The sequence below is a fragment of the Phocoena phocoena genome, chromosome 6 (genome assembly GCF_963924675.1).
Source record: "Phocoena phocoena chromosome 6, mPhoPho1.1, whole genome shotgun sequence".
NCBI lineage: Eukaryota > Metazoa > Chordata > Mammalia > Artiodactyla > Phocoenidae > Phocoena > Phocoena phocoena.
This window is the reverse complement of record NC_089224.1, coordinates 106580353-106695568: the sequence shown is the minus strand read 5'-3', so window position 1 is coordinate 106695568 and position 115216 is coordinate 106580353. Positions and strand designations below refer to the sequence as shown.

The 115216-nt window shown below is 55.7% G+C and overlaps 1 protein-coding gene across 2 annotated transcripts; it reads right to left on the bottom strand.

Moving 5' to 3' along the window:
* Positions 1 to 2187: 2187 nt before the first annotated feature.
* LMX1B (LIM homeobox transcription factor 1 beta) lies at positions 2188 to 82239 on the bottom strand. Of its 2 annotated transcripts, none has more exons than XM_065879264.1 (8): positions 82101 to 82239; positions 81059 to 81245; positions 7767 to 7999; positions 5317 to 5498; positions 5062 to 5139; positions 4853 to 4919; positions 2669 to 2833; positions 2188 to 2345 (listed from the first exon to the last, which is right to left on the bottom strand). In XM_065879264.1, the coding sequence occupies exons 1-8, from the start codon at positions 82237 to 82239 to the stop codon at positions 2188 to 2190; spliced, it is 1209 nt and encodes a 402-aa protein (XP_065735336.1). The 2 variants fall into 2 exon arrangements, with proteins under 2 accessions (XP_065735336.1, XP_065735337.1); XM_065879265.1 differs by having other exon boundaries at positions 2690 to 2833.
* Positions 82240 to 115216: the final 32977 nt, after the last annotated feature.

Here is a 115216-nt window from a genome sequence, read left to right as displayed (position 1 = left end):
ACCGTGTGCAAGTTCTGTGTAGAACAAGAAGAGCCCAGAAGGGCCAGGCTGGCTGCTGGGGCCTGAGGGCTGACTCTGAGCCGCATCTCAGCTCTGCCAGCTCTGCCATGGTGAAGAGTGTGGCAAGACGTGTGTGCAGAAGCCCAGGAGGGGCGGGGAGGTTGGCCTAGGATGCTCTGGAGGGACTGAGGTCTCCCCAGAGGACAGAGAAGCAAAACCACAGAGGATGTTGGTGAACTTTGAGGATCCCAGGAAGGGCCAGACAGAGGGGCCCTTCTCCAGACGGGTGGAGAGACACCCGTCATCCCATCAGCTCAAAGGCTGGACCAGGCAAACTTCTGCAGCCTAGGGCTCAGTGTTAGAATGGAAAGCAGAGCCATGAGCACTGGCTGAGGACACAGTGGCCTCCAGGGGCCAGCAAGGGGTCACTGAGAACAGGGCCCATCAGCCTGGCCTCACTTCCTCTTTTGACAGGGTTAGTAGTTGGGTAGATTGGGGGCAGAGGTTGATACAGTGTATCTGGCTCCTAGCAGGGCGTTTGGCAAAATGGTCCACATGCCTTAGGTGAGACACACAGGGCCGACTCCTTATATCGGCAGATGTGCTGAGGAGGGAGAACAAACCAGTGGTCACAGAGTTGGGGTGCAGAAAAACTCCACAGGCTGGAATTAATCAAATAAGAGGAAAGGTAACAAGAAAAAAGTCAAGGTCCTTCACTGGCTCTCCAGGGACCGATAAGTGCCCCCTCCACACACACAGAGAAGAGAGTTGTGGCTTAGCTGTCACACATGTGTCAGGGTCAGGGGCTCTGGTTACATACAAGAGGGCAGGGTGTGTTTCCAAGGTTATGTGCCCTAAACCATTCACAGGGTCTCAGGCCACATTAACAGAGGCAGAGTGCCTAAAGTGGGGGAGGTGATTGACCTGCTCACTTTGGCTGGCTGATGACAGTGGGGAGACTGGGTTATATCTGTTCCATACCTTTAGAGGGAAAGCTGGAGCCAGGCTAGGCGGTACAGTTTAAAAGGAAGAGCTGGAGAAGCTGGAAAAGCCTGGCTTTGAGAAGCGAGGACTCAGGGCTGAATAGAGCAGAGGTGAAATCAGCAGAAAAGGCAGCTGACTTGGGGCCCGATGAAGTCACTGGAGGTTGCGAGGAGAGGCAGAAGTGGCTTGGGCGGGAACCAAACATCCTATGGAGTGCCAAGTGGGTGACTTTTGAGATGCTTTTCCACCTGGAGGTTCTGCCATTTGGTCTGATTCTATCTGGTTCTGCGGCCTCTGTCTCTGCCCAGGCAGCCCCCGTCTGGACAGAAGCTAAGACACATCTGTGTCCACGTGCCTCAAGCTCACCTTATCCTCCTCACTTCCTCCCTCCCCTCCTATTGCTATCAGAGGGGCTCCCTGCCCGTCTGGCCGCTTCCCGCTTCCTGACAGGGCAGGGCAGGGCTGACCCGCAGAGGCCTGTCTGTCTCTTTCAGCACGTCTGTGTATCTGTGTGCGTTTCCCCATGGGTGTGCCTTTAAGTGTGTGCGTTTGCATGTATGTCTCCATCCCTCTGAGTCAGCCTGGGCTCAACCTACCCGTCCCTGGTCCCGCCAGGATTGCCCCTCAGGGCAGAGCTGTGGTGGGCTTGGCCCACCTGCCAGGCTCTTCCCTACTCCTGCTCCAGGCTCCAGCTGGAAGGGGTGATCCTAGGTTGGCGGGCCTGCCCTCAGAGGTGGGGGAGGTGGGCACAGTGCAGGGCACAGGTACACACGCATCTCACACCCACCATCGTCTGGGGGCATGCACGGGGGCCCTGCCTTGACCTAGGCCCATGCCATGGAAGTGGCCTGGACAGAGAGAGGACATTTAAAAAAATAGAGAGAATTTAAGCTTCCCATAAAAGAGATGGGGAGGGGGAAGGAGGCAATGGAGGCCGAGGTGGGGCTGGGAGATGAGTGGCTGTCCAAGAGCTCTGGGTCCCTGGGGGTGACAGTCTCTGTGGGCAGGACACAGCCCCTGCCCAGGCTGTGCCCGTCTGCCTGTCTGGCTGTGCCCAGTGGGCACTTTAGCCAGGCCCAGTTGGCCAAGGGGAGGGCACCGTATGGCTGTCTGTAGAGTCTGTGCGGGTGGCGGGGCAGCCTCTGCGGCCTGCAGTCCCACCCCAGGGCCCTTGCCCAAGCGTCCGTGCGGCCCGGCTGGCTCTCAGGAGGCGAAGTAGGAACTCTGCATGGAGTAGAGCCTGTCGATGGGGTTCCCCACGCGGGCCTGCAGGGAGCCCACATCCGAGGAGCCGAGGAAGCAGTCGCTGAGGCTGGTTAAGGAGGTATCACTGTCGATGTCGTGGAAGATGGAGTCGTTCCCTGGGGGGCAGAGGCGGTGTCAGCACCGGGGTACAGGCTGGGGCTCCTGGGGGCCCTGTTGGCCCTACAGGCAGTGTGGCTGGAGGTGAGGGACGGACAGGATGACCTGCCGGCGGTGCCCGACCAGAGGGGTTGGGGGTTGTGGGTGAGGTCTCCAGGGCGCCCCTTTCTGGTCAGGAGGAGGCAGGTGGGCTGTGTCGGAAGGGGCTGCCGGTTGGGGGTGGGGGGGCCTGGGGCGGGAGGTGGCTTTTTCGGCCCCAGGCCTGCCAGGTCAGGCAGGGGGCAGGGGCCGTGCTGGGGCAGCAGGGGGCCGGGCAGCTTACCATAGGGGTTCATGTGGTCACCTGGCATTTGGGGCGGCGTGAGGCCCTGCTGGAAGGGGTCGCTGCTGCCGTAGGGGCTCTGCTCCATGGCCACGATCTGCTGCTGCGGCGGGGCCAGCGGCGTGTAGGAGGCCATCATGCCCTCCATGCGACTCGACAGGACCTCTGGGGACAGAGCACGCCCTCACTGACTGGCCCTGCCTGCCCTGTCCTGGAGACCTCACAGATGTACCCCAGGAGTCCCATGACCTCCCTCACGACCCCCGAGTCCAGGCTGCCCACTGCGGTCTCTCTGACCTCCTCCTTCCCAGCCCTGCCCCTGCTGAGGTTGCCTGTGGCCTTCTAGGGTCACTGAGCCTACATATCTGACCCCCCAGCCCACCAACCTTCCCCAGACACACAGTCCAGCGTCTCTTCCAGAAAGAGCCCTCCCTCCCCACCTCCTCCCTTCCTCCTACAGCCCTGCCCTCCAGGAGCTCCCAGCCTGGGGAAGACAGAGGCTTCCAGTGAGCAGCCAGTACTGATTCGACAACATATGGGTGCAGTGAGTGCCCTGCATCTGGGAGCATCAAGGTGGAGCCCGCACCCCGGCCAACAAGGCTCAGGGAAGGAAGGATTCCTGGAGGAAGGGGCCCACCACCTCCATGCGACTTAAACAACCAGCAGAGGTTCAACCAGCCGAGCAGGGGGCAGGCATGCCAGGCTGAAGGGCAGCAAAGGCAGAGAAGAGAGAAACTGCCCTGTGGGAGCAAGGAGCCCAGTCCATGGGGATGGAGCGTGAGGACAAGAGAAGGTTGTGCCTGGGGAGAGAGATGGTTCCTTGGGGACCCGAGCTGAGTGGGGGCTCCCTTGAGGCTGTAGGAAGCCAGTGGAGGGTCTTAGCTGTGGAGCGACTGTGGAGAAAGGCTGGGAGGGTGGAGGCCAGAGGAGGAGACCATTGGGAGGGGTTGGGGTCTGTATTAATGCAGATGTGGGAAAGACTAAGAGGGGCATGAGGGACATGGGACAAGAAACCACTGCCTGATTTGGTGACTGAGCAGATGCAGTACGTGTAGGACAGGACGGGGGAGGTGACTCCTGGGTTCCTGGTGTGGGTACTGGGTGGGTGGTAGTGCCATTTGCTGAGACGGGGTAGGGGAGCTGTAGGGGGTGTTTTGTGCATGTGGCAGCAGGGGCAGTGGTATGAAGTGCAGTATGGGCTGTGATGAGCTCGAGGGGACCGTGGAACTTTTCTGGGGAGGCCGCATCCAGGGGGCAGCTGGGAACACCGGAGAGTGAGACACAGCTTGGGAGCAGGCTGGGAGACCTGAAGCCGTGGCTGCAGCCCCAGAAGGCTGGGCCATCTCGGGAGAGGGGGGGCAGAGAGGGAAGACAGGAAGAGCTGGGCTCTGAGGCCACGGCCTTGAAGCCCAAGGTCCAGCCTGGGACACTGGTCTGGCCCCAGAGTTCTGAGTAGAGGGGCTGCCCATCAATCCCTTGGCATCTGTCTCAGAGACCCCATCTCACCTGGGAGCAGGCAGCTGAGGCCCCTTCCCCAGTTTGGCAGGCTCAGGGAGCTCCCAGTGCCCTCCCTTCAAGACCTAGAAGGCTGCATGTCCCCATGGGGCCGGGGAGGCCAGCCCCAGCCCAAGTTGTGGAAACAGCATCTGGGCAAAGCCCAGTCCACGCTGGACTCCTCAACACCTTCAGACTTTCTCTGGAGACTTCTCTGGAGACTAATGCTGAATTCTACTGTGGGCAGTAGGGTGTATGGTCATGTTAAAAGCACAGGCTCAGAAGCCCTACACTCCGGACTGAAGCCTGGCTGTGCCCCTTACTAGCTGAGTGATCCCAACAAGTCCCTTAGTCTCCCGGAGCCTCAGTCTCCTCATCTGTGAGATGGGATGTAACGATGCCCTTCCTCTCAGGGATCTGTGAGAATTAAGTGAGACGGAGCGTGTGGAACGGTGAGAACAGTGCCTGGCACACCGCGTCGCTGTTTTGAATATGGAAATTATGCCACCCCTCTGGGCCGCCCACCCTGCCATCTCCCCTCCTGTGTCCCACGGCCCCCACTGCCTGTCTCCTTTACTGATCTCAGCAGGTTCCAAGGCAGCAGCTCCCTGAGCTCTGATCACCTTGGCAGGAGGTTTCTTGGGAGCCTAGTTACAGAGACTGAGCCCCACCCCGGGCCGCCCTGCTCACCTTGGCCCAGCCGCTGGGAGTTCTGCTGCTCCTGTTGCTGCTGGTGCCGCCGTGCCAGCTTCTTCATCTGCAGGAGACACAGTGTGTGCCAGTCTCCGCCTCCAGCCCCCCTTCATTCCCACGCCACCCTCATCAGGCCCCTGGTCTTCTGCCTGCACCCCCTCCCCATCCCACCCCTGTCCAGCGGGGTGGCAGGTGCCTGTACTCACCTTTGCTCTTTGGTTCTGAAACCAGACCTGGACCACACGCACACTGAGGCCTGTCTCTGCCGCCAGCGTCTCTCGGACCTGCCCATAGAGAAGGAGACGGGTCAGGCCTGGGGGGGGGGGGGCAGCAGCAGGTTTGGGGGGATGGGCGGGGAGGGGGAGGGACGCCCAGCCCCCAGCAGGAGCAGAAGGGGTGGTGTCTGGAAAGGCAGCGCGTTCGGGGTTGTCAGCCTCCACCCCACCCCAGGCACCCCTCACCTTCCGGCAGGGCTTGGAAGAGACCTCAAAGGAGGCCTTGAAGGCTCTTCGCTGCTGCGTCGTGAGGATGGTCCGGGGTCGTTTGGGCCTCCGCGGGTCCTTCCCGTCGTCCCCACTGCCCTTACTCTGGCTGCCCTGTCCCTTGGCCGGCTTCATGTCCCCATCTTCGTCCTCGCTCTTCACTGTGGGGGACACACCCCAGCCTGTCAGCCTTGTATCCTCAGGCAACTTGCTACCTGATGGGATCCCATCACCTCCTGCTAACACCTGCCACGACTCCCCAGAGCCCTCGGGGTAAAGACCACCCCCTTCCCCTGACCCACAGGCCCTGCGTATCTAGTCTCTCATCTCCCATCCAGGCCCTGTGTATCCCCTTCCTCAGCACACACTCCTCACTTTCTTATCTTGGACCCCCAGGGAGACCTGAACCAAGGCCCCCAGACCTGCTCTGCTGACAACACACAGGCAGACACACACAGGAAGGCACCCTGGTGAGCAGGCAGAGACACACAAGCACGCGTGCACTGCACACTCAGATGCGTACACGTTCAGAGTGGTAGAGATACAGGCCCACGTGGGGACAGGTATGGGCGCTGCAGAAGCACGCAGGTGTACACATGTGGCTGGACACACTGAAGGGAGCACAGGATGCTCACTTGTGGCCGATCTGCTGTCCTCATCAGGCCCATGGCCCACCTGAGGAGAGATGCTGGCATCTGTGTTCATTCTGGCCCTGGGCTTCCCCGACCCATCTTGCCTGGGACCCACCTTGTCCTGCTGGCCTCCGGTGCCCGGGAGACCCCAGCCCAGCATGTCAGCCTTTGGGAAAACCAGTTCCCACGGCACTAGCCCAGCACTAGCTGGGCTTCACGGCCCAGAGAGGAGGCTACCAGGAGCCTGCTTCCTTGGAGCTTCCAGGGACTAAGAATTGATGGGCAAAGACACACACTCCAGACGTTCTCACACAGGAGTACTTGTGACCATGACATGTGCACACGTACACACACACACGTAGAGGTGCATGCTCACAGGCAGGGACATACAGACATGTACACATCGGAACAGACACACACACCTGCATGCAGAAGCGTGTGTATTCACCTGGAGGCACACCCACACCCACTTCCATTCCTGAGTTGTGGGTCTCAGAGATGCCAGCTCCAGACAGATAGCAGAGCATCCTTCCCACCCCCCATGCCTCCTGCTGACCCTGAGTCTGAACTGGTCTCCTTTCTCCTAGACCATCTTCCTCTGAGCATGAGCCCCTGTGGAGGGGACCTCCCTCCGAGAACCCCTCCCTAGGCCTGGTGTGAACGTGCCAATGGCACCTGGCTGGCCTCTGCTCTCCCACAGGAGCCCAGGCAGCCTGGCCGCCGTGGTGCCCTGCCCAGGGATGGACAGAGGTACAGGTGGTGGGAGCTCACACCTCCTCCAAAGGCTCTGGCAGGGACAGCGCTCCTTCGTGTGGACAGGTCCTGTGACCATGGGCTCCCGGTTCCCCACAAGGCCTGGCAGATCAGGGCACCTCCTCCCCACGCCCCCTGCTCCAGTCCATCTTCGCCACCCCCAGGAATGACAAGGTGCCAGCCTGCTCCCTGACTTTTCCCTCCTTAAGACTTGTTCACAGCTGGCCCTGCCCTTCCTGCCAGGAGGGCTCCAAACTGGTAAAGTCTTTTGGGGGCTGGAGCAGGGTAGAGAGGAGGCTTCACCCCGGGAAATGGAGTCTCTCCCTCCACCACCGAGGGCCCCAGTCTCCCCATGCAGCGGGGAAAAAAGGGAATAGCTTGGGGCTGCTGCTCCCCACTGCTGAAGGCTCTGGGGGGTGATGCAGAAAGGCTGCATCAGATCAGACACCTGCAGCCTGCAGGCCCAGTGCTGGGAGAGACCCCTGGGATGCTGTGCTGTCGGGGTGGGGGGGGCCACAGCAAGGATAAGAGCAGGGGGAGGGTGGTGGGCCAGAGAGCAGGGGGTGTGGCAGCATGTGTGTGCAAGCTACAGTACATGTAAGCACGTGGATGAACGTGTGCAGCCACACGCATAGGTGTTGACTGCGTGAGTGTGCTGGGGCGTGCGTGCACATGTTTACATGGGTGTGGGCTTCTGCATGCTTGGGCATGTAAGCACATGTCTACACATGGACATGTGTCTGTGTATTTACACTCCTGGGCATGGGTATCCACACATGCATTTTATATGCTTGTGTGTGTGCATCTGTGATCACATGCACCTACACCTGTGTGATAGTGTCCAGGTATATTCGTGCGCCTGTGAGGCTGTGCACACGTGTCTGTGTGCACCCCACATGTGCACGTGTGTACTGAACCCATCAGTGCGCGTGCGTATCGGATGTGGGTGCAGTGTCTGTGTATAGTGCAGGTTCTGGGGTCACGAGCGGGCTTCTGCAGGGGCGGCTCTCCCCACCGCCTGCCCCAGCTCCAGGCGCAGCTCACCGGAGTCGGACTCGTCGGGGCTCACGGAGCTGAGCAGGTCCTTCTCCTTCTCGTAGTCACCTTTGCACAGTAGCTGGCCCTCCTTGAGCACAAACTCGTCGCCCTTGCGTAGCTGCCGCTCACACACGCAGCAGCAGAAGCAGCCCAGGTGGTACACGCACTCCAGCGCCCGCATCACAAACTCAGTGGGGGCGATCTTCTCCATGCAGCCGCTGCACTTGGCCGCGAAGAGCCTGCAGGTGCAGAGTGGGCGCATTGGCTGGGCTCAGTGGTCCCTCCCAGAGGCACTGCCCACAAAGCACCTCTTCCTCCCGCCAAGCTGACCCTCCAGCCCAAGTGGGAGAGGCCCTCCCTGGCACAGAGCCAGGCAGTGGGAGCCCTACCCCCTTGGCTCACAGGGCCCTGGCGGCCTCACGGTGGGCACTGGGCAACCTGCCCGGAGGTGCCTTCTCCTGGGAGCATCAGCTTAGGGTCATTCCCGCTCAGAGACACAGTGGCCACTAGAGGGCAGAGTGCAGGTTCAGCCTCCACCTTCCCTGGGAGCCAGGGGGGCCCCTGCCCTGAGGGGAAGGCCAGGCAGCCCACAGGTCCCATCTACCCTTACTCTAGCACCGGCTCTCCTCCTCTCTGCCCCTGCCTCTCTCCCCCACATCCAACCAATCCCCAGCCTTGCCCAGCCCATCACCCAGCCTGGGTCCCTCCTCTCCTGCCTGAGGACTGCCCCAGTGCCCTCCCTGGGTTCCTGGCCTCTCCAACCCTTCAACTCACCCTCCAGGATGACAGCCAGAGGGATCTGTCTAAAACACACATCCGATCGTGCTGCTTCCCTGCTCCAGACTCTTCCATGGCTCCCTAGTGCCCTCTGGAGAACCTTCAAGTTCCTGAGTCTGGCACTCAGGCCCTTCACAGTCCTGCCTCTTCTCTGACCCCTCTGCTCCCCGAGGCTTCGGCCCCATGGACCAGCCTGCGGTCTCTGCAGAGCACCACATGGACCAGCCTGCGGTCTCTGCAGAGCACCACCACCTTGGCTCTTCAGCATGTTCTGGGCCTTGCCTCGGCTACCACCTGCTTATCCCTCGTCTTAGCTTAGGAATCTACACCGCGAACAGATATTCACGGAGCACGAGTGGTGTACCAGCCGCTCTTCTAAGCGCTCTGCATGCAGAAATGCGTTTCATCCTTGCAACAACCCTATGAGGCAGGAAATATTAATCCCATTTTAGAGATAAGGAAACTGAGGTGCTGGGAGGCAGAGTCACGTGCTCAGGGTCACGTGGGTAGTAAATGATGGAGCCGGCTCTGTTCCCGGGCCTGATCCAGTCCCTCCGTGACAGGGAGGATCCATCTTCCATCTCCAGAGACAAAGCTGGGGGTGGGGGCAGGGGTCTTCGTGACTCCGGCGAGTGTGCAGAAAGAGTCTGAGCAGCAGGGCCCCGCCTCTGCCTGCACCTACTGACCGCTCCTCCCGGCCCCCGATCCCTGTCACGTGCCCTGCTCTGTGGGAACAACACTTTGATGGAAAAATTTATGAAGAATCAAATTATTGCTGCTGGGAGGGAATTAAAACCATTTTTCATTCCCCACGTCCCCGGGCCACGTCTGCGGGCGCCACCTGGGGAGCACTGTGCACATCCCATCCCTCTTTATGGCCCGCCATCACAGGCACAGATTACAGCTGCAATTCTCTACTAATCGGTTCTGGAACAGAAATGGCCATAAATGCGAGGCTTTCGGCCTGCCTCCCTTCCCGAGGCTGCCATCAGCACCGCCCACGGCGAGCTGGTGGGACGCAGTGGGCAGGGCCATTCCGAGCTCTACCTGCTGCCCTGGCACTGGCCAGGGCACTCAAATTGGGGACACCCCAGCAACCCCTGCCACCCACCTCTAGTCTACCCAGCAGACTCCTACTCATCCTGCAATGCCCAACTCCAATGCCACCTCCTCTGGGAAGCCTTCTTTGATGCCCCCGTCTGGGGGAGGTGGCATCCTCTATGCTTATCTCAGGCCTCAGTTCCCTCTACTATAAAATGGGGATGTCAACAGGACCTCCCTCAAAGGGCTGTTGTCAGGATTCAATGATACTGAGCATTTAATTCAATGAATGAGTACCACATCAGAGTGATGGCACATGGCCCTGTCAGCTCCCAGTTCTACAGAGGTCCATCTGATCCTCAAGGAGGCCTCAGTGTTTGAAAAGACCATGAGTGAAGGCTTGGGGGCGTGCAGAGGCTCAGGCAGACAGGACCCCACTGGCCCACACAGTGCATGCCTTCACAACGGTATATGAGATGGATGCAGCTCCCATTTGGCCCTTTGGCTGGAGACCTTTGTTCAGGGTGCAACCCACTCAACTGTCCATGTACCCTAAGCAGAGGCCCTTAGGAATCTGGCTGGCCCTCCAACTCTGCCAAGGGGTTAGGGAAGGAGCCAGGTTTGCAGAACCTGCTGCTCTGACATGGAGAACACTTCTGCCTTGCCCCTCTCACTGCCTCCTTGTCCCTCTCCCCACACTCTATCTCCTGACCTGGCGGCCCCACTAAGGGCTGCAGCCTGGCCTCTGTGGCCCATGGGTGGACAGGCAATGGCTGCATCTCTGTGTCACCATGTCAGGGCCAGGGCCCCAGGCTGGGTTGGCACACCTTGGGCGGTTCCCAGAGAGGAGGCCCTCTTAGTCAGTGGGAGGGGGCAGCGGGGGGGGGGGGGAGGGGTGTGTGACCCACATTTGCAGGCGCTGCCACCATGCAGGCTTCGTTCAGAACAGCCCCGCTAATGCCTTGGCAGCAGGGGGTCGATTGCTACTTTCTCCAAACTCATCAACACAATCTATTATTAATACTTCTCCAAAGCCTCGGTGCTGCCATTACAGAGGCAGCTCCAGCCACTCGGGGCATCATCTGTTATCTAGATTGCAAAAACTCGGGAAATAAAACAAACTGCACACTTTATAAACAGAATGTGCCATTCGTTTGGTCTCCAAGCATCTCTCCACCCAATAAAACATGGAGGGGGGGATGCATGAAATACTCGCTCCCAATTATGGGGCTGCCTTTGTCTACCGTGCCAGGGTGAGAGCTACCAACTGCATGCGTGGGAGGGGCTGGGGTGCCAGCGGGGTGCCCTCCTCTCTGCGAGCCCCCCACTCCCTCCTTCGATCCCTCCCACCATGAAGGATCGGTGGAACCAGCCATTGAGAAGCAGCCCCAGCTACAGGCGGGTGGCACTGGAATCAGATGAACTCGGGTTCAATGCCTGTCTCCACCACTTGCTCGTTTGTGACTGAGCAAGTAATTTCCTCTCTCTAAGCTCACTTATCTGTATAATGGGCTCAGCAACACTGCCTGCTTCTCAGTGTGAAAATGCAGTGAGTTGTCAGGATAAAGCTGTGAGCACAGCGGGAGTGACTGGGGGCTGGGGCAGGCCTCTCCGTGAATGCTGCCCAGAAGCTGCAAATACTGACCAGAGATGTAGAGTTGCTCAGGCTGAAAAGCTCCGGGCCACCCCGCCTCCCTTCCCCTCCTGCCCCAGAGATGCTCCAGAGCCTGATGTGAAAGGCCCGGAAAGCATCAAGGGCACTGGATTTGGAGCCCTGGTCCTGCTCTCCATCCTGACCGGCTCTGTGACCCTGGGCAAGTGTGAACCTCATTTTCCTCATCTGTAAGATAGGGACAACAGTCCCCACTCCCCAGCTGGCCTGGGGATTCCAGATGGGTGTGTTGCTGCTTCCCACACTTGGGCTGGGAGGCCAGGATGGGGCAGGCCCCGGGGTCAGGGGACGATGGGGTGCTGTGGGGCAGCTCTAAAGCTGGCCGGGGGTGGGGGGAGCTCCCTGTGGCTTTCCCTCTAGCTGCCCTGCCCTCTAGGTGCCAATCCCCCTGCCCTGGCTCCTCCCCCAATCCAGAAGCTCCAAATCTAGACGGCAGCTTCGTGACCACAACACAGACACACAGGCTTGCTGGCAATCCACACAACCCCCTCCCCATTTTTCACGTAAACCGCCGACCCTCTTCTCCTCAGGCTGTGACTACAAGCTAGAATGCCATTCCCCTTCTCCCAGCCTCTGCCTGGCAAATATCTGTTTATGAAGGATTTAGCTTGGGCATCCCTTCCTCCAGGAAGCCCCCTTCTCCTCTCCAGTCTCAGATACTTCTCCTGACAACTGCACTTTACGTATTTCCAGGTGCACCTTCCCCGTGGTCACCTCTGTGTCTTCAGTGCTGAGCCTAAGTCCCTGTACACACTAAGGTGAGCAGTGAATGTTTGCTGAATGAATGCTGAACCGTCCAATATAGCCCTGTTCAGCCCGTGAGGCAGGGCAAGTCAGTCCCCACCCCCAAGCTGGTCTGTGGGAAGCTGGTCTGTGGGAGCCTCACCCACCTGCCCTGGGGAGACAGGACCACCTGGGAGGGGAGCTGTGGTGGGGGGCAGGAGGCTAAAGCAGGCAGCCTGGTGTTCCCTTCTGGCTTCATAACTTTTCCCTGTGTGACTTTGTTCAAGAGAGTGAGCCTCAATTTCTTCATCTGTAAAATGAGAATGATGGTACCTACCTATGGGGTTGTTGGGAGAGCTGAATGCATGTGAAGCCCTTGGCCCTGTGCTGGCATGAAGAAGGCATGCCACAAGAGCTGGCTTCTGCCTTTCTCTTGTTCCACGTGAGTCCAACATGCTTTCATTGATTATCCTCGCTGGGGTCTCCCAGGGGTCCCTGGGAGCAGCCTTCCTGATGCAGGTCCCAACCATTCCCCCTTCTCATGACCACCCTGGGTTCTGGATCCATCCTTCTAGCTTCTGTCTGGCCTGGGCTGGACAGAGCACTCCTGGCTCAATTCTCTGTCTGTCTCATTAATATCATTGAGCTCAGTTAACATCTAACTGCATCACCCCATTAAGTCCTCACAGAACCCTAAAAGGAAGATGTTTCCGTCTCCGTTTCACAGATGAGCACAGGAAGATGCAGAGGGCAGGTTCAAGGTCACATGGCAGCATCACCATATACTCCCTCCCTGCTCTGTGCATCCAAATGTTTCTTTGTTCATCAATTACCCTGGCCCTTTGCTCTGAGTATCATGCCCACGTCTGTCTGCCCTCAAGGCTCTGAACACCCCGAGTTCTTATTACTTGGCATAAGCCCAGCACCCAGTTTCTTAAACCAAACTGAACATCTCCCCCTCCCCCAGGATCATCTGTGATTGCAGCTTAAGAAATTCCCTTTTTCGGGATGTCCTTCCCTTAAAGAGTCCCAGGCTACAACAACATGTCTCCATCTCCTTTGAGTTTTTATTGGCTTATTTATTTAATGCTCAATTTATTAAACTCATAAAGCTAATAAACAAAACTCAGAAAGCCAATTTTTTTGGGAGCATTTGAATGTGGATTACAAAATGATTAATTAATTTCTCTTAAACCATTGACACCTGCAGTGATACATGCAGTACAGCTGATTCTCTTACCTCTGATAAAACTGGTTTCCTAATGTCCTGGGGCCCCTCCAGCCTCTCCTCACGGGTTTTCATCCCCAGATCTTGGAGTCCACACAACACTCATTAGGCTTGGAATCCTGGCTCTGTCACTTCCTTGCACTGGAAGCTTACACAAGTCCCTTCTCCTCTCTGAGCCTCAGTGACCCCATCTGTCCAGTGGGGATGATGGCCTGGGCGCATCCCCCCAGGCTCAACACGTGGTGATCATGATCACTGTCATCATCTCTCCAAGACTGTCCAGCACCAGTTCACTATCCTTGCTGAGTAGAAGCTCCTCGGCCTCCTCCTCCTCACTGTACTGCCATTCCCAGACCCCCATCACTGCACTTTACAGTTTATGTAGCCTCTTGCTGGGTTCTCAGTCCAAGAGCTCCCAACAGTTTTAGGATAAGCCCAAAGATCTAATCATGGCATTCAAAGCCCCACTCTACCCCTGTCACATCTGGCCTCAGATGCTCTGCTACAGCTGCCACGCTTCTCGTTGTTCCCTGAACACAGCAAGTCCCTTCCTGCCTCCTTAGCACCTAAAATTCCAACTGACTCTACGACCTATCTTCTCAACCCCTTCCCTTTACTTCTTGTTGAACTCCTCTTCATCCTTCAAGACCCAATTCAATTGTCACCTCCTCTGTGAAGCCTTCCCTGATACCCACAGATCCAGACACTTGTGTATCTGAAGCCCCCACTGACTTAGAAATAAGGAACTGGGTCTAATTCAATCCCCTACCCTTGGCTCTGGCGTTGAGTTGGTGGTTAGTGACTGTTTGTTGAGTGAATGAATAACCTTGGGAGAAATGAAATGGGCAGCCAGGTAGGACAATAGAATATTGGCTCCTCTGCTTCTGGGGGGGTCTTAGAATACTACCAGCTAACAAGATAAGTGAACTTGCCCTCCCGTGCCCACTCCACAGCTAAACAACCCGGAATCCAGTGTCCCAATTTTTCGTCAACGAAGTTCTATACATCACTCCTGTTGGGCTGGGAGTCCTGCAGTAACACTCCCAACATCTGCACTGCACTGGCATCCATAGCTCACAAGGAAAGCCCTGGGAGTGCCAAGTTGCTATAAAATGACTTCCCTGACCTTTAAGTGATTGGGCCAGGCCTGGACACCTGACTCAAGGTGGGCCAACTAGACCCTCTGTCCTGTGTCTCTTCCTTCTCCTGCTCATTCAAGGGCCCTTTTAACAGCCCCCCACCCCCATCCTCGTCCTCAGAGGTGTGACTTTCCACATCTCCAACACCAGCTATGTGGCCTTGGGTCATTCACATCCCTTCTTTGAGCCTCAGTTTCCTCTTCTGTAAAATGGGGGTGTTAATCCTTCCCTCACCTGGTGATGTGAGAAGGCCTAGTCCAGAGGGCATCTCGGCAGGTGTGTGGTCCCTCTCGCTCCCCAGTCTAAGTGTCACGTGGTGCCCAGTGCAGGCTCTGGAACCTTCTCTTCTGCACCTCCAATTTCAAGTCTGAAGCCCCTATCACATTGTTGGGTCTGAGTTCTCCCTGAGGTATGAGCTTCTGTGAGACCCTCCCCCAGGGCCAGACTGGGGACCAGGGAGATTCTGGACCTGGTTTCCCTTAGGGCCTCTCCAGGCCCAAGTCCCACAGTTCCTGGAAGCACTCCCTCCATAGGGACCACGAGGCTTGGCACCTGGAACTGAAGGCCCTCTGTCCCCACTGTCCACACCTTCACGGATTCACCCAGCAAACACCCAAGGAGTCTGACTCTGTGCCAGGCTCGTGCAAGATGTTTGGGGAACAGTCAGCTCATATCTCGTCCCATGGGAGCTGGCATAACGTGACATGTGCTTTGACGGGGTACACTCAGCAGGCTGCGGTGGGCATAGAAAGGCATGATAGCCAATCTGGAGGAGAGCTGGGAACTTCCTGGGAAAGGTGACATGACACAGAGTTAAAAGAACTTGGTCCTGGAGGCAGAAAGAATGGTCTGAAGAGTCTCAATCCCCGCTCTGCCACTTGCCAGCTGCCTGACCTTGGGGCCAGCCACCTCTACTCTCTGAACCTGTTTTCCAGTCTGAAAACTCAGACCACAATCCCCACCTAACATGTGATCATGGTCCCATGTTTGTCTTCTCTGTGCCACACCTCCACAGGCTGGCGTGGGATCCCAGGATGGAGTGGCCCCAGAGCACTAGGACAGGCCCCCATATAGTAAGTGCCCAGGAGGTGGCTCGTATTAGTATGGCTCCTGGGACTGTGGCATCTATGATGATGCTGGTTGAGAGATGAGCTGGAGTTCACAGGAGCCGAGGGGACAGGACTCCAGACACTCTTGGGGGTCCAGCTGCTGCTGCTGGAGGCTGCCTGTCACTTGCAGGAGCTGATGCGGTGAGAGCAGGCAGAGGGAGCTGCCTGGCCGCCTCCCTCCCCGACTCGTTGACATCTCCCCCACGTGCCTGCCGCGTCCTTATCATTCCGCGCGTAGCTGGTTTTTATTTTGAGACAAAAAGGGGCCTGTTGATGGGGATCCAACTCAAACCAGCTGCAAACATCTGCTTTGATGCGGCGGCGGCGGCGGGCCAGGCGGGCGGCGGCGGGAGCCGCAGGCGGGGGCCCCGGTGCGCGCGCGTCAATCACGCGGCTGGAATGCTTGGCGTGGCCGGTCGCCGGGACCGGCGGCCGCCGGCGCGCGGCCCTCTCCGCAACCTAGCCGCGCCGGGGCCGGGCCTGCCGTGAGGGCTGCCCCGGCGCTTCCTGCGGGCGCACAGACCCAGCTGTGCGGGGCCGCTGGCTCCAAGGCCCTTTGATCCCGGCTCGGGGCGCTGTCGGGGAGCCCGCAGACGGGGCTCGAGGTCACGGGTCAGGGGCAGGGAGGGACAGGCCCAGCTGGGAGCCCGGGGTACCATCCAGGGGCCAGCCTGGCCAGGCAGGCACACATTCGGTGATTCCACACATATTTACTTGGCACCTACTACGTACCAGGCACTGTCTGGAGGCTGAGGATAGAGCAGTGAGTCAAATGGACAGTCTCTCCCAACCCCGCCCCCCCCCCCAGCTTCCAATCTAAAGGGTGAGGGACAGGCAACAGATAGATAGATCTCTAGCAGACAGAGTGTAACAAGTGGTAAAAATGATGAATAATAAAGAGGCAAAGAAGAGCGACAGGGCGGGGCACGGCGGGGGCAGGGTGTGTGTGTGTGTGTGTGTGTGTGTGTGTGTGTGTGTGTGTCTCTCCAGGAGATTTAGAAAGAACAGGCAGAGGCCTTAGTGAGATATCTGGGGAAAAGGGGTTCTCAGCAGAGCGAATAGCAAGTGCAAAGGTCCTGAGGCCTGAGTGTATCTGGGGTGTTGGAGGAAAGACAAGGAGACCCATGTAGCTGGGGCAGGTGAGCAACAGGGGAAGGGGCTAGGAGGTGCAGGTAGAAGGGGGGGGCAGGTCACGTGGGGTTTTGGAGGGAGGGTTTTGAGCAGAGGCGGGGTGTGATCTGATTTGCATTTTAATCAGGTTCCTCAGGCAGCTGTGTGGGGGCCCAGAGATGCTTTGGGAGTTGATCTCAGTAATCCAGGCAAAAGATAATGTCAGCTTAGACCAGGGAAGGTGCTGAGAAGTCACCCTACCTGGGATGCATTCTGAAGGTAGACAGGGACACGAGAGGATGTGAGAGAAAGGATAGAGGCACAGATGAGTCCAAGATTTGGGGGCCTGAACAACTGGAAGGATGGAGTTGCCACTAAATGAAATGGAGACCGAGGTGAGGTGGGGGAAGGGAGAGTCAGGAGTGCAGTTCAGGACATGTTACATCTGAGCTGAATTCTAACAGCCATGTGGATGTGTCCAGAGGGCAGTTGCATGTACGAGTCTGGTGTTCAGAGAGAGGCCCTGGGCTGGAGACACTGTTTGGGAGCTGCCAGGATGGAGACATACATGCTCACACACATACACACTCCTACAGAGTGAGTTATACGTGGCTTGGCACCTGATAACTAGTCTCTCACCTTTGGGGCTCTGACCCCTGGGGGTTTAGGGGCAAGGCCCAGACTCTGCCTCAGGAGCTGCTTTTCCATTTGGGGATATTGGGGCTTCTCCAGGGACCAAACCTCTTTTGGTGATATCAGGGAGAGACAATCAGTGGTGCAGGGCAGGTGGAAGGTGGAGCATCACACCCCTCTGATCATCCCCCACATGCCTCTTCCTGCCCTCCAGCCAGGGCCTACAGCAGCAGAGGTCTGTGTGCTCCAGGCCAGGCCCCAAGCTAAGGGCTTTACCTGTATTATTTCATTAACCCTTGGGTTGATGCTCTTCCCTCTTTTTTCTGCCCTTCCCTGGTGAATTCCATTCATTTGATAATTGATTTATTCACTCATCCATCAACATTCACTGAGCACCTACTATGAGCCAGGCCCTATGCCTTCTCTTCCCACCTGCTCATCAAACCCCTCTGAGCTGATCCTAGGTTCCCTTCCCCCATTCTCACTGAGTCACCAGCTCCAGGTTGCCAAATCCAGCAGCCATTATTATTATTTTTTTAATTTTCTATGTTTGATTTTATTTTATTTATTTATTTATTTTTTTGCGGTACGCGGGCCTCTCACTGTTGTGGCCTCTCCTATTGTGGAGCACAGGCTCCGGACGCGCAGGCTCAGCGGCCATGGCTCACGGGCCCAGCCGCTCCGTGGGGGGTGGGATCTTCCCAGACCGGGGCACGAACCCCTGTCCCCTGCGTCGGCAGGTGGACTCTCAACCACTGCGCCACCAGGGAAGCCCTATTTTATTATTTTTTTGAAACATCAATTTTTATTATTTTTTAACATCTTTATTGGAGTATAATTGCTTTACAATGGTGTGTTAGTTTCCGCTTTATAACAAAGTGAATCAGCTATACATATACATATATCCCCATATCTCCTCCCTCTTGCATCTCCCTACCACCCTCCCTATCCCACCCCTCTAGGTGGTCACAAAGCACGGAGCTGATCTCCCTGTGCTATGGGGCTGCATCCCACTAGCTAGCTATTTTACACTTGTTAGTATTTATAAGTCCATGCCACTCTCTCACTTCATCCCAGCTTACCCTTCCCCCTCCCCGTGTCCTCAAGTCCATTCTCTATGTCTGCGTTTTTATTCCTGTCCCAGCAGCCATTATTATTGTTATTATTACTTACTAAGATTTATTAAGTGTTTCCTACATACCAGGCCCTGTGCCTTATTTGCACACATACTCCTCCCCCATAAGACCCCTTAGAGACGGGCTCTGGCACTCTTTTCATAAGAGAGGAAAGTGGTGCTTGGAGAGGGTAACGCAACCGCTCAGAACTGTGAGAACTGGGATCGAAGCTGGGACGGGCTGCAGAGCACACCCTCCCAGCCTCGCCTCCTGGCTTCCTGGACCTCCCTGTGCTTGAAGCCCTCTCTTGCCTCAACCTCATCCTCCCTGCCCGCCACTTGGAATGACTCTGCACTTGCTCAGTTCATTAGCTTAGCGCTGTGGGCCCATGACCTGGGCTGGGCCTGGGGTGCCGAAGGTACAGATATGAGGGGCTGAAAACACAGGTGCAAGATAAGAAACCCCGCACACCACAGATGTAGCGGCCTTTGGATTTCTCTCCAGGGTCCTGAGTGGCCAGAATAGGCCAGGCCCAAGGCTGTGGCCTAGGAAGGGCTGAGCGATCCAGGACAGGGCCTGAGGAAGTGTAAGGTCAGTGGGGTGGGGGAGAAGGACTGACTTCCTGGAGGAGGGGGCTATAAAGAGTGTAAATAATTGAAAGGGGCAAGTGCTGGCTGCCATGCGAACAGGAGTGTGTCCAGTCCCAGTGTCTGGGCTCTGGGTAGGCAGGGACAGAGGAGCAGAGAGGCCGTTCTGGGAGGGAGGGGTTGGATAAAAGCAAAGCCATGAAGAAAATGGAGGCCATTTTCAGGGTTAGGGAGACAGTGGTTCAGAAAGGTTGGAGCTTAGGTGAGAAAGGAGAAGGGTCAAGCCAGAGGCCTTGAATGTTGGGCTAAAGAAGATAGACAGGTCAGGTTTCTTTTGTTTCCATCTACTCATCCACACACACACCCATGCACCGATGCACGCATGTCTCCATCCACCCACCTGCTGGGCTATCCACCCATCTCCCACCCATCCACCCTTCTCAGCCATCCATCCATCCAACGTATACTTAGGCACTCTCTCTGTGCCAAATCCTGTGCCATGATTCCTCTTAAAAGCAGAAACTGCCTTCTAGGGCTTACTGGAAGGCTTGTTGTAAGCATTCACCTGACACCCACCACGACCAAGTGCTGTGCTAGATGACGAGGAATCAACGGGGAACAAGATACTCCAGGGGCAAGAGGTCTCAGAAGGAGATACCCAGGGCACCACAGAGCCTAACAGCTGACCTCACTGATGTTTTGGCCGCATCATTCTGACCCCAAGGATTCTGGACTCCCTATACACAGACCACAGCATTTTAATTAGGGTTATAACAACACTGATAAACTCCCTTTGAGCAAGTGTTTTCTGGAACAAACTCCATTAAGGCAATTTAAGTTTTTGACCAATTTTCTTTCTAGTGCAGTTAAATAATTTACAAGTTTTTCCCTTTCCATTTTTATTTTACTAAAATTATTTTCATTGAGATGAACTATTTCCCATGAAAAATTTTTGATAAAGATTTGCTTCATTGTCAGGTTTGTGCCTGTATTGTATCTTACTGATTATCGGGATTTGACCCTTCGGTTAATTTGTAGCCAGTGACACATTTTACCATGAGCGGTTTCACTGCTGTCAGTTGCATTTTGTACTGCTTAATTTACCAAGTTAAATTTAGCCCCGGGCTCATGTGGTTTTTAATGTTAGCAACAAAATCACCAAAGTTGATGACCACAAATTTTACCAGGCAGCCAATGAAAATCATGCTCAGGGTCAAAACTACGGGTCAAGACAGCCTTGTGGTATCTTATGTTGGGTGCGAAATGTCCAGCTGAAGCTGGGACCCCATGCTCTTTCTTACTCAGTGATCTCTCCCCTGACACCTCCCTCTCCCACTTATAACCCCCAGGTTCTGGTGGCTGCTTCTCTACACTCTGGTCACGATCCTGAGTTTGTCAAAACAGCCCTTAAAGCTGGCACCCAGCAGCCCACTGCTCAGCACAGACCTCCATGGGCCAGAAGAGCTGTCTGCTCCCTTATTCCCTACCGTATACTCCTCTTAAAGCAGCCAGAGATAACACTGTTAGCCCAGTCACTGAGGGCTTCACTGCCCAGTCTCATGAGATCTGGACCAACGCCCCCCCCCGCCCCGCCTCCCAGATGAACACACACACACACACACACACACACACACACACACACACACCTGTACTCTTGCTGTCCAGTTTCTGAACCGCACACTGGCATACATTCCCACTGTCACACTCACAGGAACCACACCAGCCCTGTGCTCATAGCTTCACAGGCAGGGGCTTCACCAGTGCCTCATGACCCCCCTCGGAGGCAGGAGTCCCTTCCTTACCAAGGTCACTCAGCTGGTTTAGTAGAGGGAGGGCCCCATCCCAGGCCAGCCTGGCTAGTAAAACCGCCTCTCTCCTGCCTTCCTGGAGACTAGGAAGCTGCCTGGGGACTGGGGAGCAAATGTCCCAGACCCGCGCTCGGCCAGTGGCCTGTGTCCGGCTGACACTGCAGGGACACAGCCATAGTGCATGGGCAGAACACGTCCCCCAGCTGAGGGGCCTGAGACACGATAACCCGAGAAGTGGGTGCAGGAGCAGAGTGGACTCCAGGCCCGGGGGAGGCCGGGGGGAATTGCTGGAGGAGGAAGCCCTCAGAGGAGTGGGTGGCATTTATTCCCTCCCCGCGGCCCGGGCCCTTGCCAGGGAGTAAAAAGAGGCTCTGGGAGACCGCCTCCCCGGGGCTCCGCGCCCGGGCGCTGCAGGAGGGTCCGGGCCTGGGCCCCGCCGCGCACCGCGCTCCTGCCCCGCCGCCAGGCCGCCCGTTTAGTGGGTAACTGATCGCCCCGCGCCCCGCCCCAGCAGCCCGCAGCCCGCCCGAGCCGCTTAATCACCGCCCGCCCGGCCGCATTAGCATAGTAATGGCCTTTAAATTGAGCCTCTTTGTTTTTTAATTAAGCTCCCAGCAGGTACAGAGAAGAGCGATTATTGAGGAAGCTGCCAGCGCTAATCGCCCGCAGTCATTTGACAATTAAAAAGCGCCCGGCTTTAACCCTTTCCCTGCGCCCACAGCAGTTCCCTCGGCATTTATCTAGCGCCGACTGTGTGCGCGCCTTCCCCGTGGCCCCGCCCCTAGAACTCGGAGGGACCCCTGCCAAGCCTCGGTTTTGCTAAGGAGCAAACTGAGGCGCAGAGAGGGCGGGTAATTTCGCCAAGACACACAGCTCAGCTTGAGCGTGGAGAGCGGGGCTGGCAGACCGGGTGCGAGAGAGAGAAATCCAGCTGCCTGGGTTTTGCGCCTGGCACTGCCCTCTGCTTGGTGCCCGGGCGCCTTGTGAGTCTGGTGGGCAAAATCCTCCTGCTTTAAGGCCCAGGTGGGCACCTACCAACCTCCATGGCAACAGCCCTCTCCTTGGAATTCTCAGGATATTCTCTCCCGTTGCTAGTTCACCCATTCCCCAAATACCGATGTGGTGTTTACTGTGTGCAAGGTGCAGTGCTGGGCACTGGGGACAGCTGTGGACAAGGCAGAAGTGGGCTCTGCCCACATGGCCCTACAAGCCGAGAAGGGAGACAAGCGAATAGGAAGATATCGCAATGGTTCATTAGCCGGCCCAAGCTGGGGGGCGCATCAGAGAAGGCCACTCTCCTGAAGACAGAGGTTTGAGACAGAGAGGAAGGAGAATCAGCCAGGTAAGGATGGGAAGCGATGGACAGTCCAGGCAGCAGAGGAAACAGTGCGTGCAAAGGCCCAGAGACGGGACGAGCATTAACCAGAAATAAAAGCTGCGGAGATGCGTGTGTGGCAGGGGACAAGAGGCAGAGTAGCAGGAACCAGCTGAAGTGCGCAGGGTCTCGCAGACCATCTACTTTTTAAACTGGGGGTGTTTTTAAAATAATTGGACGTATTTTTGAATAGGCAGTGCACTGCATGGTCTAATATTCAAATGTAAAGAAGGCTGTTCACTGCTCTCTCCTCTACCCCGTCCCTAGTCCCTAGCCATTCAGATCCCCTCCCCAGAGACCAGCCAAGTCTTCCATTCAAGCCACCTTCCTGAGATAGCCCATACACAAGCCCGTGTAGGTCCATTATTCCCCTCCCTCGACTTTTTTTTTTTTTAAATGAGGACTGTTTGGGGGGTTTGTCCGGTTTTTCTTTTTTTTACGCAAACACTACCTTACACACTGTTCTCCTTGTGTCCCGCTCACCCCTCCCCCACCCTCCTGCAAGACTGCTGGAGAGGACTCCACGTCTTGGCCTGGAGCACCTCCTTATACAGCTGCTCGATACTCTATTGTATGAGCAAACCCTAATTTATTTAACCCGTGCCCTGTTGATGGCCTTGCGGGCCATTTAAAGGATTTTTGTCTTAATCTCAAGAGCCATGGGAAGCCACTGAAACGTTTTAAGTGGGGAGTGGCTGGAGCGATTTACATTTTTAGAAGATCATTTTGGCTGCTGGGTAGGGACCCAGGGTAGGGGGGAGTGCAGAGTGGGAGCAGGGAGACCAGCTAAGAGGATCACTGTCGGTGCCCTGCCAGTGAGAGGTGCAGGGAGTTCCACCCAGGGGTGCAGGAGTGCGAGAAGGGATTAGGTTACCGAGAGCGATGTAGGGCGTGAGATGGACTGGGCTCTGGGCTGGGTGGGAGGAGCCCTGGGGTGGCTCCCTCGACCTGACCCTGTCCGATGCCTGGTGAATGGAAGGGCCAAGACCGGGATGGGGACAGGTAGTGGTGGACGGGGACGGCGTGGAGACCCCAGGTCCGAAGTTACCCTGGTCTGACTGCACCGACAGCCAGCGCAGCGTCTGATTCATCACTGGGTCTGGGATCTCCCCACTCCGGATCTGAGCCCGACTCCCCGACAACCAGCCTCAAGCCCCATCTCTGCCTGCTCTCCCTTTAGGGGGCCTGCTGCTGGTGGCCCTGAACCCCTCCTTCATCCACGCCACGCTGAGGCTGTTTCTGGAGACAGGGCAGCCCCGAGAAAGCCTGGCAGCTGGCTTTTTAATAAAAGTAGAGGAGGCTCCTTAGAGCATGGATGTGGGCGTGAGAAGGGCTCTGGATAGATTCTGCCCCTGGTCACCACTGGGGAGGGGCACATCTCTGCCCTTCGCTCCCTGGTGGGAGTGGGGCGTAGACTCTCCACGCCCCGGATCCCCCCTAACCTTTTCCCTGACTCAGAGCAAGAGGTGTCCTCCCAGAGAGGAGCTGTACTAGGGGCAGCCAGGACCACCCTCTGCCCCCTTGAACCCCATGGAAGGAGGCAGGGAGCACTGCAGGCAGCGAGGGGTTAACAGTAGGCCCACCCCCATCTATCAGCCAGCATCTCCCAAACAGACGGACAGACAAGGCAGCTGTCCAAACAGGCCTGTGTACCTGGCCACAGCCACAGAGAGGACAGGGCAGTGGCTGTTTACTCTGCTTCCCTCCCCCATCACAGTCACACACACACACACACACACACACGCACACGCACACGCACCGTGCGCGGCCTTGCAGGGCATTTGCAATCTCCCCCTGGGGATGCGCCCCCCACCCCTGCTCCTCCCACCACCCCGGAGAAGATTCCTAAATGTTCAACTCTGAGAAAAGGATGTCCTTGCTCAGGGCTGGGGTGGGGGCGGGCAGGGGAGCTCCAGGAGTTGGTGACTGAAATGGCTGATTGGCCCAGATGGGCCACAGTCACCCGAGGCCCTGCAGAGCTCACTCCCAGGTGCCCACTCTCCGTCCAGGGGACTCCCGGCAATGCTCCCCGATGCCCACTTTCTGCCAAGAGCAGAAGCTGAGTGTCTCAGAATCTGGAGACCCGGTAAAGCTGGTGTGTCTGGGGAATCACCTTCTCAGACCACCTCCTGGGAATATGTCTGCCCAGGGCTCCCAAGGGGGACTCTCCAGGCTTCCTGGGCCCCATGCCAGGCCTGCCCTCTGCCCTGTCCCTCACAGCTCCCAGGCAGCTCCAGTTCAGCGTCCCAACCATAACGCCTCAGGTGCCTCAAGGGAAGCTGACCTCACTGACTGGTCTCCAGACTGGTGTCTCCATATCCCTGAGGCCACCAACAGTGGCCCTGCACCGCTGCCTGAGCAGCGCCTGGGTCCTCCCTCTCCCTCACCACCTGCACCCACATTTGACTCACCATCAGGCTCCTATTTGGCTCTCCATCTGACCCTCCTGTCTGGTGGTGAGTTGTTTAGGGGAGCTGGGTGTGTTAGGTGCCCACAGTGCCTGGCCACCAGCATGCCGCACCCTCCCTCTTCCTCTGCTGGTGGTCCCACTCACTCTCCCAGGTCCCCTCAAATGCCTTTCAAACCCCTGGGAGGTGCCCCCACAGGGTCAGGCTCTCCCCCTGCCCCAGCACCAAGAGCACTGTGTACTAAGCACCTGCTGCGTGCCTGGCCCTGAGCTGAGCTCATGCGTTCTCTCTCATTTCCTCCCAACCCTGTAAGGCAGGGGAAACGACCACCCATTTCACAGATGAGTAAACTGAGGCTCAGAGAGACAATGTGCCTTGTGCCAAGCCTCGCAGCTACAAAGTGTCAGAGCCCCAAATAAGAGAGAAGGTCGGTGTATGATTTGGCAAAGGACAAAAAGAGCTGCTTGCTTGGTATGTGAGCAGGGTTCCTGGCACTGTGCCTGGCACAGGCTGGCAGTGGGAAGTGCACAACTCTGACCAAGTCCCTGTTGCAAGGCGCCCCATGGGTCTGTGGACCTCATCACATCAGGCCATTGCTGGACTCACAGCTGGCATTGCTGGGGTGGAGGGGTGCGTGATAAAAACAAACGCTCCCGCTTACCCAGCGCTCTCTGTGTCCTGGTTTATGGAGGCCACCGAGGCTTGGAGAGGCAAGCCCTCGTCTGGGCTCATCTTGCCGAACACGGTGCAGCCAGGATTCTGTCTCAGGCTGCGTACACCCCTCCCCACCCCCGGAGGCCAGGCCCTGGATCCCTCCTCGGCACCCCACCCAGTGTGACATCTTTACGGCACATGCTGGGCCTGCGAAGGCCTGGATGGGGTGAGGGGGAGGTAGGACACCTCTCAAGTAACGGATTGTAAATTCCTAGGCCCGGGCTTTCCATCCCTAACAACCTCCTCCTGGGGCTCACAGCGCCTGTCCCTTCGCAGCCAATTTAAATGAGGGGTCCCAGACCCTGGGCGTAAAGCATTCCAGACTCGGGAGAGGGGGCAACTATTGTTTCTCTAAGAAAAAATAAAATAAAATAAAATCAACTGGGTCTCTGCAGCTTCTAATCACTCTCACATGTGCTGCATGGCTCCTGCCGAGGACAGCCCTCTACAGTGTGTCAGTCCCTCAGGGGCACAAATCCTGCTTCTCCCCAGAGCATGTGAGGAAGGCCCCAGATCCCCATTATACAGTGAAAGAAACTGAGGCTGGGGGAGGGAAGAGAGAGCCACCGTGCCCTGATCACCCACTCACAAAGCGGACAAGGGGACGCCTTGCTTGAGGTCACCAGCCAGCACAAAGACGAGCCAGGACCTCCTCAGGCCGACAGGCCCCATGGGATTTGAATCCCCACCCTTCGGACTCCAGAGCTGGAGTCCTTTGCCCTGTTCAGCGTGGTCTCCCCACACGAGGAGCGCCGTTGCCCTCTCGGAAGGGGCCTGGTCCCTACAGCCCTACCCTGGGCAGGTCCCCACACAGCCCTGCAGCTGGGGCCCAAGAGCATCGAGGCTGGTTTTTAATAAGGAAGATGAATTTTCTTGGAAGCCCAGCCTCTGGAGGAGGGGGCAGCAGAGGCTGCGACCGAGGCTCTCTCTGCCCTTCTGGTGGGAGAGCAGCGGCGGCCTGGCTGCTGGGGGCTTGGGCTGTGGGGGACCGCCGCCCCGGGCCTGGAGGGAGCTGGCTCTGCGCGGCCTGAGCTCTCTCCCCGCGTAAGCCCACAGGATATTACACTGCCTTTGTGTGCCGGGTGACCCAGCTGCTGGTTATTGAAAAATTCCACCGCTCGGCACAGGGCAGGCCCGCTGACCCCTCATCCCGGGACTCGCCTATCTTTCAAAAGATACGGGATTAGAGCACCAGACCCGACCTGGAGCAAAGCCCCGTCTGGGGTGTCTGTGTTTTCGTGGCCTCTCGGGATACTGGCTGGAGTGGGCTCTTGGCGCAGGATTTAATTAGTTGGAATCAGCCTGTGATTACTGCGGCGACTATTTACCCAGCCACTCTGCAGTCTGAGCCCCGCTCGGAACAAAGATGGGCCCCTCGGCCCCACTGGCCGGGCCAGGGGCCCCAGCTGAGCCCAGGCCCAGCTGCGGGGAGGGGAGGGCCGTGGGCCTGGCCACCAGGCCTTCCGCTGGCACACCTCATTTAGCTAGTATTTGTGGGTTTTCTCAATGCAAAACATCTAAGCGAAGCTTTTAAAAAATTAAAGCATCTCAAGAAATTTATGGTCGATTTCCGAGCCTGGTCCGCCTACCCCCGCCCCACTCACAGCTCCGCAGCAGTGGTGGAGCAGAGCCAGGTTTACTGGGACGGGATTGAATCCTGCCCACTCGCAGGTGGGCTGGGCCTGGACGTGTGCCCGGGATGTCCAGCTCTGCGAGTGCTGGGGAGGTGCCCTCGCCCTGAGCTTCCGTCGCCCCCAACTCTGCCACCTGGATGCCCCCGGCTGTGTGTCTGTCCTGCAGTCCCCACCAGGCAACCACTGTGCTAGCAGCGAGCTTGGTCGGGGAGAAGAGGTCTACGTGTACACAAGTCTGGTGTGAGCCCGCCTTCCACCATGGAACACAGGACTCCACACGTACACACGCCTCCCTGTACGCACTCGTGCGCGCACGCCTGGGTTGCATGCACCAATAATCTACAGCCCCCCAAATCCACCTACCCAAGCCTGCCAATGCGGATGTGTATGTTGGCACTACATAGGCACACATCCATACACACTCACGTACGGCCACTCACACCCACCTGAACATCTGTATTTGCCCCACCCTGCTGTTCATGCCTGCATAATACACACGAGTGCCTGTGCCACCGTGCACACACGCACTGTCCGCACATATTCACATACACACTCAGACATGCCTCCTTTTATGACTGCACGTGTGCACAACTACGTCTACAGGCTGATCTCTGAGCATGTTCACACGTTCTACCGCTGTGCGTGACCATGGACGCACGTACATTCCTACTGGCGGAGACACTGTGGAGGCGTGTCTAGCCATGGGAGGCCGTTGGGGCTGTTTCAGGGGTCTGCCCTTAGAGGGGTGTCACCCACGTTTGCTCCAGTGACTGCTCTGGGGGACACAGTTCTGCTGGCCTCTGTTCTGGGAGGTTGAGGCACAGGCCAGAGGTACTCTTGGGAATTCAGATCTGGGAGACCTCCCAGTGCCAGGTTTCTGGAGGAGCTGCCATGTTGGGGTCCCTGTCAGTCAGGCAGCTCCTGCCTGCAGCTGTCATCAGTCTCGGGCCCGGGAGCCCTGCCCTCAGCTCCTCTGCAGGCATCCTCCCTCTCACCTGCCTCCCTCACCTCTGCCAGGGTCACTGTGGCTCCTGTCCTGCCTCGTGGTCCTGGGGGTTTTCGGGGGGCGGGCATCCTGGGGGCAGGGAAGTGGGCTATCCAGTTTCCAAGAGACTTTGGGCTCCCTTTCTGCCCTGCCCTAGATACAACTGACCCCCTAGCCCCAGTGCCACATGGCCTCATAAGTATACACACACACACAGGGACACTCGTAACACATGTATACCTATGGACACACATGTGGACACACAGTCACACACACCTAAGGTGACTAGGATGCCATCTACTTACCCAGGGACACCTGAGGGCACATACAAAGGTATACACAGGCACCTGCAGATACACGGTGTGCACAAACACAGAGCACACAAAAACCCAAGCATACACTAGCACACAAGAACTTAAGAGGTGCTGGACAAACAAGGACACAGATCGACACACGAAAACAAAGACACATAGGCCCACACAGGTGGCAAGGGACACACCTAGACATACAGGTATACACGCACACACGCGCGCACATACACACACACACAAACTACAGGTCCAAGTGAAGCTCTTTTTCAGAAGAAAACGTCTAGGAAGGTTTGGCTCTCCTAAAAGTAGCCGCAGGGTTAATGCTGGGTGGGGCAGGAGGCCCAGGCTGAGAGGGAAGAGGCCAGCCCGCAGCCGCAGACGAGGCTGCTTGGTGGCTCGTTCAGGGCCCCCAGCTCGCTGACTGCCTCTCCTCCCGAGCTGCAGTCTTCCCCGGGCCTCGCACCCTTCCTGGCCGTCCACCCCGGTTTCTGCCCTATTGGCCCAGCTCCAGCTCCCCTTGGCCTCAGCCCATGTCAGACACATGAGCTCCCAGCCCTCAGCTGGACCCTGCTCTGCTTCCCTGCTGCTCCTTGCACACAGTCACCTCTCCACCTTCACTCCTGCCTGCTGGCTCCCTGGAAGGCCCGCCCATCTCCTCTGCTGTGCGAGCCTCACTCTTCCTCCCCAGCCCTCCCCGCAGGCTGCAGGGCCAGGGCCGCCCAGTGCCCAAGGTGGCCAGAGAGCCCCTTGGCTGGACTGGACCCCAGGACTGTCACCGTCTCTGGGTCCATTTCTAAATGGCAAATAAATCTGACTGCATCTCGGGTTTTTTACCCAACAAAGCCTCCATGGTGGTTTAAGAGAGGAGGAAAAATGCAAACACTTACCCCACTCTGTGGGTAAAGGGAACCAGTTCCCCTGGGGCTCCTGGCTCTGTCTGAGTATCACTCCTTGATAAGCGCCACCCCAGGAGGGCCCGGGTGAGAGTAGGGGGCACAGAGCGGGGAGAGCGGGGGGCTTCTTTGGAGTCTGTAGGATGTGGATTCATCTTAGCTCTGTGACCCTGGGCTCATGACTTCCCCTCCAGAGGCTCAGTTTCCTCCTCTGTAAAACGGGAGGTTATCACCTGCCTTCGCAGGGTTCTGGTGAAGAAACAAGGAGAGGGTGAGTGCTGAGAGCCCAGGACGGTGCTCAGGAAGTGACTCCCACACCCCCTCCAAGGCCCGAGCACCTCAATACTGAGGTCCCTGTGGACCCCTGGCCTCACTCACTAAGAGTTCCTGTCCCCGAGCCGCAAACTCCCTCAGCATCTCTTCCTCCCCCTCCGCCTCCTATCCTGCCAGGACACTCAGCTCCCGGCCCCCTCCTCAACCTGCCCACCTCTCCCCATCCCTGGCCAGCCAGGCTCTGAGGAGACTGTCCACACCCACTGCTACCTTAGCCTCACCTGCATCCCTCCCCACGCAACCTGGTTTCAGCTTTCTCCACTTGCCCCAAACTACCATTCAGCTGAAAACACACAACACCTTCCAGACCTAAGGGCCTTATTCATTCATTCATTCATTCACTCATTCATTCCTTTAACCACCCAGTGTTTAGTGAGCAGCTTCTATGTGCCAGGACTACGCAAGGGGCTTGACAGCCTCCTCTGCCATTTACACATTTCACCATCCCTTTCTTCTGGTAACTACGAAGGCACATGGTCTTGGTTTCCCCCCACATATTTGCAGGTTCCTGGTTCGCCACCTGCTCTTAAATGCTAGGACCCCCAGGGCTCTGTCCCTTTATGACTTTGATTGTCACTTTGATGCCAAATGCCCTCAAGCCACCACCTCCAGTTCTGCAGCACTGATCCCTCCTTCAGGGACCCCCTTCCTCCCCTGGGCTCCAGATCCCTTCGCCCACCTGCTTCCTGGGCTGCTGAGAGTAGATGCCCCCAGGGCGGCACCACCCAATGTGTTTACACCCCAGCTCCCGTCATGCGGCACATGTGCACAAAGATATATGTCCCAGGATGTTTGCTGATGTATTGTGTGTGTGACAGTGAAGCACTGGCTACAGCCCAAAGGGCTGTCAGTGGGGGAAATGGGTTAATAAATCAAAGCTCACCCATTCCTTGGACTGTTATGTGGTGGTTACAAGGACAGAGGTAAATCCACATGCACTGCAATGGGCAGATGTCCTCAGCACGTTGCTAAGTGGAGGAGGCAAGTGCAGAGCAGCACAGCGCAGAGAAAATACGGATTCCTAAAGGGGAAAGCCAACTGCATGTGCACGGGACATGGTTGCAGAACATGCTCGCACACATGTAGGAAAGGTCTGGAATGTTCCCCATCAGTCGCTGACGGCCTCTGAGAAGGGAGTGGGGGAAGGGATGAGGACTGTCCCATTTTGCTTGACTTACCTCTGCTTGGTCTGGATTTATTAAACAAGCAACAAAGACTTTTATAATATAAAAAAGAAAAGAACGTGCCGCAGGCCAATTCGTTCTTCTCCCTAAGCTCGGTTCATCTGCCCAGCTCTTCTAGAGGTGACACTCACACCCCGGGCTGAGGTCCAGGACCCCGCGACCTTGGTCTACTCCGCTTCCTATTCTGCCCACGTGGCACCTCTGTGGACCCCTGTCCCTGTACACCCACCCTGCCAGCCCTTACACTGGCCTCCTGGACCTCTCTGCCTCCTCCTGGCTCTTTGGGAATGAAAGTCAAATGGTGTCATGCTGCTCAGACGTCTTCAGAGTCCCTCCCCTGGGCAGCCCGCAGTCTGAGTGTGCCTCCGAAGTCCTCCTTGGCCAGCCCGAGCTCTCCATCCACACTCTGAATCCACGAAGCACCCAGAGCGGTGCCAGCGCAGAGGAAAGGCCAGACACCTGAGCTGTGGTCCTCATGATGGCGGCCGCTTCGACAACTTCTCTTTCCCACTTCCCTCTTCCTTTTGCTGTTTCTTTCTTTGCCCTCAGTTTTCTGCCCTCTCTCTCCCTCACTGCCCCTCCTTCCTCTTTCTAGGAGTGGATCTGAGGCTCCAGCCGCACAAAGGCAAGCTCTCCCTGATCTGGCTCCACTCACTTGATCGGCCTCACTCTCGAGGCTACTGCGCCCTCTGAAATTCTTCCTGGTCCACCTCTCTGCCTTTGCTTCCCCCATCCCTCCTCCTGGCCTGCCCAGGGCCCCCTCCAGGGCTGTTGGTTGAATGCTTTCTGTCCTTCAGGGCTATTCAATGGGCGCTTCCTCCAGGGAGCCCGCCGGCACCCCTGGCATCCTCCTTCGGGCTACCATAACACCCTGGGACCCTGCAAGGTGGGGAGCCAAGCAGCCAGACCTGGGTTCAGATCTGACTTCTCAAACCTCAGTTCTCCCATCTGTAAAATAGGGCAAACACAGCAGCTACCCTCACGGGTTGTCAGGGGGATTCCTGAGCTCCGGGGCACAGCACCTCAGCCCAGGGCCGGCTCAGGTGCCCCACACAGGGCAGCTCCAATGGAGATGCTTCCTCTCCTCCCATCTCTGTTTCACAGGCACAACACTGCAGCCTCTCAATGCACGCGGCTCCTTCTGGGTTTTGGTCAGCTTTTGCATTAACCCTGGAGACAATGGTGCAGCCCTCAGGGAGGGCCCACGCCCCGCCTCGTTGGGTGTGTGAAGGTCTCCGTGCAGGGGACACAGCTGAGATGCCCCAGGCTGGCATGAGCTGGCCCCGCCGAGGAGGCGGGCCGCTGGGGGCAGGTGGGGGGCAGCTGGTGCCCGATCTGTTCAAAGGGCAGCGATTCTCCACGCCTGTGAGGTGCGGGGGGTGGGGGTGGGTGTCAGGCAGGCCTTCTCCTCCTGAACACACACCACCTGGGGAGGGAGTGGTCCAGATCAGAGACTCGGCAACCCCGCCCTTTGCAGCCCGGTACGGGGAGCACCGGAGGGGCCTCTGTTTCTCTGGGAAAGAGAGGCCTCCCCCCTTCTCCAGACGGCCCTCCTGGAGCAGCCCCACTGCTGCCGCCGGAGGCTGCACCGCCCTGAGCTAGGCGAGCCTTTTTTGCCAACACTCAGTAAATACTCAGTACTGCACTAAGGCAATAAATAGTCATTTTAAGGAAACCGAGACTCAATTTAGCCACCAGAGTCAGGAGCAGCGGTTAGCAGGGCTGCGGAATGTCACCGCGCAGCTGGCAGCTCCCCCGCCAACCGCGTGGCCCCAGCTCCAGGGGGACCTGAACAATGGGCCGTGCCAGGCTGCACCGCCCCTCCCCCCAAACCAGGTTACCCTGCCAGGATGTGGGGTGTGGGGGGTGTGGCGTCGACGAGGGGGACTGGGTTCAGGCAGCAGCTCCCTGAGCCGGAGGAAGCCAGAGAGGCAGGAGGGCCTGGCGGGAATACCCCACCCCCAGCCGGGGGTGATGATAATGACACAGGAGCGACACCGAAAGCATCGCCCCCGAGTGGGCCCTTGCTCAGTGCCGAGCACCCTGCTCAGCGCTGTACACGCGTCATTTCACTGAGTGCGTCATCCCCTCTGATGGGGTGAGGCCTTTATCCCCATTTCACGGGCGGAGGAACCGAGGCTCAGAAAGGTGAATTGCTTTGGTCAAGGCAGGAGAGATTCTGCACAACTTGTGCATTTATTAAGCACCTAGTGTGGGCCAGGTCACCCGTTCTGTCTCGGGACACATCCCCATTCTACAGGCAAGGGAAGTGAGGCTCCAAGAGGCGAAGGGGCTGGGAGGTGATGCGGCCCGGCTCCCCGTCGATGGCCCCTTGGCCTGGTCCAGAGAAGGAGCGTACCGCCCCCCGTTCTGGACCCGTCCATCTGATCAGGTTGGGGAGTGCGCTGGGCTGAGTGGGGGATTTGGGGGGCCGGGGCCTGTGACATGGTTTCCAGAGTTATGCGGACAAAACAAACAAGGCTCCTCTGTGAAGCACTAGGGGATTTGTGTTCATTGCCATGGAAACCACACAGAGCGTGCGGGGGAGGGGAGCCTGGCGGGTGCTCTAAGACCCCCACAGCCTCAGACCTGGGGCCAGCTGTGGGTGGCCCGGAGGCCGCTCGTGGCAAATGAGAGGTGGCTGCACAGGTGTCTTTTCCTCCTGGTGTCTCCCTGGACTGGGGTGGGAGGCAAGACCCTGGTACAAGGTTCAGGCCAGGTTCTGTGGGAGCTGCTGGTACAGGAGGGCAGAGGAGCCCCATCAGTCAGGACGTGCCAAAAATACCAGGAGAGAGAAGCGCAGCAACTCCTACCCATCCAGCTAAAAACAGTCCCACGCTGGGAGGCAGAGAGGCCGGGAGGGGAATTCCCCACAGATGGCCTGGCCCACTGCCCCTGAGCTGTGGGTGGCCTGGTCTGGGATGAGCCCATTTCACGGGCAGGGCAACCGAGGCCAAGGCCAGGGCCAGGGCCCTAGCACGCTGTCTCAGGAAAGGCTCTCTCAACAGTGACCGTCGGCTCTGAGCCAGGCAATGCCTGGCAGGTGATGTGCAGGTCTGGTTTCATCCAAAACAAATCGGGATGATGACGATAATAATAGCTGCAGTCATTACCATTTATCGCACATTCACTCCCTGCCAGGCATCGTTTGTTTCATCTCATTTTAGAAATGAGGAAAGGATTATCATTATCCCCACTTTACAGATGAGGCAGCTGAGGCTCACAGAGATACCTTGCAAAAGGCACACAGCAGCTGGGATTTGAACCCAAGTCTCTCTGACTTCAGAGTTGTTAAACCTTAGGTTGTTCCCTTGAGGTCACCGAGGCTCAGAGAGGGGCAATCACCTGCCCCAGGTCACACGGCCACAGAGCCAGGATTGGAGCCCGGGGTTTTCTGCCTCCCAGGTCCAGGTCCCTCTCCAGGTCCCACGCGGGTCACCACAGCTGACGCCGTCCTCCTTGCCAGCAGCTGTGGACTGTGCCTGTTTGTTCTTCCCGCTTGGCAGCCCTGCCCCCACCCGAGCCTCCTCCGTCTGTCTCTGAGCTGAGGACACCAGCCTCCCTGCCCGTCCCCTGTGGCACAGCCCCGCCCAGAGCAAGGCCAGGCCAGGGCCTGGGGCTGCCCTGTCTAGACACTTCTCGAAACTCGGGGCCTAGCCTGGCTGGGCCCAGCAACAATGGGCCCTCTGTGCCCAGCTCAGGGCCTGCTCCAACAGGCTGCCCACCGGCTCCCAGCCCAGCCCCACACACTTCCGCAGTACCTCCCCAGGCCCCTGCGCTCACCCCAGGCGCAGGCATCCTTCCCCCTGAGGGCAGGGCGTGGGAGTCGCATGCAGCTAGATCAGGGAACTGGTTCTGCAGAATTCCCAGGGCTGTGCTCCCAGGCTGGGAGCCAGGAGGTTTCCAGGGACAGGAACCAGGCCAGCCGCCATGCACAGGCTGGGACATTTCGGTCCCTGTCACGACCCTCAAGCCAAGAGGCTCCTGGCCCCACTTTACAGCTAGGGAGAGTGAGGCTGAAGGGAATTTCCCTGGCGAGGGTCACTGGAAACTATAAATAAATGAACGTTTCCTGGGCAGGTATAGTCATAATTATTATTATTAGGCTCCCATGCACTGAGCAATCACTCATGGCCACTGCACGTGGGCCATGTCTCTCGGTCAACACAGTCTCAGAGCACAAGGTACCGTATTAACCCCATTTGTACAGACAAGGAAAACCCAAGCTGGGAGAAGTAAAGTGACTCTCTTAAGGCCATGCAGCTGGCAAGTGAGAGACGGGCCGTGGTACCCAGGTCTGTCTGACTGCAGCCTTCTTTAACCTGCAAGGTGCTGGGGGTAGGAGCCTGAGGAGGGAGGGGGCCCTACTGGCCCGCGGGTACCCTCTGTGCCCAGTGGGCCTAGCACTGGGAGAGGCCTGTCTCTAGCCGTTCTGCCTCCACAATCCCCGCATTGTTGATTCATTAGGTAATTTCCCTGGAAGCACCAGCTGTTCGGAGGGTGGGAAGATGAGTGATTGATGCGGCTGGGGGCTGCGAGGGCCACTGGGCCGGGGGCGCTGCAGGCCTGCCTGGGGAGGGCAAAGGTCGCGCCTGGCCAGGTGTCCTCCTCCCGGCTGTGATGGCCACACCTTGCAGGGACCCCTCTGAGGGTAGTGAGGGGCAGGCCAGCCCCTCCCACCGGGGCCTGGCATCTCCAGGTGCCTGCTCAGGGCTGGGCCACAGCCACACCACAGGCTGGGGGGCGGGGAGGGGCAGGCAGGGGACCCCACAGGGCCCCACAGAGCCCCAGGCTCCGGCGGCCCAGCTGAGCTGGGGCGGCTGGGGCGGAGGGAGGGCCTCCCTCTGCTAGGGCTCCTCTGAGGGCTGCCTCTCCGTGGCCTGCGGGCTGGCCCATTAAACCTGCTCCGCTGCCCAATAGACAGCAACCGTGTGCTGCGGCTCAGCTTCAGTGCCCCCCACGCGCCAGCCCTCCGCCCACCACCCGGAGCAGCTGCCCTGGACACGTCTGCCTGCCTCGTCCTGGGCTGCCCTGTTCGGAACCCGCCCTGGCCCTGCCAGCGCTCCTGGCAAGAAGCCAATGGAACTGCAGAAGCGGCCCTGCATTGGGGCGTCCACACTGGCCTCAGAGGTCACCCTGCGTGGGGTGTCTACACTGGCTGCAGAGGCCACTCAGGGTTAGTGTATCTACATTGGCCTCAGACGCTGTCCTGCGTGGAGAAGTTTTTGTACTCTTCTTCCCTGGGCTGCCTCGTTCCCATCTTAGATCTTAGATCTTGCTGTTTCAGGGACCCCTTCTGTGGGGTCCCTTGACCGGTTAAGCTCTCCTGCTCCGACTCTGCAGCAGCTGCCTGTGTCGTCCCCCATCACGACACCCACCAAAGGCCCCGACACTGCCTGTTTCATCCCGACCCAAGAACCACAGCAGGCATGGACCGCAGCTGGCCTGGCTACAGCCGCAGCCCCGGCCCACACACGGGATGCTCAGGGAAGACCAGTGTTAGACTGAAGGGAGGACAGGATAGGCAGATAAATCCATTAAGCAAAGATTGCCCGAATGTTCACACGAGGCTGGAAATCACTCTGACCTCTTGTATTTCAAGCCCTGCTATGGTGCTGTGTTCTCGGCTTTGGTACAAGCCCTTTACAAATAATATTAACCCAGTTAATATTGTTACTACCCTATTTACAGATGAGAAAACTGAGGCACAGAGAGGTTAAGTAACTTGCCCAAAGTCTCACAGTGGTCAAGCTGGGGTTTGACCCAGGCCACGTGGCTCCAGAGTCCATGCTGATCACTTTATTATTAAACTGGCCTCAGAAATCCCTTCTTGGGCGGCTCCAAGAGGGTCTACACTGACCACAGAAGACACCTATTGCCTTGGCCACACCAGGACAACCTCGAAGGTTAGTGGAGATGCTCACAAACAGGACGGCCTCTGAAGCTAGTGTAGACCACCCCACATAAGACAACCTCTGAGGCAGTGTAGACACCCACCCCCAGGACCGTCTCTGACGTCAGGCCAGTGTCTGCAGCCAGATGATTGAGCAGGACCCCTGCCCTGACCTGAACATGTAGGAAGCTGGATGGGCCAGGGCCGGCCCTGCTCGGGCGGGGAGGACGGCTGGGCGCCTGCAGGCCTAGCCAGTCCCTGGCCCAGCTGGGGCGCAGGAGGGCCTCCTGGGGGCGGTGTGAAATTGCCATTCGTTACCGAGGGGCTGCTGCTGGAGGGAGCCTTCCGGGCCCAGCTGGGAGGGGTCAGTGGGCGCCCCTGGACATGTTCCGCCCAGGCCCGGGACCCTCCTCACCACCTGCCGCCAGAGCACTGGTGGCCAGCACAGGAACCAGACAGGCCTGGGGCATGAGTCGCCTGAACCTGTCACGCTCTGCAGGGGTAGGGGGTCCATTCAGGCCTGTGACAGGGCCCTTCTGGGGCCAGACAAAAGGCACCAATGAGCTCCCAGCAACAGAGAGTAAGGAGTGTGTGTGTGTGTGTGTGTGTGTGTTTGCATGCGTCCGTGTGTGTGTGTGTGTGTGTGTGTGTGTGTGTGTGTGTATCTGTGGGAGCGTGTCTGTGGGTGTATGAGGAAGAGGGGGCCCTGGCAAACCCACCCTGACACCCCGGCTCCAGCCCCAGGAAAGCACAGCCCCTCAGCCCCCTGAAAGGCACAGCCCAGCCCCAGGTCCAGCTGGCCCTGTCCCATAGCGGGGCCTCTGGGTGTCTCTGGCTGCCAGTACAGACTTCCCACCCCTGCCAGGAAGTCCTCGAGTCCCACCCCGCAAAGGAGGCCTGAGAGAGGCAGGGGGCTCTCTCGACTGGGACGCCCGGCCTTTACTGCTGCCATTAATGCAAATGACTTTCCAAGGTTTTGGCTTGATAATTTGATTATTTGTTCGGCATTTATCTTAAGCAAAGTGGATGACAAATAACTGCAAACTAATGTGATAAAAACCATTTATAAAGCTGCCTTGTTCGGGGGCCTTCCCCTAACTATTTATGACAAGGTAATAATGCTGCCGCGTGCGTCCGCCTGACTTTAAATTGGTTACTTAGAGGCATGATGGATGAGGGGCGAGGCCACCTTCTTCTGAGGAGAGCTCCTGATTTCTGATCTCGTTTTTGAGGATAATGAATTATATCTAATTAGTCCTTCCCAAATCTAATCAGGAGGTGGGAATTTGGACCAGAGGGAGGGGGCTGGCAGGCAGCAGGGAGGGCAGAGGGTCAGCAGGCAGGGTGCCCCGAGGCCCCTGGAGGCCTGGCTGTCTGCAGGAGGGGGCAGGCCAAACAGGAGGCTGCCTTGCTTCCAGCCCACTCCCCTTGCCCTGGCCAAAAGGATCTAGAGCTGACAAGTCCCGCCCTGGCTGCAGACCCTCCCCCCACCACCCCTCCAGCCGCAAACTCCAAACCTGTCATGTGGTGCCCTTTGCAGGCTCAACCCCTCCTGCCCCATTGGCCTCACTTCTCACCCCTCCCCCGACTCCTACAACCCTGCCACCACTCTCCCCAAAGACAGTCCTTATTCACGCCTCCTTGACCTTTGCACTCACTCTGCCCTCCGCATCTAGGACTCTGCAACAATGTTATATCCTGTAGCCCCTCTTCTGAGAGGATTTCTCCCATCCCACTGCTACTTCCCCCAAGCGAAGCCCCAAGACCCCGTGGTCACCCCTTCACTAACTGTTAGCCTACGCCAGACCTTGATACTAAATGAAAGTGGCACCCCTTCTTCTGGCCAGACCAGGTGAACAAAGTGCAAGATAGATTTCAGTCTCCTACTCACCCCCTTGGCTGGGTGCCCTTGTGCAGTGAACAACCTATACAACAGTTCATCAACAGCCCAGGGTGCTCTCACAAAACTGGGAGCTCCCTTGCTTATCTTTGTATGTTCCATGCCTGATATGGTGGCCGGCACACAGCATGTCCTCACTAACTGCTTGCTGAATGACGAATGCATCAAAATCCTCCCACCTCCAAAATTCTGGCTCAGGAGCTGCAGGGCATCCATGCCCCTGTGCAAGTGGCAAGGGCTCCACAATGAGGACGCCCCGCCGCCCTCCCTCATGAGACTTCTGGGATCCAAAGCCCATGGGTCTCTCCCTCTCTCGCGGCCCCCACCCCTGCCCACTGCAGGCAGGCAGCCCCTGGAAACGAGTCACTGTTCGGTGGCAGACTTACACATACAAGCAGAGCTCTGTCTGCAGAGAACTAAAAGTATGGTCAGATTCCCAAGCACGCTTTGCCTCTTTTGTGTATTTTGTGTGTCATACAAAAATACCTGCCCAGGCTTTAAAAATGCTCTCCAGTGTTTTGTTTTGTTTTGCGGTACGCGGGCCTCTCACTGTTGTGGCCTCTCCCGTTGCGGAGCACACGCTCCGGACGTGCAGGCTCAGCGGCCATGGCTCACGGGCCCAGCCGCTCCGCAGCATGTGGGATCCTCCCGGACCGGGGCACGAGCCCGTGTCCCCTGCATCGGCAGGCGGACTCTCAATCACTGTGCCACCAGGGAAGCCCCTCTCCAGTGTTTTTAACGTACTACCATGTTCGTGTTCTTTAACATCATTATTTTCCTTCGCAACCAGTCTTTTGTCCACTTTATCAAGCTGGTGATGTCTACCTTTGTGAGAAGACTGTTTCTTCTTACTAGTGGTAGCGCTTTTATTTTGACCATTTCCCACTTGTTTTACTTTTTTAAAAGCTCAGAACGAAATGCAATAAAGTAGTCCCCCCCGCAAAATGCATACACATTGCTGAAAATGTGGCCATGGGGCCAGGTGAGTGGCTGGGAGGTGGCCAGTGCCACCTCACAAGAGTGAGATTCCTTCTTTCATCGGGTGACAGGCAAGAGCTGGATCCAGGATGGAGGGCAGTTTGGGGTATCTGTGCACAGCATCTCCCAATGTGGCCACACTAAAGTGTAAGGTCAGAAGGTCTGGTGTCTCTCCAACTCAAGTGGTTCTCCACCAGGGGCGATCTGCTGCCCGCCCCAGGCGACATCGGCGATGCCGGGAGACATTTTTGATTGCCATGGCTGGGGGTGTGGTGCTAGTGGCATCTTGTGGGTAGCGGCTGGGATGCCGCTGAACTTCCGACAATGCACAGGACAGCTCGCCGCAACAAAGAGCGATACAGCCCAGGTTGAGATACGCTGCAGTCTAACCGTGGTTTCGACTCTCGCCAGAGAGCTCAGCACTAACGAGCTGAGGGCAGGGAGACCTCCACCCTCCCGTTAGGCTCCTAAGCCCTACCTGCCCCCAGGTCCCTCGAGTTCCCTGAAGCATCACATCCCTTCCTTCCCCGGCGTATAACCCTCAGAAAGGCCTTCTTCAAGCGGCTTCCTCGCCCTTCATCTGGTCTGTCTGAAACTATGAGCTGGGGGGAGACGGCCTCCGCTGGAGATCTTGTTCAATATTTCACTTCATCAAAGGTTTAGTGGGAGCCTCTGATGGGCAGGCACAAGGCAAGGGCTGGGGATTTGACACCTGCCCATTTTCCATTCTTCATATAAGACACCTGCAAAAAATGAATTTGGTAACAGGAAAAGAAAATCTCTCCCAATGAACTCATCAGCCTTCAGTGGTCAGACCGGGGGGATTCTCTACTCCATCCTATATCCCCTTCTGTCTTGGCTGCTGGGATGCTCAGAGCTCAGTGGAATCCTCGTCTTGGGAAAGTATCCGCTTGGGTGCTTGATTTACTTCCCCTGCATTCTCCAGGGAGTTGAGCCACTGCTTTTGTTTCCAGAATCTGGGAAGCTGGCTCACAGCCTTTGAGGAAGTAGCAGGTGAGCGTCATAAACGGAGAAGCACAGCCCTGTCCCTGAGCAGAGGAGCCAGTCGCTTTGTAGATCACTCACCCCTCGGTGTCACATTCAATGACCAAGCAGCAGCACAGACCTTGCGGCTACGCTCAAAACCAGGGATGGCACACTTTGAAATGGTGAATTTTATGTGATGCGAATTACATCTAAAGCAAAACAAAACTGCAGCAATATATTCCCATTTCCCACCGAGGCTTAGAGAAGTGACGTGATTTGCCCAAGGTTGATTCAGTCATTCAACAAATATTTTTTGAGCAGCTACTGCTCTGGGTACTAGGGATACACACATTGGTAAACAAAATAGCAAACCCCCCCCCCCGCCCCCGCCATGCTGCCTCCGCTGTGGAGAGCTTCTCAGCTAGTAGGGAGCAAAGCCAGGATTCCCATCTGGTACACCCGTCATCCTGGAGCACCCCCCTTCCGACCTGCCTGTCCACCCTCCTGGGACAGAATTCCCCTGCACTGGGCAGGTGACCCCCAACTTCTGGCGCCCTGGGCAGCCCCCTCAGCCCCACCCATCACTGCCCCCGTCTTGCTTGTCCCTGTCAAGAGAACCAGCTGGGTGTCTGGGGCAGTGAGGACACTTAGACCTTCCCGTCAGTGGAGGCCACCGCAGGAGGGCTGAAGGGCAGGGTGGCAGGATCCTCAGGGCTGAGCTGGGGACAACCTCCTGGCTTCGGCCCCAGGCCGGGGCACCTTTGGGGGCCTCCAAAAAGTTAACTATCCCACGACAAAAGCACAGCTTTATCCCATTCATGCCCACTGCTTCCCTGGCTCCTCCTGGGCACTGCACACAGAAGGTATTATCGTAACCCACCATTTCACAGGAAGGGACACCATTTCACAGGGTGAAGGGACTTGTCCAGGGTCACACAGCAGGCAGAAACAGACCCAGGACTGTGTGTCGCAACTGCCCCTACTCCCTACTCTTCCCACTGGCCCGCCCTGTTCCCTGTGGCATGCTCCCCGCCTGGCACGCAGAAGGCACTCAGTAATTATTCCTTTATTTCCTTCTCCAGAGCCAGCCGCTCAGGGCTTGGCACTCAGGTCACAGGAGAGAAGACAGAGGTCACAGGGGGAAGGCCCTATTCTGCAATGGTTTGGCAACAGCGAGTCTCTCCCTCCACTGGCTCCGACCCCCGGCTGTCTGTCCCCACCTGGGCACCTACCATCCACCCACTCGTCCACTGATCATTCATGCAAACTTGATTCGGGTGCCTGCTCCCAGCCATGCAGACACCAGGCTCCCGGCGCTGAACCAGACACAGTCTCTGCCTTCAAGTTATTTGCCGTCTCTGGGGAAGACCAGTGAGTAAACAGATCACGACAATACGTGGGATGGGGGCCAGGGTGGGGAAAGCACAGAGGGCTGCGGGAGCCCAGCCAAGGGGCAGCAAAGCCAGGCAGAGTGCTGGGGAAGGCCCCCAGGATGTGGCACTCCAGCTGAAACCTGCAGGAGGGCAGAGTCACCCAAGAGAAGGAGGCAGCCGTGCACGCTGGGCCCCAGCAGAGGGGATGGCTTGGGAGGGTGGCATCCCGGGGGCCCTGTAAGTAGCTCAGAATGACTGGAATACAGAGTGAAAGAGAGTGGGGGCTGGAGGCGGGCAGGGCAGAGCTAGTCACGTGCTCCATGTTCTCATCCTAACAGTGGAGCTGCGGGACCTCTGAGGTATGTGGTGATGGGGCTGGTGCTGTGTTTGAGAAGGAGGGCCCGGTTACAGCTACCGCTGTGTGTGTGAGGGCAGGGCCCAGACTGGAGGGGGAGAGCCCAGGCCCAAGGGAGAGATGAGCCAGTGAAGGGAGAGTGAAGAGAAGGGGAGAGTTCCAGAAATGACTGGCGTCAGGCGATGCCCAGGCCTTGAGGATTGGATGCACAGAGACGAGGGGTACCAGACAATACGCTGATCTTCAGCTTGGGAGCCTGGTAGATAGAAGTGCCATTTTCTAAAAGTAAACAAAACAATAAACCCCAGTGGAGTAGGGAGACGGGTGTGGCTATAAAAGGACAACAGGAGGGATCCTTGTGATAGAACCGGTCTGTACCGCATCTGAGGTGGTGGATACAGGAATCTACACAAGTGGTAAAATTGCGAAGAACACACTCAAATGCACGTAACATGGGAAATCTGAATTGAATCGATGTCAGTATCCTAGTGGTGATATTGCACTTTAGTTGCGTAAGATGTTACCATTGGAGAAACTGAGTAAAGGGTACAGGGGATATCTCTGTATTATTTCCTACAACTGCATGTGATCCTATAATTATCTCAAAATAAAAAATTAATTTAAAAAATCTACCTGAAAAAAACACCAGGGAAGCAGGGGTTTGGGACGGCGGATGGGTCTCAAGCTAAGTCAACTCCTAGCACAAAAAACCCCAGCCCCACGGCACCCTCGGGCCCACGGCTCTGTTCCAGCCTTTGGGCACCCTGGACCTGTAGCTGGTTTCCCTCTGCGGTCTTCCCTGGCCCTGGGCTGGACCAGTTCCCCTCACCTGATGTGGCCTCACCCTTGGGTTCTTTCTTCTCCGTAAACATCCCCAGGGCCCCTCCCCACTCATCCTGTCCCTGCTGGACCATGAGTGCCCTGTGACGCCACTTACCTACCCATCCCCTGCTTCCCACAGGAAGGTGCAGACTGGCTAGGACCAGCATCACCAGGGAAGCTCGATCCCAGGCACAGATGTGAGGCCCTTCCTTTGGTCCTCTGCGCAGAGCATGTCTGTTCCGTGCCCACCCACGTGCACAAAGTCACGCACAGGTGGAGATGCAAAGAACCGGCACGGCCACGTGCACACATGGAGACAGACACAGAGGGCACGCAGACCTGCGCACGCAGAGACCGTGAATGTGCGTAAAGATGTGTGCGCGCTCACGGATCATGGGGACACGTGCACCCTGGAGCCCCAGACCCGCCCAGGCTGCCTCCCCCACGCCCACCTGCAGGAAGGTTTCCCTGCCAGGTGCAGCTCTCACGCCCCAAACAAATCCCAGCTGATAAGGACACTGCCTTTGAACCGGAGCCCTCCCCTCGGCTTCGATCAGATAAGCACACGGGGAAGAAAGAGAAAATCCCCTCTCTTTCTCCTCCTCAGGTTCCTGCTGCGCTGCTGCTCGGTGCAGAGGGGCTGCCTGCGGGCCCTGCCCCCCCCCCAATCATGCCGCGGATCACAGGCCCGGTGACAGGCTGCTCCTCCAGTTTGGGTTTCAATCCGGGGGAGCTGCAGCCTCAGGCAGCCTAGCTGGGGCCCCTACACCTGCGTCTGATGGGCCGCTGGGGGCCTCTGTGTAGGGATCCCGCCTCAAGGGTCCTGGCTCATGGGGAGCCCCAGGCCTCAGGCACCCTGGCTTGTGGTTTTTGTTTTTCATCTCAAGAACCCTGGTTTATAGGATTCCCCTATTTTGTGGGGTCCCCTTGGTTTCTGCAGTTTCCCAAACTAGATTGTGGGCTCCCTCTAAGACCCTGGCTTGTAGGTCCCCACCGCGCCCCCAGGGGCGCTGGTCTGCAGGATCTGCGGGTGCACACCTTGGCTTGTTAAGCCCTCAGCTCAAGGCCTGGCTTTGGGGACCCTCATTTCAGAGACCCTGGGGACATGGTCCTGTTCTCTGAGGCTCTAATCTCTGAGCGCTCCATCTTTCAGAATCTGGGTCTTCAGGATCCCGTTCCCCCTCCCTGCAGAGCCAGGCACTGAGACCCAGGAGGCCTCCGGAGAGGAAACTGGGACCTGGGGGAGAGGGGTCAGGCGGGCAGGTTAAAGGGGCAGCGTTCCCACGGCCCTGCCTGGGGCTGAGGCATAATTAGAGGTCTCAGGTGTGTGTGTTGTGAGGAGGGGCTGGGCTCGAAAGGGCTTCATGTTGTTTATCTTTCACAAAGACCCCCACCAGGGGGCCGCTGTCCCCCTTGAGACTCTGCATCTCAGCTCCCACCGCCCCCAGTTCCCTGCATTCTTCCCCCTCGCCTTGCACCTGCCAGCTGCCAGGAGGACAGCGGCCCTTCAGGGTTCCAGGGACCTGCATGGGGTCCGGTGGCCTACAGGCCAGGCTGCCCTGGAGCCCAGGGCGGGTCGGAACTCTCTCCCGATCCTCCCAGCCCTCCTTCCAGGTGCATCCCCCAGCTCAGCTGACTCGACAGAAAACCCCATGATTTATTTATGCCCAGGAGGTGCCTCTGCCCAGGATGCAGTTGGAGGAGGAGCCATTCAGGCCCAGGAAGGAGAGGGAGACCTGGGGCGGTGGGGGGGGGGGGAGATGACAGGGGGGGACGGGGGGAGAGGGGGACGGGGGAGAGGGAAAAGGAAAGTGGGGGGGAGGAGAGAGACACACACACACACACACACACACACGGAGTGAGAGGGGAGCAGGCCTGTCTCCACCCTGGAGCCCCTTCCAGGCCCCTGTCTCCATGCCCCCCACATCCGACTGCATCCTTCCCCATCACTGCCTCATCTGGGTCTTAGCAGACCCAATTACTTATAATAAACAATTCCGTTTATCTTTATCAGAATCATTATCTAAATTGGCTACATGACACATACTGTTCTCTAAGTGCGCCCGGGGGAGGAGGGGCCATAAAAGCTGGGTTCTGCACTCCGTAATTATCCCTCTATGGGCCATAAACCATTACACTGGTGTTTAAAATAGGTATGGCGAGCAGTTTCCCAGCCCGCCGAGGGCCGCCCAGGGCACCCACGAAAAGGATGCGCTGGAAGTTTTGCTGTGGCTACAACTTCCAGCTGCGTGGCAGCTCCTAACAGGGCTCCCGCAAGGCCGGCCACGCTGTCCTGGGGACCCAAGGGTGTGAGGGGCGAGGCCCAAGCGCTGGGCAGCGAGCAGCCAGCCAGGAGGCTGTGCGGCAGGGCCGTCTTGGGGCTCCCCCGCTGCCCTCCTGGCATAATGAATGTTCTCCCTCCAGGACCGCTGGCCCTCTCTCCCCCGCCACTGCTGACTTGGGTTTTCCTCACTGTTTGCAGAAGCGCCTCTACCGCCCGTGGGGCTGGTCTCCCCCTCACTGTCCCCAGGGAGGCCCACGTCAGCATCTCGCTCCTGATTAAAACAAAACACTGGGCGGCCCCCTCGGAGCCCGCCTGCCTTTCAGCTGACCGGTCAGAGCTGCGGCTCTGGCCTTGTCTTCCCAGAGGCCTCTGCTCCCTCTGGCCTCTAGGAGGGATGACCAGGGTCTGCGCCCCACACACGATCCAGACCCCTGGCAGACAGATTCTGTGGTTGACCTGCCAGGACAAGCCGCCCTGACACTTAGGCAGGGCACAAAGCCCATTATCTGAGGCCTCTGATGCCTGGCCCTCCTGGAGGCTCAGAGGTGGTCAGACAACAGCTCCCGGTCTGTGGACCAACAGGGACAAAATGATGCTGTAAGGGCTTCCCTGGTGGCGCAGTGGTTGAGAATCTGCCTGCCAATGCAGGGGACATGGGTTCAAGCCCTGATCCGGGAAGATCCCACATGCCGCGGAGCAACTGGGCCCGTGCGCCACAACTACTGAGCCTGCATGTCTGGAGCCTGTGCTCCGCAACAAGAGAGGCCGCAACAGTGAGAAGCCCGCGCACCGCGATGAAGAGTGGCCCCCGCTTGCCACAACTAGAGAAAGCCCTCGCACAGAAATGAAGACCCAACACAGCCAATAAATAAATAAATAAATAAATAAATAAATATTTCTTTAAAAAAAAGAAATGATGCTGTAAGAGAGGGGCTCCTGGTGGGCCTCTGCCTGGGCACACGGGGAGAGGATGGACAGGGGTTCACCAGGCTGAGAAGAGGAAGAAAGAATAGTCTCACGAGCAGGCACAGCTGGTGCAATTCTTTAGAGGCAAGAATGAAACTGATGTTTGAGAACAGTTAAAAAAAAAAAAAAGTTGTGCCTAGAACGGTGGTTCTCAAAGTGAGGTTCCCTAGAACAGTGGCCTCAGCCTGGAGGCCCGGAATCTTACTAGAAATGCAAATTTGCAGGTTCCACCCCAGAGGTATTGAATCAGAAACCCTGGGGAAGTGTTTAGTTTAACAAACTAGTTTGTTGGTAGTTTGTACCAATTGTAGTTTGTGGTTATTTTAACAAGCCCTGGGGGGGGGGGGTGGCGGGGGAGGGTGCTGACACCTGCTCAGGTTTGAGACCCCTGGTGCTAGAGCATACACAGGAGGGGAGTTGGGAGGATGCAGGCACATACAGCAGGTGAAGGCCTCTAGGAGGCTCCCAGAAGGTCTTGAATCCCTGGAAGGGTACTGGAGAGCGTGGAAGGTTTTTAAGCAAGGGAGTGATAAAGCCAGATCAACATTTTAAAAAGTGCACTGACTTCGGGGTGGGGGCGGCAGCAGGCAGGCAGGCAGGGAGGCCAGGAAGAGGCTGAGGCAATGGTTCCAGGGAAGAAGGATGGGAAGGCCTGGGTTGGGGATGGCCAAGGGGACAGAGAGAAGGGAAGAGGTTTGAGTGACAGTCAACGGGTCAAACAGCCAGGATGTAGGAGGTGAGGGAGAAGGAGGCATCAAGGAATCTGACCTAAGTACCCGGAGGATGACAGGTGCCTCTCACCAGGATGGGAAAGAGGGTTTGATGGGTGGCGGTGGGCACCACGACTTCAAGATCCGTGGTGTCTCAGGGACCTGCAGAGCCCTCACGTGAGGAAGTCAAGAAGTCCGATGCCCCATCCAGGTGGAGCTCTGGGTCGGGAAGTTGCTGATGTGCAGAAAGGGTTGGAAGTCATGGCCTCCATCCACCTAATAACTTTTGGTCCTTATGGTCACAGCCTCCCCAGTCCTGGTGACCTCATGGTCCTGGCAAGCCCCATTGCTCACTCCCAAGGCCTCCACTGGCAGCTCAGCATCTCTCCACCTGAGTCCAGCATCACCTTCAGCAGGCGAGTCATCCACCTATGCGTCTGGCCACCCATCTGGCCACCTGGCTCGCTGAGCCACCACTCTGCCCATTTCTGGGCTCCTGGCTTCACGTGCATTATTTTTCCCCCACTCCCTAAGCGAGGGATGATGAACACCATTTTGCAGATGAGAAAACTCAGACTGAGAGAGGCCAGGTCACCTGCCCAAGGTAACACAGCAAACAAATGAGAGGAGTTGAGATCTGAACCCAAGTCCTGCCCCCATCACCCCATCAAGACGGCACCCGTGTTCTTCCCCAGCAGCAGAGCTGCAGCCCTGGCTGGTTCTCCCAGGGGAGGGAGGAGCTAGTGCCCACGGCAGTGGGCAGACCGGAGGGGCTGGGGCCCGCCTTCGAGGGAGGCCCAGGAGTCTCGAGGCCTCCTTAATGCGCCCATAACTCATTCCCTGGGTTCACTAATGTTCCCAGCTATTAGTGGTGAGCACAGCTAAGCAAACTACAAAATATTCCTCTGACTCAACAATCAATTTCCATATTGTTATAGATGGAGTCCATGCCTACCGCCACGGTTCATTTTTCTTCAAGGGCCTTTTTTTCCCCCCTTCCTTCTCTTTACCCAGTACAGTGAGGAAGTCATTACCGAGTGTTATGAGTTTCACAACGTGCTGAAAAAATAAAAATGCATACCACATCGCGTCAGGGCCACATGCTGGAAAGCTGCCTTTCCCATCACCCAAGGAGCTGCCAGGGTCAGGAGAGCAGGAGGGGGAGGACAGAGATGACAGCTCCCTGGAGACAGCAGGATGGAGGGTTGGGGGCAGGTATCGGATCTCTGGGGAGAGAAGTCTGTACCCCCATGAGCTCACGCAGTCCTTTCCCAGGACTGCCCTGGGGTGGCTGCTCCGAAGGACGCAGGGTGGGCTTGTGAGGCTGGGCCTGGGGTTGTGTGAGACCTCTGGGCTTCCCCAAGAGGCTGGCATCCTCATGCATGGGCAGAGGCTTCAGAGTCCTGAGCAGGCGCCCCAAGCCCTGAGCCTCCTCTTGGTGAGGCTTCCTGCGGGGATCAGTCAGGTCACGGATCCCCCCAACCGAGGCACGCAACACTTCAGCCCCCTGGAGCCACTGACCAGTCCCCGGACCAGGCAGAAGCCACTCCATATCTGTGGGTGTTTGCCTTTCCCCGCAGGTCCATCTGGAGGTCCCTGCTCTCCCAATCCACGGCCACATCCACTTGTGCATCTGTGCAAAGCTGCTGCGCAAGGACGTTCACCATGGCAGTGTTGGTAATAGTGAAAATCAGATGCAAACCCCTTGTTTATCGTTAGGGGCTGGTTAAAGGAACTCCGGGTCAGAGCACAGTGAAGACGGGGCACCAACAGGAAAGGAACTGCCCAGTAAGTGAAGAATGCAAGTTGCCAAAGAGTATGTACAGCACAATTCCATTCTGTCCCAAAGTAATGCGCGTAGAACAGAACATAACTGTGTAAACATGTCGGGAGGAATCTGTCCCACCTCTAAAGGAGTTTATCTCCAAGGGGAGGGGGCAGGAGGTGGGGAGAGAGCTTTTACTTCTTTGTTTAGACATTCTATATTTGAATTTTTCCTAGCATGTATTGCTTTGGTAATGATAATAACATTAAAAGGATATTTGTTCAAAAGAGTAATAAGCCCATTAGGTTCCTCTTACCTAAGACCTTCCCTGACCCACCAAAGCGAAATGTGTTTGTCCTTCCTTTTAGCAAACCCCAAACCTTGACTCAGGTACTATCAGGGCACATATCACAGTCTGTGTCCCCCCCTTTAAACTGTGACTTTGTTCAATTCACCTCAGCAACTGCATAGCCAGCATGAGGTTTGAGCGTGCCCCCCCGTCCCCCACCAAGGGTAGGGACCTTGCCTGCAGTGTCCCAGCACTAGGGCAGAGTCTGGCACAGGGGAGGAGCTCAAGAAGTATGTGTGGACTAGACCAAAAGTTTGATTCTGGGATCACTGGCTCTAAGAGCCGGAATCTACTCATCCCCCAGAAATGGAACCCAGCAGCCAAGGGGCTTGTCTTAACAGATGTCCACACTGGCCCTGGACTCATGGGACTGGGGTCTGCGGCACCTAATCACCAGTTTCCCCCACTGGGCTGTGAGTCCATGAGGGTAGGCTATGTGTGTAGGTTTCACTGCCATGTCTTCATTTGTCTAACATGGGGTCTGGTATGGAGTGAACTCTCAGTAAATATTAGATGGATGGATGGGTGGGTGGATTCATGGAGGGATGGAAGGATGTGTGGACAGAGGACAGATAGGCAGACAGGTGGGTAGATAGATAGGTGGGCGTGTGGACGGATGAACAGATGGATGGGTGAATAAATGAATGGGTGGACAGATGGATGGATGGCTAGATGGACAGGTGGGTGGATGGATGGAAAGGGTGGGGTGGATGGATAAATGAGATAAGAGGGGTCAGCATACCTTCCTGCTTTCCTAGGCACTCAGACATTCCTCTTGCCATCCACATTCTACTCTGGGGCATCACCCCATATCACAGGGGAGAAAATTGAGGGTCTCTTCCTCTTTTCAATCGGAAGAATAGAGTTTAGCCCAATGTTTTGCCCCACTCACACTGCCAAGAAGCCAGGAATCTCTGGCCTCAAATGAGAAGAACTGAGCCAAGATTCTAACACTCTCCCCTGGGTCAATAATCCACTCAGGAAATACTTACCGAATGCGTACCAGGCTCCAGGGACTGTACTAAGTGTGCAGAACAGGCCAGGGCAGGCCCTGCCCTCACGGCGCTCCCACCCCAGAGCTACAGTGTTTCCCTAAAGTCCCTCTCGCATTGGCACACCCCCCCTGAAGCAGTTGGGGTGCTCCCTTGCTCAAAACCCCTCTGGACTCTACAGTCAACTCCAACTCTTAACCATGGAACCGAGAATTCTGAGGACAAGCCCACTTCCCCTCTAGCTCCACTTGGAGCCATTCTCCACCAGCATCACGCCCTGTCCTCCCTTCCTGTGGCTCAAGGGCCCTGGGGAGCCGATCGTCCACCCTTCAGCCTTGTGAGCACCATCTCCGAGTTAAAGGGTCTACGTAATTGCCTTCTCCGTGGATCTCCCGGGCCGCCCTGTATGCTTGTGTAGGTTGTTCACTGAACAGGGTGCTCCTCAGAGCGGGGAGTGGGTTGAAATTCAGTCTGTGCTCTGCTTGCCAAGCATGTACCATGTGGGGAGGGCTGGGTTAGACGTGGTTCTGCTCCCTGCTGGGCCACAGGGCATCCCTCAAGCACAGCAGGGATCGCCCTGGGTTTGGTACCACCAGTGTCCATATCTGTCTCCCCTATCAGACTGGGGGCTCCCCGGGGACAGGGTCCCGGTCTGAGCCCTCCCTGTGTCCCTCCACAAGGCCAACTGGGCCCAGAGGAGGTGCCGATGAGGGGTCTGCCTAGGGCCAGGTGCCGAGTTCTGGAGCGAGGTGCCCGCTGGGTGGGGGGCTGTGCCTATTTGAGAGGAGGGCTCCCTGGACTGAGGAAGGCTCTTCACTGGGACCTCCGGGGGGTGGGGGTGACCCAGCCATGTGAACACAAATTGGGAGCGAGCCGGAAGAAGGCAGCGAGGGCAATGCCTGCTGCCGCTGGGGCCAGGTGGGCTGGGAGGGCAGGAGAAGCCCCCGGGACCCCGTCCCTGACAGCTCTTGTCAGGGATTCTGAGGAATTCAACGTAACTGCCGAAAGGGCCTGTCTTGCTCCAGAGAATCCCAGGTGAAACCTGCCCATCTCCACCTGACTCAGGAAGGTGCACCCAGGAACTGCCCTCAGCACAGACATGGAGCCCGGCTGACTGTGCACCTGAGTCTCCCGGCACAGGCACCCTGCATGGTGGGTAGTGGTCAAACGAAGCTCAGGAAAGGAAGCTGAGGCTCAGGGAGGGGCAGGCGCTCGCCCCAGGTCCCACAGCCAGGAAGTGGCAGGGAAGGATTCTCACTCAGTTCAGCTGGAGGGCAAAGCCACTCTCCCTCCTGCCCCGTCACAGCGAGGGCCCTACCCTGCCCATGTCACAACACAGTTCCAGAGATGCAGGTGGCAGAAACAGGAAGCTTCCAAAGTAAGGAATAACTGATCCCCAGAGATGGCTGTCCTGAGGGGGCAGGGGTGCCCCCATCCCAGGGAAGGGGACAGCCCAACAAGGCCCAAGCAAGTTATTTAGGGGAGGGGACTAGGCAGGGTGGGGGGAGTTAACGTCTCTCCCTCCCTTTCTGTGCCTGACCCCACCATCCTCTGTCCGCCAGTGAGCTTAAATGCTGACTTGGGAGGAGCCTTCCAGTCGATCAATAGCTCACCCAACAAACAGGTTTTTCAAAACTCACAGCTTATAGATTTCTCTCCCCATCTCATTCTTTAAACCTGACAGCTGCTGAGCTGATGGGGGACGCCCTCCAGCCGGGAAACCAATTCTGCAGATGCCCTGCTGGCGGGGTACAGGACACCGAAGGCCTAGGGAGGCCCATGCGGGCCCAAAAGCCGGCGGCCCGGTTACCTGGCAGGGTGAGATGGTCCCCACCTGGCCTCCAGATGGCCCTTTATCGGCCCAGCCTCCTCTGCCCTCAGCTGCTGGGGCAGAGGAACTGGCCTGACCTGGTGAGAACGTGGGTAGTGCGTCCGGTGGTTACATCTCCAGCTTGGGAGTCAACCAGACCTGCTTTCGGGCCCCAGTTCTGCTCCTTCCTGGCTGTGAGACCTCGGCAAGTCACTTGACCTTTAGGCAAGTGGGCATAAAAGTGGTACCTATCTCATCGGGCTATCGTGACAATCCCATGAGAAAACGCAGTGCCTGGCAGGCAGTAAGTGTTACATAGTATTGTTTTTAGCTAATCCCAGGAGCCCTTTGCCTACCAACAAGCACTAGAGAAAGATATGGGAGCCCAGTGACACACCTTGAGATGCCTTGGCCCTGACCCGTGGAAAAGTGCTTCATGGATAGGTGACTATAGATCCCAGGCTGCCTGGGAGGGTCCTGGTGTATATCTGTGGCCTCAGCATAATTTATTTATTTATTTTTTTTGCTGTAAGCGGGCCTCTCACTGTTGTGGCCTCTCCCGTTACGGAGCACAGGCTCCGGACGCGCAGGCCCAGCGGCCATGGCTCACGGGCCCAGCCGCTCTGCGGCGTGCGGGATCTTCCCGGACCGGGGCACGAACGCGTGTCCCCTGCATCGGTAGGCGGACTCTCAACCACTGCGCCACCAGGGAAGCCCCCAGCATAATTATTAGTAACATCCCCTTTCACTCTGAAAGTGTCCTGGTTTGGACAATGAATGGCTGGGTCACCTAAGTTCTAAATCTTGTCAACAATCCAGGAGTAGGAGTTGTGCTCCCCAGTGACAGAGTAGGCAACTGAGGTTCAGAAAGGGTGTGTGATTTGCTCAAGGGCACACAGCTGGGAAGCGACTGCGCTGTGGTCTGCGTGACTCCACTGAACTGCGCTGCCTGCATCCGTTCCCCTGGGATCTACTGAGACGCAGCTAAAGGCTCAAGGATCAAAAGTTGGTGCTCCTGGGGGCAGACAGAGGTCTTGGGACCCCGGTTCCTCCTGCGGCCGTCTCCACGCAGCCCCTCAGCCCTCCCCAGGCGGGTTACAGAGAGCAGATCCAGCTACCTGGAGAGCTCCCCGCAGCCTTGCACACAAGTCAGCCTGACCCGGGATAACAAGCTGTGAAGATCTTATCGGGCCCCTGATGGCGGACGCCGATGCTAGCAGGTTATCCCCGCCACTGCCCACCGTGGCCGCAGCCTCCTCCCAGGCTGGGGAATCCTGTTTTCTTTCCTAAGTGGAACATCAGATTACCCAGGTCTGATTTCACTGCTGACTGGGTCTGGGAAGGGAGGAGTCCACATAACACCCAGACAGCTCTCAGGACAGGGTGAGGCCAAAGCGGGCTGCTTACCCATCACCTGCCGACAGTGCCCCTGTCCACACTTGGGGCCAACAGAGTTTCAGTCCATTCTCCCTTCCACCCCAGGGTGGGAGTTGCTGGGTGAGCAGGAAGCCAGTTTGTTTTAAACCTGCAGCCTGGGCAGGGGAGTTATCTGAGATGACCCACAGAAGTGTTCCTTCCCCGTTTCCTCCTGTTATTCATTCATTCAACAGACCCTCCCCAGTGTCTGTGCTATAATGGGAGACTCTCCCTCCAGGTTATGCCAGGGCGGCAGGGCACAGAGGCAAAGCCATGTGATGAGGCCTGAGGCACTGCAGAGGCTGCCTGGGGCATGACCCGAGCTGGGTCACACAGGCTGAGCGGAGTTCGCCTGGTGAGAGAAGGGGAAAGCTATTTGGTGCAAAGGACAGTGTGGACTGGGGCACAGAGGCATGAAAGAGAGTTGAGTGTCCAGGGAAAGTGAGACTTGGGAGGTGAGAACTGGACATCTGGGGTGGGGCTGAGGGGCTGGCATGTGGCAAGAAAACTATGAAAACGTTGGTATCTGGCATCCAGACCTTAATCTCTCCTGAAGGTGCCAGGAGATCTTAGAACGGCTGGAAGGAGAGGTCGAGAGTATGGGCTCTGGGCCTTCGCTTGTCCATTCATGCATTTGTTCAACAATCTTTCTGGGATCTGAGGCGTGCCAGGCCCCGTTACAGCAGCAGGCAGACTATGAGCAGGACAGACCCAGCCCTTGCCCTGTCAGGCCTCTGAGGCTGGCTGGGGACACATACATGAACACAATTCGGTGGCATGAGACACAAAAGAAAGCTATGGAATAATATAATTGTTCTAACTGGAAGGGATGTTGAGGGAAAGCTTTGAGTCGTACTAGGCCCCTAGCGGGAATGTGTCCTCTCTGATCCTCAGTTTCCTCATCCGTAAAATGGGGATAACCATGGCCCCTGCTTCATGGAGTTGTGGGGGAATGCGTGGGAAGTGCTGGCCCAGGGCCTGGCCTGGAGTAGGAACTCATGAGCGTGAGCTCTTACTGTAACTGCTCACATTTAAGCGGCCAAGAAGCTGGCGGGCCTGGCATTGTGGACAGCAGCCATGCAGAAGATGGACTGGACACAGCAGAAACCTGGGAGAGGTGGCAGGGTCAGAATCCCCCAGGAGGATGGGAAGGACAGCCATTCCTTTCCAAAAGGTACAGAATTCTCCCCAAGACAGAACCCACCCACTATGCCTAAGCCAGCAGCCCTGTGGATTACGGAGGTAGCCTGGGCCAGGGACAGAAACGAGGGTCAGCTGCGCTGAGGACGAGGGCCCCCAGCTAGGGGGTGACAGCTCTCCTGGCGCAGACATGCCCAGCCTGGCCCTGGGAAGAACGTACTATCAGGCATGTGGTCAAGAGCGGCGCTTCTGAAGCGACACACACCTGGGTTCCTGTTCTGGCCCTGCCATCACTGTGGCCTCAGGCAGGTGTTGTGAAACTCTCAGAGCCTCAGTCTATGCCTCTGTGAAACGGGGATAACACAATGGTACCTGCACTTCCTGAGGATGCGATGAGATGATGTATGCAAAGTGCTCAGCGTGCTGTTCGGCACACAGTTCTGCAGGCTACAGGGAGCCTGGACAGACCCTCTGGAAGGCCTGAGGATGAGCTCCCTCCTTGCTCTCTGGGCCAGGCTGCCTGGCCTGCCCAGTGGAGCCTGGGAACCCAGGACACAGGAACTTAGTCTACCCGCCTTGGACCATTTTCCCTGCTCGCTTCCAGGCATGCCACTTGGAAGAGCTTCCTGAGCTTTTCTGGACTCTTTTTCCCCAGAAGATGTTTTAGAAAATCTAGGGCATTTGCTGGTAGACCAGCCCGAGCTGTCCTGCTACAGGCGGGCAGCTCCCAGCAGTAGGCTCTCCCAGTGTCCTGCATGGCTGTACCCCACTAACCAAGGGCAGAAGGCCCCTCGTGCCCAGAGCTCAGCCTGTGGACTCACTGTCAGGAAAGGAAGTGGCTCAGCTCATGGAGACTGCCCCAAGGAGGTGAGGGGTCCTCCACCTTGCTCCGCGGACCTCAGCTTCCTCTCTGCTCTAGTCCAGCCTTGAAAAGAACCAGCACGGCCTCCAGGAACCCAGGTCTGGGCTATGGGGCAGCCAGGGCCTGCCCTGGCCATGCGCCCATGCCTAGCCTTCCCAAGGAGGCCAGGAAGGAGAGGTGCATGCAGGGGCCGAAGTGGGGACTGCCCTGACCTGAGACTTGGAACTTGACACATTTGGTGAATGTGGCTGAGGCCCCACAAGAACGTGTCACACAGATGACAGGCAGGTCACAAAATCACCCCTGGTCTCAAAGTCCCAGGACTGGTACAGCCCCTGCCCTCAGATACAGGCCACAAAAACTGGTGGCAGTGGTAGGGCTGGCCTCCCTGACTCTGCAGCTGCTCAAAACTGGACAGGGCAGTGACCTAAAGCCACTCAGAGAGGTCTTGTGACAAGGCCTACAGGCCACGGGGCTCAGGGCAACGGGAGCAAAGGACTGCGTGCTGGGCCCTCTGCCTGAGCCCCGGGGGGCCACCAAGAGCTCCCCTACATCTGAGCCCCAGCTCCCCACACCAGCATCAGAGGTCACCACCCCGAGGCGTGCAGGCACCTGGGCTCCACAGCTCAAAGGGACATCTCCCTTCAACGGACACATCCCTAAACATATACAGGGTGTGTTCTTTTCTCTTTTTTCTATACATTGGACTCTAAAATCTGGGCCATCCCACCACCCACATTAACTGCGTTAAGAGGAATTATAAAAAGAAATCAAATTTCCCATAGCATTTGAACGCCATTAAAATGCCAAACAATAAACTACCAGGCTGCAAATTAGATCAGTGGAAATATCAAACACATTGAGGTATAAAATCCATAATTGCATTTAGTGGCAGCCATCCCTGGAGAGGCCCTGCTAAAGATCATCACAGCCCCACATATGAGAAGCTATTGACAGAAGAATAAAAATCGACAGGCCAACCAAATAAACCGCACAGGCTTCATTAAATATTCAGCAACAGAAATTTGACTATCCTGGACCTCTCCCCTTGGTCCCATCCGGAGCCCTTCCCTGCCCAGCTGGGGGCTCAGCCCCTGGCCCGCCCCAGATACCAGAGGAGGGGGTCAAGTGAGGGTGGTCAGAAGCGGGCTGAGGCTACAGCAAAAATGGGGGGGCTCCACCAGGATTATTATTGTTGGGCGGGTGTTATTAGCTTTCACCCTGGAGTAGGTGTCCCCTCCCCCCAAGTCTTTAATTAGGTCATTACAGGGGAAATTTCCAGGGAGGTTTTAACTCCTTAGGAGCCGAAGAGCCTCCAGCCTGAGCCACATGCCTGGCAGGGGTTAGGGCTTGGCCCTCCGGGCGGGTAAGAGTGGGGGACGGTCCCTGAATCCGGGGCAAGGCTTTGCTGGGGGCCCTCGGAGGATCGGGTTCACCTGCCCTCCCTCCCCCGCAACAGAGGAGCCTCCCTTGCCCAAACCTGGTGGGCCGGCCCCGGATTCAGGGGGACCCTCATCGGGTAAAGCGGGACCCCAGCCCCGCTGGGCTCCAGCCCACGGGGACCCCGCCCTCCGCAGGGTGGCTCCTGGCTCTGGCCCCCGCTCCGCCCAGCCGGCCCTTTGCTCTCCCCTAGCGCCCCTCCTGGTTCCCTCCTCTCCACTCCTCTTTTCCAACCATCTCTCCCTTCCCCTCCTCTCCTCCCGGCCTCTCCTAGTCCCTTCCTCTCCTCATTCCTTTCCTCTCCAATGATCCCCCCAACTCTCTTTCCCCTCCCCTCCCCTCCCCTCTCTTCTCCCCGGATCTCTCCCCTCCCCTCGCACCTAGGGGCCCCCTGCCATGTATAATGCATGCAGTGGAAGCACCCAATAGGATTAGGCACCTCCGCCCGTCTTTGCGGAGAGAAAGTTTATGTAAATGACTGATGACAGCGCTATTGTGTGAGGAATATCAATGGAGTAATTACAGTTACATCGGGCGCCCGCGCCGCCGGCCCGTGTTAATTTTTCACCGGCTCCCCCGGGAGAGATCGGAGCGCGCTCCGAAGAGCACAGCTAATAATGGGAGCTCGGAGCCGCCGCTGCGCCACGCGCCCTGAGGTCTTTCTGAGCAGACTGCTAAGCACTGGCTGTCTCCCTGGAGAGCCGAGAACAGAGATAAAATGATTAAAAACTGCCAAGCGGGCCTGGCAATCACTCGCTCCGCTGTCAGCCCCAGACAAGACAAATCTCTGCGATTTTTCTCTTCCCTCCTCTCCCTTTGTGAGCCCCTGAGCTGGGACGTGGGGGGCCGGGTGGGGTCAGGGTCACCTCCCTGGGGTGGCCGGGCTGCCGGTGGGGCAGTGGCAGCGGTGGGAGGGCCCTGGCCTCCGGGCCGGGGGTGGGTACTGGGAGCCCTGGAGGCTCAGCCACTCGCCCCACGGGCCCAGCGGCTGGCTCCGCTCGCTCCTCCCGGGGAAACTCGGTCACACCTGTTGGGGGCCACGGGCTGGGGCACACCTGTGAGGACACAAACCAGTTGGGGCACATCCACTGGAGTGCACCTGCCGTGACCCACCTGCCAGGGACACCAGCAGGGGCTCACCTGGGCTGGGGCTCCTTGGGCTTCCAGACACCTGCCCCCTGCCCCGGCCCTGTGCCGTTTGACCCCTTTCCATGTGTTTCCAGGCCCTGAGGCCCCAGCCTGGGCACCCTGATGAGGCTCCTTGACCATAGACCCAAAGTAGACCCCCAGGCAGGGCCATGGAAGAGGAGGGGGGCGTGTCTGTCTCCGCCCAGGGTCTGGGTCTGAGCTTCGGGGAGGGTGTCCCAGTATCTACACCTTTGGCCCAGGAGCTAAGCCTGGGCCCAGCACCTGAGAAGAGAGAGGAGGGAGAGAGGAAGAGGAGGAAGGGGCCTGAGAGGAGCTGCCGACTATTCCCAACTGGGAAGGGAGTGAGGAGGGCGCCGCCTGCCCGCTGCCGGCAGCCCCAGAGCACCATCCGTCATACACCCCACCCTCCACCCTCCTGACCCTGACAAAAGTGAGAGGAAATTCTTGCCAAAACCTGGGCTGGGCTCTTAGAGCTGTGGCCATGGACGTCACACACCAGGAGGGGCCATCTGCTGCTCCACCCATCGCACCCAACCCCTGTGTCCAAACACACACAGACACACACACACACGCAGTGCCCTCACTGACATGTGTGTACACCCTCCCTGTGTCCTGCCATATCAGCCCGCTGTGGCCAACACCCACACCTACACACGGCATCTCCCCACGTGACACGTGCATACACCACCCGCCGTGGAATTACCCACGTCCACACACACACACGGAGACACACTCGTGACAGCATGCCCTCCCACGCTGACACACACAGACACAGGCAGACAGATACAAACGTGTGTGCACCCTGAGACCTGAGCTCAGTGACACGGTGACGGGTAGGCACACTGTCACGGGCACAGAGGACGGCGTGCGGGCACACAGCATGCCCAGGCACACAGCAGCACATGCAGGGACACACACACACACAGGCGGTGTCCCTCCCCACTGCCGGCCCGCCGTATGCACTGGCATTCAGATGTAGGAGAATAAGCCAGGGTCCCCGAGGAGGCTCAGAGCTTGCCTCTCCAGATGCTGCCTGTGCCAGAGCGCTGCGCGCACCGCCCGCCGCCCGCCTGCCATCAGCTCAGCCGCAGGGAGCCAGGCAGGTACTGTGGCGATCAAACTGCTCGGGACAATTTACAGCAGCGATAACCCCTTGATAGATGACATGGCACTAAAGCTAAGCGGAGGCGGAGCTGACAGCTTCTGGCCAGGGATGGGGTGTCAAGACCAGGTGGTATCCACCCAGGCTGGGACGGTTCCACCAACAGGCCCAAGGCTGTCTGGGGCTCTCTCAGACAGCACGGTTGGACAGAGAGCTGCCACCTCCCAAGCTGTCATGTGTGCACATACACAGATAGCCTTGAAAACACACAGGGACACACCACCATCACCGACGGACTCACACAGATGAATGCCAGGTACATGCACACACACGTGGATGCCTGGTGCCTACTGACACGTGTCACCACATATTCACCGAGTCCCCCTCATGGAGCTCAGGTCTCTTGACACCCATGCAGATGCCCGTGGCCATCTGTGCTTACAGCCGTCTGCATTCAGGTGTGCACACCTGAACACGGCCTTACAGGGCCCCCTCCCTATGTCCACAGCTTCCTCTCGGGCCTCACCCTGCTCCCCCTGCAAACCACGCAGCCATCAGAGTAAATTTCCTCATTCAAATCTGACCATGACACTGTCCTCCTAGAATCCTTCCATGGCTTCCAGTGGCCCCCCAGTAAAGGCCAGACTCCTAGCACGGCCTTTAATAGCCTTTGTGATCTGACCTCTCCCTGTGCCCCAGCACGGCCCACCTCCAGGCCCTGGCACATGCTGTCCTCCCGGCCCAAAAGCTGCTCCCCTCCCCCCTTTACCTGGATAATCCCTCTGCTCTCAGTGCAGACAGCTCTTCCTCCAGGAAGCCCTCCTCCACACCCCTAGTCTGGGAGAGAAGCCCTGTCTCCAGGGTCTACAATGTCCCACTCTTCCTCCATCAGAGCCTTTCCAAGCTCCTCGTGCCCCGCACCCATTCCAGGGCCGAGGGAGTGAAATGCCTCCCACTGTCCACCACCGAGGGGCTGGCAGCCCACAGGGCAGGTGCTGGCTCAGACTGCCTGGGTTCAAATCAGGCCTTGGGCTCTCCTCCCCTCCTTTCCGGGGGAGGCAGCAACCCACCACACCAAGAGGTACGGCCCCCAGGCCTGAGTCCAAACCACCCACTTCCCAGCTGGGTGACCTCAGGGCAGCCACTTAAAACTCTCTGAGCTCCAGTTTCCTCAGCTGTAACTTCAGAGACTTTTATTATCATTATTATTATTATTACTTTAAAAATAGCAGTTACCATTTCTTCATTTGCTGAAAATCCTGATTTGGGTTTTTTTTTTTTTTTTTTTTTTTTTAACTGGGTTTTTAGATTGCCCAATTTATAGGGAAAGAAACGGCAGTTAAACGGCAGAAAGGAATGCAACCAAGATCAGGACCACCAGGCTCTGAAACACACACTTATTCTTTTGAACCTCCAAGGTTGGTTTTGTTTTTTTTTTTTTTGCGGTACGCGGGCCTCTCACTGTTGTGGCCTCTCCCGTTGCGGAGCACAGGCTCGGGACGCGCAGGCTCAGCGGCCACGGCTCACGGGCCCAGCCGCTCCGCGGCATGTGGGATCCTCCCGGACCGGGGCACGAACCCGCGTCCCCTGCATCGGCAGGCGGACTCTCAAACACTGCGCCACCAGGGAAGCCCCCTCCAAGGTTTTGATGGGGTCATGTCATCAGCAGTGTGTACAGAATTATTAGTATGGTCGGGGCTTGCCAGCCTCTCTGTCTCTGCCCAAGCAGTCCCGTCAGCCTGGAGCGCCCTCACCCCAGCATCTCCTCTGATTGCAAGTGGGTTTTCAAAAACTTCTTGTGTCCACCTCCGCCTGTACCTGCTCCCAATCTCCCCAGTCCCAAGAGTCCACACACCCTCGTCTGTGTATGAGCCCCAGGAGGTCGTGCCTGTTCCGCATGTGACATGACAGGCGTGGGCAATGAGCGAGTGGATGACAAGCAGTTGACTAAAAGGGGAGTGGAAGGGATGGGGGAGGGGCAGAGGCTGGAGTCAGACCTGGTTGTGATGCAGCCGTGTGGTCTTTCTTGGGCAAGTTGCCCACCACTTCTGGGCCTCAGTCTCTTTACCTGTAAAATGGGAATGATAATCACACCTACCTCTCAGGTGTGTCATTGGGCTCCATAGGGTACACGTGATAAGCTTAGCCAGAGTCTTGCATGTAGCAGGTGCTAGACCTTGAACCAAATCAGCCAAACTGCACTCACTAATCTGAGGGGAGGACAGCCAGGGGCAGAGCAGGAAGGGAAGGGGAGGGAGGGGATTCTGTGCTTCACCAAGAAGGCCACAGCCTTCCACGCCTCCAGGCCTTGGCCCTCACCATTCACTGAGCCTGGAAAGCCCCCCTCCTGCCTCTCCCAGCTCTGTCCAAATGTCCCCTGCTTAGTAAAGGCTTTCCCACCTCTCAAGGTAGCATTCCTCCATCCCTAAGGACCCTCCCCTCACCACAGCCCTCCACTCACAGGATTATCCTCAGCATCCCTGCCTTTCCCTGGCTCTGTCCCCTCTGAGGCTGGAGCTCCAGCAAGGTCTGGACCAGTTGAGTCACCTCTGTTCCCTGTGCAGGGGTGGGGGTGGGAGCAGAGATGGGGGCTGGCCCTGAGGAGGTGGGAGGGAGGGGAGAAAAGGAGCTAAGTCAGTCTCTGGAGGGCTCAGAGGGAGTAGACTGGCCTTCCCGTGGCTTGTTTTGTTAGAATTCTTATTAATAAAAATAAAATGACCGCCACAACAACAGCTGTAAGGAAACATTTCTTTTCTTCGCTCTATTTTTTTTTTTTTTTGAGTGATGAGCTTTGTGCTAAGCCCTTCACGTCCTCTTATGGTTAATCTTTCCAACGACCTGGAGAGGAGGGAAAGTTGCACCCATTTTACAGGTAAGGAAACTGAGGTTCAGAAAAGTTGCACCCATTTTACAGGTAAGGAAAGTTGCACCCATTTTACAGGTAAGGAAACTGAGGTTCAGAAAAGTGGCACCCATTTTACAGGTAAGGAAACTGAGGTTCAGAAAGGTCAAAGGACTCATCCAAGACAGCACTGTCACGGCATTAGGGAGGGCCTGGAGCTTGGCCCTCTGGGGCGCTAATTAAAGGGGCTGTTGTAGTAGGTGGACAACTGAAAAATGTCATGGGAACAGTCCCTGAGCACCTACTATGTGCCAGGCCTGCTGCTGGCATCTGTACTTGTCTTCCCTTGGTTGGACCCCGCTCCACTCAGTTCCCCAGGGCCTGTCTGGCTGGGTCTCCTCCATGCTGTCTGCCCCCTGGGTCATGAACTCCCCAGGGACAAGGCTTGCGTCTGTCTTGCTCCCCAGGCCTTCCCAGTGCCCGTGCGGGCCTGGCATGGAAGGGGCTCCACTTATGATTCTGGAATGCCATCTGTGGAGACTGGACCATCCAGGCCTCTTGACAGAGTCTGGTCACCACTGGGCAAGGAGGCTTTCCTGGTCTTGTGGTCCACCACGGAGCTTTCTGGATGCCTCCTCACAGCCCACCTGCCAGAGTCAGCTGCTCCTCCCTTGAGTTCCCCTGCGCTCCCCGACCCCAGGCACACCGGGCTGTGATGGTCCCGCTCACCTTGGGTTCATGGTGCCAGCCCAGCCCTGCCTGGAGCAGGGGTCCCTCCGGTTGGACGGGGGGGTAGGCTGGGCTTCCTTCTACTCTCCTTCTCTTCCCCAAATACTCACGGAGCATTTGCTTTCCTGGGATATCACAAACAGGAGCCACAGGGGGATCAGACATCTCAGAGGCCAAACTCTGGAGAGACTGAGCTAAGCTGTGTGGCTTTGGACAGCTGACTTCCCCTTTCTGTGCCTCAGTCTCCACATCTCTGAAGTGGGAATAATAACAGACCCTGCCTCACAGACCTGTATGGGTGTAATGAAATCATTCAAGTCCTAACTCAGTGGCTATGCAGTGTAAAGAAACAAAACCTAAAGCCCTCCACCTCTATCATGCTGTTATGACTGTGTGCAAAGAGAACCACACTGGGAGCAGACGCCCTCTAGGAAGAGGGGGAGGGGAAGGGCTCTGCCTACTTCCTGTCTCCTAGAGGGCACAACCCACAGCCTGGGGTTTCAGGGGGAGGGGAAGAACCCTGGCCCGGCCAGAGTCCCTAGGATGGTCAGGTGTCCTCCCAATCCTCCTCCAGATCCACACTTGCTGCCAGCCCACCACCATTTAGAGTCACCCACTGATGCCACTCCACACCACGCAACAGGCTGGGCCGCAGGGAGGCTGCACGCATCGAGATGACAGACAACCACAGCTCATTCACTCACTTGGTAGACAGACACGGAGCACCTCTCCAGTACCAGGCCCTGTGCCAGGCTTGGGGGTGCCTGGGGCAGAGGTTCTCAGACCCCAGTGTGCACAGGCAACCCCAGGGACCAGTTGGGAATGCAGATTCATAGGCTTCACCCTGAGAGTTGGAATCCGCATGTTTAACAAGCACTGCAGGACAGACCCAAGCTCCCCGCCAAGGGCAGTGGGGTGGGATGGAGAGAGCCAGGGAGACCCTGTGACACTGGTGACTCCTGGGCCAGGCCTTCAGAGGACTTCTCCAGAAGAAGACAGGACGACAGAGGCCAGGGACACATCCTGCAACAACCAGTACAGCTTGAGTAAGACCTAGATGTGGACAAGTGTCTGAGATGTGTGGGAACAGCAGGTGAGCTGGTGGCTGAGGTCAGAGAATGAGAGAAGAGGCAGGGCCTGACTGAGGAAGGCTTCGAAGGCCAAGCTGAGAGCCAGCAGGAAGAAGCCATCTGAGAACAAGCCTCGGGCCAACGGTAGAGAGGGAGGTCTCCTTAATTCCCGTAGGCCTGGTTCTAGCTTGAGCCCTCCCGGGCCTCAATTCCAAGAGCCCAGAGCCTGAGACTTGCGGACTGGGACTAGCTACGTAATTTGCAGAGCCCAGCGCACAACGAAAACGCAGGGCACTTGTTCAAAACATATTAAGAATTTCAAGAGGGCGACAGCAGAGCATTAAACCGAGTGCAAAGCCCTCCTAAGTGGAGGGCCCGGTTAACTTGCCCACGAAGCTGGACCTGGCCAGGACCCAGCCAAGTGGCTCATCCTTGCTGTGTCCAGCCCAGAGTGCTCAGAACCTGGGGGTTCCAGTCACCCCAGCTCCAAGCCCCAGGCCCCTCTGACTCTCCCTTTGCCCACCCCCCCTCGGCCCTCAGAGCTGCCTCCTCAAGTTGGCTTGAACCTGTCCCCTCTCTAGTCCCCTCCACTGCCCTTGCCTCCCAGGTGGCAGCAGCCTCCCCCTGCCTGTCTCCAGTCTCCAATCCTGTGCACACGCTGCCAGCGTCATCTCCATAAAGTGCCTCTCCAGTCCTGTCACTCCCCTGTCCAATAACCTTCAATGGCTCCCTCCTGCCCACAGGATAAAATCCAAACCCCGTTGCATAGCTACTGGCCCCCGCCCCGCTCTGCAGCCCCAGGTCCCAGCAGCCCCCAGGCAGTCCCTCCAGTCAGACTCACTGTCTCAGCCCACTTTTCTCGGCCCACCAATTTAAGCCCTAATATTCCTGCTACCAGTTCCCCTACCCGGAATGCCCTCTCCAAATCCTCCTTGGCGCCAGCCTCTCACCTCACAGGCACCTGCCCAGGGTAACGCCGTACACAGACCCTTGCTGTCTTGCGTGGTTAACCAGACCCCTGCTCGTTGCCCTTCTCGATAACAAAAACAGCTCACATCTACCAGGACGGCTCTTCGCGCGCATCATCTCATTCAATACAACAACCGTAGAGGCTAGGGTTTTGATTATCCCTGATTTAGCAACAAGAGAAGCTGAGGAACTCAGCTAGAGTTCACAGCTAAAAGAAGGGTCACACAGCTAGAAAAAGGCTGAGCCTGGAATCCAGCCGAGCCAGTCGAGCCACGAGCTAGTCCCCTATACTTTCTTCCAATACTAACTGAGCACCTACTACATGCCATGCCCTGTTCTAGCCGAGGCATGGTGCACACAATGAACTCCGGCAAAGAGACTGCCTGATACGTATATCCATAGCCAGATGCCTGTTCAGACCCAACACAAAGGACTATGGGAGCATCAGTAACAATATCAGCGAGAGCCACACACATAACCTGAGGACGTTTCACCTGCTTTTGCCTTTAAAATCTCATCATTACCCTAAGGCAGGTGCTTGGTCCTCAACAGACTTTGAGGGAACTGAGGCATAGACAGGGAAAGCACCTAACCCAACGTCACACAGCCAGTAAGTGGCAGAGCCTAGATCGAACTCTGAACCCTGAAGCTCCAAAGCACTGGCATCTTTCCTCTGTCTACTTGGCTAAGAGTCTGGTTAAGTTCTCGGCCTCCCAAGGAATCGGTTCTGGGGTCACAAAATCAGAGAAGAGGCCAACATTTCCAGGCACAGGGACTGTGCTGACATGATTTCTGCTTAACTCTGCCCCCACCCCCAGGACATCCATGGAGCCCAGGAGCTCTCTGAGGGCAGGGTAGGTCTGCCCCATCCTGGCCCAGCTTAGCCAGGACCTGGCTGAGCAACTAAAAGGCCCCTAGCTGGGTTCCTGGTAACTAGCTGCCCAGGTGCACCCGTCTCTTACCTAATACCCCTCCTGACTTCCTGCCACTGAGCAGTCACCAAGCAGGGCATGTGGTTGATTCCGTGACACTCCCTGTGCCCCAGGGCAAGATGTTTCCTTTTATAAGTTATTATTATTATTATTACTACTATCATCACGGTTATTTTAATTTAAATCTTTGATGTTCGGGGAGGTGTTTCTCTGCAGAAACAGAGCATGTCTGTGGGAGGATGGCACCTCAATGACTGGCTTGAACTCTTGCCACGTGGGACGGCTGGACCAGTGGGCGGCCTGCTCCATCCTCCTCCAGGGGTCTGTGCTGCTCACTTATCAGGCTGACATCCCACAGGGAGGCTGCCGCCCTGCCCGCCCCTCCGGCTCCAGGCCTGCAGACTGGAACCAGACCTGGAGGGGTGGGCGGGCAGGGACAAGTGGGAGGGGGCCGGGCCCTCACCGCAGGCCCCTTTGCAGTTCAAAGTGACAGGCTCAGGCGGCTGTCCCCTTCAAAGGGCAGACGGAGCCTGCCCAGAGCTGCTGTACTGGCAGCCCAAGCCCAGGAGGCAGGACAGGAGCAAAGGCAGCCCTGGGAGAGCTGGCAGGGATCCCATCCATGGGCTGGGCCTGCTCCCCTGTCCCCATGCCTAGAGCAGGAGGGCACACCCTGGCCGGCTGTATCTTGCAGTGTGACACTGGGAAAAGCACCTTCCCTCTGGGAACCGCCCTGCTGTCACTGGGTATTTGCAAAGCACTCAGAAGGCACTCGGGGACGGTCATGCATGATGCTGACAATGCTGACGGTGAAGACGGTGAGTCAGTGTCTCTGAGAAACACTGCCTCAAAGCCGGAACACCAGAGTGCGATTCTCATCAGCTGCTCCCTAGCTGTGTGACCCAGGGCAGGTCACTTAAGTTCTCTGTGCCCTGGTTTCCCCATCTGCAAGGGGAGGCTGAGATGGGATGATGCCATGCCCTCTCAGCATGAGGCAGGTCACAGACAGGCTTCTCCCATCATGGCCAAAATATGCCCCACCTACTGCCAGGACAGCTGTTCAGCCCAAGTGAGACCCACCAAGAAGGTCGGTCCCAATGCTCCCCCGAGCCCGGGCCCCTCAAGGCTGAGGAACAGTCAAGTCTTGGCACCTATAGATGCTGGCTACATGCTGGTGCAGCTCCCCACTGGCTATGTGACCCTGGGTATGTGGTTTCACCTGTCTGAGCCCCAGTTCTGTCACCTGGAAATCTGGGTAAGCAATAGAGCTTTTAAGAATTCTCACTAAGACCTGGGGTGCCGAGGGCTTGGCCCTGAGCCTAGACGTAACACGTGCCCAGGACAGACGGTAGCTCTTATTGCTACCTGAAGCTGCGTGACCTTGGGGAAAACTGTTGCACCTCTCAGGTCAAGGCTGCGAAATGGGAAATGATAAGAATACCTGCCACGGGGCAGTGAGAAGATTCAATGAGCTGATCCCCCTGAAACCTTTACCACAGGCAGCATGCTATGAACACTGGCCTTTAATTATGAAGCATCCGTTCAACAAATAACATTTAGCCTGGGGCCGGGCCACCACCAGGGCACAGAATGCAGCAAGGGGCCACAATCTGCCTCCCAAAGGGGTTGCTGAAAGTTTTCTCCTGACAGAATGCCTGGGCTCCAATCCCAGTTCCACTTGCTAGCTGTGTGACCTTGGGCAAGTTACTCAACTCCTCGGTGCCTCTTGCCTTATCTGAAAATGAAAATAATAACAGTACCCCTTTCGTATCTCTGGAAAGAATGTGAGGGGCTTAGAACAGCGCCCGAGGAACCACAACCCCTCAACAAGCATCAGCTGTGATTATTACTGTTCCTGCCGCTATTGTGTGCTGTCTGGGCTGGGCCTGCCCATCAGCAAGCCCCCTGCAGCCAGGCCCCCTTCTGCAGCTCACAAACTTGGGAAGTGTTAGCTCCTGAGAGGAGCTCCGAGTACCCTGCGGAACAGATGCTTCTGTGGGCTTCCTCCCTGGTCTGTTTCCCCAGCAGCTGGAACACTTAGGAAAAAAAGCTCCCAGCCTGCTGGGCTTGTCAAAGCAGGGCCAGATTTACTAGAACCAGGCTTGGACGGTAATTTTGCGGTCATAACAACTATTTTCTTTACATGCTGCTATAGAAAGGGGAACCCCCGGCTTAAAAAAAAAAAAACCTAATTGAAGACACCATCGAGCGTAAATATGCTGGAGTTTTTAATAAAAACATGATGGAAGAAAACATTCAAAGCTCAATAATCAGAAGCAATTTGCGTTGTGAGGGGAGATGTGTCATTCCCCCCCCCCCGCCTTGACTGTACTCAGCGCGGGACTGGCTCTGGGGCTGGCAACTTTAGACCTATGGCAAAAATAATGAACAGCAGTGAGGCTCGGAGATAGCCTGAAAAATATCCTGGAAAAGAAAAACATATGCCAAAGAGTGTGGTGCAAAAGTCATATTTCATGCCTGACTTTAGAGAATGTTAATAAGGATTAGAACCATACTCCAACAGAGCAACTATCACTCAAGACGGGTAATTGATTCGGCTTCAGATCTCTGCTTGGGAAAATGAAAGCGGTAAGTGTTACTTCACAGCGTAGCGATCCCACCGCACCAGGACAACTCAAAGAACTTCCAGAGCTGTGTCCTGATCCCAGCTGAAAGGAACCTAGCTGTCGCCGGCAGTCTCTCCTGATCTGTTGCGGTGTAGATTTGGGGATCTTTTCCGAATTGTAACAATATCAAACTCTTTTTTAATTTCAGGATTGGTTAATAAATATGATTAAGATAACACGTCCCAAACCACATGTCCTCTGTTCGGCCTCCAACATGTGGAGGACAGATGTGTCTTCCGTGCACAGATGACCCAGTCAGCTGCTCCCCCAAGGCAGGGACCCTGGGAGATGGAGCCCTGAGAGGTCCTGGCAGCCCAGTGGCCCTCTGTGGCCCTGGCCAGGCTGCTGGCCTCCCTGTGACCTGCTGTAGAGAAGAAGGGCCAAGCCCAGGGGGTCTGGGAGCCTGACACTAAGAGGATGGAGAGGTGGTGGGATGTGGCGCTGTGCTCACCTGGCTCTTGTCCCTCAGTGTCCCAATTGAGAAGATAAAATTCCCAAACCCACGTGCTATACAGAAAGCTCGCAGAATCATTTCATCATGGAGGCCTGTTACCCCCTCTCAAGAACCAGAATCATAGGACCTTCCCCTCTCGGTGACCTCAGCCCAGGGGGACAGACTAGGTCACTGATAAAGTCAGAGTTTGGAAGAGAGTTCTAGAAAGAATTGTGGAGTTGCCACATAGACTGCTAACCTGGCAGAGGGCAGACTGAGGTTCCTGCTTCTGTTCCGCTACAACTAAGATTTGGGGCAAGTCCTGGCTACACCCGGGCCCCACTTTTCCCATTTCTACAAGGATCTTGAAGAGGCCTTCAGCTGGGACATTCTAAACCAGCCCAAGGTCCTGGTGGTGGGTGTGGCCCTGGTCCTCCGAGGTCCCTGGAGGACAAGGAGAAGCCAGGTCCTGGAGACCAGGGCAGGGAAGCCGGGGCATGCTGCTATCCACAGCAGGACTCCAGCTCTGGGGGTGGGAGGCAGCAGGCTCAGAGCCAAGGCTGGTGTGGGTAAGCACCTCTCCCACCCCAACCAAACAGGGCCCTGCCCCCAGAGCAAGGCTCTGGGCCAAGGTAGGAGTGAGCCTCTGTCTTAGCTTTCCCTTGGAGCTAGGAGGGAGGAAGGAGTTAGCCCAGGCCAGGCAGAAGGGCTAAGGGTGCAGAGAGAGGAAGGGCATTCTACATTAGGGATAGAATGAATGAATGAGTGAATGAATGTCAGAGAGAGAAGGCGGCTTCCCAAACCCATCACAGCAGGCAGGCAGAAGACAGGGCACCTCCTGGAGAGGAAAAAGGCTACTAATGGTCCCTTGTGGAGGGGCACTATGACCTGGATGAGCCCCAGCTGCTGCAGGGCAGGGGTGGGGTAAATTCTGGCCTCTCGGAAGAGGCGGGAGGGTCTCCTTTCAAGATCACTCCCTTCTCCGAGGCTACTCAGGAGGTCAGGCTCCACCTGAGCTGGATGGGGTCAGGACTGCCTGGTGGAAGAACGGTGTCACTGGCCGCCTGGCCTTCTTTCAGCTGGGGCCCACTGGCCATTGACTGCTGCGTTTCTGTCCCCCTATTACCGCTCAGGCCTTGGCCTCCCTGTAAGACCCCAGGCCTCTCCCCTGCCGAGGAGCCCAGGCTAGCGGGCAGACGCTGCGAGCCCAAGGCTGGCCCGGCCCGGCTGATATGAACCATCTGCGTTGTCTTAGGCCGCCCCTCTGCCCACTGTCCCTCTGAACTCGGCCGGTTCCCGCGGGCCTTTTGATGCCTCGCAGGGTCACAGACCCCCGCACACAAATCACCGCCGCGGGGCTGGGGGTGGGGCGGAGGCGCTGAAACCTAATCCGCAAAGTTTGCTCTGCTGCCGCCGGCTCGCTCCTTCCCTCCTTCACTCGACCACCAACCCCCCTTTCCAAACAAGGCTTATTTTTCTTGCCAAAAAAACAAAGTTGGTATCAAGTGTTTCGAGGGAGAAAGTCTCTCCCCCGCCAGCCCCCGGCCTGGAAGGAAGGGCCAGAGATGCTGGCTGAGCCCAGGACTGCGGAGGGGGCTCCGGGAGAGCACGGGCGGGAGGTGAGCTCCGGATCCCCAGGTCCGTTGGTCCCCTTCCCAGCTCCGGCGGGTCCCCATGCCCTGCTTAAAAGCCTCAGACCCGACTGTTTTTGACCCTGCCCTGTCCCCCTGGTTGTCCCCTGCCCAGATGGGGCTCCCTCCTTGGGGCTCTCTGTCCCAGAGTGGCCAGAGAGGGAAGCATCACTTCCTGCCCCTTCTCCCTTCCCATAAAATAGCCCTTGCCTGTCGCTTTTACGAGGTGACACCCTGCTTTCAGCCCGATCCTCCCCACGCCCGGAGCCTGGGCTCGAGAGGGAGGAGACTGCGTGCAGTCAGGCATCTCTGGAGCGCTCCCAGGGCGCACTGGGGTCCCCGGGAGGCTGCCCCGGAGCATAGCCTAAGAGCTTTAAAAGGAGGCCAAGGAGTCGGGTGTATTAGAGACAAATTCCTACGAAGTCCCCCCTCCAACTCCGTGGACTCTGGGGCTTTGGGTCTGAGATCCTAGAAGCCGGGCGGGACGTCGCCGGCCTGGTCCTCTGGAGGGGATAGCGGAGCCCTGGGGGTGCGCGGGTTTCATTTGCTGGGTGTTGGTTTTGCTTTTGGTTTTTTCAGCCTGTGCAGCGACCCGGAGTCGTGCGCGGCGGCTTCTCGACACCCGCGTCTTCCCACGGTGCCCGGAGGCGAGTGCCAGCAACAAAGGTGCGCGCCTGCGGCGCCCGCTGTGGGGCTGGAGTTCTAGTTGTCGGAGCTGGCAGCCAGGGCTCGGGCAGGGAGGCGACCCTGAGGGCCTGGTTGGTAGACCTGCCTGGATCTGGGCGGCCCGAGCGCCGCAGTAAAGATCTGCACACTGTGGGACAGGGGTGGCGGCGGCGGCGGTGGCGAGAATAGAGGCGCCACTGGCCCAGCAGAGAAGCAGGTTTCTGCAGGGGTTGAACAAAGGAATTCGCCCTCGAAGAAAGGGGCCCAGCGAGCGGCCGGGAATGGTCAGCTCGCAGGAGTACCAGCACGGCGACAGAAGTCCCAGGGATCCAACGAAATCCGCCCCGCGGAGGACCCCAGGCTGGCATCTCCATTCGACCTCTCCCTGCTTCTCAATCCTGCTTTAATGGGGATGGTGGGTGTGCACTACCCAGTGCCACTTTTCCTGGGAAAAGGGGTCAGATGGGGCCTGTGCTCTCCATCAGTGGAGGCAAAAAATCCCACCAACCTGTATCCTCTGTATCCTGAGTCCTCTGCCCCATTTTCCAGAAGCTGACAATTGAGGCTCCTCCAAAGCAATCCCTTCCCCCACCTTTGGTGCAACGCCTGGCGGGCCCGGGAAACCCAAGCGCGATGGGAAATGAAAGGCACGGGGGGGGGGGGCCAGGGTTAGAGCCCCCCTCCTCCCTGAGCCCTCGGAAGGGGTGGAGGGGACACGGTTGTAAGGTGCTCGGCTTCTTTTCTCTGCTTGACATGAATAAGGGGATTAGGACGGCAAGTTTCCGTCGTTCACTCCGTCGGACAAAGGGCCCCGCGGTTTGAGCGGCGCAGCCTCTGATTAAACGACAGAGCCCTGTCACTCAGCACCATCCTAGGTACTTGTGTTCGTGACATAATCTTATTAGAAGATAAAACCGGCGAAATCCTTTTCATAATGAAAAGTTACATTTAATGGCTGGACTCGCCCCCCACTCCCTCCCCGGACCCTGCTCGCCTCCCCCCGTTGCTGTTGGATATGGCTCGCCTGTAATTGGCATTTAAAGCACCAAGTCCGGGAGAAAAACGGGGTTTAGGGTTTTTGTAATCCCCCTAAACTGTCTTTGTTCGAAATCTCCACAGATACAAGTCTGTTAAGAGTAAATATTTGTGGATTGATACAACCCCATTTCCCCCCTGCAAACCGAATCTGAAAAAAAATCCGCCCTCCCGCCGTGGTGCGGCGGGGGCGCCGGAGGGAGGGGGCTGTGTCGGCCCCAGTGTCCGCGCCGGGAACTCGGCTCTCCGGGCGCCTCGCCGCCTCCAGGAGCTGAGGGACTTTGCACATTTCTCAGGCGGGAAAAAGGTCTTAGACTCTCTTTTTCAATTTTCTATTCCCTCGATAAACAAACCTCCCGATCTCGCCGCTTTGGGGCCTGCCCGAGGGGGTCGATCGGAGGGCTTGGGGAGGGGCGAGGGCTTTGCTCAATTCCGAATGAAAATGCGAACTCTCTCCGCCAGCCTTGCTCCCTTCCAGAGCGTTTAAGTGGCTCGGAGGGAACTCCTGGGCCGCGGGAGGCCCCGCCCCGCAGAGCTCCCCGAGTCCAGCCCTGGAGAACACCCGCAGCCGCCAAGGGCCCCCGCAACGATAAAGAGCCCGAAGGCTGCCGCGGGGGCCCCGGGCTCCCGGCTCCAGCCCAGCCCGTCCCGTCCCGGGATCGGATTCCTTCATAAATCAGCGGCTGGGTGAAAGGGCTGCGCTTTAGAAAGGGCAGGACCGTGTGCGCGTATTAGAACCCCCGGTTCCCAAATCCGGGCTAAACCCCTGGTGACACCGAAATTCATCAACCGCCGCTGGCGCCCGCGGCTCGACCAAGGAGCCCGGGAGCCAAGGAGCCTGTGCACGGCGCTGCCCCACTCGGGGGTGAAGGAGAACGAAGAGCAGGAACCCTCCGAGAGGTGGGCCTGGAGGAGAACGCGAATGGAGACCGCTGAGAGCCCTCCCGCCCGCGCGCCGGAGTGGGGGCGCTGAAGGAAGCTCCCTACCCGGAGAAAGGCAGTTATTCTAACCTTTCTCCTTCTCTGGCAAGGACTGGCCTTACTGGGGGCGTTCCGGCGGGAAAAGGGCGGTGATCCCCCCACCCCCACCCCCTGCACACACACACACACACACACACACACACACACACACACACACACACACACACACACACACACACACACACACACACACACACCCTTCCACGCTGGGTGCTCTAGGGAGAATCACTACGACTGTCCAAAGTGGGAATCTGGGGCTTCCGGAAGTAAGGGGGTGGCTCCCGTCCGCTTTGGCAGTTAGACCTGCTGCGGGTGGGGGGAGAATCTGCTACAGGAGTAACTTCGGATCCGAGGGAAGTGCCTTAACTCCCTCAGCCTGGGTTTGCTCACCTACACATGGAGCTAGAGCAAAAAAGGTCAGTGCACATCCAGGCACTGGAGAAACGCCCATTCCTTTCCTTCTAGGTGCACTGCTGTGGCTTGCCCCTCTGGGCTTAGTGAGGCTCTGCTCTGCCCGTTCACATCTACACCGGCCACGCTCAAGAATCTGTTGGGGAAAATTGGGGACTTACGTGCTTCAGGAGTAACGGGGGCCCATCCACAGGCTGCTGGCTGCCCACCTCCAAGGACCAGTTTCTGACAGCCAGACCTGCCCCATTCCTTTTGCAAGGAAATAATTCAAAAACACCAGCCTATACCCGGGTGAGGAGCGAGAGGGTGGGCAAGGCTGCTCCAGGAGGCCTGTTGAGGAGGCTCCACTCTCTGGGCCTCCCACTCAGGGCAGACAATGCATTCCTGCCGGGCAGGGAGCCTCCGGCTTACTTCTCAGGCAGGCAGGAAGGAAACATACATTGACTGAATGCCGAAGGAAGCCTGGCATCTTTGGGTTTGTTTCACTATCCTCTGAGCAACCCTGTGAGATTGGGATTATCACCCCTATTACACAGAGAAAGAAACTGAAGCTTGGGAAGAGGCACCAGCTTTCCTAAATGCCCTTGGCCTGTGTCACTGGGAGCCAGAGGCATTTTCGACCCAGATCTGTAATTGCAATCTTGCTGTTTCCTTTGAGGAAATGTGCCCCACTCAGAGGGCCCTCCTTTTAGAGGAGGTGGCCCCAGAGCACCGTGGTCCTCTCCATCTCCACAGGCTCGGGCAACTCCAGGCCTGGGCGGGTGCCCACACCCAGGCAGCCCAGCAACTATGGCAATTCAGGAGTCACGTGACGACAGTCACTGAGTCTTGGAGGACAGCAGGAGGCGGGAGGGGGGAACAGCAGTCACACCCAGCTCCTCCCCTCTCACCATCGTCGCTGCTGCAGCGCTGGCAGAGGCACCTGGGGGTGGGGAGGCACCCCTTGGCAGCACGGAGTTCCAGCGCGCTCACTCATCTTCCTGCACCTAGCCAGCTGCTCAGTGGTCTCCTGACTCCTGTCGGCCCTGGTGGGCACCTCTGATGCTCTGGGCAGCCTACAGGACCCTCCCCGCTGGCAACCAGCTCACAGTTCCCGAGGAAACCTCTTACAGCACGGCCGGCTAGGAAGCAGCAAACATCTTTGTTTCTTCTGGAACCAGATTCCAGGAACCGGGTTTTCCCCCCAAGTTCACCAAGTGCCAGGCCAGCCAGGTGCTCCGCCATCAGCCGGCGCACTTGGTCCAGGTCGGGGCCTGGCTCCCAATTGGGACAAAGCCCCATCCCCCCAGACCCCTATACTCCCCCACCTCCCTTCAGGGCTCCGGGGTCCACCAGGCAGGTCCAGCAGCTGCCCGTCAAGAAGCTGAACAGAAATGGATACAGGGACTTCCCTGGTGGCACAGTGGTTAAGACTCCATGCTCCCAATGCAGGGGGCCTGGGTTTGATCCCCGGCCGGGGAACCAGATACCACATGCATGCCACAACTAAGACCCGGTACAACCAAATAAATAAATAAATATTTTTTAAAAAAGAAATGGATACAATATTGCCCCAGGAATAACAAAGGAAGGGCCCACGCAGAAATTTATTTGTACTGATCAGGCCGGGGAAAGGTAAAGGGCAGCGAGGAAGTGCTGTCAGCCAGGCCTGAAACTCAAGAAAGTTGCCATTCGGAGCACAGTGGCCCCTTATACCCTCCACTGCCAACACTGCAGTAGTTAAAGCAAACACAGGCCCTTCACTGCCCTGTCAGTTACACCTTCCCCCCGAAAATTACACAAACTTTGAAAGATTTTTCTGAGAGAAGATGGATGCTTCAGGCGACTTGAGGTCAAGGCTAGGCTGTTTAAAGTATATTATTAACAAATAAACATTTACTGCACACAAAAAAAAAAATAGAGAGAGAAAAAAAAGGAGAAAAACTCTATAGGCCACCGGGGAACCAAATCATGTTGCTTCTGGCTTCAAATGACAGGAGACATTTATGACATGAATAGAGAACACCAGCCGGTTGATGAAATGGCAAACGTCTGCCACTTTGCTTCCTCTGCCTTCGTGAATCAACTTTTTCAGATATGGTTTTCAGCCTTGCCTTCCCCTCAATACCACCGCCTCCCCACTTCTGACTGCAGTGGCAATAAACATATATAATTTTGGTTTTGCTCTCTGCTGCCATCAGCACAGAATCTGGGGGTTGGAGAGGGCTGGGTCAGCCAGAGAGCCAAGGGCCTTGGGTCCTCCTGCACCCTCAACTGAATGACAGCTCACAGGAGCTCCCTGGATGAGTGGACCACCCCTCTCTTCTTCCCTCCCCTGAAGCTGGGGCCTGACTGTGGCGTCCAACAAATTGGAAGTTATAACTCACGTCATTGAGAGTATCCTCCATCTCTCCGCCTAACTAATGCCAAAGTAGGACTGGGTGGCTGTGAGTGTGTGTGTTTTCCCTTTTCTGTTTTAAAAACCTCACAGCTGCAGGGTAGAGGAAGTTCCTTGGGGAAGCACTGCCAGCTTTCATGGACCAAAAATACCTCCTTGGGCTGGAGGAGCCTTCTGACTGCCCAGGCTGGTGTCTCTCACCTGAAAAACATACAAATTCTCGGATCTCTCCCTCACACACCCCCTCTTCTGACTCTCCCCTGCAGCCTCGGAGATGTTGGTTGAGCTTTATTTTCTGTCATCTGAGTCACAAAAACAAATGAGCATGAACAGTTTTCCAAATATTAAATTATACTGTTGTGTGCTTTTCCAAGTTATATGCAGACCAGGTAGATTCCAATTGTTCCCCAGTGGAAAGATCTTTGCTTTAGTCCAACCTCCACCCCCCAAGGAGAAACAGGTCAGCACACCAGGCCCACCCTGCTGCCTGCCCTTCCTGCAAATGCACAGTGGGCATTTGTTTTCACTCATGTAATCAGAAGCTTTTCTGCCTCTCTAGAAGTGCAGGAGAGGATACTGGATCCCATGAAGTGTGAAACATTTACTGAAACCTCCCCACCCCCACCCAGGTACCTTGTGTAATCCTCACAACCACCCTGAGAAATATCATCACCCCCACTTTGCTGATGGAGAACATGGGGCTCAGAGATGGGCAGCCACTTGGCTAAGATCACACAGCTACTGAGTGCTGGGCTGTGAACCCAGGTCTGTCTCACACTGTCCCACTCAGGAGAAGGGAATGGTTTTCCCAGGGTATCCCTCACCTTCCCTGCACAGAGGCTTATGACAAGCCTAGCGTGCCAGCTGCCCCTCTCTTTGGCAGGGAACCCATGGGCAGTTTGGTGTGTGGCCTTGGAGACAAGGCATTCCTTGCCACGCTGATGGTGATAAAGTAACAACAATAATTTCCAGAGTATTAACAACATGCCAGGCAAGATGCCAGGTCCTTTGGGGCATGTTATCTCCAATCCTTATAAGAATACTTTCCCCCGGGTGGCTACGTCCCCCATTTTACAGAAGAGGCTGAGGTAGGTGTCAAGGCTCTGTGGTCCTAAGCCTGGCTCCAATGGACAGACAGGAGGGAGCTGAGGGTCACCAATCACATACCCCAGAGGAGATCCTCACAGCCTGCTTCCCCCACTCGAGAAAAACCCAGCAAACAAATTAGGCTATACCAGCCCAGAGCCTAGGGAATACAGGGTGAGCCGAGTCAGCTGTGAATAATGTCTCTGTCCAGCAGTGTAGAACTGCAGCCTCAGGAAGGCCTTTGGTTACCTTTGCGCCTACAGCCAAGGTGCCAGGGTTAAACGCAGAGGTGCCCTCCCAGGAGCCAGAGGGTCCCGAGACTTGGGCTGGCAGAGGGAGCCTTTCAGCCCTTAGATCTCCAGGAAGAGCACTACGGAGGCCTTTTAATAAGGGAAAGCACTGGCTCTTCCTTCCAAGGACATCCACTTCCAGGACAGGCCCTCTGGCCCAGGCTGTGGGCAGGGGTGTCTGCAGCTCTGAATTGGTCTGATGGGGGCCATGCCAGCTGGGGTACCCACTGGTGGAGGGGATGCTGCTGGTAACTGGCACCCTACAGCAGGGCCTAAGGGAGGTCTCCCAAACTGGGAGAAGCAGCAGGCAGAAAAGGCTGGGGCCTGACTTTGCTCTACCCGTGCGCCACACCCGCCGCTCTGAGGGGAGGTGAGCCTCCCAGGAAGGCCTTTCCCGGTGTAAACACTTCCCAGGAAAGGAATGTGCTGGGAAGAGCTGGGTTGGGCCACTGGAGCCGCAGCCAGCTGGGGTAAATTTAAAAGAAAAAAAAAAAAAAAAAATCACCCCAGGACTCAGACGGCTTTTTGTGAAACTCAATCAAAGCTTCGCTGCCCCACTCGTGCTGCAGTGGGCGCATCCCACCTGGGCAGGCGAGGCCCAGGGGACCGGCGCGGGCTCGGCGGCGGAGAGGCGAGGCCGCCCGGGAAGGCCCGGTGGCAGAAGCGCACCGCCAGCCCGGGACACCGAGGTGGGCGCAGGGCGCACGCAGGCTCCGGCTCGCACACCGACGAGGCTCGGGTCGTCAGACCTGGGAGCTGTCTTACAAGCGATTAGGCTCCATTTTGTGACAGATTTTTGGACTCTCCACCGACCCTCCCCCCTTCCGGAGCCTCCTCCCGGAATTCGCCACCTCCTCGGGATAGAAAGATAGAAACCCTTTCCAGACAAGCGACAGACGGCAAGAAAAGAGAGTTACATAATTCTATTAGGCCAAGCGGCAAAGAAAAAAAATTGAGGGCGGGGATTTATGTTGTCATTTTTTAAAAATGCGTTCTCCGGTGAAGGAAGGAGAGAGGTGTTCGTGATTTTGCGTTTGGAGGCCGCGTTTCCTCCCGGTTTCTAACCGGGTTTTCTGTCCGAGAAGGAGCTCGGGCTGCCGAGGGGCCAGAGGCTCGGGCATAGGAGAACTATCCGATGATTTATTTTTTTCCCCTGAAGGAGCCCCCGAAAAACACGTACTGAGAAAAAGGAGACTTCGAGTTATGCGTGAAAATGCACAAATGCCGTGGTGGCCTGCGCTCCGCTTTGCAGGTCCAGGACGTGCGGGTGGATTTTATCAAACGCTATTAAATGCACCCAAACGTCAATTAATCACCCCGTGGTACATAAAATAACGCTGTGCCTCTGGGTCTGTGTCCCGGATCTCTAAAACAAATCGAAAGGAGGAAGAGGCGCTTAATAAAAATAGCAATCTCCTTCCAAGGACCGAGCCCGGCAACTCCTATCGAGACGAAGAAACATTTTTCAAAAGTTATGGCGGGGGTGTGTGTTAATTTCCCAATACCGCTGACGCACAGACTCCACAAAATTGAGAAGGCACGTTCCTGCGCCCACTTGCCTGGATTCTCGTCTGAAAAGCATTTACGCACAGATGCAATAAATATGCATCTGCGATCCTCAAAGAAAAAAATAAATCGTGAAATACATTTTTACTGTGCAAAGAACATCGCTTCCCAGTGAGCCCCCGCCTGCGTCTCTGCGCTGGCTCTCCCAGAGAAAAGCTGATGCGAGATCCGACTGGGTATTTGTCCCCAGAATTGTCTTGATAACAACAATCCCCCTTCAGCCCCCAACTGGCCAGCCTAGTGCAGATACCTAATTGGCATTATTGGAAGAAAGTGGGGGGGGGGCGCGAAAGAGGAAGGCACCGTGAGAGGCATGAATAATGCCCGCCTGCTGCCCTCGGGACCTAGACTCGAGCTGGAGATTCGCCCTGAACCAAAATTCACCCGCAAGCACACCCCTAACTCCACTGAGAGAGAAAAAGCTCTTAGGCGCCCTTTTTTCTTTTTTAAACAAACATATTTTCGGCAAAGCAATCGCTGTTTAGTGTTTAATTGTTTTGTAAAATGAGGGAGTTGGCCATTCAGCTTTAAGGGATCATCTAGCTCAACATTTGTGACTTTACAATTCTGTGCTCTGAAGAACCAGGGGGCATCCTCTCCTTGTTTTAAGGAAAAGCTCTGTAAATGACTGAGGGGTGGGGAGGAGAGAGTGAGCAGATATGTACAAGAGGTTGGAAAGAGTCTTCACAAAATGTAAAAAAAATTTTTTTTCAAAAAATTGCACAAATGACTCGGAGGCCCATTTCCAGTTTTCTGGGCCTCCAGCCCGCACGTGTTAAGTGATCCAGGCTGAGCTGTGTGGGGAGTGGCACTGCCACAACCGCGCTCGGGGTCAGGCAAACAGAGCAAGGCGAGGGGTGCAGGACAGCAGGATGTGTGTGGACTTGAGGCCGGTGAGCCCTGCTGAGGGGCCAGCCCCAAGCCTCCAATCACATCTACCCCAAACTGCTTTCATCACTTGATGCTGCTGTACGCCTGCCTGCGGCTGAGCTGACCGGTGGCCTCACTTTCTCCTTGAAGTAGAATCAGATCAGTCCGGGGCACAGCACAAACACGATCAGTGGCAGTGTACCTAACCTGGGGTGGTCCGGAGGGGGACCACAGAAAAGCTGACTCTGAACAGGGTCCCAGTTCCTGCTCTCACTGCCCCCCAGCTGGCAGGAAGTACAAGGCAGAAAAAGCAGCTCCTGCTGAGCCCCCAGACCAGGGGAGCACAGTCAGAATAGGTGCCAGCGTAGGGCTCACACGGAGACTTCTGAAGTAGAACCCGATGCCCTTCTCAAGGGCTCTGGCCTGCAGTCCCACCTATTTCCAGGTCTCAGCCAAGCTGCTCCACTTCCCATCAGGGCCTGGATTTAGGGACAGTCTCTGGGCAGAGCAGGTAGGCTGCACTTAACTACCAAGCACAGGCAGCCCAGCCTTTTCCCAGAGGCTTGGGCACACGCAGCCCCCCTCTGAGCCCCAAACCACTCGAGCAGCCTACCCACCCTACAGCCCCATCTGAAACGGTTTTCTGGGCTTCGCTAGAAAGTTCTCACAGGCACCCACTTGTCTCCAAATTACTGCTCTGGGCATCCCCACACCCCTCTCCTCTTCCTCGTGTTGCTCCTCTCTGCCTCCCTCTTAATCACCCTGTCAGGCACAAAACTCAGAGGGTCAAAAGAAAAAAGAAAAAACCAAAACCTGGATCTACTCTTATCTGCCAGGAGCCCCCTGCCAGACAAACCCACAGTCTCAGCTAAAAGCAAAAGTCAGTAGGTAGGGCTCAGCCCACAGTTTCTGGCCTCAACGCTGAGGCTTGGGCTGCGCCAGGGTGCAGCAAGCCATCCCGCCCCAACACATACACATGGCAAGAAAGAAGGGCTGCTGGGGAAGGTTGACTTGGTCAGTTCCTCACCCCATGGGGAACCCAGGTTGTGGTTTCCCACCTCTTAAGGTCCTCTTCCTAGACAGCTTCTCCAGCCAACAATAATTATACGAGCAAAATTCCCGCGTGGAACGGTTTGGGGAGAATGCACACCCTTTTCTCTCCATCAGGGACTGAAAGTGCAGCAGGAAGCCTGGCAGGAAGGGGGCATCCCTGGCTGCTTGGGCACTTCAGCACCCTGCCATTCCACCTCCTTGCTTCAAGAATCCCAAACCAACACAAACCCTGCCTTTGGGCTGGGGAAGCACACCGCCAGTGCCCGGCTCCCTAAAGCACTGCTTTCGTTTGAAAAATCAATTCTCGGTCCCCAATGCAGGCCTCAGTGAAGCCAGCCCCTGTCCCACGACTGCAGCATCGTACCCCCTCGTCAGCCCAGGGCCTTGTCCCGCACCCCGACTGAGCGGCCCAGCGCAGGTTTCCCGGACAAAGGGTGGTAACAGGGGCTGCCGGAGGGTCCTGGCTACCCCACCAGTGTTGGACGCGCTGGGACGGCTCTGCCCTGCCGGGAGACGCGCAACCCGCGGAGTTCTCGGAGCTGACGGGCCCAGCGGCGCGCAGGGCCGGCGGCAGGGCGGACGCGGGCCCGACATGGCAGGGGGGCGGCCGGGCTGGAGTGCCGTGCGGCTGCGGGAAAGGAGAAGGACGAGGGGCGCTTACTGTTGGTAGTCTTGTTTGCAGTACAGTTTCCGATCCCGGAAGTAGCAGCTGGTGGTGAGGGCTTGCTGACACGCCGCGCACTGCAAACACTCCTCGTGCCAGGACGACTCGTTGACTCGCATCAGGAAGCGGTCGGAGATGGGCCGCTGGCAGCCCTCGCAGACGGCGGGATGCGGGCAGTCGGAGCCTGCAGCGCACAGGGCGAGAGACGGGCCGTCAGCCGTCAGCGCCGACCAGCCCGGCCCAGCGTCCCGATCGCGCGGTGCCCGCAGCTCCGGGCCCAAAGGCGAGGGCAGCCCGGGACCGCCGTCCGCCGCCTGCGCTTCCCCGGCCACCGCGCCAGGGGCCGGGCAGCCTCGGCTAGTTCGTCCCAGTCAGCGGACTCCGCCGCGGAGAGGCCGCGGGCCTGGAGCCTCGGCTCGGCGCTGCGCGCTCCCCGTCTCCGGAGATCGAGCATTTGGTGATAATACGTATGAGAACGAGCACGGCGCGGGGCAGCCGGCTGGGACCGAGACAGGAGAGGTGAGGCTTAGGCGCCCGCTGGCTGACACGCCCCACGGTGGCGTTCGTTGTCTTCTCTCCCTCATCTCCCCAAAATCTGTGGTTTAGCTGACCCAGGGAACATTTCCCTCTTAGAGACTCCCTCTCCCCAAGGGACCTGGCACCACTCTCAAGCTTGCCAAGGTAACTGACTACTTGAGTCCTCCATCATCCCTGCCACCCGCCTCCAACCTCTCGCCCGGAGTGGCAGCTCTGGAACTGAGGCCCGGTGAGGATGGGGGGTAGCGGCTGGAGCTGTCCTGTCCTCGCTCCTCCTAGGTGGTGTCCCTGCATACCTCTGTCCCCTCAGGATGCCTGTCTAGGCGTGCCTGCCTGTTGCCCCTCTGGGGATCACTCCAGGAGTTTTCTCTCTGTGTCCCCCACGCCCCCATGTTCTGCAAACCACTGTCTTTATCCGTTGGCCTGGAACCCTGTGTCCACCTCGGAACGAGGCCCCTGTCCCCTGCCCGTGACCACTCGGGCGTTCCGACCCCGCACTCACCCAGCAGCACCCCTAGAGTAGCGGGCCCGGGGCGCAGGGCGTGCTCCTCCATCTTGATGCCGTCCAACATCTTAGCGCAGTCCGTCTGCCCGCGGGGGAAGCACCTCTCCAGCGATTCGGGACCTGTTGCTATATCCATGGGACGCGGGGCGCGCTGCGGGCCCCGCCGGCCAGGGTGCTCGCCCGCCCGCCCGCCTGCCGGCTCGCCGCCGCCGCCGCGGCCCGGGAGCCGGGAAGGCGCGGCCCCCGCGGGTTGGGGGCTGCGGCTGGGGCCGCCGGCTGCCCCGGCGAGCGCGGAGCGGCAACGCGCTGGCCCCGGGCCCCGGCGTCGTGCGGGCGGGCCGGGGCGGCTGCACTCCGCGCCGCGCTCTCCGGAGCACTCGTAGCCACGCGCGCCGGCTCCTCTGTCACCTGCTTGTCAGCCCCGGAGCCGGGCTGCAGCGGCGGCGGCAGACGGAGCCGCGGGGAGGAGACGGCGGCGGCGGCGGCGGCGGCGGCGGGCGGGGGAGGGGGTGGGGGGTGCAGGGGCGGCTCCGCGGGCTGCAGGGGGGCGCGGGCGGCGCTGCGGGGTCCCGGGCGGGGCTCAGCGGGCCGCGGGACTCCAGGCGCGTTCCCCGAACTACTCTAGTGCCATAGGGCGCCCGAGGAGCCGCTCGGTTTAGAGCTGGAGCTGGCGGCGGAGGGATACTCCAGCCGGGAGCCGCCTCACCCCTCCTCAAACTTCCTGACATTTGAACTCATTGGTGCGCCTCGTATCCCTGCGCTGGGATGAGCCGGAGGCTCCACGTCAAATAGTGCCGTCGCTGCCCCCCCGTTCCCCGCGGGAGGGCTCCCCGCGCCCCCGGCTTGCGCCCCGCGCCGTGCCCGGCCCCGAGTGCGGACCTGGGCGCCCCAGCCAGGCCGAGCGCCCCGCTGGCCCCTCGCAGAAGTTTGGGTCGCCTTCGAAACAAATCCTTCTGCCCCACCCCCTTGAAAAACTGATTTGGGAGTTGGGGAATGAAGGCTTTTTTTCTTTCTCGCCTTCTTTATTATTAATATTTTGTAAAGCTTCAGCGCTAAGAGGAGTGGCCCTGAGCGAGGCCAGACTGCACGGACGGCGGGGAGCGTAGCGGCTCCACCAGGGGACGGCGCCGGCCGGGAGTGGCCGCCCGGGGACCCCGACTGTCGGCCGAGGTAGGTCGCACCAGGCTGAGTTGGCGTCCCCCGGGTGGCGGCGCCTTCCCGGAGCCGGTTTCGTCCGTGGAGAGGGCTGGCTGCCTGGACTGAGGGACGGGGACTGGCAGGAGGGGAGGGCTGCTGGCTCAGGATTTGCCAAAGTCCTGGCCCGGGGAGAGGGGGATTTGGCTCCAGATTTGGGGTGTGGGTCCGGGAAAGCGTCAGGCGTGGCAGAGATTGGGTGGAGAGGTGAGCGAAGATCCCGGAAGAGCCCCGGGATCAAGGATGGGAACACTGGGAAGGCGAGAAAGGTGAGGCCCGGTTTCAGGCGACCTAGAGTTTAGAGAATGATTAGGTATGAGAAAGGGATCGCGGGTACGGGTGGGGCAATGGACGAGAACCTGGCCTCACAGGATTGGGAGTGAGGGCCATGGGTAGAGAGTGGTGGCTCGAGGGTCGCAGACTGAAGACCCTGGAAGATGTGCGTTGGGCTGCTCGAAGGAAACCGGATTGATCGCTGGGATAGGCGACCTTTGGTGGCGGAGGGACCCTGCCGGGGTCGGTAGGCCGTGCCCGGCAGGGACAGGGCCCTGGCCAGCCTGGGCAGCGTGGGCCTCGGCACTGGGGAACGAAAGGCCGGAGAGACCGAGCGGCCGAGTCCAGCGCTGGGTGCGCAGGCCGCTGCGTCGGCTGCAGTGCACCGCGCCCGGGCCGGCTGTGTCTTCGGCCTCCGGGGTCCGCATGGAGTCGCGGCTCGCCCGGGAGCAGGGCGGCCGATGCAGCCCCGAGGCAGGAGCAGATTGACCCTGCGAGCCGCTGCGGGGCAGCCCGAGCCCCTCCCGGAGCGGAGCATTGGCGCGGAGCGGGGCGGGGGCGGAGGGCAAGGGAGGCGGGTCCCCTGACCCCGCTGGAGGCGAGAGGGCAGATCGGATTTGGAGCCTGCGGGAGGCTTGGTCAGAAGTGGCCCCCTGTGCCGCGGGGCCCCGCGGAGGGGCCCGGCTTTGTGGAGGATTAGAAGCTCCCGCCCCAGCCCAGTACCTGCGTGTGTGTCGGTGGGTATCTGTGTGTGTCTGTGCATATGGATGCTCCCGCCTCTGAGGCTCTTCCATGTCTGTGCACCCGTGTCTCTGTGCACTCACAATGTTTCCGCGTCCCTGTGACAGTCTGGGCTCCGAGTGGCTCCGAGTGTGTGAATCTGTGTCCCCTGCATCCGGGTGTGTGTTTGGATGTGAATCTGCTGGGCCTTACATACCTCCATCTCTTCCGTGTTTTTGTAGGTCTTTGTGTGTGTCCCTGTGTCTGTCACTCTGTGCGGGTGCCAGGTCTTTGTATGTCTTTCATCCTCCGTATTGTGTCTGGGATCCTTTTCTGTTTATGTGTCTACGTGTCACCTTTGTGTGTCTTTGTGTACCTCCGAGTTTCCGAATGATTCTGTGTGCTCGTGTGTCCCACAGTTTTTTTCGTGTGTGTGTCTTTGTGTCTCCGTGTATTTCTTGATTTCTTGGCGTCTTTGTATCCAGGACGGTGATAAGTAGATGTGGAGTTTCTCTCACACGCCCTTGGTCCCCGGTCCTCGCGCAGCCTGGAAACCCCAGGCCTTGAGCTCCCGAGGCTGGGCCTGGGCCGCCCGCTCCGGGCATCTGGGACGGGGACGCGACAGCTGCCGGGAGAAGCCAGGAGGACGAGGCTCGGGCGCGCAGAGCCGGGCGGCGCAGAGCCCGGCGCAGGGCTGGCGGACCGATCGGGGGCATTCTGCCCTCTGCTGGCAGCGCTACGTTCTTGCACCCGCTGTCTGGCGACTGCCTGCAGGCGAGAGGGTCCATGTTCCAGGCCCAGATCGATCCTCTCTTCTCCTTCAGAGAGCACTTAGGAATCCTCTTCCATCGATTAGGAATCCTATTCCATCACAGGCCCTGCAGACCCACCCCAGACTCCAAATTCCCGGTACAGCGTTCCATCCCCGTGCCCCTGTTTCCCATTCCCCACCTTCCGTGTGCCGGGCCTCTTCTCCACACTTCTCTTCTCCCCTTTGGCGGAATGGGGGCCTCTGAGGCTTCTCTGACTCCCTGGCTGGCGTTCAGAGTCGTCGAGACTGCCCAGGGTCGCATTCCCAGGCCGCCCAAAGGCCGGGTCTCCAGGCAGAAGGACGTGCAGGCGGCCCCCTCGGATGCCACGGCTCATCTGTCCTGGGGCGCACAGAATCTTGGCATGTCACCCCGTGCCCCTGCCGGCGTCACAGCCCACACCACCAGGGCCTACATCAGGAGGGCCAAGGCAGGTGCTCAGAGCTGCCCGCAGCTGCCGAGGTGCGGGTCTGGACCCAGGCAGCTGGCTGCTCTCTCTGGTCTGGAAGTGGGGCTGCTCAGGCCACGAACCTGGGGTCCCGTCTCCTCGTCCTCCCCGCTCACTGTGCATTAATCCCCCCACCCACCCCGACTCTGAATCAACCCATAGGTCCTGTTCCTTGCCCTCTGTCCCGGCTCCCCGGTCCCTCATTCCCCCAGCTGAGTCGGCGGCGTCCCAGCTCCTTCGCCCACGCGCTCAGACGCCCCAGGTCTCTTTCAAGCACAATCGTGGCTCCTGCGCCTCCCGGCTGCTTCCCCTGATGAAAACGTGGCGGACTGAATGGTAGAAACAGGGCCTAGGCCCGAAGTCGGGTACTGCCCATAGGCGGCGAGTGGCATCTAGCTGCGCCCGACGGGAGCTGGTGCGATCCAGGACCTGCCGATTCCCCAGGGCAACCCCGGGCGCTCCGGCCGATACGGGATTCTCTCTGGCTCGGACTAAAGCGTCAGAAACAGCTTCAGATTTTCTCCACCTAAGGAAAGACCGAGTCGGCTGTTTGGAATCACTTGGGAAGAAGCAAGGTCTGAGATGGAGACTCTAGGGCGGGAGTCAGCTCTCCCAATTCTGCAGACACCCCATCTCCACTGAGCCCTTCCCTGTGCCTCCTTGCTCCTTTCCGTAGGGCTTTGCACTCCCGAAGCCTGCCTTCGCTACCAGAGGCCCACAGGCACGGCCCTAGGACCCCCCTCTCCCCCCAGCGGAGGCCTGTCCGTCCTCCCTCGAGCGGTGCTTCTGACCAGAGCCAGCAGCGGGGTCCCCTCCCAGTTTACAACCCCAGCTGGAAGTGAGAATCCTGGGCAGGGGTGGAGTACAGGGAGCTGCCCAGCCGAGTGCTGTGCAGCGTGAAGGCGTGGGCGCTGAGCTGCAGGGATCCGCGATTCCACACTGCCAGCAGGGAGAGTTGGGGCTGCCAGAGCACCCAGACCCGCCCCGTGCTGCCCGCGCACCACTGGCCCTGGGGATCCTCAGATCCGCGGGAGGGAGCCAGGCTGGACCAGAGCCGCCCCCAGCCAAGGCCCGGGCTGGGGGCTGCTATTCCCAGGTCGTAGCCGGGCTCCGGAGACTTGCGTGCTCAGGAAGTGGAGCCGGCCGGCACTGGAAGAGGGCGGGTGTCCTGGCCTTTGGAGCCAGTGGTGACCACCCTTGGCTCCTTGGATGGCATCTGTACTTGACCCCAGGACACATGGGTCAAAGGCTCAGTCCCCTTCTCAGCTAGCAGAGAGATGGATGTGTGTGATAAGTAATCCGGTCACCTTCCCACAGCCCAGGGAAAAGTGTCTGTGGTCTTCCTGTGTCTGTGGAGAGCTCAGAGATCCCGAGCCCTGTGGAGGTCCACAGAGAGGAATGACTGGGGAGGTCCAAGCTGGGGTCCCTCTGACTCAGGACTGGAAGCGTGTTCGCACTCTCCCGTCTGGAGTTTTCTAGGCCGAGGGGGCAGGACCTAGCTGATGAGACCCAGTGTGTGTGGCTCTGAGGTTGTGTGCCGATGTGTGTCTGTATGCAATGTTGGGACCGCCCAGCTCCAGCAAAGTCCTTCTGCCCTCTCTGCAGCCTAGCCCCACCCTCAACCAGCTGGTGGGGTCTCTGGCCACAGACTCATGACTTCTCAGCACAAGGTCTGGGTCATTAGTCATGGGATTTCTCCCTGGTGGGTCAGGAGATCAGGCTCCCTCAGATCCAAAGGCTGCTTTGAGCCCTCAGGGCTAGCGAGGGACAGTGCCCTGGCCAGGTGGCTCAGGGCTAAGGTCTTTCACTGGCCAGGCAGTGGTTAGAAGTGAGGTCAAGAGCAGGTGTCAGGGAGTCACCAGATCTGGCTCAGGACCTCTGGAAAGTCCTGCCCTCTCTCTCTCCCACAGCTTTCTTGTCTGTAAAGTGGGCATAATAGCATGTATTCCCACAGGGTTGTTGAATGCAATTCAAGTGCTCACCACAGTGCCTGGCACTTAGCAAGTCTCTACTCAAATATTGGCTGAAAGAGAGTCCCCAGGACTTAGGGAAATCACAGCTGCCTCCTCCCCCTCCAACCAGGGCCCGAGGGGAACCAGACACACGCTGAGCAATCTCTCTTCCTTTAGGGCAGGTGAAACTCAGGTCCAGGCAGCTGTGGGCTGGGCACAGGAGACCCCCCAGGCAGTGCCTAGACAGCCAGCACAGTCTCAGCCTTCACTACTTGCTCGGGCTGTGGAGCCCAGGCTGGGGTGTTTTGGAAGGCAACAAAATTACGGGCTTCAGCCGGTGCATCAAAACTGTATATGTGGGACTCTCAAGGTGCCATTTATATTTATTTCTTTAAAGGCACTTTCCTCAAGAATCTTTGCATTTCTTGCCTAATGGATGGGTTGGGTTATTTCAGCAGCCCATCTAGAACCAGGGGCTTCCCCGACAGAGGACCTGAACCAGAACAAAGAAAAGGCCAAGGACCATATTTGGAGCCATAAAACCCCCATTAGGACACTAAGAATAACTCGCAGAAAGACATTTTATATGAATTGGACACAAATTCACAAAAGCAAGAGAGTTCATTCGTCTCCACCCTGAGGGTCCATGGCTGGGGAAGGGGACTGGGTGTGATATGGGGGTAAGCGCCCATCCAATTTGATCTTTATCTTAAATCCACTTCAAAAGCTGGGGATCAGCAGGGTTGGAGGTTTGCCTCTTCCTGTAATTATTTGGTATCTAGTAAAGTTTTTATGAGTGTCTGTGCAAATAAGTGCATTTGATGTGCATTTGTTTGGGCTAGTGCTGCTTTATATAGGAGGCGTGTGCATCTTCCGTTGGTCCTCAGAAAAGAATGAGAGTGAAAATAAAAATAAAATCAAGATATCCGGCCCAGGGAGAGGGGCGGAGCCGAGGCAGTCCCACTACAGACCACACCCCTCTGACAAGGGCTCGTGGGCACCGGGATGCCGCCAAATGAGTTTGCAGCCTTTGGGTTTCCTGTGTAGAGTTGCTCGGGGCTGGAAGGTGGGCTTGGTGAAACAGAGATTCTAGGAAGGCTTTTTTTGGAAACAGAACTCTGCCTGTCTTTTGATTACTGTCCTCTGGGTATCCTTGGTGAAGAAAAATGAATAATAAACAAGGGTGAGTTTCGGGGGTGTCACGTTATCATTTAAGTGGCAGGGTAAACCTACTTCTCTGGAGTTTGAGCTCAGCAGAATCTGGTGGTGCGGCAGGTTGAACGGAGATATGGCTCCCCGGCCCTCTCCGGACAAGGCGGCCGGGGTGGGACAGGATAGGTGTTCCTCCTGTGTGGCTCGGGAAAGCAGGGGTGCTCCCTAAGGGCCAGGAGCCAATCCAGGGTGTCAGGGGCTAGGAGCATCCACGCCCGTCTCACGTGTCCACCTGGCACTCAGGATGCAGCCTGCAGGTGCATTCAGTTTAGCCCATGCTGGGTTGTCTCTCCTCCCAGCACTGCAGTCCTGATTTATTTGTTCTAAAACTATTTTAGCATTTTACTGAAGTATGATATACATATAGAGAAGTGCACAGTGCATAAATTTACAAAGGGGACACGGTGATGTCCCCAACACCCCAATCAAGAGCGAGAATGTTCTGGCTCCCCAGAATCTCTCCTCATCCCCCCCACCTCCAGGCACTACCCATTCCTTCTTCCAAGGAAACCACTATCTGGTTTCTAACACCATACATGAGTTTCATCTGTTTTTGAATTTTATATAAGCAGACTCGTAGAGTATATGTGTCTTACCATACTTTAATCATGAGATTTTGCATGAAAATATGGATTTTTCTCCTGAAACATCAGAGGTCTGATTATCTTGGACCCTTATTCCAGCAGGGTGTTGATAATCTGGAGCTGAATTGTGCCCTTCCTCCCTCCCCCCAGTTAACCCCCACTCCCACCCTGCTCCAGGCAGGACACCTGCCCTCTTCAGTGTCTGGCTTGGTGACTCCTGCTGTAAACCTATGGCTTCTCCCGTGATCTTCAACCCCTCCCCAAAAGGAATTAACTGTGTGTACACTGGGGAAGTACATCCAGAGTCTTCTCTTATCTCAGTCCCTTCATCTACATCCAGTACCCTCTGAGGTAGAAATCATGAGACCTTTTAACAGGTGAGGAAATCAGCACCTCAGAGAGGTGAAATCACTTGCCTGGGGGTCACACAGCATTGTAAGTATCAGATCCTGGATTCAAACCTGGATTGGCCAGACCCCAAACCTCAGGCTCTTGTCACCTCCCCACATGGCTCCCCTGGGCATCCAGGCCCAGGCGTGAACAATCCCCTTCTGCCTCCTTCTAGCGGGGAGGAAGCTGGACTTTTCTCAAAGGAAACGCTGGGAAACACAAAATCCAAAACAGAAAACAGGGCAGGGATGGTTCCCAGGCCCCAGCAGCCTAACCTCGGGTGATGCAAGTCTAGTCTGGGACGGGCTGGTCTGGACTGGTGCAGCCTCCCCAGATGCAGCAAGGGAGGGTGGCATCGTGCCAGTCACTGAATATCCACCATGTACCAGGCTCTTCCTGTATGTCATCCCCAAATGTTCACAAGGTGCCTATGAGGTAGGTATTATTATTTAGCCCCACTGTACAGATGAGAAAACTGAGGTTCAAAGAGGTCAGTGTCTTACCTTGGACCACAAATGTATGAGTGGTATGTCTTTGTTCTGTACCACATTGGCTCAGTCTTCTTACTGGAGCCCCCTCCACTCTCCTGTTACGATGGGGGTGCAGCCAGGTGCTTCCTCCTGGGTGCTCAAAGATTCTGGAGTCTGGCTGGCATGGCTTGGGGCTTAGTTTCAGGAGCCACATGGTAGTTCATAGGGCCTCAGTTTCATCGGGAAAGTGGGGATAATATTACTACTTTTCATGACTATTTGGAGGTTCAACGAGGTCTGTGGGCTTTTGAATCTGGAAGAATTAGCAGTGGTCTGTTAGAGGGGGCAGGAGGGTCACTGGATATGCAAAGATCCTGAGGCAGGAGAGAACTTGATCCATTGGAAGCCTGTGTGGCTGGGTCAGAGGAAGGATGTGGCCGCAGGTGTGGGCAGGAGCCTGACCTCAGGACGTTATAGGTCACAACGAGGACTGTGGACTTGAACCTGAGGGCAGTAGGGAGCCATGGGAGGGTTTAAACACCATCGTGCCACGGTCATGTTTGTTTTTTAGGAAGATCTCTCTGGCTGCGATGAGGGGTGAGACCACAGGCAAGAGGCCAAGTGATAAGGCCTTTGGGTTTCAATATCCCTTTTGTATGGAATGAGGTTGGGCGGTCCGCAGAGCAGACCTTATCCTCTAATTTCCCATAGAGGTTGTGTTTCCAGATTCAGGGTTTCATGTTACACAGAGTTATTCTTTCTGGAATGTGTCCCCCAAGCAACCCCGCTGGACCCTCTGTGGAAGGAGGGGCTCTTCTGAATGCAAGATGCGCGTTTATGCAAAAAAGTAGAGCATCGCATTCCCGGGGCTTGGCAGTGTCTGTCCCTGAAACAGTCCAGCAACCAACAGATGGAACAGCGTTTAGGAGTTGGGACAGGCTGCAAACATCAATGATAGCAATAATAGTAATGATGACAACGATTAACCTTTATTGATGACTTACCATACCAGGCCTTTGTGAAGTCTCTAACATCTGGGATCTCATGGAATCCTAAAATAAGCCTGTGAGTTAGCTGGCACTGATACCCATTGTACAGATGAGGAAAGTGAGGCCCAAAGTGGGGAAGTGCCTTGCTCATGGTTACTGAGGAGCAGAACCAGGCTGCCACCTGTGGGTGCTGGGCCACTTCAGAAGGGAGGCGAGCTGACGTGTTGTTAAACTTTCTGGGATCCAGACAGCCCTGCAACTGTTCCCAGTGCACAGAAAAGCCAGAAAATTCCAAACCCAGCATCCTGGCCTCCATCTACACTTCAGCCCACACAATCTGCCCTACAAAGTTATTCTCCCTGGAAGAACTTGGTAATTCAGGCTTTTCCAAACCCAGGAGAAGCTTCCAAGTCTAGAATCCTCCCAATGGCCTCTAAGGCCTCTTGGCCCTTGTCCACCTCCCTGGCCTCATCCCTACCTCCTTCCCCTCCAGGCTGCACTACATGCCAAGTGTACTGGCCTTATTTCAGCTTCTCAAGCAGCTCCTACTCTCTCCTGCCTGCAGGCTCTGAACAGGCTGTTCCCTTTGCCTGGCAAGCTTTCTCCACTCTATTCCTAGCTTACTCCTATTCATCCTTTCTGTCTCAGTGTAAATGTCACCACCTCCCAGGAGGCTTCCTTCACTCCCTATGCTAGCTTAGGTCTACCTCTTATATGTTTTCAGCAACGTGTGTTTCTCCGTCATGGTGACATGGGTTATCTGTCTTCCCCACCCTTCTCCCGTCCCCGTGTGGTCTCAGGAAGGAGTAATAGGGAGCACATCCTCAGTGTCAAGGCAGTGAAGGGGATCTGTAAGACGGGGAGGGGACAAGTGCCCTTGAAATATGACACGGTCCACATTGTGCTTGCTCGGTGGTTGGAGCTATGCATCTCCCCTGTAGACCAACTGAGGACTCAAGGCAAGAAATGACTTCTCACAGCATAAGATGAGTCTGATGTCTTGTACTGAATGAGCATCCCATTTCCTCCCCCCTTTGCTGCCTTCCCTTCTCCGGGGGAGCGCTAAGAATGGGGAAGAAGAAAGCTTGGACTCACAGCCCATGCTGGAGAAGATGCAAATGGAGACTTGGGCCTGCTAGATTCTAGGGGAGGATAGAATGATCTGGGGAAACTGAGGCAGCAGGGTCTTGGGGATGGGGGAGGAGCTCAGGGGTCTGGGGGAGGGAGATGGCAGAGGGTGAGGAAAGGAGAGGCTGTTCTCTGTTTCTGGAGATTTTTTTTTTTTAATTTTTAAAGATTGAGGTATAGTTGATATACCTGGGGATTCTTGATGGCAACCATAGAGGCAACTCCTGGGGGCGCTGTGGTGTCTCACGCAGTGCAAGCGGACAAGAAGAGGTAGCGGGGAGCCTGGTCTCCATCATAAGCACCCAGTGCATGGTGGTGACCGTCAGGGCTCCAACCGTAAGGCCTCAAGCCCTTGTCTGCCACCCCTGAGCGGAGGCCAGATTCCCATGGAAGGAGGTCATTGTGTGGGCAATTGGAAGGTGACAGCCCTGAGGGGACCCTGCAAAAGGAAACCTGTGTTTTCAGGGTGTTAGGGCATGGGAGCAATTTGAAAAATCTGTTTTCAACCATTTCTTTGAGAAGCTCATTTCTTTTTAATAAAAGAACGTTAAGAAGTGCAACACAGACAAGAGCCTTTTGTTTATTTTTATTTTTATTTTTTTAACATCTTTATTGGAGTATAATTGCTTTACAGCGTTGTGTTAGTTTCTGCTGTATAACAAGGTGAATCAGCTGTGTGTATACATATATCCCCATATCCCCTCCCTCACACCCAAACAAGAGCCTTTTAGACAATAAATGTTTTCTGCATTTAGGAAGTGCCCCTTTGAGGGGACGGAAGTCTTCATGGGAGTCTTAGGGCCCTGAGCTCTGAGTTCTAGGTTGTGTGGGAGCCCAGAACAGTCCAGGCTGCCCAAGGAGCGCGCCAGGCTGGGGGACCGTGGTGATGGGAGATGATTCCATTATGCCCTGAACATGTGAGAAGGGATGGAGAACACCCTGCATTTGTCTAACAAGAAGATATTCCCAAATGTTTTTGGCCAATTTGAGTATAGAAACTCAAGACAAAGAAACTGTCCAATGCCTACTTAAAATATTAATTTGAATTGGGTATTACCGGAAAAATTAGAATAACAATTTTTATTATTATAATTTTGGATGTTTATAACAGTAACCTGACAAATGGGTTAAAAGGAGATAGTAAATATAAATATTGTTTTTTTCTTGCAGTTTCTGAAACAGTTTAGTTTCAGACTCTTCACTTGCATTTCTTCCTTTTTTTATTATTGTTTTTAATTGTGATGAAATCCACATAACATAAAATTTACCATCTTAACTATTTTTAAGTGTACAGTGGCATTAAGTATAGTCACACTGGTTGTACAGCCGTCACCCATTTCCAGAGCTCCTGTCATCTTGCAAAAGCCAGGACATGGAAGCAACATAAATGTCCATTGACGGATGAATGGATAAAGAAGATGTGGTACATATATACAATGGAGTATTACTCAGCCATAACAAGGAACGAAACTGGGTCATTTGTAGAGATGTGGATGGACCTAGTGTCTGTCATACAGAGTGAAGTAAGTCAGAAAGAGAAAAACAAATATATATTAACACGTATATGTGGAATCTAGAAAAATGGTACTGATGAATCTGTTTGCAGAACAGGAATAGAGACACAGACATAGAGAACGGACGTGTGGACGTGGGTGGGGGAAGGGGGGGTGAGATGTACCGGGAGATTGGGACTGACATATATACACTACCATGTGTAAAACAGATAGCCGGTGAGAACCTGCAGTGTAGTGCAGGGAGCTCAGCTCAGTGCACCATGGTGACCTAGGGGAGTGGGATGCGGGGGTGGGAGGGAGGTTCAAGAGGGAGGGGATGTATGTGTACGTATAGCTGATTCACTTTGTCGTACAGCAGAAACTAACACAACATTGTAAAGCAACTATACTCCAATTTAAAAAAAAAACTGAAACTCTGTCCCCAGTAAACAATAACTTCCTATTCTCTCCTTCCTTGACCCCCTGGCAACCACCATTCAACTTTCTGTCTCTATGAATTTGACTACTCTAGGTATCTTACTTAGGTGTAATCATACGTATTTGTCCATCTGTGATGGCTTATTTCACTTAACATAATGTCCTTGAGGTTCATCTGGGTTACAGCATGTGTCAGAAGTTCCTTCTTTTTTAAGACCGAATAGTATTCCATTGTACATATATACCACATTTTTTTTATCCATTTATCTGTCAGTGGACATTTGAGTTGCTTCCACCCCTTGGCTATGGTGAATAACGCGGCTATGAACAGGAGTAGACAAATATCTCTTCAAATCCCTGCTTTCAGTTCTTTTGGGTGTATACCCAGAATTCGATTTGCTGGATCATATGGTGATTCTGTTTTAATTGTTTTGAGGAAGCGCCATACTGTTTTCCACAGTGGCTGCACCATTTTACACTTCCACCAACAGTGCACAAGGGTTCCAATTTCTCCACCTCCTCTGTTTTTTGATAGTAGTATCCTAATGGGTGTGATGTCGTGTCATCGTAGTTTCCATTTACACGTCCCCAATGAATAGTGATGCTAGGCATTTTTAAAAATTTTTATTTATTTATATTATTTTTGGCTGCATCGGGTCTTAGTTGTGGCACATGGGCTTTTTGTTGCAGTGCGTGAGCTTCTCTCTGGTTGTGGCGTGTGGGCTCAGTAGTTGCGGCCCACAGGCTTAGTTGCCCCGTGACATGTGGGATCTTAGTTCCCCGACCAGGGATCGAACCCATGTCCCCTGCATTGGAAGGCTGGTTCTTAACCACTGGACCACCAGGGAAGTCCCAGATGCTGAGCATTTTTTCATTTGCTTATTGGACATTTGTATACCTTCTTTGGAGAAATGTCTATCAAGTCTTCCCCTCATGGTTTTTTTTTTTTCCCCCCTCATGTTTGATGGGGTTTTGGGTTGTTTTGGTTTTTTAAAAATTTTTGTGTATTTATTTATTTATTTTTGGCTGCATTGGGTCTTCGTTGCTGCATGCAGGGTTTCTGTAGTTGTGGCGAGCAGGGGCTACACTTTGTTGTGGTGCGCGGGCTTCTCACTGTGGTGGCTTCTCCTGTTGTGGAGCATGGGCTCTAGGTGCGCGGGCTTCAGTAATTGTGGCTCATGGCTCTAGAGCACAGGCTCGGTAGTTGTGGTGCACGGACTTAGTTGCTCCGCGGCATGTGGGATCTTCCCAGACCTGGGATTGAACCCATGTCCCCTGCATTGGCAGGTGAATTCTTAACCACTGTGCCACCAGGGAAGACCCAGCGTTTTTGGTTGTTGTTGAGTTATAGGAGTTCTTTATGTATTCTGGATATTAACCTCTTGTTAAATATATGATTTGCAAATATTTCTCCCATACAGTGGGTTGTATTTTCACTCTGTTGACCATGTCCTTTAAATGCACAGAAATTTTCAATTTTGAGGTCCAATTTATCTATTTTTGCTTTCGTTGCCTGTGCTTCACCTGCATTTGTGAAGCTGTGTCTTTTGTCATTACGGAGCCACTTTTCAAAATGTTCAGCATCACTTTCCAGAGGACCTCTCTCCACTTCTCTCTAAGTTGTTTGACACACAGATTCATGCTTAGTGTGGTAATTATCCCAGCCACAAATACCACTTTGCCACACATTATGACAGTGGGCTATACTTATTCTCCTTGTAGGTACGCGTTCATAATCTGCAGAGCTTCTATATTGCATCATAAAGTGAGTTGTAAAAGGCTTGTTTGCAACAGTGCTCAACCCCTGTGTGTGCCAGGCCACACTCCCAGGAGAAATTCTAAAGCTACACGAAATTACTTTATCTCTTTTAGCCCATTTGTCAGCTTACTGCGATTAACATCCAAAATGAGCACCCAGTGAGGTCGTTTCAGGCTCATGCATCTTCCCCAAACAGTGTTCTGTTGGTCAAACGAAATAATTGAGAGAATGTCCCATAATACAACATGCTTTGGAAAGAGGCAAATATAAGGAATAATTTTGGGGGGAAAAGCTCTACTTTCTATTCTAGCTGTAGAATAATTAATATAAAATAATAACAATAATAATAGCAGCAGAAATAATCACCATTTGTCGGGAGCCACTCCAGCCTGGCCATGAGCTTCACACACATTCACACACTGCTTCACACACATTCTCACTGAATGCACACACCAGCTTTACGAGGAAGACGCTCGTATTGTTCCCCATCTACAGATGGGGAAATTGAGGCTCAGGCAGTGGAAGACACATGCTGGGAGAGCTGGGATTTGAACCTGTGTCTTTCAGAGCCCAGGCTCTTAATCACTACACGTTTCTGCTTTTATCTACCTGGTTTATGCCAGGCTGTGAGCGCCCGGCACTGGTGTGACCCAGAGAGGAGCCTGCCCAAGTGGTAGTGGGGGTTAAAATCCTCCTACTTTAATCAAGCAAAGTTGGCTGCAGGGCTGGGGCCCCCGCCCAGCTTGGTTCCTTCTGCCTGGTGGTTGGTAGTGCTTCGCGGAGTGCAGACTGATACTGGGAGGGGGCATCACAGGCGGGCCCTCCTGACCTCTGCTCAGGCAGGTTAGAAGCAACTCACCAGCAGGCACTTGGAAGGAAAAGGGGAAGAAAGTTACCAGTCAGGTCATTTTTTTTTTTTTTTTTTTTTGGCGGTACGCGGGCCTCTCACTCTTGTGGCCTTTCCCGTTGCGGAGCACAGGCTCCGGACGCGCAGGCTCAGCGGCCATGGCTCACGGGCCCAGCCGCTCCGCGGCATGTGGGATCTTCCCGGACCGGGGCACGAACCCGCGTCCCCTGCATCGGCAGGCGGACTCAACCGCTGCGCCACCAGGGAAGCCCTATTTTTAAAAAAAATTAATTTAATTTATTTATTTTTGGCTGCTTTGGGTCTTCTTTGTTGCGTCGGGCTTTCTCTAGCTTAAGCAAGCAGGGGCTACTCTTCGTTGCGGTGTGCGGGCTTCTCATTGCGGTGGCTTCTCTTGTTGCGGAGCATGGGCTCTAGGCGCCTGGGCCTCAGTAATTGTGGCGCACGGACTTAGTTGCTCCGCGGCATGTGGGATCTTCCCAGACCAGGGCTCGAACCTGTGTCCCTTGCATTGGCAGGCGGATTCTTAACCACTGCACCACCAGGAAAGCCCAGTCAGGTCAATTTTACACAAAGAAGTGACAACATAAAAACATCAGAGGCACAAGAGACCCTCGGTTGCCTCTGGCTTTGTTAAAAGGAGCTTATATTTTTATTTTTGGTAAGCTTTCTTTTTTTTGTTATGGAAAATTTCAAACGTATATAAAAGTAGAGAGAATAATATACCTATCACCCAGCTTTAGCAATTATAACTCATGCACAATCTTGTTTCATCTACATTCCACCCCAATTCCTCTATCCCAATGGATTATTTTGAAGCAAATCCCAGACACTCTTAACATCTCAACCGTAGCTATTTGGCTGTATCTTTCTAAAAATTAAGAAAATCTTTTTTAAAAAAGAAGGCTGGGCTTCCCTGGTGGCGCAGTGGTTGAGAATCTGCCTGCCAATGCAGGGGACACGGGTTCAAGTCCTGGTCTGGGAAGATCCCACGGATCTCCATGGATGCCGCGGAACAACTAGGCCGGTGAGCCACAACTACTGAGCCTGCGCGTCTGGAGCCTATGCTCTGCAACAAGAGAGGCCGCGACAGTGAGAGGCCTGCACACCACGATGAAGCAGGGCCCCCGTTTGCCGCAACTAGAGAAAGCCCTCGCACAGAAACGAAGACCCAGCACAGCCAAAAATAAATAAATAAATATATTAAAAAAGAAAAAGGCTATAGCCATAATACCATTATCACAGCTGGAGAAATTATCATCACACATATCTAGTCATTGTTTACATTTCTTTGATGGTCTCATAAATGTTTTTTGTACCTTGTAAAAAAAGTCCATATATGTCCCTTAAGTCCCTTTTAATCTATAATCCCCCCCCCCAACCTCTCTGCCCTTGTCATTTATTTGTTGAAGGAACCCGGTTGTTTGTCCTGTAGAGTTTTCCTCAATCTGGACTGTATTCCTGTGAGTTCCTTTAACATGTTCCTCTGTCCTCTGTATTTCCTGTAATTAGATTTAAGGCTTGATGAAGTTCAGGTTCGATTTTTGGCCACAATACTTCACAGGAGGTATTCTGTCCTTCCATCAGGAGGCCCATAATGTCTTGTGATCTCTCTTTTTGTGAGGTTAGCAGTCATTGATGTCCATTGCCCAAGTTCATTCTTTCATTGGGGATTGCAAAGTGATGATATTCTAATTCTGTCTTCCTTCTTCATTTATTAACTGGAATACTTGTAAAAGCGAAACTGCTCTTCTTCAACTCTTTAGTTACCCCAAGGTACAGTACAATATCCTTCATACATACAATACAGATAGTACAGACTTGATTCTTTAATAGTTCTCACATACTGAGTTGGTTTCCTGACATCCTTGGAGTTATTTTTTATTGAGTTATTATTATTAATTTTTTAGTATCATTATGAACATAGGGATTTAATGTTATTTGGTGTGTTTCAATCCCCTGCAATTATTATTCTTATTGATACTCAAATGATCCCACAAGACCAGAGTGAAGCTCTTTGGGTTGGCTCCTGCAGCCTTTTGACCTCAGTAGGCTTTGATAACTTCCTTGCTTTCTGGAATTTTCTGTCCCAGACCTGAAATCAGCCATTTCTTCAAGGATCCCTGGTTTCTTTGAGTGGGGAGTGGTATTTAGAGACCACAATTAAGGTTTATGTGATGCTTATTGCCATTGGGTTGGTCATTGTTTCTGGGCATTTTCAGTGGACAGAGCTAGGAAATACATTTGTTTTTTTAAAGATAGAATGTATCGTGAGTCATAACTACCAAAACTTGGAAGCAACAAAGATGTCCTTTAGAAGGTGAATGGATAAACAAACTAGTATATCCACACAATGGAACGCTATTCAGTGGTAAAAAGAAATGAGGTACCGAGCAATGAAAAGACATAAAGCAGCCTTAAATGTATATTGCTAGGTGAGAAAAGTCAATCTGAAAAGGATACATATTGTATGATTCCAACTATACGATATTCTGAAAAAGGCAAGATTCTGGAGACAGATCCGTGGTTGCCAGGAGTTGGGGGGTGGGTGGGAGGGGTGAACAGGCAGAACACAGGGGATTTTTAGGGCGTGGAAACTATTCTGTATGATACTACAATGGTGGATACATGTCATTATATGTTTGTCACAACCCTTAAAATGTGCAGCACCTAGACTGAATCCTAATATCAACTATGGACCTTGGGTCATAATTATATATCAGTATTAGCTCATGAGTTGTAACAAGTGTACTCCACTAATGCAAGATGTTAAATAATGGGGGAAATTGGGGGAGGTGGAGATGAAGGGGTATATGGGAACTCTTGGTACTTTCTATTCAATTTTTCTGTAACCCTAAATCTGCTAAAAAAATAAAGTCTGTTAATTTATTTTCAAAATATGAGTTCAATTGACATTTCTCATTTAAATTCAGGGCTATAGTGTTTTTACTTAGTCTCATCCATCTTACATCTGCATATCCTTTCTCCCATGCTGTGTGTCCTTTCTTCCCAGTTCTTCATTGCGGCATGCGGGCTTCTCTCTAGTTGAGGCGCACAGGCTCAGTGGTGGTGCCGCATGGGCTCAGTAGTTGTGTCATGCGGGCTTAGTTGCCCTGCGGCACGTGGGATCTTAGTCTCCTGACCAGGGATCGAACCCACATCCCCTGCATTGGAAGGCGGATTCTTAACCACTGGACCATCAGGGAAGTCCCTATCCTTTCATTAGATAATTCTTAGATAAATAAGAATATAGTCTACACACTCTTCTCCAAATTTTAAACCAAATTTCTTTCTAGTCAACCTCCAAATACTGGCAGAGGAAGGCCTGACCCCAGACTTTGTACACCGTCAGAATCCACCCAATTTGAAATACATTATTTCTGTTCTTTGTTGAGGGCCTACTGCTGTTTCCAGGTTTGTATAAAAAGATTTCTGTGTGTTAGTTGAGCCTTCAGACAATCCCATGAGGTAGGTATTATTCCCCTATTTTGCAGAAGTGGAAACTGGAACTTAACGAACTGGGATTTGAACTCCTGTTTCCCTTATTTCACCCATTTGTTCATAAGTATTTCCAAAGTTCCTAACTCTGTTTCAGACCCCATCCCAGGTACTGGGATACAGAGATGAACCAGGCAGGGTCCTGTCCTCATGGGGCTCACATCTAGGGGATCATTCATGTCTGAGCATCTGTTCATCTGTCGGTCCACCACTGCACAGGGAACGCCTCAAGGGAATCTGTCTGATCCACTCGAAGTGAGAGCCCCGCACAGCAGAAACCAGTGGATGTTTGTTGAAAGAATAAATAAATAAGTGAAGAAAGAAGGTTGAAAGAAGAACAAAGCTTGTGGTTGTAATGGAAGTCTTATGCCTCTTATACTCAGAAACCTTTGTTAAAAATTTAATAACTTTTAAGTTACGGATATAATGCACCTCATTATAGAAAATTTGGAAACTATTGAAAAGTGCAAATGAGAAAATAAAAATAATCCATAATACTAGCCTCCAAAGTTAGTCTTTTTTTGTATTCCTTTGGGCTTTTTTATGTATGAATATCTTTTTTAAGATACAACATTTGGATCTTGCTATATATCTATATCTATCTATGGATAGATATATCTATATCTATCCATAGATAGATAGATAGATATATCTATAGATAGATATATCTATATCTATCCATAGATAGATAGATAGATATATCTATAGATAGATCTATCTATAGATAGATAGATAGATATATCTGTAGTTTGCATTTAAAAACCTCACTAACGATGTATAATGAACATTTTCCTATTCGAAAATCTTTTCAAACCTAAGTGTCTACTTAGAGGTTGGATTTATTTTCACCAGTGACTACATCCTTTACCATATAAAATAATTATAAGCTCAAGACTGAGGTTAAGTCATAATGGGAAGCATATTTAGCAGGTTTCTAGGCAGCGCACTGGGCCTCAGCCATGACCATACAATCTTTCCCCAGCAAACGCCCAGGGAAATGCCTTGAGAATGTCAGCTGGAGGCATCAGCCTTACTTGGCTCCTTTAATACTCGGAGTTATATTTTCAGCACGTTCACTTTCTACAGTTCTGATCTCTGCAGGTGCCACTAAAATTCTCTCTTGGCTGCAGAGGAATGTATACAGGCATCAGACTGTGATTAAATGCTGTCTCTGGAGTCAGACTCACCCTAAGCCCGGCTCCACATGAGATGGCTGTGTGATCTCGGCAAGGACATTCACCTCTCTTGGCTTCAGTTCCCTCATCTGTAACACAGAGCAGCACGTGCTTACACATCCACTGGCGGTCACGGGGACTCAACAGCACAATGCCTGGCACGTGATAAGTCACCAATAAACATCAGATATTATAACTTGTGTTCGGAGCATTTTCTCTTCTATCCAAGTGGCATTTGCCATTCTCTGGTGTGAGGGTTGCTCTTGACCACTCGTCTTGATAGAAAGATATGAAGCAACTGAATGACCAACCATCTTAGAAGGAAGCATTGGACACAAGGGTCTCAGGTGTGCCCTGACCCCACCCTGACCTTAAGCAGTCAGGCATCCTAAACACATTGACAGGGGATTATGACTTTATTTTGTTTCTAAATTCATCAAAACACTACACAAGTAATCATGGAAGCCAATATCACACAGTAACGAAGTTTCTGGTCTTTGGAGCTAGACAATGAAGGTTCAAATCTCTGCCTCCTTACTTACTATCTGTATCATTTTGGACAAACTACTTCCCATCTCTGAGCTGCAGCTTCCTCATTAGTAAGTTGAACATAACTGCAGTGGACAGCTTTCCCCCCTCCCATCCAGCATCCATTACCCTGCTTTTGCTGTTGCTTTGGGAGAACCAATTCTCTCCTACCCTGAACTATGATTTCACTCCCTGGCTCTGTGACTGGGGCATGTGACCTGGGCTTACGCCAATCGGTGCACGCATCACCTGACCACAGAGATTGGTTGGTGGGTGGTCATGTGACCCCCGCCAGTCCAATGGAGTAGCCCTTAGGGCCTTTGAGAACCACTTCTTTTCCATAGCCTTGCAGTTGTGAGGGTACGACTGGCTCCTGCTTCAAAGCCATCTTGCTCCCAAATGGGAACATGCTCCAGGGGAATAGAGTCAAGAGAAACCAGTTGTGGACAAATTTTGAGCCCCTGCTTGAAACCCAATCATGATTTTCCATTGACACAAGTGAATTAATCCTCTTTCTTTGCTTAAACCAGTTTGAATTGGGTATTCAAACTGGGTATTCTGTCACTTTCAACTGAAAGAATCCTGTCTCCCAGAATTGTTATAAGGATTAGATAAGGAAACATATAGAAAGCCCTCAGTGCAGTACTTGGAACAAAGTATGTGCTTAATAAATGGTAGTTATTTATATTGTTGTCATTATAACTTTGTAGAAAAGCAAGAAAATCAGGTAAAACAAAAAATATCAGGGAAAACAGTGCACATTATTCCTAATTTCACCTCTTAGGGATAATCGGGTAAATATTTTGAAATATTCTTCTTCCAGACATTTTCATATATATATATTCATAAAAACCAAAATGGGATTATTCTCTAATACTGTATTATAACCTATTTCACTCAGAAATCAAACACAGCACAAAGATATATCTGCACAGCACAGTCGTTCGTAACGGTGGCATAGCATTCTATGTTTTTGTTGAGTACAGATTATCTCCAAGTTATTTTTGTATTAATGATGTTGTGATGGCATTTTCTATCATCTGTCAATCGGTTGATCTGTATCTTGATGCATTTCATAATTTTCTAATGATCAGTTTCTAAGACGAGGATTGCAGAGTCAAAGAGTTTCACAGATTTAAAAACCTACCTTGTAGTTTTTATTGGAATGTTTAGTTTTTGAATGAAACACGTCTTGGTCTTTTCAGGATGCTATAATGGAATACCAGAGTCCGAGTGGCTTATAAACAACAGAAGTTCATTTCTCACAGTTCTGGAGGCTAAGAAGTCCAAGATGAGCGGATTTGGTGCCTGGTGAGGACCCTCTTCCCGATTCATAGACACCTGTGTCCTCACGTGGTGGAAGGGGTGAGAGAGCTCTCTGGGGTCTCTCTTCTATAGACACTAATCCCATTCGTGAGGATGGAGCCCTCATGACCTAATCACCTCCCAAAGGCCCCACCTCCAAATACTGTCACATTGGGGATTAGGCTTCAACCTTGAATTTGGGTGGGGATACAAACATTTAGCCTGTAGCAATATTATCAAACATTTAAATGTCTTTTCCAGATGGCAGGGATCCCAATTCTGTGGGCTCCAAATCTTCTCTGCATCAGACACTTTTACAGGTCTGATGTCATGAGTTCTCAAGACTCCCCTGGAGGGGAGGGACGGTGATCTCCCTAACTCTGATCGCATCAGCCTCTTCACTCAGGAGACCTAGCACATCGCAGGGCCCCATTCTTCTTGGTGTTTCAGGGAGACCCCAAGGGGTGTAGAATGTGCACCCACAGGTAAGTCCTGGTTGTCATTTTACTTTGAAAGGAAAATATAGAATTGATTTATTTGCAGACGACATGGTCATCCATGTAGAAGAATCCAACGTAATCTACAAAAAAGCTGCTAAAACTAATGATTGAGATATAATTCACGCAAGTCCTTGTTGTCATTTGACAATTCCTTCACCCTCCCTCACCTCCTATGCCATTGCCCTGTGAACAAACTTCACCACTGTGGCCACCGGCCACACAGAGACACTCCTCCCCGCGGACTTCCTGTGCGCTGATGACCTTGGAAGGGAAGGGGAGGTCGTTCCTCTGGCTTTTGTTTGGTTAGGGGGATCCGCAGCAGCGCTGCTTGGGCACACGAAGGGGCAGAGTTTAGTGAAGTGAGGCTTCCTTCCGCACAGTCCTTTTTCTCCCCAGGGAGCAGTCAGGAGAGTCAGGAGAGCTGTGTCCACGTGGGTGCTGAGCCGCACCGCCACCCACAGTGGTCACATCCTGCCCACGCCCCGCTCTGCTCCTCGGGCCCTGGGCTCAGTCTGGCTCTTTTCCTCTCCCAGGGGCCCACTGCTCCTCCCGGGTACTCTGCTCCCATGTTCCCCCAGGCTGTCACATGTCACACGTCCGAACCCACAGTGGGTGAGCTTCGCATCTACCCCAGGATGCTGACAGAAGTGTGTTGCTGAACTTCGATGTGGCTGCGCCTCCGCCCCAGTCGGAGGGTCCCTCCCCGTGGTGCAGATGCAGAGATGGTGGTTCACAGAGAGGGCCGTACCTGCCCAAGTTCTCACCTCAAGTTATGACGGAGCCAGAATTTGTGCCATTTCTCTCTGATGCCAAGTTCTGTGCTAGTTCTGCCATGTCCTCCAGGACCGGCCATTTCCCGCCAGCTTCTGAAACCCACGAGGGGAGAGGCTGTGAGCCGGGAGGAGGGTAGGTGAAGGGATGTGAGAAGCGTGAATGGTATGGCGCTCTGCGCAAGGGTAACTTGGCAGCTTCTCCCGTCCACATCCCTGGACTCTAGTCCCACACGCTCGGTCCCCAGGGCCACCCGTGGGAACCTTCTCTTCCTCAAATCCTACTACCAGACCCAGCTTTCTGCCCCTGGGGCTCCTGGGTTCAGGGGCCCTTCACCTGCCTGAGCCCTGGGTGGTGTTGGGATGGGGTTGGGGGGGAGGGAGGCTGGGTGTTGACAGGCAGCTGGGCTCACCGGCTGTGGGCCTGGCCCCTCCCCCCACCCTTCCTCCCCTTCCCAGCTGGCTCCGAAAGGGAAGCGGGGTGGGGGCAACTTCACAGGGAAACTTTTGTTCTTGCCCAGAACAGACACAGGCTGGGGACCGAGCTTCCCCTTGGCTGCCACGGAGACCGGGGCCACTTGAGTTCATGTTTATTTTCACAGTGTGGATTCCATGGAGATAATCGGCCCTGACAGGGCAGCCCTGGAAGAGGGCTCGGGACTCTGTGGAGTGCCTACTATGTGCTAGGCCCACGATAGGCGGGAGCCAATGAAATCCTAATCCCCAGAGATCAGAGGCTGAATCACACTTGACTGAGAAGGAGGCCGCCAAGGTGCATAGAGGGGAACCCACTCGCCCAAGGTCACACAGCAGGTTAGCAGAGTGCTGGAAGGGGAGGCCACGCGCTCCCCTGGGCTCTTTCTACTTTTATGCCTGAGTTACTGGCAAAGCAACTCAGCCGCCCTGGGGCTTCACGGAAGAGGCACTGCCCAGGGTTCCCCACAGGCCGGGTCCGTGAATCAGGATGGATAAGAGCGTGGACATCTCTTCCAAGGGGCTCCAATCCAAGCTGAGGCCTCGGGCAAGCAGCGTTCTCTGAACCCTAGCCTCCTCCTCTGTGCAACGGGACTAATGACAGCGTCTGTCTCGTTAGAGCCCTGCCGCTTGACGAGGGGTGAGAACTCAGTAATAACCATTGTTATTATAATATTATTACTGCTAGTCTTCCATCCTACCCAGTGCTACACCCTCGGGCTCACCGTGGGCCCAGGAGTGTCCTACAAGATGTGTCAATGCTGTTCCCGAGTGGAAGCTTCTCCTGCCGAGGCCGTGAGGGGCGTGAGGGGGGGCTGGGCTGTGTGTGAATCCCGACTGCTTGTCATCCCTGGGAGCAGACCAGGGGTTTCACAAGGAATCACCCCCAGCCCCTCCCCGGTTGGGCCAGCAGCCCTCGCCCTGCCGCATCCTCCTCAGGGCACCGCTGGACCACCCATCCCCTGGCCCAGGCCTTCCCCCAAATCCACCCTCGCCGTTATTTAATTTTTTTTTTCTGTATTTACTTTTCCCACCGCTTCATTTCATTCCTGAAATACACCTCAAAGCCCCAGATAGACCCAACTCACCAGGCCAGTCATGAGTCCGCCAGTAAGACCGGCATCGGACGCGTGAGGACCCGAGGAAACAGCCGAATCAAAAACCAAACATGGAACCAATAAAAATCTTTAACCTGACACTACAAACTTCCCACAGACTTCAGAGAAATACCTCGAGAAGTGCACGACCTTTTAGTTTCTCCCCAAGGCTACCACCTCCTCCAGCGGGGTCTTTCTAAAATACAGATTTGACCTTGTCACTTCCCGGCTTCAGAACCCTTCGATGGCTCCTCATTATTTATTATTCTTATTCGCTTGCATTTATCGAGGTCCTCTGCTCGCTGGGTCCTGTGCTGGATGCCTTTCATGCATTTGTTCCCATGGGGCAGGGACTGTTGCTATCCTGGTCTCAGGGAAGAGGGAGCAGCGGTGCGGGGGGACCGCAGGGTCACGAAGCTGGGGAGTGGCGGAGCTGGGATGCAAACTCGGGTCAGCCTGCGTCCAGAGCCGGGGCCTCTCCAGCTCTCTGCGGCCCGGCTGGAGGCCTCAGCCCGCCCTTGACGAGCTCGCCGGCCTGGTGTCCGGCCGCTTTTCCCTCCGCTCCCTCTGGGTTGACCTTCCTGCTCATCACTTCTGTCACTCAGTCTCAGTGTGGGAACCACACTCCCAGCACGGGCTCCGGACCTCAACCTTGGTCTCCACAGGGACCTCCTCGTCTCCAGTAACCGATCAGCTCCTGTGGCTTGAACTCCTGAATGACCAGTGGCTCTTCAACTGCCCCATTTTGAGATAACAGCCCTTCCTTGACCTTGAGGCTCCTGCTAGCTACCACCTTCTATCTCTTTTTCCATCTCCTACCAAGCTTTTAAAAGCCCAGTGTATGCCCCCCCATATGCCCGCCTCGTCACCCCCACCCACCCCTCAGCTCTTTGCACTCTGCTCCCAAGTCTCCCCTGAAATGGCTCCGGGTGAGGCCACCTCTGACCCCTGGGTCATCTCGTCCACTTGTCCAGCTTCTGGGCTTCATCTTACCTCCTGCTTACCCCCTCTCGCCTCTGGTTCACCACCTTCCGGCTGCTTCTACTCCAGCTACTTCTTGGCAACTCTTCCTTTGCCCCCTGTCCTGAATGTTGGTGCACATGGATCACGCTCCCTGGGGGAACTCAGCCACCATGACCACAGGGGTGATGTCCAAACCTGCACCCCAGCTCTGGCTTCCCTCCTGACCCACAGAGCCAACCGCCTCCTGGTGTCCTGGTGTCTTCGCTGGGACACCCTTCTGGCCCCGCAGACTCAGCACATCCGCATCGGAGCACCTAATGAGACTTCCTCTTGGGCTGCCCATCTCGGGGACATCACCATCAGCCTCCAACCAGGCGTGAAGTCGGAGCATCCTGTAGACTCCTCCCTCTTCTCTTGTGTTCTTCACTCCTGCTGCGAGCGGGGCACCAGGTCCTATCACTTCTACCTTCTGTACGTCCTCTGTTCCCCCTCCTCTGCATCCCCCGGCCCACCACCCTCGTTCAGGCCACCATATTCTCTTGCCTTCTCGCTGGTCTCCCATCTCCAGCCCTGCTCCTCTAAACTCTTCTCCCTACTGTACAGAGAGCCACCTCTCTCAAAGGCAAATTTGATTCGGTTATGTCCCTTCAGTGGCTCCCCGTTGTTCTTGCAATAAAGCCCACCTCAGTAAAACCCACCATGGCCCCCGCCAGCCTCTCTGTCCTACTTTCTTGTTGGGGCATCTTGGGTCAGCCCACTACCCTCTCTTGCCAGTCTCCCACGCTCAGTATCAGCACGAACGGCGTGCAGATCCCCTTCACTCGGGGCTTTGCTGCCTCCACGCTTTTATATGCGCCGTTCCTTCTGCCTTGAACACCCTTCCCCTCTGGTCCTCCAGGCAAACTACTGTTCCTTTTCAAGTCTTGACTCAGATGCCACCTCCCTTTGACTCCCCTGGAGGTCTCAGGTGCCCCTTCTCCTATGGTCCTAGTGGAGTGTATACAGGCACCATGGAAGTGAGTATTCGTTACATTGTAAGAGTCTTGTGACCTCTGTCCGGCTCCCTCACCCCCACCCCCACTGGATGGGGAGTTTCTTGAGGGTTGGGCTCAGGGAGACTTTAACTCTGGGCCTCTAGTGCTCAGCCCAGGGTCCAGCATGGAGAGGGAGCTCAACGAGTATTTGTTGGATTGCCTCCAATTCAGAAATGGAAAGAAAAGAAGAGAAAAGAAAAAAGGAAAGAAAAGAAAAAGAAAAAGTGGACTGGAACTTTGGAAGATCACCTGGGTGGGGCTTGGAGGACCAATAGCCAAAGGCTAGTGAATTGGGGTTTCAAGCCCGAGCCAAACCTGGGGGGGGTCTCTTGGGCTGTGTAATCCAACATCCCCCCCCCCCAACACACATCTCAGGGTGTGGCGAGTCCTGCACTGGGGCTAGAACTGGGCTTCCAGCTTCCTGGATGAGACCTGCCCGGGCTCTTGGAGCCAAACACATGTGGCTTTAAACTTCAGTCCATCTTCCCAGCTGCGTGACCTTGGGCAAGTCCCTTCACTTCCTCCAAGCCTGTCCCCCAACTTGCAGCTTGATGGTAATCTCCACAGGGCTGCATGGATTCAATGAGGTGATCTCAGTAGGGCAGCTAGGCTAGTGCTGGCACCTAGTGGGTGCTCAGGAAATGTTTTTTCACGTGATCGTGCAGCCTTGGGGGCCTCCCTGGTGACGCCGCCACCCCCTACCCCCTGGGGAGACCTGACCTGACAGAGGGTAACGATCAGTAATGTGCCAGGCACCGTGCTTGGTGCCCTACTGCATTATCCCATACCATCCTCTCCATTTACCAGTGAGGAACCTCAGGCTCAGAGAGGTCAGGCTACTTGCCCAAGGTCACACAGCCAGTGAGTGACACCGGGATTTGAAATCAGGATGACTTCTTAAAGGCTGGCCTGGTCAGTGTGTCCCTCCAGGGCAGGCTCGCCCAGACGGGTCCTGGTCCTGGACAGGCCCAGGTTCCCTTGAAGCTCTCCCAGCCAGGCAGGCTCTTCCCATTCCCCCCGCCTCCCCTCTGCCCACCGCTAGATCTGTTTAAACTAGCTGAGCAGGGTGAGGTGGGGAGGCCGCGGAGAAGGTACAGAGATGTTTGTTTTCCTTGGGGGTTTATATCAACATTGGTCTTGACATTTCGCCTGTTATTATGTGTGGTTCTTTAGAGGGTGAAATAATATTTTCTTTTGCTTGAGAAAAGGACAAAGTTCAGACAGAGCTCTTGGCCCCAAATGGATTTTCCTCCTTCTCTGCTTTCCATGTGCCATAGCTACTCCGAGTTCCTTGGAGCCATCGCTGCGGGCAGACAGCCTCTCTGGCCGCAGGTATCGTCAGCAAGCTGTGCGTGCGCCCGGGTGCTGCAGACTCGCTGTGTGCTGTAAATACCGTCCATTTGCTGGGGATGCGGTGTGTGGGCTGCACCTGGTGTTGCCCCCATGTGCACACGTGTGTGCCACGGGCTGTGTCTGCATCCTCCAAATTTGTTCTCCTTTCCTTAGACACACGTGGCGAGCTGCACTGGTACACACACCATGCTGTGTGCCGTCACCACCTTGGACATACCCCAGGGTTGGTGCACACAGGTGGCACTGATGGTGTACACTGCGGACTGTTGGTGACTCCCAGACATGACTGGGTGTCTGGAGATACAGACGTTCTCCTCGATGTGAGGAGAAAACCCCCGAACTCCAGACTCAGCCTGGGTGCTGAGTTGTATGTGGGTCCCCTCAGCGGGTGGAGGCCTCTGTGTGCTCTGGATCTGTTCCCTTTGGGTAATGACGAGCTCAGCCACCGGATGGCCATAGCCCCAGATTAGCTTGTAGCTGTATCACTCTGATCTCAGCCTCTGTCTCCACGTGGCCTTCTCCCCGTGGGGGTCTCCTCGGTGTGTGTCTGTGTGTCTGAATGTCCCCCTCCTTTCTCTTATAAAGACACTAGTCATTGGATTTTGGTCCCACCCTAATTCAGTGTGACCTCATCCTAGCTTAACTAATTACATCTGCAAAGACCTTATTTCCAGATAAATTCACAGGCTGAGATTCCAGTTGGACATGAATTGGTGGGGGGGAGCTATTCAACCTAGCACAGCCCCCATTCCTTGAGCTCTTTTTGAGAACTGAGTTAAACCCTATTATACATTATCTCATTTAATCCTTCTGCAACCTACAGAGATGGGTGTGGTCTTCCCCATTTTATAGTCGAGGCCGCTGAGGCTCAGAAGGGGAAATTCACTTGCGCAAGGATACACAGCCAGTCAGAGGGCGTCCAGGCTTCGGCCCCAGGTCTGCTGGGGTCACGCTGCCCTGTGCAGCAGGGACAGTTCCATACACACCCTGCGTCCTCAATTCAGGGTTTCTCAACCAAGCTCTACGGACATTTGGAACTGATTAATTCTTCATGTGAAGGGCTGTCCTTGCTCTGGAGGATTAAACATACTGACTTCTACCCACTAGATGCCAGTAGCGCCCTCCTTCCAGCTATGACCACCCAAAATGCCCCCTGACATTGCCAAACGTGCCCCGGGAGGGTGGCTAACTTTGCCCTTGGTAGAGAACCCCTGCTCTAGACCCTGCATCCTCTGGTGAGGATGTGGTCTGTGTGAGTGGACCGGGGCTCGCCTCTTAGGTCTGACAATGAGGTTCAGGGTCCTAGGTGGGAAGAATAATGAAGACAGTGCCTATGTCCGGGGCTCCTGCACGTGGTATCTTGCTTCGTCTCCACACCAACCCCTGAGGAAGCCCGCCCTGGGAGGCTGGTGAAATCAGGGACGCTCGGTACTTTTAGTACCTTTGCCATTTTGCAAAAGGAAGTCTATGTCATCAGCTCTCCCAGGCTGCTCTCTGGGGCATCGGTGATACTTCCTAATATCCCAGTTGATTTAGAAGCTCAAGGCCATCAAGGCTCCAGGAGAGGGTTATCTGTCCCCGAAACTGTTCCAAGTGCTCTCTGAGTGGTGGATTTCAATACTTGCTTCTTTGTTGACTTTTAGCACCTTCAAGGGCAAGGTCCTCTCTGCGTGGATCCAGAAGGTAACATCCTATTTTTCAGAAGAACAACATCTTCTCTCCCCAGGATGAAGACGTATCAGCTTACTAGGTATTCTGTTCTAACTATGCCTGACCCAGCGGATGCATGCGGAGTCCTGGCTTTTCAGTCTAATGTGCTCAAAGAGGAGCAGTCAGACTTGGTCGGGGTCATTCCTTTCAACCAAGCACCAAGTATGCACCAGGCCCAGTTTCAGGTGTTGGAGGTGGAACCCCATGGAGCCTGCAGTCTAGCTGGGCAGAGAGGAAAACACAAGTCAAACAAGCAAACACAGTCGTCAGGAGCATAAAAGATGCTGAAATGGGGGAACCAGGGGCTGGGAACGGGCCGCCAGGGAGGGACTCTGTCTTAGTCTGGGCTCCCCAGAAAGCAGGGCCTGAGACAAGGCATCAGTGCAAGTACTTTATGGGGAGCGCGATCCCAGGGAGGATTGAGGGATGCAGAACGAATCGGGGAGGAGGGAGAGTCAGTGTGAGGGCCTGTCATCAAGCTGGCCTCTGCTATCTAGGGACAGTGTCTGCTCAAATCCATGGGACAAGTGGCAAGATGGGGGAAGGGTTTGTCCACCACACCAGTCCCCCGTTGCTCAAAGGTTTACCCCATTTTCTGGTCACTGGTTCGCCCCATTGGGCATTATCTCTTCCTGAACGGTTGGGTTGCAAATGTGTGGGCTCCAAGTCGGTTTCCACCATGCAACGTGCAGGGAGAAACCCCAAGGCAGGAGGTGAGCTGAGGGTCGCCCAGCCTGAGTGAGGCAATGTCCTACTGCCCCTACGCATCCACAGTGTCCACGGTGTCCAGACAGCATCTCCGAGGAGGTGACATTTGGGCTGGGACCTGAGATGAGAATGAACCAGCCTTGTGCCTGACCCTCTGAGCCACCTGTGAGGAAACCTTCCAGAAAGAACGTGTGGTTGTGGCTTTTATGGGTTGTGTCTTGACCTTTGGGGAGACCTTGGGCCAAGCCTCGTGAGCCTAGCTGGTTTTCTAATGCCTACGCAGAGCCAACTCTGGGTCCGGCAGAGTTGGCGCCTGTAGGGAGTGCCTCCTGGGAAGTTAGAAAAGATGTCCGGTGACATAAACCAGGGGTTGGAACCTTCGTGTTTGATGATAATTGTTGATACTTTGGTTGCTCTGGAGCAGTTTTGCAGGGCTGTCCGGTCGAATACATAAAATATATGCAATTAAAGATTTTCTAGGAGTCATATTAAAATAGAAACAGGTGAAATTAATTTCAATAAAATATTTAATCCAATATATCCAAAATGTTATTATTTCAACATAGAGTCGATATAAAAATAAATGAGATAGTTTATATTATTTCATTCGTATATGTGTTCACAACCTGGTGTGTATTTTATACTAGCTGCAGGTGTCATTGGTACTGGCTGGACCTCAAGTGCTCAGTGGCTACACGGGGCTACGGGCTAGAGTTGCACAGCTCTAGAGGTTAGAAGTATAGTTTTTTGTGTGTATTCAGATGATGTGTTTCCATTATCACAAACTGGAAGACTTTTAGTGGACAACTGGCCCCTCGGCAACCACTGGCCCGGGAGTCAACAGCCGAGGTTAAGGTTAGGATAAAGATTAAACAAGATAATTCATGTAAAGTACTTAGCAGAATGACTGGCGAGGAATAGGTTCCCGATAAACTTTAACCGAGATAAAGTTATTTCCAGAAGTGAATTTGGGCTTGCTCTAATGCACAGAAAGAGGAGGATTAAAACCTCCCAGTTCAATGTCACTGAGCAGAGATTTTTATCCCAGAGATATTTCAGACTGGGCTGCCCAGGGTCGTCCACTGGGAAATACAGGGTGGATTCAAACTTGGGCCCGTCTGACTCCAGGTTGTGGACATTGCGCCATGTGCCCTGATGTCAGAGGCTGCAGGCAGACCACCGTCACTGGCCTGATGGGTCCCAGGACTCTCAAAGGAGCACTGAGAACCCACCTCCTTGGTTCTTCCCTATCCCCATGCCTACCTGCTGGCTCTGCCCATCCTGGCCCAGCCTCTGCTTTGCACCACTCACTCCTGCCCCTCTGGGTGATCAGATCCCAAGCCCTGCAGTGCCAGGAGCTGCTCTCCCTGTGCCTGTGCTGGGGGGGGAGGGGGTGACAGCCCCTCTGCCCTGATGCACCGCCCGAGCTGCCCAAGCTGCCCGCACTCAGTGGCATTTCTGCAACCACTGCAAAGTGTCACTCACCGCACAGCCCCATCCTCCACTGCACCCACGTGCTGCCCTCAGTGCATGAAGTTAAAGGTCAACCTCCTCCCCACCCAACCGCGTCCTTCCACGACCTTCCCCATCTCTACACGGGGAATTCCTTCCTGCCTCTGACTCCGGCCAGAAACCTGACTCTTCTCTCTCACCGCCTCCCAATCCACTCCATCGGGATACCTCCTCAGCTCTCCCTTCCACCCTGGGTTCCAACACTGCCTCATGCCCCTGGGTGGGTGCCCCGGGGATGCCCCTAAGTCTTACCCTCTAGTTGGGTCCTTCATACGCCATCATTCCCAGTAGAGCCATGGAGATGGCAGGGGATCATACGCCAATTCAGCGAGGTCCTACTGTGTGCCAGGCCCTCACTGGCTCCTAACATTGACCCTGGGATGCAGGTCCCACCATCGACCCATCCACACCTGGGCCCCTGAGAGCTGAACAGCTTGCCGATGGCCCCCAGCAAGTGCCAAGTGGAGCTGGGTGTTGACCCGGCTGCCTGGTGCCAACACCTGTAGTGCAGAAAGGTTGCAGGAGTCGGGGGCGGGGGGTGCTTTGGGCTGATGTCTGCAGTTCGGGGGCTACCACAGGATCTGCATGCCTCTGTGTCCCTAGAGCCACCTGCGGGCCACCTAGGATGCCGTGTAAACAGGAGGCTGGGTCGGGTGGCGGTACGTTCAGTTCGTCCAGGTTCTTGTAGACGCTTCCAGAGACTCAGCTTTGCAGGGGCTTCTCCCGTGCCCTACCAGCCCCTCCCTTGGGGTTCCATCTGCTTCTGAAACGTGGGGCTGCAGGAGCTCAGGGTAGTCCCACACTGTGGGCAGCCCTGTGTGCTTGGGGTCTGGATTTCCCCTCCCACCACAGAGGGACATTGACCCCTCGGAGTGTGGGTGCTGTCACCAGGCAAGGGCATGGCCAGAGCTGTGGGGACACAGACAGGGACAGCAGGGATCACACAGTGGCCAGGGATGCAGGGGACAGTTGGCACTGGGCTCACCCCTGAATGGTGAGAGTGAGTCTCACCTAGACAGAGTCAGGGACACAGTGGACTGTGGTGGAGACACGGCGGTGTGGACAGGGCTCTGGGGGAGCCTGGCTCAGAGCTGTCCCTGGCCCTCCCCTCCCCTCCCCTCCCCGCCTCAGGTCCCTCAGCGCTCCCCATGCACCCCACCCCTGCCCTTCCCGGTCCAGCCGCTGCCACTGTCTGACGCGTCTTTGAAATCTTATCTCTCATCTTGTTCTCCGTTTCCTCCCTGTCCAGGCCTCATCTGTCTCCTGCCTCCCATCCACCCCCCACCTGCTTCCCATCTGTGGCCCCTCCCCCTCCCAGCCCGAGGGCCTCAGCCTCTGTCCTGTCCTGTCCTGTCAGCCCATCCCTGCCCCTCCAGGGGCAGATTTCAGCGCTGTGGGTTAGGACCCTGCGCACTGCTTCCTGTGTGCCCTGAGCTCCATACCCCAAGCCCATTCGCTGGTCCTCCTTCCTTCTGCTGGGGATGCAGCTACAGTCCCCAGGCCAGCCGTGATCCAGCCCTCGGGCCCCTGAGGCTCCCCAGTCAACCCCTCCAGCTCCTGGGGCCCCTTGCTCCTCTGAGCTTTGCCTGGATCGCATGAGTCAGAGCGGCCTGGGGTTCTGCTTCACTTCAGTCTGTGACCTCCTCAAGGGTGGGGACAACTCCACCCTGCATCCTTTACAGATGAGGCTTGGTGAGCAGGTGTGCTGTCTCCGGTTCTTCACAAGTCTAGCTCTGTTCCATCCTTCAGGACTCAGCCCCAA

What these genes read in the sequence shown, in the direction of transcription:
- LMX1B (XM_065879264.1), bottom strand. Translation starts at nt 82,239, where the DNA reads ATGGATATAGCAACAGGTCCCGAATCGCTGGAGAGGTGCTTCCCCCGC. An exon ending in CTTCCAAGCCCTGCCGGAAG is followed by an intron (nt 5,140 to 5,316) that starts GTGAGGGGTGCC and finishes CTCTATGGGCAG; the next exon opens with GTCCGAGAGACGCTGGCGGC. An exon ending in TGACCACATGAACCCCTATG is followed by an intron (nt 2,346 to 2,668) that starts GTAAGCTGCCCG and finishes TCTGCCCCCCAG; the next exon opens with GGAACGACTCCATCTTCCAC.